At 43.5% G+C, this 121260-nt stretch overlaps 7 protein-coding genes across 14 annotated transcripts; 3 read left to right on the forward strand and 4 right to left on the reverse strand.

Annotated features, from left to right (window-relative positions):
- The first annotated feature begins 1012 nt into the window (after positions 1-1012).
- On the forward strand, positions 1013-8873 carry ALG11 (ALG11 alpha-1,2-mannosyltransferase). Its single transcript, XM_035110235.2, has 4 exons — positions 1013-1063; positions 2864-3097; positions 5859-6787; positions 7827-8873. Exons 1-4 carry the CDS (start codon positions 1032-1034, stop codon positions 8096-8098), a joined length of 1467 nt encoding a protein of 488 aa, XP_034966126.1. The 5' UTR covers positions 1013-1031; the 3' UTR covers positions 8099-8873.
- A 347-nt stretch (positions 8874-9220) lies between these two features.
- NEK5 (NIMA related kinase 5) lies at positions 9221-31815 on the reverse strand. 3 transcript variants are annotated; one of them, XM_035110228.2, is made up of 23 exons: positions 31657-31815; positions 27970-28107; positions 27450-27546; positions 26650-26747; positions 25887-25970; positions 25239-25309; positions 24250-24336; positions 23070-23124; positions 22597-22797; positions 20993-21059; positions 19685-19824; positions 17925-18121; positions 17042-17108; positions 16762-16869; positions 15712-15795; positions 15298-15405; positions 15041-15121; positions 14617-14679; positions 14264-14369; positions 13764-13889; positions 12967-13104; positions 10927-11056; positions 9221-10130 (listed from the first exon to the last, which is right to left on the reverse strand). In XM_035110228.2, the coding sequence occupies exons 2-23, from the start codon at positions 28084-28086 to the stop codon at positions 9908-9910; spliced, it is 2448 nt and encodes an 815-aa protein (XP_034966119.1). In that variant the 5' UTR covers positions 28087-28107; positions 31657-31815; the 3' UTR covers positions 9221-9907. The 3 variants fall into 3 exon arrangements, with proteins under 3 accessions (XP_034966119.1, XP_060128363.1, XP_060128364.1); XM_060272380.1 differs by lacking the exon at positions 14617-14679; XM_060272381.1 differs by lacking the exons at positions 27450-27546; positions 27970-28107; positions 31657-31815 and having other exon boundaries at positions 25887-25939; positions 26650-26699.
- A 925-nt stretch (positions 31816-32740) lies between these two features.
- NEK3 (NIMA related kinase 3) lies at positions 32741-44115 on the reverse strand. Of its 2 annotated transcripts, XM_035110231.2 has the most exons (14): positions 44031-44115; positions 42003-42204; positions 40965-41058; positions 40700-40797; positions 40166-40249; positions 39267-39334; positions 39065-39151; positions 38907-38961; positions 38025-38225; positions 37499-37589; positions 36081-36221; positions 35424-35558; positions 34173-34293; positions 32741-33079 (listed from the first exon to the last, which is right to left on the reverse strand). In XM_035110231.2, the coding sequence occupies exons 2-14, from the start codon at positions 42117-42119 to the stop codon at positions 33007-33009; spliced, it is 1365 nt and encodes a 454-aa protein (XP_034966122.2). In that variant the 5' UTR covers positions 42120-42204; positions 44031-44115; the 3' UTR covers positions 32741-33006. The 2 variants fall into 2 exon arrangements, with proteins under 2 accessions (XP_034966122.2, XP_034966124.2); XM_035110233.2 differs by lacking the exon at positions 44031-44115 and having other exon boundaries at positions 40965-41072; positions 42003-42118.
- Positions 44116-48140: 4025 nt separating this feature from the next.
- Positions 48141-55450, reverse strand: CKAP2 (cytoskeleton associated protein 2). Of its 2 annotated transcripts, none has more exons than XM_035110718.2 (8): positions 55388-55450; positions 54215-54273; positions 52598-53424; positions 51992-52205; positions 50768-50935; positions 50331-50397; positions 49167-49515; positions 48141-48741 (listed from the first exon to the last, which is right to left on the reverse strand). In XM_035110718.2, exons 2-8 carry the CDS (start codon positions 54224-54226, stop codon positions 48495-48497), a joined length of 1884 nt encoding a protein of 627 aa, XP_034966609.1. In that variant the 5' UTR covers positions 54227-54273; positions 55388-55450; the 3' UTR covers positions 48141-48494. The 2 variants fall into 2 exon arrangements, with proteins under 2 accessions (XP_034966609.1, XP_034966610.1); XM_035110719.2 differs by having other exon boundaries at positions 55280-55425.
- Positions 55451-56893: 1443 nt separating this feature from the next.
- On the forward strand, positions 56894-76618 carry VPS36 (vacuolar protein sorting 36 homolog). Its single transcript, XM_035110227.2, has 14 exons — positions 56894-57049; positions 58749-58817; positions 60069-60139; positions 61792-61906; positions 62298-62387; positions 62841-62927; positions 66366-66398; positions 67065-67142; positions 68580-68714; positions 70576-70641; positions 72143-72207; positions 73881-73965; positions 75758-75834; positions 75926-76618. The coding sequence occupies exons 1-14, from the start codon at positions 56954-56956 to the stop codon at positions 76017-76019; spliced, it is 1161 nt and encodes a 386-aa protein (XP_034966118.1). The 5' UTR covers positions 56894-56953; the 3' UTR covers positions 76020-76618.
- Positions 76619-80071: 3453 nt separating this feature from the next.
- On the forward strand, positions 80072-100974 carry THSD1 (thrombospondin type 1 domain containing 1). Its single transcript, XM_035110226.2, has 5 exons — positions 80072-80662; positions 85976-86109; positions 89359-90297; positions 96688-96852; positions 98597-100974. Exons 2-5 carry the CDS (start codon positions 86052-86054, stop codon positions 99997-99999), a joined length of 2565 nt encoding a protein of 854 aa, XP_034966117.2. The 5' UTR covers positions 80072-80662; positions 85976-86051; the 3' UTR covers positions 100000-100974.
- A 62-nt stretch (positions 100975-101036) lies between these two features.
- Positions 101037-116614, reverse strand: LOC118082551 (fibrinogen-like protein 1). 4 transcript variants are annotated; one of them, XM_035110220.2, is made up of 10 exons: positions 116476-116614; positions 115988-116104; positions 113271-113378; positions 111548-111631; positions 109307-109517; positions 108979-109138; positions 107125-107222; positions 106449-106537; positions 105324-105514; positions 101037-103045 (listed from the first exon to the last, which is right to left on the reverse strand). In XM_035110220.2, exons 4-10 carry the CDS (start codon positions 111620-111622, stop codon positions 102865-102867), a joined length of 1005 nt encoding a protein of 334 aa, XP_034966111.1. In that variant the 5' UTR covers positions 111623-111631; positions 113271-113378; positions 115988-116104; positions 116476-116614; the 3' UTR covers positions 101037-102864. The 4 variants fall into 4 exon arrangements, with proteins under 4 accessions (XP_034966111.1, XP_034966114.1, XP_034966110.1 ...); XM_035110223.2 differs by lacking the exon at positions 113271-113378; XM_035110219.2 differs by lacking the exons at positions 113271-113378; positions 115988-116104 and having other exon boundaries at positions 116476-116607.
- Positions 116615-121260: the final 4646 nt, after the last annotated feature.

The raw sequence follows: 121260 nt of genomic DNA on the forward strand, positions 1-121260 counted from the left end.
ACCAGTAAGTTAACAAGATTCTTCATGTGGGTTCAGTGGCGAAGCCTATAGATAAATAACACAGCGTCTCCTTGGCCTTAGCCCCTGAGTCAGTATACCAATCCCTGGCTCCGGTAGGAACCCTATAATACCCTATTTCTTTGTGTCACATTGATAAAAGTCTATTTCTAAATCTAAAGCCAACATATTTCACCCCTGATTACTTTCCCGGCTTTCAACCTACCCAGTTAAGTTTTAAGATTAAGTGGAAGCTTTAACAGGTTCGCATTTCAATCTAGACTTCCTTTCAAATGCACCTGGTATGAAAAAAAATTTAGACGGAAAAAAATTAATCCGATGTATATAATACAGAACTCGCTTCATCGCCTCCAATGGCACAGACTCAGCTCCCCGCCCTCCTAACATTACCCTTTAAATTTTAGCATCCTTCGCAGATTGGCCAAACGGGGGCTCCCCTCTGGCCATCCATTGGCTGCTTTTCCTTCCGAGCTCTCATTGGCTCCTCGGCACTCTAGTAGGGAGTTCCGATTGGCCTCCTCTCGCGTTAACCTCCGGATGTCGAAGGAACTACAATTGCCGTCACCCCTGCCCGCCGGCCGCTTTCGCCGGGGCTGATGGGAATTGTAGTCTAATGGGGCAATCAAACCCCGCGTGGTTCTGCCCCACACACTAAAAAAAAAAAGCCCGTAGAGCTATGAAATTGCAGATGCGCGCAGAGCGTGCGCTACCAGCAGAGATATATAGTGTCCTTTTAGAGCAATACAATAAAATCAAACCCCCATTTCATCCGAATGTGGGCATTGACGAGAAGAGATAAGACACTTCACCATCCATAACTCCGCCTCTCTGCGGCGGGAACCCCGTTTGCCGCCAGGCATTAGCGAGGGGCGCTCAATTTAAATGGCCGTTGCTCCCTGAGGTAAAACGGGAAGGTGGAGGAGGCGAAGCACGACGGGATTGGGAGTCGCGGGGAGGGAGGCGGGGAGAAGGAACACGACTTCCGGTTCCGTAACCCGACGCCGGCTTCCGCGATGGCGTCTTTCCCGGCTGGGCCGCTTATCAGGTTCGAGCTGCTCTCTCTTTTTTCCTCTTCCCTCAGCCTCGGCGCGTCTCTGCTGCCGCTTCCCGAGGAACGAATGTCTGAGAGACATTTACCCTACCCAAGGCCCGAGGAGGTGGGCGGGACGCGGAGAACCAGTCGCTCGTCACCTGCGGCGGACTCTGCGGGCGGGGAAGATGCCATTGCAACGCCTGACGTATCGAGTTGGAAGGGACTCTAAGGGTCATCTAGTCCATGCCCCTGTAATGCAGGAAGGTCAGCTAAAGCACCCATGGCAGGCGGCCATCCAACTTCTGCTTAAAAACCTTCCAAGGGAGGAGACGAAACAACTTGCGAAGGGGTCTGTCCCAATGCACAGCAGCTCTTACTGCCAGAAAATTATTCCTGATGTTGAATCGGAACATCTCCTTTATTCTAACTGGAAGCCATTGGTCCTCTGGCGGAGGAGAAAACAAGCTTGCTCCGTCTTCCATGTGACAGCCCTTCAGATGTTTGAAGATGTCTATCCTATTCCTGTCCATCTCCTCTTTCCCAGGCGAAATATACCCAGCTCCCTCAACCGTTCCTCATAAGGCTTGGTTTCCAGACCCCTTGATCCATCTTGGTCGATGATGTACCAGGAGAAAACAAAAAGGGTCAATGGAAATGGTACCAAGGAAGGGGCTCTTTAGTTGTTGTTGTTGTTGTTGTTGTTGTTGTTGGCATCTGTCTGACTGACAAACTTTTTTTGGGGGGGGGGGTGAAGTCAAACCTTTGGAGAGTTACAGTGCCTGTTGTAGCTGTAGAAACTGATATGGGAGATACATGTTTTTATGCAGCTGGGGCAGAGGAAGGCGGCCAGTGGAGCTGATGCAGATGTACCATGGCGTTTCTTCTCTCTGTGCTTCCTCCTCTGGTCCCTGCTGTGGATACACAACCTGTCTCTTGGCACTGTGGTCGCCTGGAAGGGATTTCCCACACAACAGGGTTAAATTTGTCAGCTTTCAAGCTTTTTACAATGCAGAGTTGTTCTGCCAAAAAGTTTATATAATAATTATTAAAGTTATATACTGCCCTTCACCAGTGGCTCACAGCAAAAAAATGCAAAATGAGAATACAAAATACATAGTAAAGCAGAAACAAAAACAAACCAATAACCGCCCTCCCACACATATTTAAAAAGCCATAGAATGTTAATCCTGCAGGAGGTTGAACTAAAAAACCCTTGGGGTTCCTTCCAACTCCGCAATATTATGATTCTCAGCCATGTCCATCACTGCTGGGGGCTCATCCTATCTTCTTCATTTATGTCCAGTGCAGCCCTTCTTCCCCTGTTCTGGGCAGTCCAGAGCTCCTTCTCTTTCCCTGCCAAGCCCCTTCTTGCTCAAATCACTGTTCAGTTGCCTGTGTCCCTTATATACATCTGCACACTTCTGGATTTGGTTTGCCTGCTTTGTGTTAAGACTTTGCCTGCCATTCTGATGGGAATAGAAATCCCTTTGTCAAAATGAAGGCTGATAAATTTCAGCTTGTTTGTTTGTTCTCTTACCCACCACCCACTTGCCACTATAAAAAGTTGATGGCAGGTGGGAGAGATTTGAGCCGAATGTATCCAAAGCATGAATGGGAAGCAAAATACTTCGTACAGTTGCCAGGCTGCTTGATTTCCCTTCAGTCTGGGCTTCATCCATGTAGATAGGGTTGCCATAACAAAAACAATTACCTGTTTTCATATGGAAACAAACATTGCCTCTCCTTGCTGAACTTCTTTAAAGTTTTCAGAATTGTTGCTATAATTCCACTTCCATCTCCTTCTCATTTCAGATTGCTGTACTCATTGGCTTTCCCTGCCTTGTTACTAAGTGGATTTTTATGTGTCTGTCTGCTCCTGCTCCTGTTTGGTTTACGACTATGGCTCCAGCAAAGGAAAAAACAACAAATTCCATCAGGGCGAGATGGGAAAAGGCCACTTGTGGTTGCATTTTTTCACCCATACTGCAATGCAGGGGGAGGAGGTGAAAGAGTATTGTGGTGTGCTATAAAAGCACTACAGAAAAAGTAAGTATGCATTTCACTTTTTGTACAGTGATGTTTGTTTATTGCATTAATCCCTCATTTCCTGAAAGCAATGGTTGCATTCACACATGCTAAACCATGGTTAGCGCTGCCTTTACCATTTCACTAATTAGGACTGATAGGAGTTGCAGCCCAAAACATTTGGAGGACACCAGGTTGGCAAAAGCTGGTTTAACTCTATGTGGACGAGTCATAACAAGCAAACTTCAAATCATAGCTTATGAAGCTGGCATGTTAAACTACAACTGTTTGTTTAAAATAAATATCCCAGGTTTGAACACAATACTAAGTTAGGATTCTTTAAAAGTGAAGTCATCAGAAGTCCTCTTCCCAGTTGCAGAGTGCATGAGCCTAAAACATAATTGGGGCTTATTCAAGTTCATCCATAGTGTTACATGTGCTTGTGGCCAAGAAAATGACAAGCCAGATTGATAAGATGATACTCCTCAGTTAAAATCAGTTTTCCCTTGCGGTTACTGTTTGCTTTTCATTTTTTATTTTCTTACACCTGTATTGGATCCCTTCCAGTCGGGATTCAGGCCTCATCATGGGACTGAAACTGCCTTGGTCGCACTGGTTGATGATCACCGGCGGGCTAGGGACAAAGGTGAGAGCTGTTTCCTAGTTCTGCTGGATCTCTCAGCGGCCTTTGACACCATTGACCATAACATCCTTCTGGACCGTCTAGAGGGGCTGGGAGCTGGGGGCACTGTTATACAGTGGTTCCGCTCCTTTCTCCAGGGTCGTGTCCAGAAAGTAGTGTTGCGGGATGAGTGTTCAGAGCCCTGGGCTCTCACTTGTGGGGTGCCTCAGGGGTCCGTCATCTCCCCCATGCTTTTAAACATCTATATGAAGCCGCTAGGAGAGATCATCAGGGGGTTTGGGCTGGGTGTTCATCAGTATGCGGATGATACCGAGCTCTACCTCTCTTTTAAATCAGAACCAGTGAGGGCGGTGAATGTCCTGTGTGAGTGCCTGGAGGCAGTTGGAGGATGGATGGCGGTTAACAGATTTAGGTTGAATCCTGACAAGACTGAAGTACTGTTTCTGGGGGACAGGGGGCGGGTGGGTGTGAGGGACTCCCTGGTCCTGAATGGGGTAACTGTGCCCCTGAAGGCCTGGGTGCGCAGCCTGGGAGTCATTTTGGACTCACAGCTGTCCATGGAGGCGCAGGTTAATTCTGTGTCCAGGGCAGCTGTCTACCAGCTCCATCCGGTACGCAGGCTGAGACCCTACCTGCCCGCAGACTGTCTCACCAGACTAGTGCATGCTCTGGTTATCTCCTGCTTGGACTACTGCAATGTGCTCTACGTGGGGCTACCTTTGAAGGTGACCCGGAAACTAATTAATCCAGAATGCGGCAGCCAGACTGGTGACTGGGAGCGGCCGCCGGGACCACATAACACAGGTCCTGAGAGATCTACACTGGCTCCCAGTACGTTTCCGAGCACAATTCAAAGTGTTGGTGCTGACCTTTAACGCCCTAAACGGTCTCGGTCCTGTATACCTGAAGGAGCGTCTCCACCCCCATCGTTCAGCCCGGACACTGAGGTCCAGTGCCGAGGACCTTCTGGCGGTTCCCTCGCTGTGAGAAGCCAAGTAACAGGGAACCAGGCAGAGGGCCTTCTTGGTGGTGGCACCCGCCCTGTGAAACACCCTCCCACCCGATGTCAAAGAGAACAACAACTACCAGACTTTTAGAAGACATCTGAAGGCAGCCCTGTTTAGGCAAGCTGTTAATGTTTAAAAGAATATTTTATTTTAATATTTTGTTGGAAGCCACCCGGAGTGGCTGGGAAAACCCATCCAGATGAATGGGGTATAAATAATAAATTATTATTATTATTATTATTATTATTATTATTATTATTATTGCATCTTTGGCCTGTTGTCCTTAAATATGCATATATATATAAAATACTTGCTCACAAAACAGCAACAAGCTTGCTTGGGTATTGTGCCTGCCTTATTTTTTAGATCTATTTACAGCATATTTATACAACTCTTTTAAACTTGAGTGCTTTATTTTATTTTTGACAGTCTTCTTTTTAAATTGATTTTTAATTTCAAGTAACAAAACATATGCATCCTAGGAAAACAGAGCTTAGTAGTTGTACAGAAAAGAAAGATAGCCTTAGGACCCTCGTACCTATGGGACCGCCTCTCCCGGTATGCCCTGCAGAGGACATTAAGGTCCACAAATAATAATATACTGGAGATCCCGAGTCACAAGGTGGTTAGACTGGCCTCGACCAGGGCCAGGGCCTTCTCAGTACTAGCCCCGAGCTGGTGAAACGCTCTCTCTCAGGAGACTAGGGCCCAGCGGGAGTTGTCATCTTTTCGTAGGGCCTGCAAGACGGAGCTGTTCCACTTGGCCTTTGGACTGACTCAGTCTGACCCCGGTGTTACCTAAGGCTTTATCCTACAGATATTTAAATGAGGTTGCACTTGTAGATTCCTAATTTTAAAATTCAATTTTAACATTGTATTTAATCTGCATTTTAATTGAATTGTTTCTTTTATGCTTGCTTTGATATTCTTGTTGTAAGCCGCCCTGAGCCCAGTCTTGACTGGGAAGGGCGGGGTATAAATAAAATTATTATTATTAATAGTGGCTGATTGTTGTCGTTTTAGACATTCCAAGAAAGGCAATCAAATTAAAGCGTCTTCCCATAAATGGACTCTTTTACTGAATGTAAAATTAAGATGATTTGCAGATTATAAATTATATTTCATTTTTCAGGTACAAAGATGTGTCCTATGTTGTCTACACTGGTGATGCTGGTGTCACAGCTGAAAATATCCTTGAAGGTGCTTACAGACGATTCAACATCAGATTAAATCAACCTGTGAAATTTGTGTTTTTGAGTAGGCGCTATCTAGTAGAAGCTTCCCTTTACCCACATTTTACACTGCTGGGTCAGAGCTTAGGATCTGTATTTCTTGGCTGGGAAGCTCTTGTGAAATGTGTTCCCGATGTCTACATTGACTCCATGGGTTATGCTTTCACACTTCCTCTTTTTAAATATTTAGGAGGTTGTCGGATAGGCTGTTATGTTCATTATCCTACGATCAGCACTGACATGCTTTCTGTGGTTAGGAATCAGAATGCTCGATTTAATAATGCAGCAGTCATCACAAGAAATCCCCTATTGAGTAAATTGAAACTCATATATTATTATATTTTTGCTTCTGTATATGGCTTAGTTGGTTCTTGCAGTGACATTGTCATGGTTAATTCTTCATGGACTTTCAATCACATCCTTTCCCTTTGGAGGTGCAGTGACCGCACCAGTGTTGTGTATCCACCTTGTGACGTTCAGACATTCTTGGATATTCCTCTATGTGAGCCAAAGAGCACTGGAGAGCAAACTATTGTTTCTGTAAGCCAGTTTAGGCCAGAAAAAGACCATTGTCTGCAGATCAGAGCCTTTGCTAAATTGCTGGAAAAGACTGCAGGGCAGGAGCTGCTGCCCAAACTCATTCTGATTGGTGGCTGTCGTAACCAAGAAGATGAGCAGCGTGTAAATGGACTTAAAAAGCTCTGCCAAGAGTTGGGCATTGAAAAAAGGGTAGAATTCAAAGTTAACATTCCATTTGAAGAGCTAAAGCAACATCTGGCAGATGCGACCATTGGACTTCACACCATGTGGAATGAACACTTTGGGATTGGTAAGTGGAACTACATATAGTCAGCTGTATCATTTCTTTAGCTCCTGGTGTTGAAACTCATGGCTAATTATGAGTTTATAAAGCACTTTATTGCTATTCTTCCATCAAACTGATACTGTGTTCTGCTACTTCCATATTGTGCATTCTTGGGAGCTGTAAATTTGGAAGGGATCCAATCTAGTATTATCTTTTCCTTATTGCACATCACACCCTAAAAAATATCCGAACATAATGCCTGACCGGCATATTGAATGCTCACCTTAATGGAGAGAAGTTCTACAAACTCATTTGGCTGTTTGTTTCAGTGCTGAACTCTCACAGTTTAGATTACTTGGGAACAACTTTTATCTTTTCCCAGGTTACAAACATAGCTTTCTCACCTATTTTTGTCCTTCATTGTAAGGGAAATCAGTTGCTCTCTTCCCCCTCCCTGTATCCCTTTCAAAAATTGAAAACTTGTCAGCATAAACTGTAAGCTCAAGAGGAATTCACTATCATCACTGAATGCAGATGCTGAGAGAAATCCTACTTACATGTCTAATCTCCTCAATGAGCCAGCCGAGGGAGATGTCACAAGTAGCCTCTTTTCCACAAAACTGTGTGTGCACATCATGATATGGTTTTGCATATCCTTGTGACAATCATTCTGACAACCACTTTTGCTGAATCATTCTTTGGCATCTATTTTGCTGTAGAATGCAAACAGGTCACCATTTCCATTTTGTACACATTATGGTTTTGAACCAATGTCATAGCACTTCTTCTACCAAGAAATTGTGCTCTTAACAGAAGGGGTTGGTGATTCCACTTCCTATACTATCTCATACTCCTGGAAAAGATTTTCAAGGACCCTCCCTTTATAGTTCCCAAAATCTGCTTACCCTCTCTTCTGTAACAGTGTGAGGAGTACCTTTTTCTGTGAGTGGGATCTCAGGATCCAGCCTATTTTGTTTCCCCCCCCCCATGATTTTAAAGTGACACTGAAATTGTTGTTAAGGTGAGAACTGTAGTTAACAATAGCTTGTTTTGTTTCATATAGGAATTGTTGAATGTATGGCAGCTGGCACAATTATCCTTGCTCACAATTCTGGAGGCCCCAAGCTGGATATTGTGGTGCCCTATGAAGGAAATACTACTGGATTTCTAGCAGAAAATGAAGACGACTATGCAGATACTATGGCCTATATATTTTCATTGCCTCCTACAAAAAGGCTAGAAATCAGACAAACTGCTCGTCAGTCAGTGAAGAGATTTTCAGAACAAGAATTTGAGGAAACATTCCTATTATCTGTGGAACAATTATTTAAATAAAATTTTGTAAATAGATACCTGGACAGAAGTCATTATGTATATACAGTTGCTGTATTTCTATTGTACAATAAAGGGTATCTTATTCCTGTATGAGAGTCTGACAGAGTATGCTCCCAAACTTATATATAGACAAGTAGATATGAAATGATACATAATATGCTTAAGGATTTAGTAGTTGGGCTGAATAATCATATTACAAAATATACACAGCAGTTTCCAGTGGTGACAACTCAGTCCTAGCTTCTTAAAGAGCAAGCTGTTTAATCTTAAAATGAATTTGTGGCATCAAGTGTTGAATCTACATTTGTCCCAGATTATTTCCCCCATAATGTATCAACATAAAACTACATATGAAATTGAAGAGTGAATTTCTAAAAAGTTTCTTCCCATTTCAATGATCTTCTTGGCATAATGAATACAGAGTCATGAAAAGGCTGTCCTTGGAGGCCTCAATGGAGTCTGAAAGTCAACCAGAATTGTATCCTGTCTGAAGTTGTGTACAATGAAAAGGATCCTGGAAAGTCAAATTATATATATAGTCCAGCTCCACTTCAGTATAGGGACAGAACCTCAGGTCACTGAATTCTCTATACAGAAAACCCTCACATTAGATAGAAGCTAGGTGGGTAACCTTTGGCCATGGCCAGGGATGATGGGAGTTGTAGTTTAGCACCATCTGGAGGGCTAGAGGTTCCCCACAGCAGCCTTAACATGGAGTTTAGTGTTAATTACATTTTTTGGGAGGGGCATTTAATCATGAATGATCACCTACCCCCCCCCCCAGGCAGTCTACAGTAGAAAATTCTCAATACAGATTTCTTATCCTGCTGGTTAAATCTGGTAAGGCAGCATAAGAAATCACACAAGGTGTGTGTCATGATGACTGATCTAGAGCAGCCCTAAACAGACATACAGCTATAAACAAACACCAGCCTGCCTTAACTGTGGGTCCCCCACACATCCTATAGACCACACATCCTATAATCCTGACCCGCCAGCGATGGTACCTGGGAGTGGCAGTAGTTCCTCAAAAGATGAAAGAGTTCCTCCATACTGACTGCTCCACTATAAGACAACCCTTGGAGGCATGCAAGGGAAATAGCCATGGTGACATTTCATTAAAAAAAACACCACTCTATTCTATAGGCTATGTTGCAAGGTCTCTAGCTGAGTAAGACTTGTAGGGAAAAGATTAATAAAGTGCTTCCATATCAAGACGTCAACTTGTTCTAGGCTGCAAATCCCTAATGATGTTTTTATATCTAAGTAACATTATAGTGCACAACTGGAGAATGAGGAACTAAATGTTGTAAAGGCTGTTGGGATAATGTCAAAATGCAGAAAGGCAGGGGACCATTCATGTAAAGTTTGTTAAACTGAACTGCCTTGCACTACCTGGACCGTACCTCCCACCTCTGTAATTATAAGGAAATCAGCACTGAGTGCTCACTGGAAGGACAGATCGTGAAGCTGAGGCTCCAATACTTGGGCCACCTCATGAGAAGAGAATAATCCTTGGAAAAGACCCTGATGTTGGGAAAGATTGAGGGCACTAGGAGAAGGGGACGACAGAGGACGAGATGGTTGGACAGTGTTCTCGAAGCTACGAACATGAGTTTGACCAAACTGCGGGAGGCAGTGGAAAACAGGAGTGCCTGGCGTGCTATGGTCCATGGGGTCACGAAGAGTCGGACACGACTAAACAACTAAACAACAACAACAACAACAAGCTACAAAGAGATAACCATTTCTTAAAACACATTCCACTAGCTACCGGTCATTCTTAAGGAACAATTCCCCAAGAGAGTGTTAACTGATAGTTCCTTCCTGTTTGTCTTCAGTCAGGTTACTATCCTCTTCCAAACTTTCAATGGATTTAAGGTTACCATTGGATAGTGCTTCTTTTTTCAGTTGATCTGTGTCTTCTGTTTCAGCTGGGGCTTTTATAATCTCCTCTTGAAGAGATGTTACTACTTTTTCCAGGGATTCTACCAGTTCATCCCTCAATTCATCCTCAGATTCTTCAAAGTTACTGTGTTAACAGATTAAATTAATAGGATAAAATGGTTATTAACTTATGATTCTTGATCAAGTTATCATAATGTTGAATTTCTAAACTAGCCAATATTTATTTTTAAAAAATGAAAATGTGAGAGCTGGTTTGTGTGTTAATGGGGCCCTACACAGTTGCTTTGTGAGGGTACAGAGTTCCCATCTCACCAGCTTTAAGGCATAAGCAGGACTGTCTGAAAGTGCTATTTGTTTAAGCCAGGGGTACCTAAAACATTTTAGCTCAAGGGAGACCTCACAGTATGAAACAAAATAAAAAAAATTCCTTCCAGTAGCACCTTAGAGACCAACTAAGTTTGTTATTGGTATGAGCTTTCATGTGCATGCACACTTCGTCTGCAAAGAGCAATATGAAAGTATTTGCTGTTCCTCCTGTTTTTCATCCTTCAATGCCGGTTCACACAATGTTGAGATTGAGAGCCAACTACTCAGTTCTGGAGTTTTAGCTTCACCAAACTTGCTAGTCAACCTATTTTTACTAAATTATCGGTTTGCCCACTGTCAGTACTTTATATTAAACATGAGCTAAAGTGAAAGTTAGACACCTTTCAAAGCAAACAGTATCCTAGTTTTAAGCAGTTATACTAATTTTTCTAGACAGAAATATGCTACCGGTATTAAATTGGTGAGGTTGCTGATTCTCCCCATTCTATACATTTGTCACAAATCTTAAGGTTGGAACAGCTCAAAAATATTGTTGCTTAACAAGAGTCTTTTATGCTACGCCGATACTGTCAAAGAAGCAAAGGCCAACTTACGTATCATCGTCATCAGATCTTGGATCAAGCCTTTCTTCATCCACTTCAACAGCAGCATCCACTTCTGAATCAGAACTCTCTACTGAATCAGCTTTATCATTTTTTGGAGTGCATGGGGTTACTGTTTCCTCTGAAGTGGAAAATGTTTTAGTTGGTTTTATTGTGTTTTAAAGATTGTAAGCAACTTTGAATTTATACCAAGGTGTGTGTGCGCACACACACACGCACGCACACACACACACACGCACACAAACTTACAGAGCAGGGTTGGCCAATGTGTCGCCATTTGGTTTATACCTGATGCTAATCTAATCTAGATATATGGGGTCCGTTCACATAAGGTAGCCCACAGAGAACTGCTTTCCAAATGTGGGGCTGCTTCCAAATTCACAATGGGACTAGGCCAATCTACGGTGTGTGTGTGTGTGTGTGTGTGTGTGTATATGTAATATATATATGTAATATACATATATATATATGTAAAAGGTCCCAGTTCGTACACATCCAGCTACCTCCAAAACCGCTTGACCGATTGCGTTGAAATTTTCACACAACGTTCCATTCCACTATGCGGGTGTTTGTATAAACTTAGATTGGACAGACAGATGTCACACCTGTGAGAAGTTAGAACATGTTTTCTAGAAAAACATGTCAAAGCAGCACAACTGAGGATGCCTCAGCTGCTGCCATTGGCTGCAGACTATCTGTGACATCACAGTAGCATGGCATTGCCCAGCATAGCACAGCCAGGGGAGCAGGCCAGTCCCAAGATGCACATGGGGTGTGCGGGTGGAAGAGAGAGAGGGGTCGGGTTGACGGGTGCCATCACACGGGAGGAAGATGACCAGAGATGAGCAGAGAGCTGGAGGGAAGATGGCTAGAGATGACCAGAGAAACGGGAGGGACCACAGAGAGGTGTCGTGACGTCTGGGTTATGGTACGGGGCTGGGGTGAGGAACGGGGGCGCTGAGTGGAGGTGGGCCATGCCTTTTGGTAAAAGGAATGTGTCGGGGTGGTGCCATCACGTGAAAGGAAGATGACGTCACACGGCGGGAGGACCAGAGACAGGGGTGGGGAACGGGGATGCTGAGTGGAGGAGGCCCATGCCTTATGGGAGGATGAATGGGTGGGGATGGGGTGGGGGGATTTGCCAGAACACACATGCGAGGGGGAGAGAGAGCGCTCGGGGTGCCGGGTGCCATTACGTGGGAGGAAGATGACGTCACACGGCGGGGAGACCAGAGACAGGGGTGTCTCAACGTCATGCGGCTGGGGTGGGGAACGGGGACGCTGAGTGGAGAAGGCCCATGACTGAGCCACAGCAACGCGTGGCCGGGTACAGCTAGTCTTACATAAAGGCACTTTCTGTTTGTGTGAAGTGGTACTTCCAGGTGGGTTAGTGGACACGTGGTCACTATTGCTAGCCCAATAGAGGTGGCTCCTTGCTCAGACCAAGGATTTGATGAGACCACCTTTTAAATATGCAGGACAACAAACCTCATATAAGCTCAGTGAGGAATAATTTTGCTTGAAACACTGTGAACTGAGCCTTCTGCTGGAATTGAAAATATATATAAGACTCTACAGCTTTCTCATAAGGTCCTGGATAGGCATTATTAAGTTTGGAATTACTAGACAATCTTTCACATTGTTTCATTACCGTGAAGCTTCTTAACTTTCTCATTTATCCTGCAATCGATAGTTGGTTGTATAAGATGTTTGGGCACAATTTTACTGTATGCAACTTTCCCCATTTACTTCAAGCATATGTGTTGTCTTTATATCATGGTATGTTAAAAATATCATGATTGATTGTTTTAAAACCATCCTCCTGTTGTTTTATTTATGCTCAGTATTGTGTACTGAGGTGTGAACATTACACAGATACTGTCTGTTTTAGGGCAGTTCAAGCTTCCCCCCTCAATCTGTGTGCTTGTTGTGCGTAGGTTAAGTTCACTGATATATTCAGTAGCTGCATGCAATGTCAAATAAATCTCAGATGTGACTATCAAGTAGCAAAATATGTAAGAAGCAACTTACTGTGTTCTTCGGCTTGGCACAAAGTGTCACTGGAGCATTCTGCTTCAGCTAGCATGTTCATTAGTGTCCCAGGTGATTCCTGGCTCCATTTTCTCCTGTTTTCAGGAAATTCTGGAGGGATCAAGGTAACCTGGCCCACTGAGAAATAATAATACAGTACACTAGTTCACTCACTCTGCATTAGCAAGGCTTTCATGTAAAACTAGCCCCACTGCATTTCACCTCCAAATGTCAAGAACCTTCTTCCTTCTGCTTCCTCTCTTGCTTCTGTAGTCATAATTCATCCTTCTACAAAGGTGCGTTCATTTGCTGACACTTTTGCTCAAGCAACAGCACTATGGAACATTTTTTTCCAAAGACAAAATATTTGAAGGGCAGGAAGATGACAGTTTAAAGGATTTCTAAACTAAGACAAAACAGGTCTTAGGGGCTTCTGGTGGGCTAGGAGGTTCATGAACCGTTTCAGAAAACAGCTGAATACAGCTGAATGGATGATTACTATAGAGATAGGGGGGAACAGAGGAGGGGTTGCCGACCTTTTCAGACAAAACGTAGAATTAAAATAGCTCTGAGCAAGCACACTAGGCTAGGAATGGTCAGGAAACAGCCTGCTCATAGTCTAGCTTAGCACCCACAAGTACGGTAATTTTTAAGGGATTCCTCTCTTACACTTTGGGAACTATGGAAATGATATTTCAGGTCACAGTAGAACACCCTTCTGAAATGCCCCCTGTATTTCACATTTAAAAGAACAAGTGGAGTCAGTAACACTCAGAAAATACTTTCCAAGAGATTACCTGCTTCATCCATGGTAGTGGATGTAGAGGAAATATCTGCATTTTCTAGAAGATTCAGAAGAGTCCGTGGGACTGATGTTTGCCAGTGTTTTCTGTTTACAATGGCATCATCTTCATTGTCACCACCTAAGGGAAAGGAGATTACCTTCAATGGCTTTTAAATCTGAATGGATAAAAATATGGTATTAATTATGAGACACAAAGGTCCATTGGTTGATTTTTCAGCACATATAATGTAATTGTAAGTTATGCATGGAACCCATTCTTGTTACAGACTGATCACATATTATCACTGGCCTAACAAACTAAAACAAAAAACTGAGCTGATCAGGTGCATGGTGACAAGACATGTCATTGTATGCCCAAAACAAAAACAAATGAAAGTTATACAAATAAGTTATACAAATAATATGAGCAACAGAAAGAACATGAAGGAATATAACTGCAAGTGATAATGGGAACAGCACACCAAAAAAGTCTAGCAGTTTAGAGAAGCACACCTGTTTCCCAAGATTTGTCTATATAATCATCACAGATGTTTGTCAGTTTTTTCTTAAGGTTTTCTCCATCTTCAAAAGTTAAGGCTTCATTAAGTTTATCACATTCCTAAAATCAAAAGAAACAATGCACATTCAGAACTTATTCAATTCGGGCACATAGGCCAACATGCAGCAGTAGGTTACGGTCAAAAATAAATTACAGCTTTATGAATGAGGAGTGTGCTTGTGCACGGTATTCAATCACTCACCTCTGCCTCTCTTTGAGCATAACAAAATATGAGGCTTAGCTTGTTTTTCTCCAGCCAAACTGTTTTCTAGGCTAACCTGGTGTAACATATAACAATAGCCCATACCTCTTTCTCTTTCTGGAAATCTGAAACACCATCTTTCAGATCAATCTGAAACTTTAGACCTCCCTGAAGAAAATAAATAAAAAGAGTTACCAACTATCACAGGTATACATTTTAAAGACTCCTCGTGCCATCATCTGAAATACAGGCACAGGAGAGCACGAGGATGCTGATTATCATTTTTTCGGTCCGAGGGAAAGCAGCAATCCACTCATGTGCTTCCAATTTTTCCTCTCCCTTCCCCAGTATGGGATTTTGTGGAAGAGTAGATCAGGAAAGAAGATAGGAAAAGACAGCATATATATCCCACTTACTTGAAATGGCCATCACATGCATGATCACCACTGGCTGACATAGTCATTTGAAACCCCATTTTCAGAGCTATACAAAGACCAGACAAAATGATGAGAAAAATATTATCTTTAACCTTTGCTTTGTGTTTTCTTTCAATGAAATTTTCCTCCTGCCAGTTATGTACTCCAATTTGTTTCAAGTTTTGCTCGAGATCCTTTAAGACAAAAAAGTAATATAAAATTTAATAGGCACAGTTACTTCCAGTCAAAAATGAAGTATGCTCTTATTATATTTTGATAAAGCACAGTCAACCATGTTAAAAACTGTGACCTTTTCCCATTAATGTAAACTTTTCAACTATCACATTGTACCATAAAGAGGTGCTAATACCTGAACTGGTTCATCTTGTCCTCCAGGAATAATATAATTATAAGTAGGTTGGTTCTCAGTCTTTCTCTGTTTCACAATATATGTTTTGTCCTTTATATTTTTATTCTCCTTTAAGACAGAATATATTTAATTAAAAATGTTGCTGATTTGAAAGAAAGAGTGATACATGTATAGAATTGCTTGTGCATGCAGTGAGAACTTTGAATCCTAGCCACTATTTGCTCACACCCAAAATTCTTGTCAGTCCTATTGACCACTAAAGGGGCAGAATGGATTTCAACTGCTAAAATCCTCCCATTACAATAATCTAAATAAAAAGATAAACAACATCAGCATAATTACTATCAGTTTGCCACATCTTGGAAAGGGAGGTGTGTGAAAACTCTAGTAAAAGTTTGGTGCAGTGAAATTTACCTCTAGAGATTCTGCTTTACGTCTAATTTCATTTACTTCACTGTGGTACTGCTGACGAATCTTCTGCAGCTGTTTCAGGTATTCCTGTTAAACATTATCAGATTTTTTTAAAAAAATGTGTACCCACAGGAAACTTTAGAAGCAACATGCTGTATCAGTAATATGTACATTAACAACAAAATTTTATGCATGTCCATTCAGGAATTCCATTGTGTTCAGGAGAGCTTATATGATGTGTAAAGAACTGTAGCAAATATCAGTACACTATTTAAATATGTACACACACACACACAAAACACAAACACGCACATAGTCTCTACTATGAAGATTTTAAGTCTTTCTTAAACAGCAGCTTCCCAACACTACTTTGGGAACTAAATGACCTTTCACTTGCATGAAGTGGTCTGCTTAATAATAATAATAAATTTATCTAAGTAGCTGCCAAACTGATAGGTGGCATATTAAATAAACAAATGCCAAAGCCTTTGAGTGCACGTAAAATAACTAACAGAGCAATCCAAACTCCTGGCAGCAGTGGGGCTTAAAATAATAGTGGAGTCGTTGCTGGAGTTCTGCCAATTGTGCCAGCTTGCCGGGGGGGGGGGGGGGGACTTTAGTGAAGAGGCCCAGATCAGGCCTACTGCAACAACTTACTGATAGCTGGGCTGGCTTAGGATTCAGCAGATCCTTGGCCAGCCTCTAGCTCTAACCCTTCCCCACAGTGGACCACAGATATGGATTGCTCTACCCACATAAGACCCCAAAAGCTAAGACTAGAAGATATGGCACTAGTTCTAAGCAATCCATCATTAACTGCCCAGTGCTGATGGCTCCAGAATATATAACAACTACTTCTGCCCTAACAAACAGGGTAGTGCTTAAAAGCCTGTACTGTATTCCCATACTAAAAAGAATGCCTGTACTATGGTTTTGCAGTAGCAGATTTACATGGATCTATGTGAATCCTGCCCCCAGCATTTGCATAATGACTCTATGATTCCTATTATAGTTTCCTTGACCCATAGCCCAAGGGAAACAGCTTTTTCTTACCTGTTCTTTCATTTTATTGTTTTGAGCAAGAGCTCTCAACTGCTCTTCCTTCATCTCCCGATACTGCATTTGAAAATACTGCCGGTCAGCAGAAGATGGACGCAATCCCTATATGCAAAATAATGGAAACATACAAAATGTAAACATTTCTGAACCCACCCCACTGAATGGAAAAGTAAAATGTAGTTGGAGTTTTTTCATGCTAGTGCATTTTTAAATATCACTCTATTTGCTTATCAGTTTCAGTTTCTTATTCTCTCTTCTTGGAAAAAATGCTTACAAGTTGCTTCTCTACTTTTATCTTGTATTGCTGGGCATTGTATCGTCTCTGAAGATATTCTGCAGGCCTGGAAGAAACAGGAACATCAGTGAAAATCTGAAGCTGGATTCCAAGTTTCCTTAGTAAATTGTACTGAATATAAAAACTATAGATTAAAAGGTTAAATTGGAAGTCTAACCTTTTCACACTGCTTCTCTATTTTTCAGTCATAAATGGCCTAGCAATCCCATACTCTCCCCACCTGAAGCTGAATCATCATCAACCCCATATATGCCCACAGGATCAATTCCATCTGAGGGATGGGCACTGTTACAGGTGACACATGTTTTGTTCTGCACTTGTAAGAAATTTATCTTTTAGCATCTTAGCACCCACATTTTGAAACTCCATGTCTACTGATACCAGGTAGGCACTGTGATTTTTTCAGCACCTGCTAAAAACATTTTTGTTTATGCAAGTCTATCTAGACTAGTGGATGCTGTTATGTGCTTTAATCTGGTTTTGGCTTGTTGCTGGTTTTTATTTAAAAAAATGTTTTAAATATTTTTGTAACTTTTTAAAACTGATCATGTTGTTTTTATTCTTTTTGCCAACTGCGTTGAGGCTTTATTACAATTGAGTGGTATATGTTATGCAATAAATAAAATAAATGTTGCTGCCACAACATTTGAGCAGACAAACTTGCTCATATTCTGTGTCACTTCAGAATTTCAAATTTGAACATGAGCTTGAAATCAGTGGGCTTTAGCTTACCTAATTTCGGTGTGGGATCAAACTGAAAGCAAGCAAGCAAACAAACAAAATCGTGCCAATTTCTACACCGTCAAGAATACCCATGTCAAAATCATGAGATGTATCAATATTCAAGGGGGGGGAATCCTACCAGTGAGGTGGTGGAGGTGGTGGTTTTTGTCCTTTCTGCTTATAATACTCTTCCAATCTTTCGCTGATACAAGGATCATCACCCTGCTCAAAGGCCCTTTTCTGCAAGTTTTCAAGTTTCATATAATAATGGTCATAGTGCCCCCTCCTTCTGGCAGCTTCTGATTTCCCACACATCTTCAACCGAGGACCCCAGGGCTGGAAACATCATACATATTAAAATTATGAAGGCAAGAAATCCACTGACTTTGAAGTTATCCTTTTGCTAAATCATATTGTTAAAGCACATCACTTCCTGGGCCTAGTGATTAGCAGCCAATGGTATATTTTTCCATATTCTCCAACATTTCTCTGAAGAAAATAGGATATATAATATATAATATAATATAATAATATAATATAATAATTTCACTATTTTGCCCCAGTCACTCTGCGCGGCTTCCAACACACTGTATATAAAAACATAATAAAACATTAAACATTTAAAAAACTTTCGCACACAGGGCTGCCTTCAGATGGCTCAGGGGTCAGATAACTCCATACCCTTCAACGTTTCTCTGATGAAAATAGGGATGTCCTAAGGAAAAACGGGACATTCCAGGATCAAATCAGAAACTAGGACAACTTCTGTAAATCTGGGACTGTCCCTGGAAAATAAGGGCACTTGGAAGGTCTGTCATTCTCGAAATTGAAGAAGTTTGGTCCTGATCAGGGTCTGGACAGAAGACCGTTGAGAATTCCATTCTCTGATGAGAATTGGGGTATAAACATAAAATAGCAAGCATATTCCATTTCCCATTCTTTGCTGCAGCTTATGCTTTCTCTGTGCACGCAGCATTCTGCTAAACAATATTTATGACTCCTATTAATTCATCTCATGTGATCCCATTAACTCCTTTGGCCTGCCGATGGCCTAAACAACTGAACACCACAAGTGCCTAAGCATTCTCCCTACCCCTCTGGGGCAATCTCATTTGGCACCCACGCCTTCCTCTTGACCTAACTTTAAGAAGAAAAGTGAGTAATTTGCAAGTGCTCATGGACTTTTTATGTTAGTTGTGTGTTCTGGATCAAGAGTAATGTGTAACAGCAAAGTGTGGCTTGCGCATCCCTTTAAAGAGGTACAGACTTATGGTCAAGCTAGATACAGAACATAGCTTTGAATCTGCTACTTAGATTTTTTAAAAAATAAAAAGGTGAGAATTCTAACAGCAGCTAAGAGGGACCATTATATAGATTAGGGCCTCAGAATTGCTTTTCGATTTAAAAAAAATACAAGGGCAGAATGGGAAAAGAATTCCAGAATCAGATTCAAAGACACATTTAACCTCACATCTAGTTTGACCCTAATTTGCTTATTTGTCAAACACTGTTAAACTAGTCGGTACAGGAATAACAGACCTGTGGCCCTCCAGATGGTGTTGGACTCCAGCTCCCATCAGCCCCGGCAGCATGACCAATATTTAGGGATAATGGGTACTGGAGTTCAGCGACAACTGGAGGGTCACTCGTCCCTGAATTAGTACCATCTACTGCTGCAAAGTGAAAGTACATGACAAATAAAGAACTACATTAAACAATTACCATATTTTCTGTCTATAAGATGCCCCCATGTATAAGGCGCAGGGACTCAAATGGGGAGATGTATCTGTGTATAAGATGCCCCCTACTTTTTGACATTATTTTTAGGGGGGAAACCTAGTCTTATACATGGAAAAATACGGTAAATGCCAAGAGAACTTTAATTACTATTATTATTACCTGATTAATAGGATCGTGGGGCCTTGAAGGAGCTTTCCATTCATTTTCATACATTATGTCTTGTTTTCTGGAAAGCATCTCCAGCTTGATTTTGGGTGAATGACGATCATGGATTCTTGATTTCTGAACTTCAGGAGCTCCTTTGATAATTCAATTAAATAAGGTTTTGATAATTATTTCCAATATCATACTCTTATGCCCCTCCCCTTCAAAACCCCAGAATGACCAGCAACATACCCTGAGTTGGGAATCCTGTTTGGCACCAAATGTGCAGTTCTGCTCCAATTAAATATGCTCCAAGATGTGAGCACTCAGGTAACGAGAATTACTCCTGAACAATGCTTACTGAAGTACCATACCTACCACCATCTATTTCTATTGATCTAAAACATTCTTCTAGTTCCAGTGAGAAGGGAACTGACATTACCTGGCTCAGTCTACCTCATCAGGGAAAGGGTGCAGTGTTTGCCTCTGTGGTCTGCACACAATGCACAATTAATGCTACCTTATAACAGCAAAGTAATAATTCTACCCATGTTTACACTTTAGATGACAATAATCGGAGGCCTGAATTTATTTTGAGTGCAACACATAGGAACTATATAAACGAAGGTTTCACTCTCTTGGAGAGGAAACAACACCTGACTAAAGCAGTTCTGTGATCTTAAGAGCTATACCGTTATATCCCAGCTCAATCATTGCAGGAGTGTTGCTGGTCATTCCCCCAAGCTGGCGAGGCTAATTTGACAACGACAAAAAACCAAGCTTTTAGTGTCACCAGCCCAGTTCTGTGGAATACTCTGCCAACAGAGATTCAGCAGGCCTCTTGTTTTGATTTTTAAATGCCTGCTGAAAACTTTCCGATTCTGTTGGGCTTATGCAGGCAATTAAGAATACATCCTACCACAGTAGTTAACTGATATCTGATTTTATATTTTTATATGGTTTTTATTTTATGCTTTTATGTAGTTGCTGTGAACCACTTTGATATGTTGTTTATTAATTAAAATGCCTGTTGCTCCTACTTCTTACTTACAGCACCAGCAGAATGGGGCCACTACCTTGAAAGCACAACTCTTAAACTAGAGCCGTATTCAGTAACACGCATCTGCTCAATAGTTTTGATGCCACCATGTCCCCAAGGGGAAGGAGCATGCAAATTCATTATACACCATCTTCACTGAAATTTGACTAATTACTCAGTACCAATAACCATTTAAAACAAATGTCTCTCTCTCTCTCTCTCTTAAGCATTATGCTTTCATTTATATATACAGTATATATAAACCTTAGTGAGCAACAGCTTGCCTGATGGCAGTGAATCTAGTGACCTTTTTCTGTGAATGACAGTGTGGCTGAATTCTTCCTCCATGATCTAGAAGCAAATATAACAGATTACACATGCATGCATATATATCTATCTATGCTACATCTTCGCTAACTGGCGATTCACTAGTGTCCCAATGCACCCAAGGTGCTTGCTCATTCTGATAATTCAAGGCAAGAGGGATTATCTAAAAGAATGTCTTCCTCAATATCAACTATTTTGGGGCCCTACAATCAGTAGGGAATGACCTTCTGGTGGTGGTGTCACTGCTGGGTGCTGCCCAGTTCCCGGTGGTGGTTCCCCACTTGTTTAATTTCCTCCTTGGTGAGGTGTTTCTTCTCCCTCGTCATTAACTTTCAGAAAGCATTTGGAAACATTTCTGTTCACCTGGGCATTTGATGGCTCAGAGATACCATTCCCAGCAACTATTTAAAAATGTTCTTCATTTTTTTAATCATATTTTATTGGGTTTTCAAATATACAAACAAGAAAAAGGCAACATAAACCTTCATACATCCTTGTATACTGTTGATCATTATATACAATTCAATATGTACATCAAATACAGCACGTACCCCTACCCTCCACTCTGCACTATCAATATTCATTTCATCTCCGTTTTCTATACGGTCTGCCGAGCTCAGCTTCCTCCTTCTTCCACGTATGGTTTTCTATTCTCCTTTCTCTTCTCTGCTATTTTTCTTTTATTTCTATAAGTTTTCTCCTTTGTCCAATTCTCCAATATATCCCTTTTGTGTTCTAAACAATTGTAGGTATTATGTCAAGCCAATTAGTGTTATTGTTGGTTTACAATATGTTCTCAGATATTCTCTAAATTTTTCCCATTCTTTTTGAGATTTCTGGTCTTTTTGATCTCTTACTCTTCCAGTCAGTCTAGCCAGCTCTAAATATTCTACCATCTTTACCCTCCATTCCTCCACCGTTGGGGTATCTGGGGTTTTCCATCTCTGTGCCAATAAAACTCTGGCTGCAGTGGTTGCGTACATAAATATTCTGTGGTCTTCTTTCCTGATCTCTATCCCCATCAGACCCAACAGAAATAATTCTGGGTTTTTTGGGAACGTGTATTTTAACAATTTTTTTAACTCGTTATATATTTGTTCCCAAAATGGTGTTACTTTTTTACACCGCCACCACATGTGGTAAGTATCCCCCTCCTCCAACATACATTTCCAACATCTTTTTTCTTTTTTCTTATAGATCTTAGCTATCTTGACTGGAGTCAAGTGCCACCGGTACATCATTTTCATAATGTAAAAATGTTCTTCATTGTTTGGAAATATATATTTATTTTTAATCAACCTGCTTTACCACTTTGGTGTTTGCCACGCTGGGCTCCTTTAACAAATTCAGTTAATAAATACATTTTCCTGCGGAGAGCAAGCATTAGCAGCAATTGACGTCAGACAATCCCGCTCCTCGAATGTAAATTCTACACATTCACCTTAAATGTGACTACCATGTGCAAAGTGAAAAGAGGCAGAAGGGGGAAAGGAATGTGAAGGTTACCAGGGAAGGGTTTTCTCATTTGTTTGGATTGTCTGCAGCCACAGCAGACACTCACCTCAGGGGGCAGAAAATTCTTTATCTGCTGCTCCAAAAAGGGCTTTTTCAAAATGGAGTTGATAGAAGGGCGAGCTCTTGGAGATGTTTTAAACAGCTGGGATACTAATGTTCTTAATTCATATGAATACTTCATAGATACTGGTGTGAAATAGCCTCTGCAGATCTTCAGCACAAGTTGAGGCAAACTCTTGCCTTCAAACTGAAATATTAAAATACAGCCATAAATAGTAACTGCCAAGTGAAATGTGATGTTTAAAGAAAAATGTCTCAGCATCTTTTCTGGGGAAAATATCTCATGTGGCCCAGAAAAAAAAATTCAGATCTAGAACATCTGGCATCTCCTTGCTAGGCTGTCCAAGATTTAGAAGCATTGGAAATTACAATTCTAACTGCTGCGTTTGAAAAGTTCCACTTGAAAATTTTTCATTCTTAGTAAATATTGTATTAAAAATAGTCTGCTAATGTACTTACAGGGTGCTTTAAAGTACAGAGTTCATATAATACACAGCCAAGTGACCATATATCTCTGTAAAAGAAAGAAATCGTAGTATGGGGTGGGGAAACATTGTAAAACAAGAATATCCATCTGACCTTTGCAGTCAATAAACTAATTCATACTGTTCGTTGAAAAACAAATACAATTCACAAAACATATAGTCACATCCTAGGTTCCAAAGACATGGACCCAGGTGGCGCTGTGGGTTAAACCACAGAGTCTAGGGCTTGCTGATCAGAAGGTCGGCGATTCGAATCCCTGCAACGGGGTGAGCTCCCATTGCTCGGTCCCAGCTCCTGCCCAGTCCCAGTTCGAAAGCACATCAAAGTGCAAGTAGATAAATAGGGACCGCTCCGGCGGGAAGGTAAACAGCGTTTCTGTGCGCTGCTCTGGTTCGCCAGAAGCAGCTTTGTCATGCTGGCCACATGACCTGGAAGCTGTCTGCGGACAAACGCCTGCTTCCTCGGCCTATAGAGCGAGATGAGCGCCGCAACCCCAGAGTCGGACACGACTGGACCTGATGGTCAGGGGCCCCTTTACCCTTTAGGTTCCAAATTAAGAAGCTTTCTTAATAATAAGGATGGAGATATAACGGACGACAGAGAAGTTGCATAAAAGAGAAATAGAACCGTTAAAACTTCTAAATACATAGTCAACCTCAGAGAGAGAGAGAGAGAAGTCTCAGTATTGATTGCAATAGGTAAGGATCACACATGATGTTCAGTAGATGTCATGTTTTCATGAAGATTAATGCCTGTTGGGGTGGTGAGAGGATCCTTCAATCATATGAGCTTGGCAAACCTCTAAGAGCAAAGGTTTCTCACATTTGGGACATGGCATGTTCCAACATGTAAGCAAGGAGTGCCTGGGGAGACAGGCCATTGGAAGGCAGAGGCAAACCTACAATTAAGAGATTTACTATCCACTCCTGAAAAAAGGCCTCCTTATGGGGCAATTCCAGTTGTCTAGCAGGAGGATGGAAAAGGTATGGTGCTATCACAGAATCACAGAGCTGGAAGGGACCACAAGGCTCACCTAGTCCAACCCCTGCAAGGCAGGAATCTTTTTGCCCAACATGGGGCTCAGACCCATGACAACACTGAATTCCTCCCATGATGTGGTTGAAATATGTGCGTCAGAAATATTCACACTCACGTTTTGTTGTTATACGGCTTGTTCTCACAGATTTCAGGTGACAAGTAATATGGTGTTCCTACACAGGTCCGAGCAAATTCCATGGTACTAAAGGAAAACAACATTGAAAAATAATGGTTTTGACCAGTAAGTTTGTTATATATAGGGAAACTGGGGTGGGGGAAGCAACTATACATATCTACATCAATTCATCATTTGGAGACTCCAGGAACAAATTAGAACACTACTTATATATTTCAATATGTAACAGAAAAATCTGTATTCCAACCAACAGTGACATAGGAACCCTCAAATAAACCAGGATCACAAAAAATGTGATTTAAGATCAGTTTGCTTAATAATCGGTTAGACTAAACCATTGTTTCCCAAGTTCAGATATAAGAGGAAACTGCAGTTTATTCAAAACTGAATTTGGAAGCTTTTAATTTGCTTCCCTCATTTATTTTCTACATTTATATACCACCTTTATCTTCCAAGGAACCGTGGTGAACACGGTTATCGTCCTCAAATAAATGGTGCTTGATGCAACCTATTCTCTTCATTTATTGTAAACCACTTTGAGGTTTTTTTACAATCAAGTGGTGTATGGATGAATAAAAATACAGTAAGGATAAATAATTGTTTAGAGTTAGCATCAGAAGCATAGCTGCCAAGTTATCCCTTTTTTAAAGGGATTTCCCCTTATGCTGAATAGGCTTCCTTGTGAGAAAAGGGAAAACTTGGCAGCTATGCAGAATAAGGCCAGTCTACATCCCACTCTCTAAACCAGGCATCCCCAAACTTCGGCCCTCCAGATATTTTGGCCTACAACTCCCATGATCCCTAGCTAACAGGACCAGTGGTCGGGGAGGATGGGAATTGTAGTCCAAAACATCTGGAGGGCCGAAGTTTGGGGATGCCTGCTCTAAACATTTCACTATCTAAAACAAAGTAATCCTTTTCAGACATAGCACGGAAAGAACAATATTGAGAGTCCATAAAATGCTTACTTGTTCAGCATTCTCGCAATCCCAAAGTCTCCAAGTTTTGCTATCACTCCATTATTGCTGAGAAAAATGTTCTGCAATCCATAAAAGTGTTGATTTATATACCGATTAATCACAATTGTCTCTAATCAGCGTACCGTACAAGGATTGTAATACTGTACTGTAGTAGATTGTTTAAAACTGTAAGATCAGATTTCGGTTAAAATGCTGCTGAAATAAAGGCTTCAGTAGGCACTGGAAGTTCAATAAGGAGGGTGTCTGTCAGACCTCAGCTGGAATGGAATTCACAATACTTTATAAGTCAAAACTTGGCAGCCAGTACAGTGGTGTTATATGCTCAAACTGTTTTGCACCGGTGAGCAACCTGGCTGCTGAATTCTGCACCAGCTGAAGTTTCTGAACCAGCTTCAGAGGCAGCCTCATGTGTAATGTGCTGCAGTAATCTAACCTAGAGTTTACCCGAGCATAGACAACAGGTGTTAGTCTATCCCTGTCCAGATAGGGACACAGCTAGGCCACCAGTTGAAGCTGGTGGAAGGTGTGCTGTGCCACTGCGGTCACCTGAGGTGACAGCAATGGATCTCTGTACAAGAACAGTTGTAGCTGACATACCAACCACAACTGGGAAAAGGCACTCCCCCTTTGACTTACCTGTGCTTTTACATCTCTGTGCAGAATCTTCCTGTCATGTATATGCTTCAGTCCTAAGGAGATTTGCACAAACCAATTCAAGATCTATAGGCAAAGATAAAATGTAAATACCCCATAAACCACCACCACTGTAATTTCTACCAGGGCGGGGGGGGGGGACTTCCTTTAAAAGGTACATATGCCAGGAAAAAAATGATGAATTTAATATCGTATACAGTAAATATCAGAAAAAATAAGATATACATCTCTTCATCAAAAAGCAGGAAATGGGGATTCCAACCTCACTCTTGACATATAACCTGGACACAACTATCTATTCTACAAGGTCAGAACATACATTTAGACATCTAGTTAATAGAAGAAGCCATTCTCTGGGATTAGAGTCAAACAACTTCCTAACCACTCACCCTGAGTAGCAGGCACACTTCACATTTTCTGTAGTTCTCAGTAAGCCCAGTCCAGAATAGGTCCATCTGTTCCAGCAAATCCAAAATTTGCACCCAGGACTTCAGTTTGAGGCCAGCTTTTTAAAGCAGAGCAGGGAACCTGTGGTTCTCTGGATGTCGTTGGATCTCCCTGATCATTGGTCATACAAAGGTACCCCAACAACATCCAGACACACAAATTATTATGGCACTAATGACTTGGTAAATAAAAGAAAATGAAAGGTAGGGTGCTAATCTCCTCCTTGTCCTTTTTTTCTGTGATAAATAATTGAATGGAAGAATGCAAGGAAAGGCAGTTCTTCAAAATTCAAACCTACCTTGTCTTCATCAAATAACACTCCACGCTGCAAAATTATCCTCTTCATTAGGTCACCTCCATCACAATATTCCATAATAATATATAACTTATTTTTCTCTATAATAAAAGTATATTAAGCTTATGAACAAACTTTGTATTTACAAATACAGCACTTAACCGCTTTCACAGCAACTGATATAGCAAAGTTAACCAAAGCAATAAATCAATTTAAAAAAATCTTGCCACCATCACTATTTCAAAAAATGCTTTAAGTCATTTAAAGTTTAATGTTTGTACTGTGCATGGTTCCTTCTATGAGTAGTGCAGTCAGGTAATCTGTCTTGGAATAGTGATTTCAACTAAAGACTCCAAATTCTCAGGCTCACAACACCAAGATGCATATTTCATGCCAAACAGATTAAGATCTGGCTATCTCCAATATACTGATATTACAGATTTCCCACCTCTTGACCCCCACCCTACACTAGGTATACACAGCATTAGGGTAACTAGAAGCAAAGGACAATAGTGATCCTGTGTTCAAACATGTGCAAGGAGCCACTTTTCATAGTTCTGCATGAGAACCTAAACCACCCAAAATTAAATGCACAATGGTCCACTGTGAGAAGTAAAAAAATATTCCCAGATTGTTAATTTTCCACCACTGGGACAGAAATAATTTATTTAAATACCTTCTGAAAATCCTTCTTCTACACAACTATTAAAGGTACACAATCCCTGTCCTCTTTTGCATCTGCTCACCCTGAGAGTTTTTTTTTAAACAAACAAACAAACAAACAAAGCCATAGAAAATGAGACCTTGAAAGGCAGTGTAGAAAGCTACTATATTAGGGTGCTTCATTTTGGACAGAACAGCGACTTCTTTCTGAGAGCATTCTTTTTCTTTTCTTGGCATCTAAATTGGTTGAGAAACAAGGAAGGAGAAGCATGTGATTATTACTGTCCCTTTTTCAGATGAAATTTAGAGACTTTATTATATAGTATTGAATATTTAAATATCTACTTTTTTATTTTGTTTTGATCACACATATACATAAAGATGGATAAATATGAAACCATTCCAAAACTAACTATATCCAATTCCCTATGTCATGAATCATGAGTGTAGTCAGGCATCCCCAAACTGCGGCCCTCCAGATGTTTTGGCCTACAACTCCCATGATCCCTAGCTAACAGGACCAGTGGTCGGGGAAGATGGGAATTGTAGTCCAAAACATCTGGAGGGCCGAAGTTTGGGGTTGCCTGGTGTAGATGATATACGTAACATCACTCTAAAAGGTAAGTGCATTTGGGACAGGTGGGAGGAGAGATTATTTACCGTTGTTAAATTGATCTCCTTGATAACACATGGTTGATTGTTATCCTTTCCTTTAGCCAAGAATACTTTGCCAAAGGATCCTTCTCCAATCATTTTAATCACTTCATACTCATCCATGTTGTGGATTTAGAGAAATGTCTGTAAAACAAAAATATTTAAGTGATAGATACTTAATACAGTGGTACCTCAGTTTACGAACTTAATCCGTTCCGGAAGTCCGTTCTTAAACCAAAACAGTTCTTAAACTGAGGCGCACTTTCCCTAATGAGGCCTCCCACCGCCGGTGCCCTTCCACGTTCGGATTCCGTTCTTAGACCAAGGTAAAGCTCTCAAACCGGGACACTACTTCCGGTTTTGCGGAGTTCATAAACCGAATAGTTCTTAAGCAGGGCTGTTATTAAACCGAGGTACCACTGTATCTACAAACTCATAAGATACTGTTTTATTAAACTGTAAACATTAATTCATCATACATACAAAAACATTTAGGAAACCAGACTCTACCAATTGTTTCAGAAGTTTGTCCCACAAAGATTAAAAAATGTTGATTAGGTACAATCCGAAACATTAAGAGGGTATTCACACACCTACTCCATTAGAAGTGAAACGATGAAACTAATAGATTTGGGGAGAATTGCCTTTATTAAAGATTGATTATCATCACATTGTCTGTGGGAGCTACACCCATTGCACATGTGAAAGAAATATACTTCTGATTCATAAATGGCATGCAGAAGAACCCTCCTCATCCTGTTTGTTGTGAAATACACACACATCCTGTATTCCAGCCTTTACCAAACGGTTGTTTGGGACTAAAACTCTAGCTGGGGACTGAGGATAGTTGTAGTCCAAAACATATGGAGGACACCAAGTTGGCAAAAAGCTGCTCTATTCCATACAATACTTAATTAAACTAAGGTTACTGGATTTTTTCAATGAATCCAGAGACACTTTTAAACTTCAGTAGGAATGATAGGCTTTTGTATGGGGACTGATTTGTAAATCCGGTGACTGTCCCCGGGAAATGGGGACATCTGGTAACCTTAAACTGGAGTAAAATGAAAAGAGCATGTTGCTGCTTGTGGTCCCAGGGTAGAGTACTGACATGTTCTATTTTTAGATAGAAAACTCTTCTGTTTAAAGCAGGGGTCCCCAGACTACGGCCCCCGGGCCGGATGCGGCCCAATTAGCCTCCCAATCCGGCCCGCAACGACCCCCGCCGCCCGCTGCCGCCGCCCGCTATTACGGCGCGCGGCAGCGATCTTCAAAATCGGCAAAAAATCGCCGAAAATTCTTTGTGCGCATGCGTATGGGCCTCTCCCGACCCAGAAGAGGTCATTTCCGATGCACTTCCGGGTTGGGGGAGGCCCATACGCGTGCGCACAAGCGATTTTCGGCGATTTTCCCCGACCGTGTGCGTGTGCGCATGCGCACGGGCACGCACTCCCCCGCCCTCCGGCCCGCTGCGCGCGCACTCCCCTACTCTCCGGCCCGCCGCGCAGTCGGCGCGGCGGGCACCGACCCGAAGCCCGATAAGTCTGGGGACCCCTGGTTTAAAGGCTTCCTCTAATTCAGTGTTTCCCAAACTTAGGACATCAGCTGTTTGGACTACAAGCCCCATTATCCCTAGCTAGCAAAACCAGTGGGCACGAATGATGGCAACTGTAGCCCAAAACCAGCCGGAGACCCAAGTTTGAGAAACACTGCTCTAATTCGAAGGACAGTCTGGTTTAAAGATAAACATCTCTAAGAAAAGACAGTTAAGAGTCCTGAAGTTGCACCTGAACAGCAGATTGGTCAGATATTTCCAAACAATGGTGAGATGTATTTTACTTGTTTCAATTACAGCAATTATTTCTACCATACATATTATTGTGTGCGCACAAATGATATGTAAAACCAGCATCCTCTTTCTTTGATGATGCATTCATTTTTCTTTGGGTCAATGTGTAAGTGGACACTCTATAACCCACAGCACAGGTTTGCAGCCACCTTGCAGGTCTGTCTGGAACTTGCTTGGATGGAAGGAGCTGCCTTCAATTCCACAAAGTGGAAAAGGCTGGATATAAAAATGTACTAAATAACACATAAAATTTACTCAGACTAGACCTGCTGAAATGAATAGGCCTAAGTTAATCATGTTCATTCATTTCAACAGATCTACTCCTGAGTAAAAAAAATAGTTTGATGACTACCCCAGGGAGAATAAATATCCATTTGCCACCCGAGTCATTCAAGATCCCACTTCTTGTTAGTATAAATGTAGCCCCTCCACCCCCCCCAAAAAAATTGAAGCATTTTTCTCAAATATAGGCCACTTGGTAGCATGAGCACACTTTTTCATGCAGCAGTTCCCAAAGTGGGAATCTGCAACGCTGCATGTGTCAATGGTTCTCAGCAATGCCTTTTTCCTGGGGGGACGCAGACCCCTAAACATGTGTCCATGGAGGCACAGGTTAATTCTGTGTCCAGGACGGCTGTCTACTAGCTCCATCTGGTACGCAGGCTGAGACCCTACCTGCTCACAGACTGCCTTAACAGAGTGGTGCATGCTCTGTTTATCTCCCGCTTGGACTACTGCAATGCGCTCTACGTGGGGCTACCTTTGAAGGTGACCCGGAAACTGCAATTAATCCAGAATGCGGCAGCTAGACTGGTGACTGGGAGTGGCCACCGAGACCACATAACACCGGTCTTGAAAGATCTACACTGGCTCCCAGTACGTTTCCGAGCACAATTCAAAGTGTTGGTACTGACCTTTAAAGTCCTAAACAGCCTCAGTCCTGTATACCTGAAGGAGCGTCTCCACCCCCATCATTCAGCCCAGACACTGAGATCCAGCGCCAAGGGCCTTCTGGCGGTTCCCTCATTGTGAGAAGTGAGTTTACAGGGAACCAGACAGAGAGCCTTCATGGTAGTGGCACCCGCCCTCTGGAATGCCCTCCCAGCAGATGGCAAGGCAATAAGCAACTATTTTACTTTTAAAAGACAACTGTTTAGGGAAGTATTTAATGTTTGATGCTGTAATGTTTTTAATATTCGGTTGGAAGCCGCCCAGGGTGGCTGGGGAAACCCAGCCAGATGGGCGGGGTATAATAATAATAATAATAATAATAATAATAATAATAATATATTATTATTATTATTATTATTATTAATATATAAACATTTTGTGGATCCAAGTTTGGCCTCATTGAGGGGCAGTCTTTCAATCTGAGTGGGAAAATGAGAGTACCCCTAAACATTTTTTTAGGGGGGGAAAGCACTGGTCATCAGACTTTGAGAAGCTGATCTCGCTGGATAATTGAAATAATGAAACTAGTTCCAACAGGATTTTGAATAACTCTGCAATCAAGTTTTGTGACCGCTTCAAATTTTTTACTGCGCTCCTTTCTCTTCCTTAGCCCTTCCACCCGTCGATCTCTGGGGCGGTTAGCAGCAGAAAAAAAGGCAAGATTAAAAAACACAAAATGCATACTCGAAACCAAGCATAGGGTAGGGTTAGGGTAGCGGGCACTGGCGATAGGCTTCATGTAACCAAGAGGGCAGTGCACCCCCCCCCACCCCCACAAAGTCGCTGCTTTAACGGAGGCGAACCCACAAGCGGGGAAAGGGGCGGGTGGCGGTTGAGGCGGCGGCGGCGGCAGCCTCGGGAAGGCGACCCTCCGTTTTTTACGCGCGGGTTACCCGGCGAGCCGGCTTCCGAGTCCGCATGTAGGGGGTTGTCTCCAAAGCGGGGCACCCAAACGCCATAGGGTGGGCGGTGGGGTTAAGCGCGTCCCTCCGTGTGGTTCGTCCTCCTCGCTCGCGAAGGGAGCAGGCCCTCTCCTCCTCCCCGCCCTCCGCGTTGCCAAGGCGACGGAGAGAAAAAAAGACGCGCGGGCCGGTTCCGCAGCCCGCGGCTCTATGACGCCTTGGCTGTCGCACGAGGGAAGGGAGGGCGGGGAAGGGGTCGCTGCCACCCACACCTGCCCTTTGAGACAATTCAAGGCACACCAGGGCGAGTAAAAAAAGCACGCAGGATCCAGCTCCTGAGAACCCAGCATCAGATTTAGGGTGATAAGAGCAGCTTCCCCGCACAGGGTGGCAAGCCGGGGGGGGGGGTGAATGACAACAAAAACACCAACAGCATCTATAGGAATCAGCTAAGATCTATTTAAAAATTTTGTCCTTGCTTAGCATTCCAGCAAAGTTTTGGACATACAGGAACATGGCTTTTAGGATGTATAGGCAGAATAACTTCCTTGAACCGACAAACAGGGCAAGCAGATGCATGTGTGCTTTGAAGTAAGCCTCACTGAGGTTACAGTAAAAAAAAGTTTAGGCACATGTACCTGTGAACAGAAAGGGAGTTTGAAAGTTGTGTTTATCCTTCCATTGGTCTAGTTCTCAAATAAATTTCAGTTCCAATAGAGCCTTTCCCAAGAACTTAGTAAACAGGTTGTAGTAGATGGTGTTCTGTGTTCAACTAAATTTTATGCAGAATTGTTTCATTGAAAGTAACGGACCTAACTTAGTCATGTTCCTTAATTTTACTAGGTCCGCTTTGAGTAAAACTTGGTTGAATACCACCCAGTGTTTTTGGCACCTTAAGAAAGGCATTATAAATGTACAGGGTTAACTCAGCTAGAAGGCTAAAATTGCCTTTACCAGCTTGTGCATTTGAATTACTATTTGGATTATTTATTACATTTATATAGGACCCTTCATCCAAAGATCACAGGGTGGTTTACAGTAGAAAAACACAAACTACATAACACAGTAACAAACAAACACAAAAAACCACCCCACCTTTATATAGGAAACAACACCTTAGGAAGATGAATGTTCACATTTATTCTGAAAGTGCTATACTTCTCTACCACTCCAAAATACAAAAGCTTAGCCAGTACACTGGTGTCCAAAGAATTTCATCCAGAATCACTGTAGCTAGTATGCTAATGGAGAACTTTCAAATTGTTGAGCAACATTTTTTGCATCAAGACATTTGGTTATCTGATGGTACCAAATTCTTCACTTCCTCCATTATTCAATTATTTATTCACTCTCCATTTTGGTCATCCTTTTTAATTCAAAAAGCCAGTCTGGATCATCATCTGCTTCGAAATCCCTACAAAATGAAAGCAAAAGAGCCAAATTTTAACATGGTTTTTAAAAAATAATCGGACTAAAGAAATGGAAGGGCCTCTACTTTCCTGCAATGAACTCCAAGTGTCCACGTAAGATATTCTACCCATAAAAACAGTCCTGTAGATTCTACTATTTTTCCAGAACAATCTGTTCTGCTGTCCAATCAAAGTTATTTTTCTAGATATCCAAACTTAAGCTGTTTTAATTCAGTACGAATACCAGGACCCTCTTGATGTAGATGGACTCCAAATCCCGCCAGTCCCAGCCAACATGGACAAAGATCGGCCATGATGGAAGTTGTAGAGGAAGTATCTATCTTTGGTGTACACAGCACTTCTTTAATAAGGACTTGAGAGGCTTGGGTGGGTTTTTTTTTCTTCCTCAACACAGTGTTTTAGATTTTTGAAATTACTATGATGTCCTCCACTTAAATATTCCTAGTTCCTCCTTCACAAAACACTCATGTATCTCATATCAGCTTTATCATTCTGTTCTGAATATTCTTCAATATGTTTCTAGACATAGAACGTAACTTGCAAATGGCTGACACTTCTCTCCACCACTGGCATATTTGGATTCTAGAGACTACATGAACCGGTGGCCATGTAACAAACATACCGTAGATTTACATGACCCATAGCTTCCTGTACTGACAATTCATTCTAAAATATCCCCTAAGTTCCAGAAGTGACTTAACAAATGGAGAGGGAGACTGCAATTAGAAGGCAGGATCTAAAACAGGCATCCCCAAACTGCAGCCCTCCAGATGTTTTGGCCTACAACTCTCATGATCCCTAGCTAACAGGACCAGTGGTCGGGGAAGATGGGAATTGTAATCCAAAACAACTGGAGGGCCGAAGTTTGGGGATGTCTGATCTAAAGTTTCACATGCAGAAACTCCTCAAGATGGTGCTTCTTAACACTGCTGCAACTTCAAAAGCAAGTGATGTTAGAAAATGACACAAAACTATAGATAGTTGGGTTTTAAATAAGGAATGTTTCTTTTGGAGCTGTTGTTTCAAGATATAAAAAAACCTCCAAGAATAAAGCTTTCAAATTGTATTTGAACATACGTGTCCTCGTCATCTGATCTAGGTTCAAGTCTCTCTGCATCCTCCATAATAGTTTCACCATCTGGTTCATCAGATGTTTTCATATCTTCAGTAAGTGGTCCTCTCAGGAGGTCACTAGAGCCTTTAAAATCAGCAAAATGAAAACAGGAATTATCAGTCCTGTCCCAATGATTAAACAGCTTCAGTATTAAGTTCAATATAAGAACAATGTATTTTACTCCATCATTACTTCCTGTTTCATTTCATTTCCTGTTTTGTTCATGTAAAAGTCTATCTCATTAAGAGGTGAAAGCTTGCGTCAATGACAAAGAAACCTCTGTTGCTTTCCCCCTCTTTATAACCATTATCCGAGATTTCTTCTTTTGGGTTGTATCCAAAAGGTTGTGCCATATGTGCAAGGATTTTTGCAATGAAACTTTCCGTCCCCCATCTCTTCTTGCACACCCCTTGCATACCAGCTCAGAGCCTAGGGATTGCCGATTAGAAGGTCAGTGGTTCGAATCCCCGCAATGGGGTGAGCTCCTGTTGCTTGGTCCCAGCTCCTGCCAACCTAGCAGTTCAAAAGTACGTCAAAGTGCAAGTAGATAAATAGGTACCTCTGTGGCAGGAAGGTAAACAGCATTTCCATGCACTGCTCTGGTTTCACCAGAAGCGGCTTAGTCATGCTGGCCACATGACCCATAAAAACTGTCTGCAGACAAACGCTGGCTCCCTCGGCCAGTAAAGCGAGATGAGCGCTGCAACCCCAGAGTCGTCTGTGACTGGACTTAAGGGTCAGGGGTCCCTTTACCTTTACCTTTACCAGGGAGGCAGAGAGAGGTAAAATTCCTTACACAAGAAGTCTTTATGTGATTGGATACAACCCTTTATTTTTAAATATTCACCATTACATTCATAGACCTATTCGCCACCGGCACTAGACTGATCTTGTCTAATTTTGCCTTGTAATTTTTTTTAAGCTTAAGGCAAAGCCCCCTATACTGCGGTTCTGAAGAGCCTAACAACCAGCTGGCTGTCAGGTACTTGGGAAGAGGATACACAAGCGACTCTGACAGGTGGGCAGGGCATATAATGCCAGGTGAATTGACAAGTGGCTTGTCCAGCCCACCTGTCGAAGTTGAACTGTGGGAGTGGGAGAACAGACAGCAATCCGGTCCACCAGGCCTAAAAGGTTCCTCATCCTTGATCGATGGATTGGGGCCCTGACCAGCAAATTAACCCAAATTAACCCCTGCCACCATTATGATTTACCTCCTTTGCAGATTGTGTATGTTTTAAAAGCTAAGCTAACATCAGCATTGCGAAGAATATTCATCAAGGTTTCAGGAGGCTCCTTGGTCCACTGCTTTCGTGTGACATTTTCATCATATCTTCTTACGTCACCACCTTTTCACACAAATAATAAGACATGACAATGTTGGGACAGTAACCCACATCAAGTTGCCAAAAATAAAAGTAACCATTTAGAGAAAAGACCACCGAGCAGCTCACAGGCTGCCCACCCCTGGTTTAAAGGGCAGCAAGTGTGTGAAATTACTGAACTGGAATTCACTGATTGGTCTGTCAGAGTTTCATCAGGCATTAATGGCGATTTAGGTTGGCTGACTTGCAGCAAACAGTACCTCACAAGTGGTGCCATGCAAATGGAGAGCTAGCCTACGAAGGCTGGATGTGCCTGGCTCCTCGCGATTGAAAAATTAAAACAGTTGCTACTGATCGGTACAGAATCTCAAGGAGGAATTAAACACTGCACTAATTAGATGGTTTCATGAGGCAAGCAGAAATGGACTCTAATTTGGGATTATTTGGGGTAGAATCTGAAATAATTTGATAGGAATACCATATTTAATAGCAACTGTTATTTCTAACAGCAAATAACGCAAACAAATATACTGAATCTTATCTTACTTGTATCCTCCTTGGTTATAATACTGGAAGTAAGTAAAGATGCATTTTCCAGAATTTTGATGACACTACTGGATCTTCCCTTTTCCCACTGTTGTCTGTGAGGGTTTTGTAAAACAGCTTCCAGGGAGGCCTCATCCTTCCCTAGTGAAATGTTTTATTAAAATCCATTAGGAGCGTTTACAGTTGTCCCCCCCCCCAATATATTTCCTTAACACAGGATTCCAGATATTGTATCATCTGACCAAAGTTATAGTGTATATTTTTATTTGGAAATTAAAAACACACACACATCATAATACTTTAAATTCAGTCTTCCCTGCAGTATATTTCTTGTATTTGGCACTGCTGGCAAGACTGCTCACAAAATTCTCAGCACAATTCTTTGCATGTCTACTCAAAAGTAAGACCCATTCCGTTCAATGGAACTTACTCCCAGGGAAGTATGTATAGGATTGTAGTCTCAGAGAAGTAATTTATGACCACTAAGGTACCGTGTTTCTCATATTATAAGTCATGTCTTATAATCTTTTTTTCTCAAGAAAATAAGCCGGGGGGTGTCTTATTATTTTTTTAAAAAATTACAGTATGGTACCTCCCCTGTCCGGCGCCCGGAACTGGCTGCTGCTGCGCTGCTGGGCGCGTTGTCGGCGCTTCAGCAGGGCACGCTGCTGGGTCCCGCCGGGTCGGGGCTTCACACGGCGCGCGCTGAGGCTCTTGCCGGATTCCGGCTCGGAGCAGCGCGCGCTGCGGCTCTTGCTGCGTCCCGCAGCGCCAGCGCCAAGCGCCAACCCAGCAGCGGGACCGGCGGGACCTGCAGCGCGCGCGACAGGAAGAGGAGGGACCAGCGAGTGGCAGCCGCGGCGGCCAATGAAGGCTCGGCCGGGTGTTTTTTGTCGTTGTAGCTGCGTCCCGCTGCGTCCCTCCTCTTCCTGTCGCGGCTCGGCGCCCGGAACTGGCGGCTGCTGCGCGCGTTGTCGGCGCTTCAGCAGGGCACGCTGCTGGGTCCCGCCGGGTCGGGGCTCCACGCGGCGCGCGCTGAGGCTCTTGCCGGGTCTCGCTGCCGGGTCGGGGCTCGGAGCAGCGCGCGCTGCGGCTCTTGCTGCGTCCCGCCGCCGGGTCAGCGCTTGGCGCGGTGCATGCTGCTGGACATTTTGGAGGGGCAGCAGCAGCCGATTCCGGGCGCTTACAGGCATCTTCCTCTTCCATGGCGCCATCCAGACCTGCTCCCACCACTACGGCTTATTTTTGGGGTATGTCTTATATTTCTTCAACTCAGGAAAATCCTGCCATGGCTTATTTTGTAGGGATGACTTAAAATATGAGAAACACGTAAGCCCCATGATAACCATGTCAGAATTTAACTCAAATGTTAGTTAATAGATCACTTTAGAATTTCATGGTTGTTTATTTATCCTCACCTGCTTTCTGCAATCCAATTTCACAGAAACCCTTGGCAATGGCCTCTGATTCTGAATCATAACTCTTGCTCCTTGCATGTTTTGCTTGCTCCTTTAAAGGGTTGAAGAATAATATTCATAATTGAACAAAATGCACTAGGTATCTTTATTTTGCTATCTGAAGTGAACAAATATCTTAGCATACTTGTGAACAACTGCTCCACAATTGTATTTCATGCTACGAAAGAGAATCCTAGTTTCTGACAAAAAGTCCAAACTCCTTGGTGTAATTAACTTAAAAAGTAATGGAAAATGTGGTGTATGCCACAGTGATCATTCGAAAAGGAGAGCCCAAAGATAATCACTTGGGAACAACGTCAATCCTCCACTTATATGGTGAATGCATTAAAATAAAAAACAATCCATATTTATGTACACACACACACACACACATAATTAAATAATAATCTCATTGAAACCATAATACTAAAAGATAATTTTCTGTCTATAAAAATGTATGCTCAGTTTTCTAAAGTCGAAGTAGTACCTCTGCTGAAGCAAGATTTCTAATACACTTTGCCAGACAGCTTCTTGCAAGAATTGTGGTAGCTGATGGACGGTTCTTGGGATTCTTTTTAAACATTTGTTTTATCAAATACTGAAGTTCGTAAGTATAATGAGGTGGAAGTGGATTGTAGTATCCTTTACATATCTTAAGGATAAGATGTTTCCAACTATTGGCCTGAAACTAAATTGAACAGATATGGGGGGGGGGGAGAGCAGATGATTTAACTTGCATTAAATATTTACTGTACTAAAATGCCTCATAGATCTAGCTGCCGTATACAAATTAATCATAATCTTCATACAAATGCATGCAAAAGACCTGGCGCTACATTCTACGTAAACTGACCAGTCTACAAATCTTCAGAAATAGCATTCTTTGAGTCTGCTGTTAGGGGAGCTGTGCATTGTATTTTGGAACAGCAATAAATATCATTTTATTTTTTTATTTTTTGACATTAATACCAGCCCTAAGACTGGCATTCCCGCACCCCCACCCCTTTTTAGGAGAACAGCCTGCGACAGAGAAGCCATCACAGTGGTGAGAGCACTCAGCAGAGCTGAATACAAGACTATTACTTACACCATTACAGCACTCCTAAAAACACATATTGTACGCTCTATTGATCACAGTCTGAATACATACGGATAGGATTGCACTGTAAATGCCCCCCCCCCCAAAAAAAACTCTATTTGCAGCATATCATAAATAGTCCCTACAATATTAACGGCATGCGTGCAATTACATCAAGCCACAAAAGTATTTGTGAAGATTTAAGGGAAGGGTCAATTCTCACATTGCCTTTTTAGAAACTGACCTTGAATCAGTTCCTGGAAGTAATACAACATAAGGAAAGGTACTTACTGGATGTTTAAGAGTGCACAGCTCATATAGAATGCATCCCAGCGACCATATATCACTGGAAAGACAGGTTTGAAGAGTGATATTAGCTTAAGGCAGGAGGGGGGGGGAACCACCCAATATTAAAATAAGCGCTCTTAGAAATTCTGATTAATTATTACCTTTTATTGTTGTAGGGTGTGTTTTCCCAAATTTCTGGAGGCACATAATAAGGGGTTCCCACATAGGAACAAGCATATGCCTCTGGGCTGCTCAAAAAAGAGAGAAACAAACACAAGTAATATTAGGAAGAGACTAACATTTCTACAACAGATAGCAACAAATTTTTATAAAATTCCCAGCCTCAGTATGATATGGACTTGCCTGGAAAGAAGAAGTGCAGACCCAAAATCTCCCAGTTTTACTTTCCCATTTTGTGTGAGGAATATGTTCTGCGTTACGAAATAGGAAAAAGAGTTCATTTACACACAGAGAGAGAGACAGAGAGAGAGAGAGACTGAGACTGAGACTTATCACTCTCCATGCCAGTGTCTGTATTATTAAACCAGAAGTGAATCAGCACTCTGCTGTAAGATTAGTTGGGATTCTACGGTCCCTGAGGAGCAAAGGCCAAACGAACACCAACAGCATTAGAAAAAAGCTGACACACAGAATTAGCTGTTATTTATGGAATAAATACCACGCCTATTAAATGTTTTCATCAATTTTGTAGACCCCATGTAGGATTGCAATGGAAGCTTCTCTCCCAGGGCTAACAACAGCTTGGAGGAGGACGTACGTGGGGTTAAGTCATCTCTCTAATTAAATCAGGTACACATCTGCAGGAGCACCCTACTTCACAGAATTATATTCCCAATAAAATGGAATCCACAACATGGCACCCATTTGGCCGTGGACTCTCTTGGCATCAAATGCCATGGGATAAGCCCTTCTTAATGAAGAAAGGCAAGATAGAAGTATTTATAAGCCGACAAGTAAAGAAATACAAAACCACCGAATTTTACGAAAGACCTAGCCTTAGGATTTTTTTATTTCTAAGTATGAAAGGACTGGTGGTAATTTTCTAATAACAGTTATTCCCCTGCCGGTAACTCATACATCTGTTTGGCTTGGCTATTTCATTTAACATACTGCTATTATTTTCTGCCTTATACACATCATGACTGTGACCAATACCCATTAATAGTTGTTTGTGTTGTTTCATGTTATTATTAATAAAAATATTTTATATTAAAAACCGTCATTAAGTGGGTTCCACTTGCCTTTGATTTGATGTCTCTGTGCAATACACGCTTGTCATGAATGTATTTCAGACCCAGGCATATCTGTGCAAACCAATTAAGTATCTGTGGGGAGAGAAGAAAATGAAATGACACATGGGCTTGCACAATCGTGAATAAGACAAAGGAAACTAGAGGACAAATATTAGAGCAAGGACTATAGAAGCTGGGCAAGAAAAATTCTTAATTATTTTGTTTCTCTGTTCTAAAACTATGCATCTCTATCTCATACTTTTAAAAAATTCACTTCTCTTTTGGCATATGGAATAACGTCTAACATGGAAAAGCAGCATATTAAGTTTAACTAACCAACTAACGAGATCAGCGATGGCGAACCTGTTTGGCAAGGCTGCTGCAAGTATGAGAGAATGCCATTGTTTTTTGATCCAGGCTGAACTGTAGATCTAATTCCAATTCTACGCCAGGGTGCAGAAGCTCATTAGAAGCCTAAACCAGGGCAGAAAATGAATATATCCAAATGGTGCTCAGTTATAACCCGATGTATTGTATTCTTACCGTATCTTCAGGAAACAACTTTCCTTTCTGAAGTTTAATCTTTTGCAATAGATCTCCATCGTCACAATATTCCATCACTATGTAAAGATGTCCATCAGCTAATGTACAGAGAATTTAAGATTTATTAGTAGAGATACCATTATGCAAAATATATTACTATTATGCTATTTTTTTTAAGGCAGCGCCAATAGGACAGGTACAAAGAAAGGTCTAGTTCTGCAAAATTAGTAATACTAAAAAACTGTTTTTAAACATCCATATTTACCTTCAAACGATTCCAAATAGGCGACAATATTTGGATGCTTCATTTTAGCTAATAAAATAGATTCATTCCAGGACTTCTCTGCACCAAAGACAGACTACAAATATATTGCTAGTTAGTAAATAAAAATATATAGTTATTGCAATAATGAAGGAACAAATTAAGATATCTAGAAAACATTCATCAGACTACAATTTCTTTTAATGTTTAATCATAGGCCAGCACTGCTGAGCTCTCTGACCATGGAAATATTTCCAATTAGAGATCTGTAACAGCTTCAACCCAAGTGGTTATTGTAGGAGATATAACAGTTAGGTTTAGTCTGCTGGAGTAAGAGACTTAAGAGAAATTGTGTACCATAAATATTCCTGCACGGTGGAAATGGGTACAACTGAAATAATTTAATAATTTATATTAAAATAGTTTTTAAAGTGTAGAAAGGAGGTTACAATACGCACTAATTAAATGGGCAAGCGATTTAAAGGCAAAATATATAATCTCTACAATATAGTCCAATAACCCAAAAACCTTCCACAAAATAAAGGTCCTGCTGATCTTTGAATTGTGGCCCCAATCCAGCTAAAGTTAGCCGTAACTGAAACAACAGCACAACTAACCTGAAACAAATGGCACATTGATGAGATAAGGCTGCAATCCTAACCTGACTGCAATCCTAACCTGACACCTGTGAGTTAGCCCCACTGAATTCAACAGGACTGACTTCTGAATAGATATGGTTGAGATTGTGCTGTCAGCATTTACCGTATTGCAGTCAAAACCACGGCTAACTGCAGCTGGATCAGTATATGTTAAATATAGTGCAGACAGTTTACATTAAATACTATTTTGTATTTTCTAAGAATTTACTAGGCCTGTAGGGATATTATATTGGGGTTTTCCTCACTTCCAGAGACAGAATGTTACCTATCTGGCATGTGGAAAATCCAGTTAGAGTTCCCATGTTTTCACCTCTTTAGCACAAGCTAAGAATATTTTTTTAAAAAACAAAACAGGTTCTGATAGCATTTGGATAAAAGTTACCTTAGGAAGCCTTATTTCCTTCATTGCATATTTCTGATTTTTGTTTTTATAACAGACCAAAAGAACTCTCCCAAATGATCCTTCTCCAAGTATCGCCAGCACACTGTATTTCTCCATGGTTACCAAATTGCTTTACTGTTTGCAGGCTTCTCTACAGATCTTTGACAGACTGCACTTTCCCCTTCCTCTTCAGAACCGTCTCCTTGAAAGCAGTAAAATAGTAAACATATTAGACTTGATTCCTTTATGAAACTACAGTAGTCAATCGCTCCTGATGTTGAAACCCTGCTCAACTTTCTTGCCAACTCCCATGCTGAATATTAATACCATGTTGAATATTAATATTATTGATTATTAATATTACCCTTGTGAATATTAAATACATTAAAATATGTATACAAGCAACTCCCCATTTACGTGCATTCAAACCATGCTCACCTGCATTGCCGTGAACTCAGAATGGCATGAAAAGGGGCAATAATGGCCATAAAAGAGCACGGAAACGGCAAAAATGGAGTGAAAAGTGTCTAGCAGTCCCAGGAGCCTTTGCAAATGCAATCCCAGGAGCCCTTGCAAAAACCTTTGAGGCCTGTGGAGAGCGGGAGTTTGAGCAAGGAGGTTTGCAGGCAATTGTGGTGTTTGCACGCTTTTTCAATTGTGTTCCAAATAGACGCGGTGTCACTTAAACGTGCAATGCCTTGGAACGTAACCCCCTTGGGGTTCCTTCAAACTCTACAATTCTATGCTTCTGTGATCTGAACTCTGAATGTGTTTAAATGCTAAGGTTGATTCATTTTACTTTACATGATCTACACCCAGGGAAGAAAGAGGTGTGTGAACTTTCCTAGCAAGTGCTGGTCCGGCTGCATTAGAATTTTTAATGGAAGGGCACTTTCTACTTTAGACTCTCAGAAAACATTTCTTCACCTTACATGGAACCTAAAATGACTACAAAATTATCATTTCCTAAAATGAGCAATCAAACAAAAATAAAATTGAAAGCAGCTCTTGTTGAAGCTTACTCAGGAGTAAAGTTACACATCAAAACTCCCTGAAAGGGTTTTCACAGAACCAAGAAAGGGTGGGTGGGAAAAAGTCTCAGACAAAAAAAAATCATTTAAAAAGGAAATCAGAGGGTCTTGACTGATCTTATGGAAATGTAGTCTTTTAATGATCCTGTGAACAAATAAATCCAATTCAAAACCTGACCTCAGATAGACAACTGATGCACATGGAAGCTCTACTTTAGACAAACCAGTTGCTTTTACTAGAAGGGATGCTCATTTCCCCTTTGTTCATACAGTCATCATACTTCTTTGGATTCCTTTGTGTTCCAATAATATATCGCCTACTTTTTATGCCCTTTACGAATAAATGTGTTGAGCTGAGTATTTGTGTTTGTATGTATATGCTAACACGCTGTGTGTGTGTGTGTGTGTGCGCGCGCGCGCGCGCGCGCGCGTGTGTGTGTGACCCTGGTGGCAGAAAGCGGAGTTTCGGCCCTGCAAATATGTGTGAATGTTTTAAACTAAAAAAAATCTCTAAAAGATCACAAGTCTTGTCCTATATATTAGATTTCCGAAAGAAAAGAATGTACTGTATATGTGAGGATTGGGGAAAGGGGACTACAGTATTTGGGTGGAAGGGCTTGTCGCCGCCCTTTGGCGCCTCCCGTGTAAAAACAATGTTCCGCGTGTCCGTCTGTTCGCGCGTTGCGCACAAGACACGACTCTTTTAAAAAAATAAAATACTCTCACAGCCCTCCGGAACGGATCTCATGCAACGGCTTTGTTGCTGGGCTGGGCTGAGTCTGGCCAGCGTCCTGTTCCGCTTTGGGGAAGGAGAAAAGCAAAGAGCGGCGCGGACAAAGGAGGAGAAACTTCCATCATCCGCTTTGCAGAGGGAGAGGAGCGAGCCAAACAACGCCGCGCTCCCTCCTCGGGAGTCGGGGAAAATGTGGGTTTTTGCATCCGGAGGCGTTGCAACAAGGCTCCTCGCGCCTACGACCCCGCGAGCGCCTTCACCTACCGGGACTTTGCAAGCCCTTTGCCCGCCCGGCTTGGGCTGCGAAGAGAAGGAAGGTCCTCCCGCGCCCACCCTCCTCCGGCAGGGCGCGGCTTGGCTTGGCCAAAGGGCAGGGCGGGCGGAGCTTTTCCTTTCCTTTTTTTTTCAGGCGCAGCAATCCCTAGGCAGTATATAAGCTAAACAAGCTATAGCTTAGGGCCCTACTCTCTTGGGCACCCCCAAAAAACATTTAAAGGAAAAAAAACCTGAATGTACATTTCCAAAATAAAAGATAAAAAACAAATAAAATAAAACCTACATACATCAACAGTGTTTTGTGTTGTGTAGGCTCCGATGATGTAAGTCATGGGCCCCTGCCTGCTCCCTAAAATATTTTAAATATCACATTTGCTCATTTCTATATACTGTATAGAGTTCCTACATTCTGCATGGACTTTTCAACAATTGCTTTGATAAAATACATATTTTGTTATGTGCAAATGGCTTTAGGTCCTTAAATTACCATATAGCAGCATATTTTCAACACAAAACGGCCACAATTGGTTGTTGACAAAGGACAGCTGGACATATAAAAGGCCCCATTACCTTCAGTAGCTTAGGGCCTCATCAAACCTAAATCCGACCCTGTCTAGACGAGTGATGGGCAACCTTTTGAGCTTGGTGTGTCAAAATTCGCAAAAAAACGAGCATAACTCGGGTGCTGCTGACCAAAGTTTTGGAGGTTTTTTGGGGGTGCAAAAGTTGCTTTTCTTTGGGGGGGGTGCCTCAAAGCTGCTGCGCTTTTTTGGGGGGGAAAGAGAACAGAAATAAATGACGAATAATACCTTCGCTGGAACTAACACGCAGCATTGACAGAGTCTGCCAAAGCGCCAAAAAACCCAGCACAGAACGGGTTAAAAAACGAACACTGTTACACCAATCATCGTCTGCCAAAGCGCCAGAAAGAAAGAACACAGAAAGGGTTAAAAACAAATCTCTGGCTACCAGCAACAACAACAAAAAGGGATCCGGGGTTTTGACAGTTTGACAGTGGAGACAAGGAGACAAGCTGTAGTGAGGAGCAAGAGAACAAATTGGGGGGGGGAGGACGGACAACAACAACAGCGCGAAAGGGCTGTGTGCCAGCAGTGAGGGCTCTGCGTGTCACGTCTGACACACGCGTCATAGGTTTGCCATCACTGCCCTAGACCTTGCCTTCCTTCTGCCTTTTGTCTGCCACATTTCATTGAAACTCTACTCCAGGGGTCAGCAACCTTTTTCAGCTGTGGGCCGGTCCACTGTCCCTCAGACCATGTGGTGGGCCGGGCTATATTTTGAAGAAAAAAATGAACGAATTCCTATGCCCCACAAATAACCCAGAGATGCATTTTAAATAAAATCACACATTGTACTCATAAAAAAAAACCAGGCAGGCCCCACAAATAACCCAGAGATGCATTTTGAATAGAAGGGCACATTCTACTCAAGTAAAAACACGCTGATTCCCAGACCATCTGCAGGCCGGATTGAGGCTATTGGGCCACATCCGGCCCACGAGCCTTAGGTTGCCTACCCCTGCGGCCTACTCAGTATTGATCTGGAACAGATTCCAAGGTATAGTTAGCAGAGTAAAAACTTAAACACGTCGCAGGATTCCCCCAAAATAGACCAGAGGCCATTGTATTTCATCCAGCAGAGCTTTACTGCTACTGAAGACAAATGAGCATAATGGTCACAAATCCAATACATTCAGGATTTGGCACTGTCCATAAGAAATCCAGTTGCAGCAGACTTAAACTTACGATAACTTATAAGTCCTCTAAACCTTAACACTAAGCATACTGTGTATAGAACACCACACCAGAAAGAAGAGAGAAAGAGAAAGTGAAAAACAGGCTCCTTCTGGCACTACTTTTATAGTCCACCATGACCTTGACAGAAAGAGATAACAGAACCAGTTTAAACCAGCTGTACTCAGCTTCTCTGAAGGAATAACCCAATTGGTATAAGTAAAAAAAAACCCTGCTCCTTTTCCCTTATGGGGTACCCAACAGCCCATATAAAGTCCTTTTGTAGGTTCTCTATCGGTAGGAGAAAATAACAGAGACCAACCAGAGAATATTGAGAAGCAAAGCAGCTAGTAAGCCGGATCTTTATTAATTGTTGCAACAGGGTGCTCCCCCAAATGCAGGATGAGGAGGACCCCAAGCCATGCATGCAAGCCCTTATATAGACATTTTAAATTTCCCACCCTGGAGTCCAAGACCACCCCCAGAAACATCATACCTATGTCACAGAAAAGGTGGTCTACAACATAAATCTGAGTGCCTTGTTTTTACCGTCTGCCAGGTTACCTGTTAATGGTCACTTGACTGAATTACCTGGGGAGCCTGGCCATTCTTTTGTAATGATAATACTTAATTCCTGAGCCCGGGTCACAGGCTCACAGTATTCACACATTAAATGTGCCCTTAAGGCAGGATTTGTGAGGACAGAGACAATGGGGAGGTTTCTGCATTTCCTTCTACCTTGTAGAGAAATATTTGAGGTGACTGAAAGGGTCAAAAAGGCTTTAGGACTTTTCTTGTGGGTTTTGGACATGTGGTTTATATATTTATGTGTTTACTTAGTACATTTATGAACATTTATTATGTATATATAAGACCTAAAAATTCTTATAACTCAGCTTCTCTCAAGGAACAACCCAAACATCATGAACCTTCTTGAATTAATTAGAATGGGATCAACACTTTCTGCAATAAGAAATGCAAAGTGACACCACTTTCTCCTCCAACTCCCAGGACGGAACATAGGAAGTTGCCTTACACCAAGTCAGGCTATTGGTCTGTCTAGCTCATAGGTAGGCAACGTTCTACGAACTGAGCCACCCGCTTGGCAAGTCCCCGCGTGCTGTGCTAAACCGGCGCAGTGTGGTGTGGGGACTCACTGAGCGGCGCCGGAAATCGCGTCTGCACATGTCCAGACACTGAAAATCGCTTCTGCGAAATTGTTATTATTGGCTGTTGTGAAAAGCCCTATTCTGTTTGTTTTCTCCTCCTTGGCAATGCTGCGGCCTATTGAAAAAGCTGGGCCTTGTTGCTGCAAAAGGAGTTTTCAGTTGGTTGCTGTGGAATTTTGTGATGTCATCTGGCAGTGCAGCTTTGGAGGCAGCAGCGAGTGATCTGCCTTTCTATTGGATGCTGCTGGAGTCTTCAGAGCTTCTGGTAGTGACTTCTAATTTGGGCACCACTTTTTTGTGTTTAATCATTATTTTAGGTGTGAAAGGTGTGGCTTTTTGGGGGGGAAATTATGCCAGATTCCTCCGATGGGCATGGAACGTTGTGGCCAAATTTGTCACATTACAGTTCAGCAGTTACAGAGAAAGGCTGGGACATCTGCTCGTGCAATGCCTATATATGTGAAAAAAATTGTGCTATCTTCTATCTATATATAAAAATGTAGAATAAAAATGTAGAAGGTCCATGTTTGTAAAAGTCCTCTTTTCTCTGAAACCGCTTGACTGATTCCGTTTAAATGCGACCACAACGTCACATGGGAATATGCAAGTGTTTCCATGCACTTTGATTGGAAAGATGTAATACCTGTGACAGGTAAAAACATGAACTTGTCTAAAAAAAAAAAACATAGCGCCCTCCAGTGGACTTCAAAGAAACAGACGCGACTGTGTAGCAATAGGGCCATAATCCCGCCCACAGCAACATGTGGCTGGGTACAGCTAGTATTGAAAAGTAACGTTAGTACAGTGGTACCTCTACTTACGAATAACTCTTATAAATGTTTCTACTTACGAACGGAGCTCCGTCCGCCATTACGATTTTTTTCCTCCAAATGCATTCCTATGGGATTTGACTTTTTTCGACTTATGAATGTGCATTCGGAACGCATTAAACTACCACTGTAGTTACTGCTAGAATTGAATTAGTGTTAAGGCCAGAGTAGAAATAACCCTTAAACGTTGGGTTAAGCCCATTGGAAGTTGTGAGTGTGCCATATCATGGCCTGCTCCACATTTCTTAACCATGGCTAGGAATGGGAGCATTATGTCTGTACTGGAGCATGATTCAGAGATGTTTCTTTTATTTGAAAATGGAAAATATACACACAATAAAACATTACTCATTGTTAAAATATACCACACCTTATAAACCAATGACTGCAGACTAGGAAGACCCTTTTCTATTCAATACAGCTATTATTAGTTGCATCAAAACCAATGCTCCTTGTGTTGTTACTCACCCCCCTGTCAGTTCTTTATTATTTTATTGCTAAAGACTAGCACATTTACAGCATACATGGATTGGAAAAATTGACTATATAAAACAGTAACCATATGTTTATGGTATATTAATACTGCCCCCAAACAAATAAATGAGACAAAAACAGTGCTCTATTTATTTTACAATACCTCTAATACATAAACTTGTGCAGTTTCTGATCATTTCAAAGAAACCTTAAAATTGTGCCATATCACTCTTGCCCTTGTTGGGTACACACTTTGTGCAGTGCACTGTTGTGTCTGTAGATGAAACCAATGCCTTCAACTCCCAATTCTTCAAGTTGTTCAAGTGAAGAAACACAAGGGTCGTGGCCTTTCAACATATCTGGCAACTGACACTGCTTCTTTTGTATGCGGCAAGAACGTCTCACAGGAGTTAGAAATTTCAGATCCTTGATTGCAGGATGGTTACTGTCACCCTGCATTTTTTTATTTGTGCTTGGAGATCAATGAGGGAGGGAAAAGAGTTAGGCCATAAATACAAAATATTTGCAAGATTACAACTTGTTGTAATGCAAGAAGACGTAAGTTTGACACTGAATATTACTTTTTCTCTCTACAGCACTGATCTCAAATCGGCAGCCCAACAATGTTAGATGCTCTAGGTCTGCTATGACAGAGAACTGGGTGAGAAGATTAGGACTTGTTGTGGTTCATTGGAATGATCTTTCTTCTCAGTTTTATTTTGCTATCCTTTGAAAGGCTTGCAAAATAAATGAATATATAAGCCATACCTGGACAGAATCACCATCCCCAAATACTGACCGAGTTCTCTATTCAGCTTGAGATTGAACAAAGGTATCAAATATCCCCATCCCCATTAGACACCAGATAGAGAATGTAAACCTGAAGAGGCAGCTTACCTTTTCAAGGAAGGAGTAGTTGACAAGTTATACTTAATTAAGTAGGAGGCCTCTTTGTCAGTTTCAGGAGTTGGGAATTCTAGTATTCTCTCTGCCTCTGCCTCGCCACTATCCTGCTCTTCTTTTTTGAGAACTGTAGGCTTCTCTTCTTTATTTTGCTGCCTTTCTTCAACTACAATGCTCTCTTGTTCAGACTTCAAACAAGCTTCTGCCCTTTGAGAAATCACTTCATTACCAGGCTCCATCTTGTTATTGATGTTTAATTCCTTTAAAGCATTTTCTATCTTCTCTTCATCTAAATGAACTTCTGCCTCGTGATTTAGAGTGATTACTTTTTCCACACATTCCTCTGAAAATAGAAATACACTGTCATAAGTCAAGGTGACCCAGAACTTTTTCCTGTGGAAAAAAAAAATTCAGGGGGTAACTTACTCAATGTAGACTAGTACCATATCTTTTGATAGTTAAATCACATTCATGGATGAAGTAGAATTTGTAGCACATTTTTGTTACAAAAATAGGATGAATGGTTGTATTTCCAAACAAGTTGAGACTATATGTTTAAAATAAGTATCTTGATAAAACCTGATGAAGAAGGGTCCATCTTTCCAGAATTTTAAAATGTATACAACAAGCAAACTCACAATATAGAAAACCAAGGACAGAAAGATCTTCACCGAATACACATTTCAGCTTTTAGAATATGGAACGATAGCAACAGAGTTATGGCTAAGAAAGTTAGGAGACAGATGCTTGAAGGAACAAAAGGCAGAAGAGAAAAATAAGTTTATATGTTCATAATTGCACTCAAATTAGAGTCATACCTCGGTTTGCGACCGCCTCCATTTGCAACCGCCGCAGACCCGGAACTGTTTACATCCGGGTTCCGCGGTGTGCGGATGCGCATAAGCGATCTGCGCAGCACGCGCATAAGCACTCTATCGGCGCTTTGTGCACGCACAGAAGAGCCCCTCGGTTTACGACGAACTCGGGGAGTGACCAGCTCCCCGGAACGAATTGCGGTCGCAAACCGAGGTCTGGCTGCAGTGGGTGCAGATAATCTCCAGTTAAAGTTTCTGCTTTATTATTAAACTATTAATTTAAGGGGAACAGGTTGGGAGTTGGGAAGTGTGACCAGCTTAAATTAAAAATAGTTAATCTTACCAGATGCAGGTATGGTTTTTGTTTTCTTCATAACATCTGCTAATGTACGGCGTAACTCATCCTTAGGCTGAAAGAAATGTGATTTTGTTAGTACTAGATAATGCCCAAGTCAATTGTAATTAGCCAGTGTGCTGTAGCAGTTAGCGTTGGACTAAGACTGGGAAGACTCAATACTAAATTCCCACTTGGCCATGAAGTTCACTAGGTGACTTTGGAGCTATCTACTTCAGAGTTGTTGTGAGGATAAAATACTACAGTATGTACGCCACCTTGAGTTCATTGGATGAAAGTTAATAAAAAACAAGCTTTTACTTGGTAGAAGACACAACCGTGGAATTTTAGAAGAGAAACCCTCATCTGCAGAATGCATAAAAATTATTCTAATTAAATATAAATGCTAACACAATAAATATTACACAACATTTAAGAATTCTTACGTGTGCTCCTGCCAGAATTGCCTTTTCATAGATAGCAAGGACCTTTTCAGTGGAGCGAAACTGTTCGAGACGCATCTGGCATACCCAATATTTGGCGAATTTCTTTACATCTGGCACAGACTGGATCAGCTTTTCCAAATTGGAATGTATTGCATCACCTGGATAACCCTGAAGATAGATAAATGATAGATGATATGTTGGTTTCCTTTTTAAAAGTTGTTATGTAATATGAATTCCAGACATAGCTGGTTAATCTGTTGCAGTGAACACTGAACTCTTGCAGCACATTTTATAGACTAGCAGATTTATTGTGGTATAAGTTTTCAGAGACCCTTGTCTTCAAAGCCTAGTGTACAGCAGAGACCCCATGCCTCCCTGTATCTAGCACAGAACTCGGGGAAGATCTTTTCTGTTGCAACCCACCCTAAATAAGCACTCTTGAACTGTCCTCTGCAATACAGCTTGTGCTGATTGAGGGCCAGGCAACAGAACTAGAGATTGTTACCAGTGACTAACAAATCTGTGGACCACCAGTTACTCCTCTTATTGTTCATCTTAGATTGAAAGTGAGTTAGGCCTCCAAGGGGGAGCCAACAGCATCTTTATCCCCTAGGACACCTGCTGATGAATTGTTCCCCATGTTCTGCGAAGGGTTTATCTCCTAAGCAAATATCTATCTAGCAGCAGAATTTTTTCCTCAGGAGCCATCTGTTTGGATTATATTCTGCCTCGTATTTGTGTGATCACCTGAAAACAAAAGCAACTCATGGGTAAAAATGTGACTATTTTCTACAGCATGAATTCATCTGGTCCCACATATAATGGAGAAGTTCTGGCAAACAGCAGGATTTTATCATTAAGGAACCTAGAAACACAGGAAGCTTGCCTTACACTAAATCAAACCTATGGCCCATCTAGCTCAGAATTGTCTCTACAGTGACTGACAGCAGCACTCTAGGATTTCAGAGTGGCAGTCTCTCTCAGCACTACCTGGATATGAGAATGACTGAACCTAAGAGGACCCTTCTGCATGCAAAGCAGATGCTCTACCACCGACCTATAACAAATCATCTGTTAAAAATGTCTCCCAAAACGACCAGATTTTTCCTTAAAACTCCAACATGTTGTTGCATTTTATGGTCTTATAGAGCTGAATGAAAGTATTGGACATTTACATACACAGAAGCTTATTTCCTCATGACTGTGGCTTAACAGAGGCCTCACCTCCTCAATTAAGTGCAGACATTTCACAAGGGTCTTATTGACGCTGTCACTTAGTAGTCCTTGTTCATCTTCTTCTTGAAGGGTAGACCAGAACGATTCAACTGGTTCTTTTATAGTTTGATGAAAGGATTCTCTTTCAGGCAGAGTATCTACAGATATGGGAGGTGGCAGCTTCTTTAGCCCTGTCAATGGCGGCCGTTCAGCTGGTCGGGTTCTACAAACAAGTCAGTATATTAGTAAGTTATTATATTAGTAAGTTATCAACATTCTGCTTTGCCCCATAATGTAATTAGGAATAGGCCATGGCCATGCAACAGACCCAATACAATGACGCTCAAATGCCTAACCATGGGTAAATAACAAGTATTAAACAACAGGTAGGTTTGATTTGAGGAAAATGGACTGGTATGCCAAATTGGACCCCACTGTGGACCAAGCTTGGCCTGCAGGCCAGAGGTTCCCCACCTGTGTACACTATCAGTATCCTGCACCTAAAAAGATGACCTCAAAAGAATTTTGCTTGTTTTATTTTTGAGCAAAATAACTTGTGCATATCCTAAATTTACAGAGATGTAAGCCAATGTTATCCCCACACCTTTCTATTACCTTATTCTTTTTGCAGATTTCGCTAGATTATGTTTTCTGACGCCGTCGTCTGATTTCAAAGCTGAGACAGCACCACGAACTTCAGAAACAGGTCTCGTTAAATGTGGTCCAAGTCTAGTTTTCGTTGGAGCATTTTTCTTTGTTCTGTGCACAGATCTGTTGGCACTGACGAGCTCCCCATTCCTATCAGGATTTCTTTGGGATGCCCCATTATTCACTGGTGTTCTATTGATAGTTTTTGTCCCACGGTTCAGAATTGGCTTTGGCTGGCTAACAGGCACCTTCACAGGAGGTCTGGCTTGAAGTGAGAGAATAGCTGCAGGTTTGGCAATAGCAACAGACTTAGAAGTATTAACTGTGCTGGTGACTCTATCATCCTTTTTGTCTGTAATGCTGCTTGTGGATTGAGTCCTCATTGCTGATTTAGGAACAGCAGCCATAGTGTTCCTTCTATTTTCATGTTCTGGTTTTCTTCTGAAGGAGTTTATTTTAGATTCTACTATCCTACCACAATATGAGCCAAGAGCACGCTTCTCTGAAAGGGGTGGAACGAAGATGGGTGGTGCAGCTGTTTTCAGCACTTTCTCTTTTCCATTTCTTTTGAGTAAGGAGGTCTGGTTAAAGGACATGTGCTGGCTTTTCGTTTTAGCTGTTTCAAAAACAACTGCCAGGGGGCTACAGTTTGTTTTTGTACTAGCCAGAGGGCTATAGTTTTCAGCCATAGAAATCTGCTTCAATATGATAGGAGTTTTTGGAGAAGCTAAGTTTTCCTCCAACATGTCATCCATGTGGGTCCATGAAGGTCCAACTGCATTCTCTTTGTTCTCCTGAAATATTAAATTAACATTATAGACCTTTTTCTCCACATTTTGCAACATGAAGGTGGTGCACATAGCCACTTGAAAAACAAAATGGTTATAAGCATATCTGCTTTACTTTTTCCTTAAAAAGGGAAATCTTATTTCAACACCATTATTTCCTATCTTAACATAGTGTAATATACTCCAGAGAAGGATAATAGTAGCTGGTAATTAGAAATGCCAGACGACAACCTCTAGATCTAATTCTGTCTATTCTCTCCACCAGTTAGAAACAGATATGAAAGCTAGGAGCTAAATTGCACCTTAAACCTAGGTTATGGGCACAACAATGGAATGTCTAAGTGCATTTTTTAAACAACAAAAATATAAAGCTGAAAACAAATGAACTGCTGCTAAAATATTATGCTCATTTTTCACATGGGCTAGTCCAGGCATGTCCAACTGGTTGATTGTGAGGTGTTCCTGGTCAATCTTGTGACTGATCAATCGCTACGTGCCTCGCTGCTACCAACTTTATTTTGAATGCCTTATTTCCCTGCATCTTGGGGCAAAGTGCGTGAATGAGTGACACCTGCTGACTGTCAGGTGAGCTATTTAGTGCAAGGGTCTCTCCCCCACTCAAAAAAGCTCAACAGCTATGTGCAGTGACAAGGGGTAGATCACTCCCAGCTTATAAATAAATTTAGCTGTATGTTTTTTGGAAACAGATTCCTCATTCTCCCCTTTAACTGCAAACTAGTATAATCCACCTTGAACCCAAAATTCAAGTGAATGAATACAAGAGACATTTACTTACAGGACTTTCCATTTTTTTGCTTCACCAGTAAAACTGTCCTGCGGCTTTTGCTTGATAAACTGTTAGGAGAACAAAAAACAAGAGTTGAGCACCAGAATAGCTTTCCAATAGGGCATTCCCAAAGCTTTGATGCAACGGAAATAAAGCCTTATCCTGCACACCCACACACAGCTGTAACCCAGGGATCAGCAACCTTTTTCAGCCATGGGCCGGTCCACTGTCCCTCAGACCATGTGGTGGGCCGGACTATATTTTGAAGGGAAAAAATGAACGAATTTCTATGCCCCACAAATAACCCATAGATGTATTTTAAATAACAGCACACATTCTACTCATGTAAAAACACCAAGCAGGCCCCACAAATAACCCAAAGATGCATTTTAAATAAAAGGGCACATTCTACTTATGTAAAAACACGCTGATCCCCAGACCGTCCACAGGCCAGATTGAGAAGGCGATTGGGCCGCATCAGGCCACGGGCCTTAGGTCAGTGTTTTTCAATATAGGCACAGAGTTAAATTTTTTAACATTTTCTAATGGTGGTGTGCCTCGTGATTTGTTTCATGAAAGAAGTGTGCCTTTGCCCAAAAAAGGTTGAAAAACACTGCCTTAGGTTGCAGACCCCTGCTGTAAACCATGGACACTATCCTGTCATAAGCATCGCGTTCATCCATTTCTATGAACCTACTTTGAGTAGTAGCACTGGACACAACCAGCAGGAGGAGCAGGGGAACTGAGCCTCTGCCAACTGATATTAAGAGGGAAAGCAGGATTATTCGCAGAGAGGCTGGTCGGGGCTATGGGGACATTGCAAGCGAAGGAGATCCTAACAGCTTGGAAGTCTGAGCCCCACATCCTGGCTGTTACAGCACCGGAGACCGACGCGTTTTCGAAGAGAGAATTAAGAAGCCTTATGTTGTGAACAGCCCTGAGATCTACGGATTAAGGGCGGTATAAAGATTTAATAAGTAATGATGATAATGATAATACGTGGAACACCCGCCCAAGCTACAACGGTCTGCCTGAATGAATCACCCCGGGCCAAGGGGTAAAATTCTGTTTTACCTGCTCGTGGAGGAACCACAGAAGATTCAAAATCACCACCCCTACCCTGAGTGGCTAGGGGAAATCGTTGTTGTTGTTTGTTAAATAAGTTTGCGTTATCGCGCTCACCTGCGTGAGCAGCTCAACCGGACTTCACCGCAGCCATCAATGCAACCGCCACTCTCCTTCCCGGCGGCTCACAACTTCGGTTTAAATCAACGCGCAAGGCGAGACGGTCTGCAGGAACTCGATTGGCCCGAGAGCTTGAAATCGTCCAATTAGAATGAACGCGCGGGGAGAGGCGGTGCTCTTGGCTGCTGGGGAACGTCCGAGTCCGCCCACAGCACCGCCCCTCAATTCCATATATGGGGCGAGAGCTGTTGCTCCAGGCCGGTTTCTGCTTCAAACGAGGAAAGTGCGCTTGAACGGGAAGGGCAAATAATTTTCAACGGTCCGTTGCAAATATTTCCCAAGAAAGAAGGGTTGGATGCATGGAGGGAAATATTTATTTTTATTGTTCCTTCCAAGAGCGCACATATGCATTTGTGTGTAATTTAAATGTTGGTGTTAATTGCATTAATTGTGCATGGGATTGTCTCTTGAGCTGCCCTTCCCCTTCATCTGACTTAGGTAGTAGTTTGTGATGCAGCAGCACCCCCCCCCCCCAAACTTCATGTTTGGAGTGAATCATCTTGTCACTTGAGGCAATAAAAGGCTTTGCTTTGAACTGGGTGTGGGCAAAGAGATGGGTGTTACTGTTATTTATCACATTTGTATACGCGGACCATAATGGAAAAATACAGTCTCTGAAAGCAAGAGCAAAAGCAAACATAAGCCACCCACCCAGTTTAATAGGCCATAGATTGTTTAATTAGCCAAGGGGTTGGGAGATTGCGAATACTTTTTTTTTCTGGGCCTGAAAATATGTAATGAAGGAGGCAGGCGAGCCTCCCTGAGCAGAGCATTCAACCACCGAAAAGGCCCTTTCTCGTGTTGCCACCCTCTGGCCGTCTCGCAGAGGAGGCTCACAAAGAAGGGCCTCTGATGACGATGGCAGGGTCTGGGTTGGTTCCTATCGCGTCCTTGCAGTCCTGAGCGGTGTTGCAATTTGCTTCACTGTAAAGTCCAAAATGGCTGGGCTGGCAACGGTAAAGGTCGCAGATCCTGAGGCAAGGAACAAAATGGCACCCCCTCCCCTCCAAGGAAGAAGGGCTGAGTGAAAATCTACAACAGGAACAAGGTGGTGGTGAGGGGAATAGTTGGGATCATTAAGAGCAGGCATCCCCAACCTTTTGGCCCTCCAGATTTTTGGACTACAATTCCCATCATCCTTGACCACTGGTCCTGTCAGCTAGGGATCATGGGAGTTGTAGGCCAAACATCTGGAGGGTGAGTGGGAACCCTGTTGCCAACAGCTATTTTTCTTTGAATAAAGATCAGGCTTACGTAGCCGCCTTGCTTTCGCTAATTTGGTTTCGTCTCGAATCAGGAATTGATTGTGGAGGCGGGGTGTGTGCGCGCGCGCGCGCGGTTCCCTCTCCTCCTCAGCCCGCCCCAAGGCGTCCTTCTCGTCTCTGGTTCGCCCATTTCCCCGTCTCACGCTCCCCTTCCGAAATGGGGAGGTGCCGGAGGGCGGGTCCGCCATTCCCGCTGCCTGCCGAGGGAGGGAGGGAGGCAGAGCTTGGCCTAAGCGCCATGGACCGCTTCGCCTGGACCAACGGCCTCCTGGATATCCACGAGAACCTGGTCACGCAGCAGCGTGGCGTCCGCCTCTACGACGGCGAGGAGAAGGTCGGAGGAACTGGCCGTGGCGCGGGGCGGGCGAGCCTGGGAGCCGACACCGGCCTGAGCTAGGCAGGCAAGGCAGTGGCGTAGGCTAGAGGAAGTTGCCAGCGGGCTGCAGGCAGAGGTTTCCTCTTTTAGAGGTCCTTATCGCCTTAGGGAGGATTAAAAAAAAATCTCCCCCAGAAAATCGAGGGAAGGCGCTCTGCATCTAGAAAGCTAGGGTGTCAAGGGGAAGAGAGGTTGCTGCTGCCCCTCTCCGCTCCGTTTTCTACTTGCAGGGAGTATTTTGCTCGGTCGTTCGAACCCCGCCACCTCCCAGTCACTGTGAAATGAAATGCCCCCAACAGCATTGGTGGGGCTTCGGCTGATTTCTCTTACCTGTCGCGGGTATTGAAACTGTTGATCATCCCTAGGCAAGGTGTCCACAGTATAGTTTTGGATTTAATGGAGCTTTGTAGTACTGTACCGGGAAGCATCAAGCAATTTGTTTCAGAAGGGTGCGGATTGTGGCTCTCTCCCCCATTACAGTACTCGTTTCAGTGTATTCCTCTACATTTGTTTTTGAATCAGAGGTTATCAATGCATCTTTTTAAAGTTTTGCATGTCTGCATTTTAAGTAGGCTATGATTGCTAAAATATCTGGATTTCTCTGTAGCGTTTGTACACAGATCACATGTGGAGTTTTTTCTTTACAGTATTATTATACTGTAATAATAGCTTCTCACCTTTGAAATCAGAATAAATGAACAAAACCACACTGAAACAGTGTCAGAGAGCAAAGCAGCTCATTGAGATGTTTTGCATAGTGCAGTTGGTGGTAGAAAGCCCTGTTTGGAGCAGGCTGTGAGGTGGTCCCTCCCTGCCTGCCTGCCTCACTATCCTGTTCCTTTTGCACCTCTGGTTTAGAGGATGCTTAGTCAATTGACTTAAATCCATAGTCAGGCAATGAAGGAATAATGCAAGTGCACAAGGTCTCATCACCGCACACTGCAGGTGTAACAACTGCAGTTTGCCTCATTTTATTTTGGATTTCACAGTATCTGTGGTTCATATGCATTGAAGCTACTTCATTCTAATTCATATCAGTCTTTGCTGTCTGGTATACCTGGGAAATAGTACTTGAATTCCCTCTTCAACGTCAAAAGAAGCACCTCTCATTTTGCTACAGGAGGTGACAGATTATAGGTAGTGAGGATGGCTGACCTAATTTCAAGATTTCAAAGGCAGAACCACCCTGTTGCTCATGCTTGCTTCAACCAGTTCTGCCTACCTGCACAATCTAGAAGGAGCTGAAGCAAAAGTTGATAATTGAAATTTCAAATGGAGAAGGGCCATGGTTCAGTAGTAGAGCAATCTGCTCCAAGCCTGATCCCTGATACCTGCTGGTAGCTCCTGAAGAGCTGCCAGTCAGTGCTGACATGGTATAAGGCATTTTCCTGTATTCCTATGCTTTGGTTTAGCATAAGAACACTTGGAAAGTTTCTCTCTCCCTATGTGCCCACCAAATCTGCTCTAGAAGTTCATCCAGCCCTCCAGATTTGAGGGGGGAGTAGAGGGAGAAGTGAACCCCTCTGTAACAACAGATGCCGTGCTCACTCAGGGTGTTTAGTAATGTCCAGCAAGTGCTCTGCATGATTTTAAAATTATGTATTGGGCAAAAACTGGATGAGACTTAGATGAACTGAAATATATCTTCCTTACCCAGGTAAAGTTTGATACGGGCATATTGCTTCTGAGTACGCACAGATTGATCTGGAGAGATCAGAAAAATCATGTAAGTATCAGTACTCTGGCATGTCTATAATTTCCATATAATATGCAAAAACAGTAAAGTTTATTTGCCTGTGATGGTTGTGTGTGAGCAAATTGTCTCCCCCAAACAAACCATGAGCTGTAAGAACACACCTTGGTTATGGCCTGTGGTATGTTTTGGAGCAAGACATTCCACAAATCTGGGCTCAGACATAGTGCTAAGCCCAAACATTGGCTTGACTCCCTTTACTGTCCCTAAAGCAAAGTGACTGGCATTACTAAACATGAACCAACACACATGCGTATTCATGCTAAACCATAATTTGACTTAGCATGTAATGCTACCCAATTTAGGTTTTAGACAACATGCTGCATTCTGATTAATCAAAAATGAAAGTGAAAATTTTCTGATCTCCTTGCAGCCTCTCTAAAGGAGAAGGGAGGGTTTGGCATGTGTGCAAGCCCAAGGGGAGACTTATTGTTTTCAGCATGTGACTGGTTAGCTGTATGGGAACAGTATTGAGAGAATTGTGAGTCAACAGCATTACCTCTTCACAGGGTTTTTCTGTCTTTAGCTAATCTACTACTACTACTACCACTGCAACTATTATTGATTCAATTTCTATAAGAAGATCACAGGGCGGTTTATAATATAAAAACAAAAAATACACACCATAATAACAAACAAAACTAACACCCCCTTGAAAAAATTAGTTTCAAGAATAAAATTAGCAAGGATTACAACTGTAGAAATGATGAAATAAATTGGATCTATGTAATCTGAGCTACAGAGATTTAAACTGGAGGTGTTAATAAGCCCAAAAATGTTTGCAGTTTCAACACCCCAAACAGTGAAAAGCAGTTTATACTTGCAGGATAACTTAGGCAAAAAATATATGTGTTATTTTGAGTGATGTCTTGCTGTTATTTCATATTCGTGGGAGCTTTTTTCTCCACATACCTGTGTACAAGAGTAGCAAAAATGGTCTAGAATGGCAAGAATTTTACACATGAAATGCTTCAGTGTAGAACTTAGTACAAAAAGAATGTTGTGGTTCTACAGCAGGCACCCCCAAACTCAGCTCTCCAGATGTTTTGGAACTACAATTCCCATCATCTCTGACCACTGGTCCTGTTAGCTAGGGATGGTGGGAGTTGTAGTCCCAAAACATCTGGAGGGCCGAGTTTGGGGGTGCCTGTTCTACAGCCTTACAATAACAGCAGGATTCAATCAAAATCCCTTTGTTTTTATTCTCTCTGTTGCTCCTTTTAGGAATGTTGTATGGCTATTCCTCTTTCCCAAATTATCTTCATTGAAGAACAAGCAGCCGGGATAGGAAAAAGGTAGTATACTGTGTGTTTGTAGCAAAATCTGTTATGTTGGGGACAGTTGCTTGCCTGAGTTATTTTGAATATTCAGTATTTCACAAGCATCCAATCCATAATGCATCCTTATTTCCCTTTCTTAGAACCTTATTCAAGGATGAGTGGGGTTCTTGGCAGTGGCGTCCTCCCTGTGGAATACAGGGCTGCCTTCAGATGTCTTTGGAAAGTCATATAATTGTTTTATCTCCTTGACATCTGACGGGAGAGCATTCCACATGGCAGGCTCTTGGCCTGGTTCCCTGTAACTTCACTTCTCGCAATTAGGGAACCACCAGAAGGACCTTGGAGCTGAACCTCAGTGTCTGGTACCGAAAGATGCGGGTGGAGACGCTCCTGTTCTAATTTGTTCTACGATACATGTAACCCACCTTGGGTCTGCTTGTGAAGGATGGACATAAAAGTTGAATTGATCAGCCTGTTGCAGTAGCCTCTAGTAGTGCTGGCTACTTAGTCCAGGGAGCTTGACATGTTTGTCTTCCGTGAGCATTGCAGCTTTTCTATTAGTGGTAATCAAGGTAAAGGTAAAAGGACCCCTGACCGTTAAGTCCAGTCGCAGATGACTCTGGGGTTGCACGCTCATCTCGCTCTATAGGCCGAGGGAGCCGGCGTTTGTCCGCAGACAGCTTCCAGGTCATGTGGCCAGCATGACTAAGCCACTTCTGGCGAACCAGAGCAGCGCATGGAAACGCCATTTTCCTTCCTGCTGGAGCGGTACCTATTTATCTACTTGCACTTTGACATGCTTTTGAACTGCTAGGATGGCAGGAGCAGGGACCGAGCAATGGGAGCTCACCCCGTTGCGGGGATTCGAACCGCCGACCTTCTGATCGGCAAGCCCTAGGCTCTGTGGTTTAGACCACAGTGCCACCCACGTCCCAGTGGCCATCAAAGCATCTTGTAAAAAATATCAGCATTTACCTTTGCACAGTGTGAAAAGCAGTGACAGTGCGCAACTGCTGCACTGCCCTCCGAGTTGTGATGGTACTGCTTCTTGCTGGAACCAGGTAGGGCAGGGCAGAGGAAACACTCCCTTGGTGGCGATGATTCAAGTCTTGTACAGGGATCCAGAAATTAGCAGTGACTGTTCAAAACTAGTAGACTCCATGCCAAACTATGTTCAAATGCTGTTTAAAAATAGCGGAGGTCATATTCGCTACTAATGTACGTATATGTGAGTTTTGTATGTGTATATATGAGTTTTGTACAATAAACTACACTGTTTGTTTCAATTAATTTGCACAAGGGTGTATGCTTAAATTGGGATTCCTGCATTGTACAGGGTTGGACTAGATGACCCTCAGGGTCCCTTCCAACTCTGCAGTTCTATAAGTTCCTTTTTGTCTGCCTTTAATCTCCTGTTTTATATATAGAGAGGGAGATTAAATACTGTATTCTGAAAACTATTTGATGTTTAAAATTCTTAACAACCAAGTGAATTATTGAAAATTTATAAGAAATATGTTATATTACATTCAACTGGTTATATTGTTTGCCCATGATAAAAGACTACATAAAATCTACATTTGTTAATATTTAGGAACCGGCCTTGCTTTTTTATAACTACAGGGCACATATAGATTTTCTCTGTCTTCCTCTTCCCATCTCTTCAGTGCGAAAATAGTGGTTCATCTTCATCCAGTACCTTCCAACAAGGAGCCTGGCCCTTTCCAGAGTAGTAAATACTCGTATATCAAACTTTCTTTCAAAGAACATGGACAGATTGAGGTATATATGTATTTTTAGCCTGATGGGTGAGATGATATTGGGCTGGGTTTTTTAAAATTTCATTTGTGTAAAGATAAAGTCTGGGAACTTTCAGCATAGTTAAAATGAAAGTTTTGGAAGACTTAAATGGGTAAAAGAAAAAAATCGTTATATGGGTATTACTGTTTATTACTATTGTGTCTTGCTTATAACATGCTGGTATGGACTGCTAAACTTTTGAGATCTGTAAAGATCAGTGATGCACTAAAATTCAGTCCGTTACATATTTGTAGCTTTGAGAAATTACTTTTATGAAATTGCTTTTTTAAAGAAAATATGAAATATATTTAAATTGATTTCTTTGCATCCTTGGAATTACCTTGCCTCCTTTCTTTTTCAAACCTCTGCACAGTTCTACAGAAGGCTATCGGAAGAAATGACTCAGCGGAGGTGGGAGAACATGCCTGCTTCTCAGACCATTGATGTTACCAGAGGCTCACAGGTGTTTATGCAGGTTTTGATTATTGGACCTCTGCTTTCAAATAAGCATTTCAATACATATTCTTTTTTACTTTATGCAACTGTTTTATTATATAACACTCTCTCCCACACCCCACAATCTTAATTAAAATTGGCTATTTTTGCATTTAAGGTAAAGGGACCCCTGACCATTAGGTCCAGTCGTGACCGACTCTGGGATTGCGCGCTCATCTCGCATTATTGGCCGAGGGAGCCGGCGTATAGCTTCCAGGTCATGTGGCCAGCCTAAATTTTTTGGGGGGAGGCGGGCCTTGTTACCCCCCCCCCCCGATGGCTCCCCAGGTTGTTTCTAAATACACCCCATGTCCCTGAACTCACAGATGTTATAAGGCAGGCACAGACTTTACTTGTTTCCAAAAGGAGGGAACTCTAAGCACTTCCTTCATAACCCATTTTTTGATGCTTTTTTTTCCAGACAGGAAGAATAAGAGCTGCAGGAATTGTAGGTATCGAGAGAAAATTAGAAGAAAGAAGAAAAGAGATGGATAAAAATATTTCCGAGGTGAGTAATATCGGAATTTCATGTGCAGATTTTTTTTTTAACTGTTTGAGTCGTTGGAAGCTGCTGATAGGGAAAGTCTGTAAATATCTTTGAATCACAGTCATTGTGTTTGGGAGCCAAATGTGTTATATATTTTACAATACATAATTTTAAAATAGGACCAGTGCTTACGGGCTTTTGCAAAGGATGTATCCCCCTCTACAAATGCAGCTATTGCACTTTTTACGCAGCTGTTGCACAAGATATAGGTGTCTTAACATGAAGTGAATGCTTCTTTTGTGGAAAAATTCTTTTCCTCCAGTGCTTGCATAGCGTAATTTGTTATTTGGGAAAGTTAAGTTAACGTTAGTTTAAGTTGTCTTTTGTTGCTTCAGTTTTCTGTCCACTGCTTAGAGATAGTTTTAATAAATTAAGCGGTATAGAAATTATATTATCAAGTAATAAAATATGCCATTCTTCCTCTGGCCAGTGCATCAGTTGCAATAGTGAGAGCTGTGTGCAACATGCCCATTTAAGCATCACATATAAGTGCCTGTGGTGTAACTGTGTCTTTCACACCACTTTTAAATGTTCTATATTTTAGAGCAGAGCTTTCCAAACTTTTCATGTTGGTTGACACACTTTTTAGACATTCATCATTTCACAACACAGTAATTTAGTTTACTAATCCCTTTCTAGCCCCAGAAGGAATGCAGGGAGCGTTTGTGCAACACAGCTACACAGTGCAGCCGGCACACTAATGTGTCACAAACCACAGTGTGCAAAGCTCTGTTTTAGAAGCTGCACTGTCTTGCTGTGTTGCTCCTTGAGTTTTGCGCATTCCAGCCTCAGCATCACAGGGCTTATGTCCATTAATAATTTTTATAGAGAGTCAAACCCAGGCATCCCTAAACTGCGGCGCTCCAGATGTTTTGGCCTACAACTCCCATGATCCCTAGCTAACAGGACCAGTGGTCGGGGATGATGGGAATTGTAGTCCAAAACATCTGGAGGGCCGAAGTTTGGGGGTGCCTGGTCAAACCTATATAGCAGGCATAGGCAAACTCTGCCCTCCAGATGTTTTGAGGCTACAATTCCCATCATCATTGACCACTGGTCCTGTTAGCTAGGGATGATGGGAGTTGTAGTCACAAAACATCTGGAGGGCCGAGTTTGCCTATGCCTGCTATATAGCAATCATTTCCTCCTCCATTGCTTTGGACAAAAGTATTGCCATGGTATCATTGAATCAGGCCTGGCTGACTCAAAATGTTGTATGCAGAGAAAAAAATGCAGGCTTTTCCAATTGTCCAAAGAGACCCAAAAGCATTTTCTAAGGGTTAAAACAGGCATCCCCAAACTGCAGCCCTCCAGATGTTTTGGCCTACAACTCCCATGAACCCTAGCTAACAGGACCAATGGCCGGGGAAGATGGGAATTGTAGTCCAAAACATCTGGAGGGCCAAAGTTTGGGGATGCCTGGGTTAGAAAAACAAAGAGCCATTTAAGGCCATATGAATGTAGCCGATCTAATGGCAAGGGGTAGAAGGAAGGAGGAGGATTGGTAATTCTATAAACATGAGGGTTTCTTTTTCCTAATAATTTGCTTCCTGGTATTTGTAACAGCTTGTTTTTGTTTATCACTTCTGGCTATTGTGGTTTTTGTTTCTGGCGGTAGAATTTCCTTGTTTTCAGAACAAGACGATTATACCCACATCATTGTCACTCCTTATTGTTTACTGCAACAAATTGATCTCTATTGTTTTTATAGGGATTTACTTACTCTCCTCTTTTTACAACAGGCACATAAAAATTTAGGGTGGAGCTGAACAATATAGCAGCCCCTTGTTTCCTGCTGGTCTTCCCCCACCTCATGTAGTAAAAGAAGGTGCATTATAAGGTGGTGTGTTGCTGTTCATTTTCCACCTCCTTTCCACTACACTTCATCCCATGAAGTAGATTGGGAAAGGGTCATCTTACAGCACAATGATTATTTATTTATTTATTTCCAAGCGTTTCTATATTTACTAATATTTCAAAGGTCTCTAAGCAGACATGCGACATGTTCTCTTTAACTGTGTGGTATCAGGGAGGGCTGGTGGAGGAAGAGCCGTGAGGCTACTGTTTGCAGCAGAAGCAGCCAATTTCCTTGTGCCACCAGTAGAGAAATCTGCCTTACATGCAGAAGATTCTAGGTTCAATAACCTGCAGCTGCAGGTAGGGCTGGGAGACAGCCCTGTCTGAAATCCACAAGAGTTTGCCTGTCAGGGTAGACAATAGTGAGCTAGATGGGACCAGGGTTCTGACTTAGTATTAGGCAATTTTCTGTGCCCCTGTGTTGTTCTCTTCCACTCTGCTTATCAGAGGATGAAAGAAATCAAATTGTGGATGTTGAAAACATAGGGAAATCTGCTTTGCAGTTACCAATCAGCTTATTTCAGAACTTGTGCCCTGCGGTACAGAATGGGTTTCCTGCACCTGCTGGTTGCTGCTGATAACAATTCATTCCCTTAGTTCTTTGTTTTTCTGAGGAAATTCCTGTTAGGTGTGTGCACATTCTCCTTTGTACTTGGGCATGAATCAATTAGACAGGGAAAGGATTATTTACAGCAAGCCCTTTATTTATCTAGATCTGTTTTTCTCTCTTTGTTGGCTTGTTTTTCTGCGTGTTACTGACAACATGCATAAGATGATAAAGGTTTGGTCATTTCCATTAGGTTAGAATAGTGAATTTGGTAAATAATTGGGGAGGCAATGTTGCATGCAATAATGTCTTGTTAAATGCTTCCAGATTTTGATGAGATGTCAGGTTTATGTTTGCAGTTCATGGTTTCAAAGTGTTTGCAATACCAGTGTTGGCTTTAGCTGTTTTAATTCCCGCCCAATTAAGTTTTAGTGTTGTTTATCATGTTGCTTCATATTGTATTTTTTTATGGTCTGCAAAGTGCCCAGAGAACTCCAGTTATATGGGTATACAACTGTAATTATTTATTACATTTCTTACCTGCCTTCTCTTCAGGGAACTCATAGATACCATACATGGTAATTTCCTTTATTAATTAGCCTTGCCTAAGAGAGAAAATGACTATAAATATTTAAATAAGAAAAGATAAGATATCTTTATTGTCATATAAGTACAAGCTTTTGAAATCTGAGTATTAAAGGTCATTTACTGCCAACCCTTGGCTTAAAATTACCCTACCCTCTTATCTGGAAGATGAGGACCTCTTAACACACAGCATGCTATTTATACAGAAACAGTCTGCTCAGGTTACAAAGCACAGGACTAGAATCTTCTTAATTACAGTTTTGAAGCACATGGTCTTAAAATGCTAGAAATCAGAATTATTTTCAGGGCTTTGATTTTGGAGGAAAGGCAGTGGATGAAGAAATATTGCAATGAGTCTGTCTTTCTATAAGTGAGGAAAACATTACCAAGTGTGTGTCTGATTATTGCAGGCTTTTGAAGACCTCAGCAAGCTAATGGAAAAGGTAATGTATCACTTTTTACCTCTCTGAATTTAAATTGGCTAGGCCCCATCTACAGAACCATTAGTAAGCAGATAGTTGAGCATGCCCTGCTGAATGTTGCAGATAACATGTGATGGTGTCTGAAGGACCTGCTTCTAAGTGGCTCAGACTCCACCCCATCCCATAGCAAATAATAATTGAGGTCATGATTGAATCTTCCTACACTAATGATTAGTGTTACATTTGTGAGAGAAGGAACGCTCAGACTGAGTCCAGAGGGTCCCTTTCTCTAGCTATCACCTTGTGCTAATAGTTGGGGGACTTCCAGACAGTCTATTTATTGAGCTTTCATCCTGATTTGTTTGCAGGGAGATTGGATGTTATGTCAAAGGAAGTGTTACTTCACATGTTCCAGTACATTTCCTTGTGGCAAAAAAAAAATCCAACTTTTTGGAGAAGTGGGTTTGTTGTGGAAGACTACCCAATCAAATCTAATTGTGCCGCCAGAATTGGTTAGGTTGTGACTGAATCCTACCTGAAGTGCCCTGAAGTCTGGAAGTGCCCTTGATTAAATCTGCAAGATGTCCTGCGTGGAAACCCCTCAAAGCTTGATTCTGCCCCAGAGGCTCATGGCGAAGTGTTCTGTCTTCAACAGCTGTGTCTTGTCTCTATGCTGTGTCTTGATAGGCTAAGGAAATGGTGGAATTGTCCAAATCGATTGCTAACAAGATCAAAGAAAAGCAAGGTGACATCACCGAAGATGAGGTCAGTTAATATTTTAATGCGCTAGGCACCAACGCACTCTGAGAAACACGGACTTAAGTTGCCATGATAATGTATATAATGCTCTCCAACTTTGAATTGGTAATACGGCATAACAAATGCTGGTGTTCTTTGAAACTTCACTGCAGTGCTTTGCCCCATCCATACACACAACCTCACCTATAGTTGAAAGTAAGCATGCACATGAACCTACAATCTTCTCTCGCTCGCTCACAATAATGCTGGCATTGGTGCTTAATTTATTGGCTGTTTCCCGAACATGGAATTGTGAGGGGAATAGTGTTTGAGGTATGTTTTTTCTTTACACTGCAATGTAGTTGAAGCAAAATTCCAAGTATGGTTGATATTTGGCCAATAAATTATTCTATTCTATTCTATTCTATTCTATTGTATTCTGATTTTATAAAAATCTATAGTAAGAATAGTCTCAGGAGAAATATTTCCTAGCTGCCTTGGGAATTGGCTGGCTGAGGGTCTTCCTTGCAAGTAGATTGATTTCCAGGAGAGCAGTCTTTTGTAGGTGAGGAAAAGGTGACTTGGCAATCCACAGCATCATCTTTCCTACTTGGGGAATGCTGTCGGCACCCACTTTCTCTACATGCTAGCCATTTCCTACTCCCAAGCCTTTCTTCGCTTGGCCTCCTAAAAATAGCACCTGTTCTTTGCTGGGCAAGGGGTATGACAGGTGCATTCATTTTCTTTGGGGAATTTTAAGAGTGAACCTGAGCGGAGATGGGGAATGTAGCACAGGTCATAATTTTGGCAGACCTATGACTCCTCAGTTATCTCCCTGTTTTAGTACATTAGGAACTTCCTAGTACTTCTAGAACTTCTGTCCTAGGGAATGAAACAACTCGCATACGAGGAAAGGTTACAACATTTGCATACGACTGCATAACATGATGCCTGATATAGAGAAAGGGGATAAAGATCAGTTCCCTGGTCCCCCTCATAACACTAGAACTTAGGAAAATCTGGTGAAGCTGAATGTTGCAAGATTGAGGATGGGCAAACTGTGCCCACAGGCGGAAGCGATGGCCACCAACTTGGATGCCTTTAAAAGAGTATTAGATAAGTGTGGAGGATGAGGCTGTTGGCTATGTTTTGTGTCCTGCACATCCCAGATTCGCTCCAGAGGGTTGAGAGAAGCCCTAGAACAGATTTAGGGTGCATACGGGATGGGGGAGAGGGTGTTACACTTCCATTGTGGTAGGAGAAATCCTTGCTCTGATGGAATGTTTGCCTTAACGCTATTTGGATTCGACCCTACAAGAACAGGATGCCGGGCTAGATGGGGCACTGGCCTGATCCAGCAGGCTCTTCCTATGTTTGTTCATCTATCTTGGATGCATTTGTTTGTTAAGAATATGGCATCTTAACCCATCTTGTTATTCCTCCCACCCTCTCCTATTTCCACAGACGATCAGGTTTAAATCATACCTGTTGAGCATGGGCATAGCTAATCCAGTCACCAGGGAAACCCATGGATCTGGAACACATTTCCATATGCAACTGGCAAAGCAATTAGCTGGCATTTTACAGGCACCTTTAGAGGTAAGGCACTCAGGAATCTTAATTTATTTCATATTTACTATGCATATTTTATATTCCTGTGCATACTTACTTTGGACTAAGTATGTATGCATAAGAGTCGGACACGACTAAACGAAGAGTCAGAAACTACTAAACAAATGTATGCATAGGATTGTAGCCATAACACACTTGATCAAAATTATGACCAAAGGCCTTATTCTATCCAGTTCGTAGATTAATCAGGGGCACATTTTAAATCTTTGGGGAATTAAATAATAGGACTGTGTTAGAAGGGCACACTAGTAGGCAACTCACGCACATCCAGTTTTAAAACGACACAAAACAAAGTTGGCATTTCTTTTAGTTAGCATTCCAAACTAGCAGATCTTGCATTTCGCAATGAAATTTCCACAACTTTTTTAGCAGTAAGACCCACAGGCAACAGCGGCTGACAATGCATAGAAGCAGGCATAAATCAGTGCTGTGTGTGCAATTTCTCAGCCTCATCTAACATGATTGTGCGTGCACAGCCTTATTTTTTAAAAGCAAAAATCCACCGTATCAGCTGTTTTATGAGGAGGAATGAGGGATGGAAACAGTTCCTTTTCCTCACCATATGGTGATCAACAGTTTAGGTTTTTAAAAGTAGGGGCTCAGCACATGTCGCCCTGACATCTCTCTACATGCTCTGTTGAATCAGAATGATTGCTAATATGCTTCTTTGAAATGTGGACTTTCTTCAGTGGTGATACTCCTTTGTGAGGAGATTTAAACAATAGGTGCCACAGTATAATTTTTTCCAGTCCATTTTGATTCTGATGCTTTTTTGTAATAGAGAATATACCATGTTTTGTTCACACACCAAGTAAGAAACAGGAAATACTTTTTAAATGATTAAAGGATGCAAACAGGTTTAAACAAGGAGGTGAAAGACCGCATCTTTGAATAGGTGAAAATATTTCCCAAATGAAGGCAGCAAATAGAGTACAAACCCTGGCAAAATAAATGCAGATTGGCAATAAAAGAAGTATGGAATTTGTGGAGCAAAGGGCTGTGTGTGTGTGTGTGTGTGTGTGTGTAATATTAAGGAATTAAAATTCTTCAGAGGTTGAAAACCAGTCATGTGGTAGAATTCTTAGTTGATAAAGAAGTAAAATGGATGTTGAAGGAGAACTAGGAAATTGCTCAGAAGCTACATTATTTGCCTCTGTAACCACTGCCGAGTACACAGGAGATCCACACTGGCAGTGTTTGTACATCACCTTAAATTATGGTAGGCTTAACTACGGTTGAAAAGGGAACATGCATTGTGCTGTTGCATAGAGTGAAAAATCACAGGAACTTCACTCCTCCCCTGCTTCTACCATGCTGCTGGGAACTAAGCCATGATTTGGTTTTGTGTTTCATCCAAACCCAGGGTCCTAGCTTAGCTTTCTCCAAACAAACCACATGTTCTAACCAAGATTCTTGGCTTAACATTGTCATTTGTTTGCGGAAGGCTAACCACAAATCTAGGTTTGGATGATGCCAAGCCATGCCGTGGCTTAGGGGCACAGCAGTAGCAAGAAGGAAAAAGGTGCGAAGCATCTGTGATTCCCCCCCCCTGCACATTGGCTTAATTGTTTGCAGGTAAGATGTGAAGCAGGCCCTTAAATCATTGGAGCTGTGTCAAATAGAAAAAGAAGATGACCTTTTAGAAATTACTGACAAATTTCTAGGACTATGTTTACTGCAGCTTCTGTGCCATTTGCATTTCCAGATATGTCTTCTGCTTGGGCATGTTGATGTTGTCAACTAGCCAATCATATTTACTTAGACTTAGAGGCAGGAGGCTGGATGTTCTAAATTGGTTCTCTCTTACCAACCAATATTGTGTCCACAGGAGCGGGGAGGAATAATGTCACTCACAGAGGTTTATTGCTTGGTGAATCGTGCTCGAGGCCTGGAGGTGAGGAACAATTGCCTTGTTGCATTCTGAGAAAACTGGCTTGATCAACTTAAGGCTTCTCCAAGTAGCCAAAACCGAAATAAAGTTTCTGTAGGGGATGGGGAAATAGTTCTTTCCTTTGGTGTCTAGCTGTTCCCATTTTCTTTAAAAGAACATTATAAAAATAATGTTAACAAGATAGGATAATTTTCCATAGTAAATTCCATCCAATAATGTGCTACAGAACAATGAAGTGGGGATGTCTTGAAGGCATTAAGGCGGGGGCGGGCGTACCTTTGACCTTCCAGATGTTCTTGGACTCCAGCTCCCATCAACTCTGGCCAGGATGGCTAATGATCAGGGATTATGGGAGTTCCAGCAACATCTGGAGGTCGACTGGACCTTGCATCGAGTTTGCAAGATTCCATGGTAAAGCAATGGACAGTTTTTAGATTTTTTGAAGTAAAATGAAGGCTTGTAAAATACCTTAAGCACAGTTATGTTCTGAGGGCATGGAGATGGATGTCAATAAATTTTAAAAAATATGTGGAGTGAGTGAGCAAAACAGATTGGGAAGAGAAGGTTTAAAAGTTTTGCTATTTAAATAGCTGAAGCCTGTTGCATGAGAGCCAGAAGTACTGTCAGCTTTATTTCTTGCAGAGTGACTAGCAAGCAAGTGCCAAAAGGAATACTTTCTGAATTGCACAGATGTCTTGCATTGCATTGCATTGCAGAGCAGCCAGATAAGTCCACAGAGAGCGAGAGCAGTTGAGTGCATTTCAAATTATGAGACCTACAAGACTAGCACATAATACGCAACTTGGCTTGAAACATAAGCTAAATAGCATTCAGTGTGTTCTGCCATCGCTGCAGTAAAACTTTATTAGCAAAGTATGTGTGTGGGTTTCTTTGATTCGAGCTCAACAGACTGGTGACTGTTTAGGCCAATAGTGAGGAACATGCAGCCCTTCAGGTGCTGTTGGACTACAATTCCCATCATCCCCATCTGTTGGCCATGTTTACTAGGAGCAATGGGAGTTGTAGTTTAGCAGCATTTGGAGGGTCACGGGTTTCCCATGCTTGGTGTGTGCTATGAGGTCACTGGTATTTGTCATGTTACAGAATGCCAGCAAAACATTGAAACCAAATAAATGTGCGTTTCAAATTATTAGGGGCCTTTGTCCTATGAGACCGCTATACTCCCTAATGTGTAGTTTGACTCAGAGACAATTCCTATGACTGTATTTTCAGGTCTAAATATCCACATGATTAACATGTACGAACCACTCCTCCATGTGTGGTTACCTTCATTATTTCTTAGGATTTACATATTGCGAATTGAAGGAGGGGTAGGGATTGTTAATACCTGTAAGCACTATTCATATTTGAATTGACACTGATGTATTTTACTGCTTCTGTATTCACACAACAATGCAAAAAGGGGAGCGGGTTCTAAGAGGCAACTGTGAGGGTAAGACATGCTTGCAATGTGATTAATGTAACTGAGTTCTCACCCCATTAGCTGCTCTCGCCTGAAGATCTAGTAAATGCGTGTAAGATGTTGGAAGCACTAAAATTACCTCTCAGGTGAGAATCCTTTAAAATTTAATTCTAACTCATCTTCCCCCCTCCCCTATCCCCCGGAAATGGTGCGATGGGGCTTGTTTCCCCATCCTCCTTCCAATATGCAGACTTTGGAACCAAGACGTAGCACAAAGCAACCAGGCACATGGCTGCAGTTATGCTATCTTCTGTCAAATGTCCACTTAAGGTTTGGTGTTTTCCTCATCCATACCAACTAATTTTTTGAAAAACCCAGCAGGTAAATGTGAGCTGTAGTTTTCAAGTAGTATGGGCGCATATCTACATTTCTGAAGGTCATGGAGTTAAGTCTTTCTTCTTGCCACTTGATGATGGTGGTGGTGGTGATGATGATGATGATGATAATAATAATAATAATAATAATAATAATAATAATAATAATATATTATTATTATTATTATTATTATTATTTATACCCTGCCTATCTGGCTGGGTTTCCCCAACCACTCTGAGCAGCTCCCAGCAAAATACTGGTACCTTGGTTTACATACATCTTGGTTTGCATACGTCTTGGATTACAGGCACATCAAACCCGGAAGTGCGTGTCCCGGTTTGCAACCTCTTTTTGGATTACAAGCCATTTTTGTTTTGGATTACGAACAAAAGTTTTTTGGAGGCCCCATTGGCAAAAGCGTGCTTTAGGTTACAACCTGTTTTGGTTTACAAACGGACCTCCGGAACGGATTATGGTTGTAAACCAAGGTTACCACTGTAGTAAAAACATGATGAAACATCAAACATTAAAAGCTTCCCTAAACAGGGCTGCCTTCAGATGTCTTCTAAAAGTCAGATAGTTCTTTATTTCCTTGACATCTGATGGGAGGGCGTTCCTCAGGGCGGGCACCACTACCAAGAAGCCCCTATTCAGCAGTGAATGGGGATCTGATTCAAAGTAAATAGTTGACAGCGCTGTTTCCTTGCGCACTCAGGATTGCAGAAACCACACCAGGCTAGAGAATCAGTTCTTTACTACCTTGCTCTTATATATTTTAAACAATATCCTGAGGAAGGGAGTGGGTCTCATCCACACTGTACATTTAAAGCACATTACTTCCCCCAAAGAAGCTGTAATTTTTAAGGGTGCTGGGAGTTGGAGGAATGTGAGCGGTAAACTACTGGTTATTGTTGTTGTTGTTTATTAAATTCCTTTACTGCCCTTCATGCAAAGATCACAGTTTACAGCTCCCAGCATTCTTTGGTGGGAGCAGTGTGCTTTAAATATTGTGTTAATGTGACTAGAGGAGCTAGTTCAGGCATCCCCAAACTGCGGCCCTCCAGATGTTTTGGCCTACAACTCCCATGATCCCTAGCTAAGAGGACCAGTGGTCAGGGATGATGGGAATTGTAGTCCAAAACATTTGGAGGTCCGAAGTTTGGGGGTGCCTGAGCTAGTTTCAGGTGTGGGGAATCTGGAATGAAAGTCCTCACATCTCTTTGTGCTATGGGGATGGATGGGGCAAGGAGTCTTAGGAGGGCTCCTTAAGCCACAGGATGGTGAAAGGAAGTAGGACAAAGAAAAGCAGGATGGAGATATGAATAAAGCACTGGGGGGAGTTGTAAATGGGAATAAATTTTACTTATCAATTTGAGCTAATCAACCAATTCTTTGGCTACAGACTTCTAGTTAAGGTTTGTATTTTTCCTCGTCTCGAGTTTAGGCTGCGTATATTCGACAGCGGCGTTATGGTGATTGAGCTGCAGTCCCACAATGAAGAAGAGATGGTGGCTTCTGCCTTAGAGACAGTATGTAAACGTTTTATTTTCTCAAGCAATCCGTTAAAGAAACAGTGATGCTTTCTGTTGTTGTCACCAAGCTTCAAATCTATGTCCTGTTTCCTTTTGTAAATCACACATGCACCAAGACCCACACATTTTTACATGTCAGAAGAATAGACACCACCTGCTTCAAGCTCAGCATAGCTGGATACAGTCAAGACAGATCTCTTGTCTCTGTATTCCCATTGCCTGCCTTTATGCAAAAGATGGGTAATTTTCTGCAGTTTTCGTCCCTTGTTCCTGGTGTATATTTTGCTCTAGGAAGCTTAGTTCGATCAGAATCAAGTGTCAACACTTTGTTTGGTCAGCACTTCCAGAGTTAATGCTAGATACATTACTGCTGGTTAATGAGCCACTATAGCTGCTAGAGGGCTGTGAAAATTTGTGTCCTGGGCTTTTAGACTCGTCTCCCCATGTACTAAATGAAACCAAAGAGGCACATTGTTTGCCAGATGTGAATTCCCCCCCCCAGCTCTCCTACCCTACTAAACTGACTGTGTTGATCCTGCCCCGCAAGAGGCTGCAAAGCCCCAGCACCTCCCTTTCATGTCAACCCCTACTTTGAGCAGGGGTTGGACAGGATGGCCTCCCGATACCCTTGCCAGTTCTGTGATTCTGGTGGCAAAATGAGTGTGCCGGTGCATATAAAGAGTATAGGATATGGTACATGTGTTCTCACCCTGCAGCCATGACCCCTTGTGTATCTTTGCTGGTGGGATGGCTCTGCAGGCATACTGAGAAAGTTCTGCTGGGATATCTGTCGCAGGAGCAGGCTATCTTGCCTTCCTCCAGTGTCGTAGGGCTTCTGCTGAATTCTACGAACTTTCAGCAGCAGATTTCCAGTGCAGGTTTTTACCCGAAGTTTCTAAAATCCTAACTAAATGTTTGCTAAGCAGGAAAGGCCTGGTATTTGACCTGCAGGTTAGGGACACATGCCTACTTCAAAGGACTTCCTGTTACTGGAGGGGAGGGGAGGGACTGAAAAAATTGACCGCTGCTTCACATGTTGTGAAGATAAATTGTTCCATCATATTTTCTGTAAGGAGCTATGGCTCGTGGTATATGAGGTTATCCTACCTTTTGTCTTACCACAAACCCGAGAAATGGGTTAAGGTGAGAGGTGGTGGCATTCTCAGGGCCACAAAGAGACCATCATAGCCAAACAAGGATTTGAATCCAGGGCTCCCTAATCAAAATCCAGCACTCTCCATCCCTTCGTCATTTAGCAGATACTAAATGTGCACACATAGGCACAAGCAGTGTTCCTTATAACATGTGAGATCCATATCTGTCTTTGGGACAGTGTATAATTGGAACCACAATTGTACTAGATCACCATACCATGGATGCTCTGTTTACACTTAGTTTAAAAGGGAGAGAGAAAGAGAAAGAGAGACCATTATGGCTCTTGCATATTATAGATTACATGCCATGTACAGACCTCTCTACCTGTTAAAGTGTGTGTGCCTGTGTATGTATAATTGCCTGAAGTTTAGAATAAATTTGTGAGGTTGCAAAACTGTTGTATCAGTCACATCTTTTGAAACACGATGAAAATAAAGCATTTAAGCTATATCTACTTCTTGGTTATTTTTGTAGGGAAGATCAATTCAGTTAACACATAAATAGCTAATATTATTTGAACTTCAATGAACATTGAATTAACACAAAATGTTATGTAAATAAGTTTACAAACGGTATGTTGTTCACTGTGGAATTACCCATGCAAAGCTTTTATTTTATCATTTTTGTCTATTAGGTCTCTGAAAAGGGATCTCTTACAGCAGAAGAGTTTGCAAAGCTCGTGGGAATGTCTGTACTTTTAGCTAAAGAAAGGTAAACTTAACAAACAACAAATTTTCCTTCATTTTTAATAGCTCAAGACATCTATTAAAAGTAACACAAGTCCTTCTTTTTCTTTTTCTAGGCTGCTTCTAGCTGAAAAGATGGGCCAACTTTGCAGAGATGATTCTGTAGAAGGCTTGAGATTCTACCCAAATTTATTTCTCACACAGAGCTAATGATATGTTAGCTCTGTCTTCCCCTCCATTCAAATATGCTTGGCACATTGTAGTCTGGACAAAAAGAAGCCAAATGATCTACCTTTTGCCCAGTTGACCTTGTGATGGTGCACAAACATTTCCTGAGGTGGCGGTGGGCCCTATGTGGAAAGAGGAAGAAAGGGGACCATAAAAGTGTGCATAGATTACGTTATGTTACAACTGTGTGCAGGTCGTGTGGGATAATTAATGCAGAGGACTAATTTGAAACTTTTTTCTTAAGAGGACAGATTTGATACACTAGAAACCTTGTGCTGTTAAATTACAGAGGAAGGCAGTTAAGTGTTTCAGGAAAGGTGGGGATGTTATTGTGACCTACTTGCAAGAGTAGACAGAGCACAAAACGGGCTGTTTGCTTAGTACATTTTCCCCTATTCCATTTTTACTATGGACTTTGTATCTGCAACTCCAAAGCAATTACGTTTTCAGTAGTGTTAGAAGAAGATCACTGGTGTGAACATAACACGATACAAAGCGTGTTTGCCCTTTCCAGTTACTACTGAATAATTCAATTTGAAAGTGCCTACATTTCAGGGGGGAAATCTTCCTGGGTATTTTTGCCTATACATTTCAGGGGGGAAATCTTCCTGGGTATTTTTGCCTATAAACTTTCTTCACAGGAAGGATTAATCTGTATTATAAAAAATGTAGACACCAGCGTGTTGCTTTGTGCTGAATGTTAAGACAATAAGCATTGTGAACTCAGATTTCCTTCCTTTCATTGTTTGATTCTCAGCTCCATGATGTTGCTATTTTTGTCTGCTTTTGCCTAGCTATGAGGAATTCTGCCAGCTATTCTGAGAGCTATTCTGCCAGCTGCCCTTTTAAAATACGCTTTCTTTAAAAAACAGTCATTCATTTGAGTACCAATTCTCTGTCTGGGTGGAAGTTATCACTGTGTCGGTTTCTATGAAAGACAAACCCATTTTAATAGGGAGAATTCCTTAGTGTCATATGTGATGTGTTCTTACACCATTATTACGGTATGTTTCACCAAATACCAGTAATCCTATTGGAGTTGTGTGTTTTCTTTGTGTCATTATAATGTCTGATATGAATATAAGTACAGCTGCAATATTTAGTTTATTAATTGGCTAGATTAGCTAATTAAAAACCTTTTGATCAACTAAAAAGTTGTCTCATATTAATTTATCAACATAAGAAAGAGTCCCCAGAAAAACTGCGGTTTCAAGACACAGGGAATGTGTCACTTACAATATCCATTGTCATTTGTCCATCTGGGATGGCAGGTTCTGTGGCAGGATCTCTGAGGGAAATTCCCGTAGTAGACAAGGAGTCAGCTGGCCAGCTGAACCAGAGGCAGAATAATAGTCAGGGGGTTGAACTCTGGCCCTAATCACTAAGGACATGCTGCTGTTTGCACTAGTGTGAATAGAGCACACACTTTCATCTTCTCTTCCTGGACAAGAACCATGCAAATGACTGATCCCACTCCTCTTTAAAAGTTAAGCAGGAGGGGTGTGTCAAGTGTTGGGACAACATCTTAGTTACCGTACTCTTTTGAGCTCTGTTGTAGGCTTATGAATCATGTTCCCTGTAAAGGTAAAAGGTAAAGGATCCTTGGGCGGTTAAGTCCGGCCAAAGGCGACTGGGGGCGGCGCTCATCTAACTTTTCAGGCCAAGGGAGTCCGCGTTTGTCCACAGACAGCTTTCCGTGTCCCCTGTACCTTGAGCTAATGCCTAGACCGTGTGTTGATGTCTTCAAGAAAACACTTGGTTTTCCTGGAACTAAGAGCCAGAGTACTGTGTTCCAAGAATAGGAATCAGGACATGCACCAACTTTAAAACACAGGTTCCATGCTTCTTCCTCTTTAAAAACTACAGTATTTTAATCACATGCACATGTACACAGGCATACTTGTTCAACTAACTTAAAAAAAATAATTGGATAACAGTCTTCAGCTGTTAATGTATACACAATTGCCTCTGAGCAAGGTTCGTTGAATACAGTGAATCTCATTATTAGGTCAACATGCATAGGATTGAATGCCATAGAATACAAATTGTAATGTAATAAAAGAAGCAATAAACATGCAGTTCAAACACAATATGAATATTTTAATGTGATGGATGTGCCGTCCCCTGTCTTCAGCCATGAATCCACAGACAGACCACAGATCTTACTATATTATTGTTAAATGACAAATAAAGCAATTTGTTAGAAGTTAGTCCTGAAATATATTTGCCGTATAATATTGTGACTCACCAACAGGTAGATCGCACCACTGTTTCCCCATTGTTAAAGGTAGCTTTTAAGGGCTTTTGACTAATTGGTATGGAAAAACTACTTTGTGTAACAGGCGTTGGTACTACATTTTTTTAAATAAGGTGTTTTGTCACTGTTTCCTTCAAGAAACTGCTGATTGGGGTTTTGTGGGGTTACGAAAAGAGCTCCAGACACTACGTAAATCAACAGCTTTTAGCATTCATGTTGGTGTGTGTGTGTGTGTCTATGACAGATATCTCTCTCCAGTTCAGTAGTAGAAAAATGGAAGTCTTGCAAGGCAAGACATGTAGCGCTCTTCACATGACCAAGCTGTGAGTGGAACAGTACTTCACACAATTTGACATGTGGTGCATTATTTCCCAAATTGGTGCCCTCCATATGTGTTGGATTCCAACTCCAACCAGGAGTGTCAACTTGAATAAAATATTGGGTCGCCCAGGTAAGCCCTGCCCTGCATAACTGATCACATGATAAGAGTAAGTTTACCATAACTTCCATCACAGAGCTTCAGTATGCTGATGACAACGTAGTGTGTGCATGCACACATGATGACCTCCAAACCACCTTAATCACAGAAAATCATGAAAAGCGTGGCCTAACGCTCAACATCCAAAAAACCAAAGTGCTCCACCAACAAGCGCAAAACCCCTCTGCAGCACCAAAAATCCAACTTGGTGTAACATTGGAAAATATCAATCACTTCTCCTACCTGGGCAGTTATCTTTCCACAAGGGCCAACATTGATGCCAAAATCCAGCATCACCTGAGCTCTGAAAGTACAGCTTTCTCCTGACTAGTGCAGAGTGTTTGAGGACCTGGACATTTCCAGAGAAAACAAAATGCGTGTTTACAAAGCTATTTTACTATGAACCTTACTGTATGCTTGTGAAACATGGGCCACTTAGATAAACGTCATCGCCAACTCTTCAAAAGATTCCAGCAACGGTGTCTCCGAAAAAAATTACATATCACTTGGGAAGACAAACTAATGCCAGTCTACTGGAAAAAGCAAATATCACCAGTGTTGAAGCAATGATTATTCAACATCAACTTTGTTGAACTGGTCATGTTCGGATGCCTGATTATCGTCTTCTACAGCAACCACTCTATTCCAAACTTCAAAATGGAAAGCGTAATGCTGGTGGTCAACAAAAGAGGGTCAAAGACTCTCTCAAGGCAAATCTAAAAAAATGCAGTATAAACAAACAAGTGGGAAACACTGGCCTGCGTGCGCTCCAACTGGAGAACAGCCTTTACCAAAGGTGTCATGGACTTTGAAGATGCTGGAACTCAGGACAAAACATGCTAAGAAGGCGGCATGCGTGGCAAACCCTCACTGTGATCAACTCCTGCCCAGAAACCTACTACTGTATGTCCTCACTGTGGAAGGACGTGTGGATCCAGAATTGGCCTCCACAGTCATTTATGGAGTGACTGTTAAGACCATGTTCATCATGGAAGACAATGAACGAGGTGACACATCATTTGAACGGCAATGCCCATTAACTTTGGAGGGGACGGACCCCCTCATTTTGGGGGGAGGCCGGGAGGGGCGAAGGGACTTCTGCCCCTAGGAACTGGCTCCTATGACTTCAACCACCACAGCCCTAATGCTTCTATTAATTCTGCAGATAAGGCAATTTCCCTGTCGTCTCTCTTTCCCCTCTCTGAGGGAGCAAGACATTGGCTTTCCAGAGAGGGGGCACACCCAGTTCCCCCTGCTGGGTACTTGGCACTGAGCGCCCTTGAGGTGGAGAGGTAGAGACTGCTGCGCTTCTCTGGCCAGGGGCGGCCACCCGTCTGTCCTAAGCCCGTCGAAGGCCGCCTCTTTCCTGGGGGCGGTCGGGCTGCTCGCCCTCCTTCCCTCGCCGACGCAGAGCTTGGGCTGCGCCAGCGCTCTCCACTAGGGCGGGCCAGCCGGCTGCGCTTCCTTTGCGCCACGCCCGGCCCGGGAGGCGCATCTCCGCCCGTTTGAAGGGAGAGACATTGGCGGGGGAAGGCGACGGGGAGAGTCCCTGCGCGGCGGCTCTGGCTCCGGACATGCGCGCCCACCGTGAGGAGAGTCCGGCCAGAGTTGGTCGGCGAGCTCCGCCGCCAAAGCCAAAGCCCTTCACCTGACGCCGAAGTGAGGTCGCGCCTCTTGCACGTGGGAACGGCTCCGGAGAGGAAAGTTTGGAGTCGGGACGCTTTGCGCGGCAAGGAGAGTCGAGTCGCCGGCCAAGCTTGGCTAAAGAAGGAACAAGGTCCCTTGGCGTTGCCGTGCCATCTCCCTCATACCCTCTCCAGAGCCGTCTTTGGCACGATTTAATTCTCTCAGCCGTAATGTAGAGGAAGAAATACTTGGAAGTGGAACTGGGTAAGTATTTGATTTTTTAAAAAAATTAAATTTGTATATGTATCAGATTTGCACCCGAAGATCTCAGGGCTGTTCACAGCATAAAAACGCAAAATAAAAACGTAACATGCATGATGAAAACAAGGATGAAATGCCCGCTCCACATAAAGGACAAAGAATGGTGCCTTTGGTTAAACGCCTAAAATCATAGAATTGTACAGTTGGAAGTGACCCCGGGGTCATCTAGTCCAGCCCCCTACAATGCAGGAATCTCTTTGCCCAACCTGGGGCTTGAACCCACAACCCTGAGATTAAGTCTCCTGCTCTAGGAACTGGGAGAAACAAGCATATTCAAAATACCCTCGATTTTATCTTTAAATGTGCTCTTAGCTGTTGCTCCTTAAAGGGCTATGAGGAGTAATCAACTTCTGCAGTGCTAAATACAGAGAGCTTATTCCCAGTAAAACGGTGGCGGGGCTGAAGAAACATGTGCAGGGTTGCACTGTTAATGTTATTTTTATTGCTGTTGACTGCTTTGTGGTTTTGTGACTGTGTTTATACTAGGTTCAGTTGAAATGCACCTGTTTTTATTGTACCTGCTTTAGCAGTATGGAGCAGCTGTTGTTGTTGTTGTTTAGTCGTTTAGTCGTGTCCGACTCTTCGTGACCCCATGGACCATAGCACGCCAGGCACTCCTGTCTTCCACTGCCTCCCGCAGTTTGGTCAAACTCATCTTGGTAGCTTCGAGAACACTGTCCAACCATCTCGTCCTCTGACGTCCCCTTCTCCTAGTGCCCTCAATCTTTCCCAACATCAGGGTCTTTTCCAAGGATTCTTCTCTTCTCATGAGGTGGCCAAAGTATCACAAGGTGGCCAAAGTATCACGATCTGATGGAGCAGCTAGCCTGTGCTTAAGTTTGTTTTGAGGTATTTTAATTTGCCATTTAACATGACTGGGTCCCCCCCCCTACTCTTTTTTTTTTAAAAAAATGCATCTCCTTGCACTGCAGTTAGCTTCCACCTCTATTCCATCATAACTCTATTTTAAGTGATCTGGAATGAGTTGTGATATTAGCTCTCATTTATGTACCTGAGAGCAAATGGTTGTATCTTGCAGTCTTCTAGTCACATAGGTGTGATCTAGGGTCATCCAAGCCGCTTTGTGGAGTGCAGAGCTTAGCTCCTTATTTGCAGAGCTGTGTGCCCACACTTTGGGCTGGCTCACATTTCACCATTATTTTTAACTGTTAGCCCTTGTTTTCTCCATTTCAATTATACTGTGTTCATACTTCTGTTTGAATCCTGTCCGTGGAGCCTACCCCCCAAAGGATGAGACCAGAGACCAAAGTATGGGTTCAAATTGGCCACAACTTTATTTAACTTCATAATGTGGGCAACTTGGCATAGGCCTTGGCATGTAACTCTCTCAGCCCATCCGGGACTGAGGATGTGCAGGGCAGTGAGGTGCAGTGGGAGGGGACTGTAAAGCACAAACTTGCACAGCATGCCCTCCCACCTTACCTCGGCCTGGAGCTGGACCTACATCATGCTGCCGCTCTAGGGCCAGGGACTCCCGGACTCAACCCTTTAATGGCCCTGCAATCACTACCGCATGGGGGGCGCATGAACTGTTCCTCCCCCCCCCGACTTGAAGATAGACTAAAGGATACCCTGCCAAGGCCTAAAAACCGCCAAAGTTGTAACGAAATGCTGTGGGGAAGGCGAAACCTGCCAATGCAGGGGAAATTCCTTCCCGGTTCTGAATACAGAAACCATCTTACGACCATAGGGGCGCCTGCTGACCTGGAACGCAAGCAAGAAAATATCATTAATTTTGGGAGGGGTGGGTGGGCGCACCTGGAAGAAAAGAAAACAAAGTGAGGCTTGACCGAAGGGGTTGGCCTCTTGCCCTGGCCCCGCCCCCACCAATTGGTGTCACAAACCCCGCCCACCTGTTGGGAAGGGAGGGCGGAAATTACTACACACTCATTGTGCTTCCACTGTTGAGTTTTCATTCAATCCGCATTCACACAAAGTTATCCAAAAAGCATATGCATCCTGTTATAAGATACTGCTTTTTTAAGTGTTGTTCCTCAAACCAACTGATAGGAGTCTTTAAGCAACTCCTAATTCATCTCTGGCCAATGTGTGCACACCTTTTGCATAAGGTAAAGGCATCCCATTCTCCTCAACACCGCCTGATGTATGTGCTGTGAAACGCACTGAGGGAAAAACTTCACAGCACTCCAGGGTTGCCAACTTGAATAAAATATTGTGGGGGCCCAGGTAAGTCTTGCCCTGCATAATCGATCAAATGACACAGTGCGTACACACCATTTGAATGGGAATGCCCCTCAATTTTTTTATTGTGGGGGCTGGAGCCCCCATGGCCCCTAGGAGTTGACTCCTATGCTGCACTTTAAGGTTGGAACGTGAACACAGCCTTAGAGTGCAGCAGTCCACACCTGCGCGTGTTTGAATTTGTATATGAGGAACAACTTTGGTCTTTCCAAAGTTGAATTGGGCTTATTGCCCTGACCAATGCACAGTGACTTACAAGTTTTTGGCCAGTCTTGTAGGCAAATACCCTTGCACACATTACCACAAGGGTGGAGGCACCTATTTGTTGCATTTCTTAATGTGCCAATATCATTTTTAATTGTGTGGATCATGCAGTAAGATCTTGGCCGTGCGCCTGTAAATTTCATTTACGGGTGGCTTGCGGTTTTCAGTATAATTTCATCCTGAGGTCAGATACTCACTACAATAGCAGCAGTATCTGATTTTTTTTCCCAGTGCAGTCAGAGAGGCATGAGCTGTTTGTGGATTGTTTTCCTTCCTTCTGTGTCGCTCATACTTCCCTTTTTAAACAATGGGTGGGCCTCACTTTTCCTGAGTACCACCAGTACACATCTTGATGGTCTTTGGGAGTTTATGCTGTTACCACGGCTAGCAGAATTCCAGCTTTAGCTTTGCTGTTGGGATTGACAGCTGTTTGTGCGTTTATGTGCATTAATTTTCCATAATGAAATGATTCAACTCTGTAATCCTAAAAGAAGCATGTTCCCTTAAGAGGGTTAACATGACATTGGTGTGGTTTTGTAGCATGCTAAAAATACAACAGTAGCTTCCACTTCTCTATCACTTTTCTCTAATCTTCACACAGAGTATTCTATGAAGAAGCATCCTGCTACCCATGCTTCTGTACAAGAGGAAATGTCTCACTATGGGTTTTTCATATCTTGACCCTAACACTTCCTATTCTAGGCCAGGGTGTGCCAAAAGCTGACACCAGTGCTATGTCACACTCTTTGCATGCAATGCTAAGCACAAGTGAGTTTTTAAAGCAAGAAATGAAAATAGTAGTCCCTTAACTCCTCCTGCAGTCCTATTGCTGCTATACTACTCAGAACAAAGCCATGGTTTGCCAATAGTGTTAGGTGCAAACCAGTGCAAACATGGTTTGTCATGTTTCAGACAAACCATGAAGTGTAGCCAAGCGAAGAAGGTTCACACGTAAAACTAAACTAAAACTAAACCAAACCATGACTTAGCTCTGGGTAGCGAGGCAGCAGCAGGACCAGGGGAGGAATGAGGTTGTTGTGATCTTCATTCTATGTGTCGTGGTCCCATCCCACAGAATGACAGTGGCTCTTACTCGAGAGTAAGGAAGAGAACTTTATTCAGGTTATAACAGTAACAGGCTCAGCACCAAGCACAAAGTCCAGAAGTCAGGATTCCAGGGTACACAAGCAAGTCAAGAGATGCAGGACCGAACTGAAGCAACCAAGATGTCCCAATGGTTGCCGTATCCCTCCTGTCAAGTTTTCGAAGATGAGGCAGGAGTGAGCTCACTCACGAGACTGCCGCAGGTTGAGATGTGTGTTCTGGATTGTTTTATTTGATGTTTTAATGTGTTCTAAACTGCTTTGAGGATTTCCCCCCCTTTAAAATATAAAGCAGTATAGAAATGCACATAGGCATTCTATTGTGGCGACCATAAACTAGGTTTAAGGTGCCAGGTATTTGGCAATCAGCTTACACACCTGAGTTTCTAACGCTTTACACTCCTGTCGCCAATAAAAGCGTTAAGACTATGTTGGCAGTCTTATTATGAGACACCCATGAGTTGCATGTGGCAAGCCTATGCATGTTGACTTGAAAGGAAGCCCTACCGTGTTCAGTGAGACTGGCTTCCATGCGTAGGATTGCAGCCTGAGGTCCAGAAATACAGAGCTGTTTCAGCCACCTGGGCATCCATGCAATCTTGCGCCCTCTTTAAAAACAATCAGTTCAGTCTGGCTATTTGCTCTTGAACCAATGGAAGTAGCAGGCTATCAGCATAATAGGTACTGTCTGGGCAGTGTTCATGCGTAGGATGATGTGTCTTTACGATGTGTCAGTTGCCTCACACAACCAATTTAAATTGGTTTCCCAGCTGCTAAAACGTTAGAGTTACTTCTTTGCGTTTCCACAGATAGGAGCATAGAAAAGTATTGTCTACACTGACTTGCAGCAGCTCTGTAAGATCTCAGGCAGGGGCCTTTCCCTACCCATCCATGCTGAGGTTTGAATCTGAGGCCTTCTGCATGCCTAAAGGTAAAGGGACCCCTGACCATTAGGTCCAGTCGTGACCGACTCTGGGGTTGCGCGCTCATCTCGCATTATTGGCCGAGGGAGCCGGCGTATAGCTTCCAGGTCATGTGGCCAGCATGACAAAGCCGCTTCTGGCAAACCAGAGCAGCACATGGAAATGCCGTTTACCTTCCCGCTGTAGCGGTTCCTATTTATCTACTTGCATTTTGATATGCTTTCGAACTGCTAGGTTGGCAGGAGCTAGGACCAAGCAACGGGAGCTCACCCCATCACAGGGATTCAAACCACCAACCTTCTGATCAGCAAGCCCTAGGCTCAGTGGTTTAACCCACAGCGCCACCTGGGTCCTCATCTGCATGCCTAGCAGATGCCCAATTACTGAGCTACAGCCTTTCCCCAATATTAGTTCCTTTGGAGAAGTCCAGCTTCTATGTGACAAGAGTCTCTCTTCCTGATTGCCTGTTTGTGTGAAGTCATTCTAGGCTGCTGAAAGCAGCAACTCTGTGTGTATATCCATGTTAGCGCACATTTATAATCCAAGTACTTAAACTTGAGATACCGTCTATAATTTTAACTCAGCGAAGTCAAGAGCATGGTGAAATGGCTGCTGCGTGTATTCAATAAGCAGAAGGAAAAAACGTTTGTCAAAATAAATTTTAGAGTTTTGCTCTTCGAGGAAAATCTTAAAAGGCTGTTCAGAAAAATCCTCTGGGGTTGTTTTTTTTTTTTTTACTGTAGTTGCAAAGACAGAACAGACATTGGATCTGGAACAGGACATGAGGAATAAAAGGAACAGGTAGCCCTTCTGATCAGAATGAAACAGATGCTGAAAGATTTTTCAAATCTACTGCTAGTTGTGCTCTGTGATTATGGTGAGTATTCGGTGTAAGCCGTTAGAGACAATTCGCTATGTTTATTTTGGAATCTCTTATAAATGGGTGGCTTGATGTGAACAGAAGAAGAAAGAAAGAAATGTGAATAAAGTGTTATAATAATGTATTGGTTTGCACCTGTAAAGAATACTATGCACAGTCTTCTAAAGATTCTAATAAAAGATGGAAAGGACTATAGCCGTGTTTTTCTCTAGCAATATGGCTGGAAAGTCAAATCTTGCTCCAATCAACCCTTTATTTCATGGGTGGAAAACCTCTAGTCTAAGGACCTTTCCCCCTAAACCTCGTCCATCAGCTGACATCAGTCACCTTCTTTTCTTCCAAGTTTTAACACACCTTCCCTTCTCCCCCCCCCCCTTCGTAGTAGAAACTGTTCTTTTTCTTTTCAGTCACTGAAGATTCTCACCTGACCTCCTTTTCTCCAAGCTAAGCATTTCCAGACCATAGCTCCTTCAACCTTTCGCCCTCTAATTTTGTTTTGCGCAGTTTTTAAAATATGTACCCAAAATAGAGTACACCAGAGACGGCATTAAGAGGTATTGCTGAGAAATACACAGTACGTGGCTGGAAATAATGTACTGATATTTATTTATAGCATTTCTGCTGTACTCTTCAGCTGGAAAAGGCTCCCAGAGCAGCTTGTGGATATCAGTAATGACTGCCCCACTCCTCAGGCTTACATTCTGAAAGGCATGACACTAAAGGGAAGAAAGGATTGGGGGGCGGGACCCAAACTCTGGCACTCATTATTAGTTACACATTTGTTTAAAGGTAAAGGGGTAAAGGGACCCCTGACCATTAGGTCCAGTCGTGACCGACTCTGGGGTTGCGGCGCTCATCTCGCATTATTGGCCGAGGGAGCCAGCGTACAGCTTCCAGATCATGTGGCCAGCATGACAAAGCCGCTTCTGGCAAACCAGAGCAGCGCACGGAAATGCCATTTACCTTCCCGCTGGAGCGGTACCTATTTATCTATTTGCACTTTGACATGCTTTCAAACTGCTAGGTTGGCAGGAGCTGGGACCGAGCAACGGGAGCTCACCCCGTTGTGAGGATTTGAACCGCCGACCTCCTGATCAGCAAGCCCTAGGCTCTGTGGTTTAACCCACAGCGCCACCTGTGTCTCACACATTTGTTTAGCTCCCAGCAACTGAAATACCTTCTCAGAAATGGCTACAGTGCAGCTGGATGCTGGCTTTTTGGGGTGGGGCTTTGTCCTTCTGGGGCCCAGACATTATCTCATCAGGGCCTGCATGAAAAGCAGTTATTGGGTGTTCAGGTAACACCACGGTCCCTAGAGTTGATGGATCTGCCGCAGAAGGATGGTTATCGTTCAAGAATTAGCCCTCTGTCCCAATCTTCCTAGAATTTGCCATGATGGACCCCAGCAGGGGTGGAACTACTATGAAACTAATGCAGCTTACGTTTTGGGGCCCATAAGCCTGGAGGTCCCCAGAAGCAATTTGCAGAAGCTGCAAATTAACAAAACAGATATTCGAAGCAACTCAACCCTCAACAGTTCCTGCTTTCACATTTGCTATATGAGCATGTGAGAGCAGACAAATGGCCAGATACGGTGTTGATGTGTAAATCAGCATCAATTCCCTGCTCTGCTCCCCCAGCAAAGGAATATATGTATTTGGACACACACACACCCCACCAGAATCAAGCCAGCTGCAAAAGCTCAGATTTCACCTGTTGGACTCCTATACATGTTGAGCAGGCTAGAGGACAGGATAGATCTCTGTGAGACACCACGGGGAATAGATAATAGAGGGTCCTGCCTTGTGGGAGCCGAATCCTTCGCTTCTGGCTTTTGTCAGTTTAATTTTCGCGTCTAAATTCCTTCTCTTTCTCTCTGTGATGCGAAGGCTAAATGAAATATTCATAAGCTCTGTCACAAAAGAAACCTTCAAAAAGAACCCTGGAGCATATTATTCCGTTTTTTTCCAACTTGGGTGGTATTTTCTAGAATTCTTCTTCAGATGCCACCTCCCTTTTCATTTTTATCTTAACTAATATGCAATGTAAATGAAGCATTAGTGGGTCACGGTGAAGGCAGGCATGGCAATGGCTTGTAGAGCTCAAAGGCGGTGGCGGGTGGGGAAATTGCTCACCAAGCATCCTTCTCTTCCTGCCCCGTTGGTTAAATAGTTCAGAAGGAAGTAGACAGGTGAGCTCATCACCCACAGACTTCAGGGTCCTTTATTACAGTGAAGATGCTCCAGGTTCTTCAGGCCTTTCCAGCTTTCCAAATGGTATTATGTTTTAAGACAGGCACCCCCAAACTTCGGCCCTCCAGATGTTTTGGACTACAATTCCCATCTTCCCTGACCATTGGTCCTGTTAGCTAGGGATCATGGGATTTGTAGGCCAAAACATCTGGAGGGCCACAGTTTGGGGATGCCTGCTTTAAGACATTTGAATACTAAGGGCTATTTTTGTGTTGGAGGTCAACTTTGTTCTCTTGTAACTTTCTTTCAAATCCGTGTTAGGGAATGTTAAAGGGAAATACTGTGGGATAATTCGAAAGGTTTGTGGGAGGAGCAAAATACTTAAAAATCATCAACTGGGTATATTTTCTCCCCTAAAAATACTGCGGTACGTTCATAGGGGAAATGCTGGAAAGGGTTAAATTGTGTTGATAGGAATAAATGAACACCTCCCATTCATGGCCAACATGATAGGCTGAACTTTACAGTTGACCATAAGATGCTAAGGAGTTCAGAAAGTGTTACTGAATTTCTAAACCAATGATTGAATAAAATCTCCTTTTCTCCCTGCTCCCTCACACATTTCCCTTTATTAATACTTCACAAAATTGCATGTAAGTAAATTTTGATGTGTTGTCTGGAAGTTTGATATTGTTTTAAAAGTTTGCATATCTATGTGGAAGTCTTCTGAGATAGGCATTGGGACCAAAAGCATTGTGGATGCAAAGTCATTTCTGCTGTGGATTCGGTAGTATCTTGGAGCATGCATGTAATGTATTGGGCAAATTTAGGCTTCTAAAGCCTCTTATAACCAGCTGCATCTGCCTGTTGCTGAGTAACTGACCGCCAGCAGATTGAAATTGAGAATGTTTTTGGGAGCTGCTTGTTAGTGCAGTGTGGAGGTTACATTGGATTTCCTGAAAAAAACCCTCTTAAATCTCCCTATCTCCTCCCCTTCCCCTTGCATTGATTCTTTCTGTTCAACCATTGACCTTATCAAATACCTTCTTTTTAGTTCTTGGAGCCGTGGAGTATCTCCTCTTGGAGCAGCCAATTCACGTAGCTTTGAGCAATGGCACTGTGTCGGTTGGCTTCCAGAATTATTATGACAGCAACGTGACATTGAAAAATGGTTCCATCCTGCTCATAGATGCCAGCACCAATCAAACTGTCACCAGAAAACAGCTTCTGCAAAACCAATACCAAGATATTGTTGTCTTTGAGTGCTTCCATTTTAAGAGTGCTGGGAACTACTGGTTCAAAATGGCTCCTGAGAACCAGTGGAACGGAGAGAAGACTCCAGTGAGTGTGGTCTGGCCTGTATTCCACTTCGATTTGAGGAGGGCTTCTGAAGCAGTTGAGTCTTCCCTTCAGCTCAGGCTGTTTACCGACGAGTATTTGTGTCCGGTGAATAAGACGGTGGTTTCTCTGGATGTTATACTGACCAGCCGCTTCTATGAACTAGGAGAACAGATCTCGAACGAGACTGTGGGACTGAGAACTAGCAAAGAGCTTTCTCTTGCCAGGTCCCAGTGGGTGACGCTTGACTGTCGCTTGGTTGGCCAAGAAGCCTACATGACTGTATTCCTGAAATCAGCAGAGACCAAATCAGTCATTGCTTCGGAAGGGCCTATTGATCTCGTGCACAGATTTGGGTACAAGCTGGTCGTGGCAGGAGAAGTGACATGTGAGTCTTCGGTTGTGGTTTCTGTCATTCCTCCTCCCTGCACTTCTCCTGGTGGGAACATTGCTGTGTTCAAAGACCTTGGGCCTTCTGGTCAGAGGGCGTTAAGGCTGCAGGAAAGTGTCATGAATCCAAAGGACGGCCAGATAGAATTCAACTGCACATTGTTCGACGAGGGCGCAAACAAATACTGCTTTGAATTTAGCCTTTTGCACAGAGACAATGCCCCGCCAAGAGCGAGAGAATGTGTGCTAATCCAAAGGAATGTTGGTCTGTATTACCTTTTGAGAAAGGCTTCATTTGAAAACCCAAAGGATTATGAGATGTCTTTGTGATTGCATGCCGTGCATCTGTGCATCGTAGAGCCTGGAATATGATTGCATTTGCAGCGTGACCCACCCCCAATGCAGAGCTGTGAGCACAGGATAGGACCCCCATAAAACACGACGATAAAGCCCTTTCACTGCCCCTTAACTAGATGAGCGGCAGGAAGACCAGACAAAGGCTGGCAGGTGACAAGGATGGGAGGCGATGGCAGGGAAGAGCTTTGTAATACCTTATGGGAAACCCCTCTTGTAGTGGAGAGGGGTTGGGCCATTGGTTTAATCTCAGCTTTTTGCTCATTTTCTAAAATGCCTGGTCTCATTCTGATGATAATGATGATGATGTTGTTGTTATTATTATTGTATTTATACCCCGCCCATCTGGCTGGGTTTCCCTAGCCACTCTAAGTGGCTTACAACACATCTAAAACATAATAAAAACATAAAAACTTCCCTAATCAGGGCTGCCTTCAGATGTCTTCTAAAAGTCAGATAGTTGTTTATTTCCTTGACATCTGAAGGGGGGGGGTGTTCTACAGGGAGGGTGCCACTACCAAGAAGGCCCTCTGACTCATCTCCCTGCTTTGCCAAAAGGGATTCTAGATAGCCTCGGGCAAGCCGCTGTGAGCATCAGCTCAGACAGGGAGTCCCCAAACCCTTAGAGCAGGGGTCAGCAAACCTTTTCAGCAAGGGGCCGGTCCACTGTCCCTCAGACCTTGTGGGGGACCGGACTATATTTTTTGGGGAAAAATGAACAAATTCCTATGCCGCACAAATAACCCAGAGATGCATTTTAAATAAAAGGACACATTCTATTCATGTAAAAACACCAGGCAGGCCCCACAAATAACCCAGAGATGCATTTTAAATAAAAGGACACATTCTACTCATGTAAAAACGTGCTGATTCCCGGACCATCCGCGGGCCGGATTGAGAAGACGATTGGGCCGCATCCGGCCCCCGGGCCTTCGTTTGGGGACCCCTGCCTTAGAGCATGGGTAGGCAAACTAAGGCCGGGGGGGCGGATCTGGCCCAATCACCTTCTCAATCCGGCCTGTGGACGAACCGGGAATCAGCGTGTTTTTACATGAGTAGAATGTGTCCTTTGATTTAAAATGCCTCTCTGGGTTATTTGTGGGGCATAGGAATTCGTTCTTTTTTTCTTCTTCAAAATATAATCCGCCCCCCTCCCCAAGGTCTGAGGGACAGTGGAGCGGCCCCCTGCTGAAAAAGTTTGCTGACCCCTGCCTTAGTGAAAAGGGCTTGGAGGAAAGGTAGAGCATCACTGGTCACATGCAGAAGGTCCCATGTTCAATATCTGGCATCTCCAGGGTAGGGCTGTGAAAGACTCCATAGCTCAGGCACTGATATTGCCAAGGTTGCAGGTTCAATTCTCATTAACAGACAGCTGGATATTCATGCACTGCAGGGGGTTGGACTAGATCAGGCACCCCCAAACTTCGGCCCTCCAGATGTTTTGGACTACAATTCCCATCATCCCTGACCACTGGTCCTGTTAGCTAGGGATCATGGGAGTTGTAGGCCAAAACATCTGGAGGGCCGCAGTTTGGGGATGCCTGGACTAGATGATCCGCAGGTACCTTCCAACTCTGTGATGCTGTGATTACCTTCTTAAAGCTGCTGCTGGACAGTGTGAAGAATATTGAGCTCTACGGACCAGTGGTCTGACTCTGTGTGCAGCAGCTTCCTCTCTTCCTATGTCAGAAGACTCCCTGGTGCGTGCTCATAGTGTGTTTGGAGACATGCACCTCCCCTTTACAATTCACAGCAGCAAGCCACGAGTAGAGCACTTGCAGTGTGTAAAGTCTGAAGCACGTCTGGTTCTCAGCTTAGCTCACCCTGCAGAATTCTTGGGAGGAAATGAACTACAAGGCCCTTTGCATCTAGTCAAGTGTAACCCAGGCGATTGGTAATAAGGGGGCAGCTGTGAAGATGTTTGATCACATTTGCCTAAGGGAATGGGGGACCGCATGTCCTGCGCACATGTCCTGCGCACTACAAGATTGACTGCAGAGCGCAAATGCAGGCTGCTTTACCATGTTCCTATGCTTCAGTTGCTATCAATGCATAGCTGCCAAGTTATCCCTTTTTTAAAGGGATTTTCCCTTATGCTGAATAGGCTTCCTCGCGAGAAAAGGGAAAACTTGGCAGCTATGTCAATGCAGAGGCTGCACTTTGTGGGGGAAATGTCAATTCCAACCAGCTGAATGAGTGTGAGCTGGGAAAGGTGTGGATTGCTGCCGGCTGATCTTGTTAAAGCCTCCTTTCAGAAGGGCAGGGCAGTCTCACCCCTGCCATTAGCTGGCAATTGCTCCAGAAACCATCCCTGACGCTGATTATGTAGCTGCCTGTTACCTAATCTCTCTAGCTTCTCTTTCTTTTGAAAAGGGCATGGCAAGATACCTTGAAGCTTCAGGCACAGTTAGGAAGACAGGACGAGTCACCACTGGGAGAATCCACCTAATTCATTAGCAGTGGGTGCAGCCTAGGAGTGCCATCTTTTCATATTCATCTTTTCCCTGTGCTTCTTAGCAGCGTGGCATGCAGATTCCTTGCATTGCAGGGAGCTGGACCAGATGACCTCTGTGGTCCCTTACAATTCTATGATTCCATGTTAAAACAGGAATGAGGAATGTGTGGTCCTCCCAGATGTTGGACTACAGTTCCCATTCACACACCCACACCCCGGCCATGCTGTCTGAGGCTGGTGAGAGTTGGAATCCAAAAACATCCCAAGCTTCACAGGTTCCTCAATTGATACCCCCCCTCCCCTTTTTAATCTCCATATCAGAAAAAGATCCACATGTTTATTTTCTCCTGTTAAAGTGAGGTCACCTTTTCCACACCTGTTTTCTCTCTGGCCCCACCAGCCTCCTGCCTTCTGCTCTCATTTGCTGCTTAGCAAAATGAATGTTCTGGTGGGCGATGGGGCCATGAGATGAGCAGGAAGAAGAAGCTTTATTGAGTGGGGAGATAGATGGCTTTTTGCTGGCCAGCATCTCGGACCTTTCAGTTGGATAACTAAGAAGGACTCTGTGTTACTGAGGAACACAAGAGGTGTGTTTATGAATCTACACCAGGGGTCCCCAGACTTACCGGCGTTTGGGCCGGTTCCCACCGCGCCGATCGCACGGCGGGCCGGAGGGCGGGGGAGCGCGCGCCTGTGCGGGCCAGCGGGCGGGGGAGTGCGCGCCCGTGCACATGCGCACGGGTGCTTACTGGCGTGGCGGCGCGCTTCCAGGGTGGGAAAAGCGCCGAAAATCCGTTGTGCGCATGCGCGTGGGCCTCCCCCGACCCGGAAGTGCACCAGAAATGACTTCTTCCGGGTCGGGAGAGGCCCATACGCATGCACACAAAGGATTTCCGGCGCTTTTTCCCCAACCCGGAAGAGCGCTGCCGCGCTGCGCACCGTAAGAGCGGGTGGCAGCGGCGGGCGGCGGGGGTCGTCGCGGGCCGGATTGGCAGGCTAATTGGGCCACATCCGGCCCCCGGGCCGTAGTCTGGGGACCCCTGATCTACACTAACATGTTCTGCTTGCACCCATCAGTCCCAGAAAACGGAGCCTGGTGGCTGTGGTTCTTTTATTTGGGCTGTGGGGAGTTACCAGTGGTCCTCCAGATGTTGTTGGACCACAATGCCCACCATACCTGACAATTGACCACACTGCCTGGGATGTTGGAGGACAACAACAACTGGAGCACCACAGGTTCCCCATCCCTGATTCAGAGGTTCCATCTTGTCTGGGTGGAGTCATTTGCAGATGTGCAGGTGACCGCAATGCAGCTGTGACCTACAGCTTTTTCTCCTCTATAATAATAATAATTTATCATTTATACCCCGCCCATCTGGCTGGGTTTCCCCAGCCACTCTGGGCGGCTTCCAACAGAAAAATAAAACACAGTAATCTATTAAACATTAAAAGCCTCCCTAAACAGGACTGCCTTCAGATGTCTTCTAAAAGTCTGGTAGTTGTTTTCCTCTTTGACATCTGTTGGGAGGGCATTCCACAGGGCAGGCGCCACCACCGAGAAGGCCCTCTGCCTAGTTCCCTGCAACTTGGCTTCTCACAATGAGGGAACCGCCAGAAGGCCCTCGGTGCTGGACCTCAGTGTCCAGGCAGAATGATGGAGGTCCTCTGCATCTTTATTATGTACAATCTTAGCATAGTGCTAATGTGGCACATGGGCCAAATGAAACTCAGTCCAGATGAGGCTGAAGCAGTATTGACCTAGTGTTGAGATAGCATCTGACTTTGGGGCTGGTTCCCACACGTACATGCTCGAAATTTCTTAACACTTGATGTGTGCAAGCTTAATGAGTGAATTGCCCTACCTGAGAAGTATTGTGTTTGAGTTGACATTGGGTGATAATAGTTTCTACCTGTGGTGTTGTGGTCTCATTTGCTTATGTAATTTAGGAACCAAGGGTTGTATTCAACAGTGATCTAAGCTGCTTGTTCCATAAGCGCAAGGATTTCTCTTGTGCAACAAAACGTTCTCCCCCTGATATCTCCCAACCCTCCAGCTCAGATTTGGGAATGGCTTTGGTGCACATGCAGAGGGGGGACAGGGAAGATCCCATTGTACCGGTACTAGCAGTAATCCTTGCACAGTTACTTAGTTAATACTGCTCCTAGGTATCTGCCTTACATCCAGTCTGTTCTGACTGACAGTGGATCACCAAGATCTCAGGAAGAGATCACTCTGCTGCTTGGTATTTTATTGCTAACATGAAATGCGAAGGATTGAACCTGGAATACACACAAAACTTCGGCTCAGCACTGAGCTGTGGCCCTCCCTTATTTATTTATTTATTTATTTATTTATTTATTTATTTATTTATTTATTTTAAAAATAAATAAAGGAGTAAAAAGGAGTAATACAAGGGTATATAAAAACAAGAATTCAGACAAATGAAAAGGGTCCGATCTTATGTGTCACAAGTGTTTATAATCTATCCTCTTGCAAAACATCAGGGCAGTGTACAAGAGCATTAAAAACATTTAAAAGCAATGCATATCAATTACTAAAATGACTGGCTAATTCAGGGACATTTTAGACAACTGCATAGGCCTATGGGCGTAAAAAAAAAGTCAAAAGATGTCAAAGAGAAAAACAACTACCAGACTTTTAGAAGACATCTGAAGGCAGCCCTGTTTAGGGAGGCTTTTAATGTTTAATAGATCACTGTGTTTTATTTTTAGCAAGACGTCCGAAGCAACTGATGTTTGCAGCTTTATGTATGGCAGAGGAAAGGGCATCCCATAATACAGACAGAACAGTGGCCAGCTTCCAGGTCACTGTTCTGTTGCTGCTTAGATGTTGTCGCTTGATGCTGTTATCAGTAAGTGAGCAGCTGAACTAGTCCTTGGACCAAAGACAAATTGCAACCGGAATGCTTCATTTTCCCACAAGGTGGAGACTTCTATCCAATTTAGACGTTCCCAGTGTCAGTCACGCCCTCACAGCTCCAAGCCAGAACTATTGCGACACATGCTGGATACTGCAGCTGGGGTCGAAGGCAAAAACTTAACTTCTCCAGAGGGTTGGGCCACAATATGTTTGTTGCTCAGAGTGCCTGGTGCCTCACGAGCACTCTTACTTTCTGAGAGGTATTGTGTTCTATAATAGTTCTGCCTGTGGTGTTTTGGTCTCATTTGCTTACGAAAGTTAGGAACTTGCCGATACATGGCTGGCCGCATCTGTCTTCCATGCAGTGTGTAGGGTAGATGACGGAAGAGGCATTGCTGTTACCCCTGGCAACCAGCCCTGGGGTATCTGATAGGTGGAATGGTCAGCTCACCGCAAAGACACACTTTCTGGAAAGGCCTCTCAGCCTGGAAAGTGTTGCCCTTCAGGTGACCATCCGTATTTAGTTTGGGTACAATGGCAATGGAGGGCCTGTGTGGCCTTTCAGATGTTGTTAAGCTACAGCTTCCATCAGCCCCTGCCAGCATGGCAAATTGGCCAAGCGTGATGGGTGTTGTAGTCCAACAACATCTGGAAAGCCGCAGGTTCTCCATCCCTCGTGTAAGACTGCTATCTGCATCTTAGCGAATCACCCAGGTCCTTTGCTATCCCCACTTCCTGCTGTATCCAGCACCCATTTTACAGTCCTGTTTGCATGCGGGAGAACTTCCGCCCTGTAAGAGATTGAAAGACTGGATCTGCCTACTAATATCTAGTGACTAATATCTAGCCTACTAATAGAAGGCTGAGGGTCAGATTTGAATGCACCCGTTTTCAAGGCTAGCAATTTTCTGTCTCTTTAATGGAAGATATCCCTCCAGTAATGCAGAGTTTGTGTATTCTCACAGGATCCTGGGGACTTTGGCAGGCCTGGAGCCCATGTAGTGTGACTTGTGGGGACGGCACCCGAGAGCGCTATCGAGAATGTCTCGCGTCTTTCCCGTTCCCTATCAAGCAAGGCTGTGCTGGGAGACAGCAAGAAACGTCTCTCTGCTCCTTGGAGGAATGCTCCAGTACGTACTCTTTATGTTGAAATTACATTCTCACTCACAGCAAGCCTGGGGAAAGGGCAGGATAGAAATAAATAAAACAGCAACAATATTATGGGGACGATTGTCTTTGTGAAACCTCAGGAAGGGCAGAAGTGAAGGAAGAAGACCCAACGGGTAGAGCTAAAAATGTTCCATAGGCAGACACGCAACGTGGAGGTGTCATTTAAGAATGACATACACACCTGCAGAATGCCGATGCTTGAACTTCTGTGGTTAAGTTTTCCCATCTGTATCCTGATGGTGCCTTGCCCCCAAACCCTGGCAGACTCTTGGCTCTCAGATTTCAGAGGTGCCTTGCACGACACTAAAATTCATCCCCCACACCTCTCGCACGCTATTCTGAAGCATTGTTTTGGCGCCCCCTTCAGTGGGGCGCTCAGCACAACTGCCCTGGTCACACCACCCTAAAACTACCTCTACCCCAAACTCTTAAGGACTGTGTCCGGCAGCTTCCTCAGATCAAAAGACAGAAGATGAAGGCGCAAGGAACATTTTTCTCAGGATGTGATGAGCATTGCTACCTGTTCAGCAATATACCAGTAAATTTTTATCTTCTAGGACTGCTTCATGTGTGTAGTTCTGTTCTGGGGGTTGCATTAAGGTGATGGGCAGGTTGCTATTTAAAGTACCGTGTTTCTCATATTATAAGACACCGTCTTATATTTATTTTTCCTCAAAAACACACAGCATGGCTTATTTTCAGGGGATGTCTTATTTTTATTACGTATGGTACAGCAAGAAGCTTCGTCGGATCCGGCTCTGTCGGGTGGGGTGGGGGAAAGGCGAAGGAACGATCCTGCACCTTTCCCCCACCGCTGCCAAGCCCCATGCTGGCGACAAGCGGCAGCGGGGGAAGACCTTCCCCCGCCGCCGCATCTTGCCTGCCTCCCCCGGCACTGAACGCAACTTCGGAGACCTCCGAAGTTGCGTTCAGTGCCGGCTTTTCGCAGCAAGACGCGGCGGCGGGGGAAGGTGGCAGGGCGTCCGTCTGAGGCAGCCCAGAGAAGCCGCTGCCTCGTGTTGGAGGCTTCGTGGCTCCTCTTCGTGGCAGCAGCATCTTCCTTTTCCTCCCACCACAACCCGGTACGGCTTATTTTTGGGGTATGCCTTATATTTCACCAACCCTTGGAAACCCTGTCATGGCTTATTTTGTAGGTATGCCTTAAAATATGAGAAACACAGTATTGATTAAGGTCTGAAGTGCTTTTGTTGAACTTCTGCGTTGAAATTCGTTTTTGTACGCTGCCCTGGATAGTTAACCCGTTTACAAGGGCAGTTAACAAACTGAGTGAACAAACAAATGAATAAAGTAGGCTGGGAGATGTAGGGTTTGAGCAGAGTTTGGGCAGAGCTGAATCCAAGCAGTAGTAAGGAAGGAAGGTATCAAGGCTAGACATGATGTGAACTCAAGCTGCAGCAACCAAGATGATAGGCAACATCGCAGCCAATGAAAGTATGAGTATTGGATCATATAGATCCAATATCAAGGTATTTGCGATAAGAATATTGGCTCTATATGTGGCATTCACAGGCCTGCCCTCCTGCAATTTGCTGCTCTAGAAGTGGCAGTCTTTTAGTTAGAGGCCCCGACTGACTCTTGGCAATGATGGAGAACAATTTCTTGCCCTTTGTTTCATGGGTTTTGTATTTGGGGAAATACCTTGTAAATTGACATCTGTTCAGCAAGTTATCTCTTTCATTTCAGCCACTAGACCTGTACCCATCACACCACTGTACCCTTCTGAAGACGGCCAGAAAGCCAGGAATAATCTAGTAACCGTCACAGGCATATCCTTGTGTTTATCCATCATCTTTGCTACTGTCCTGATCGCCCTATGGAGGAAGCTTTGCAGGACCCAGAAATGCAGCACCCCTGTGCGCTGCAACTCTACCCACTCGCCCAGCTTCCGGAAGAACTCCGATGAGGAGAACATCTGCCAAGATGAGAGACAGCAGCGAGAGAGCTTTTCTGAGGGAGAAGCTGCTTGTTCGCTTTCTGGAGAACCTCCAGATATGCCCTTGAGCTCCAGGAGAAGTCTTTATTTTGCTCCAGAAGAAGGAGGGGGAGAAGCTTCTGCTAGCGAAAGCTTTGAGTCCGCAGCTCAGAAAATAATCCCCCCCATTTTCAGCTACCGCCTTGCACAACAGCAGCTGAAGGAAATGAAGAAGAGAGGCCTCACCGAAACAACAAAGGTCTATCGCGTTTCTCAGAACCCTTTGACAGACACGGTGCTCAACAGCTCTGTGAGCCCAGAGAACCAGGAGGCAGCAGCTGGAAGCAAGTTTAGAATCAAGTCTCCTTTTCTGGAGCACCCCCCTGGCCACCCCAAATCCTTAGGAGACAGGCCCTGTTCTAGGGCGGATTTTACGCTGCCTCAGGCAAATCCTGCCTTGAGCCCTTGTCAGTCCCTCATTAGAAGAGCCCACCCTAGATACCTCGAGAACAAAGGAGAGCCATTGGAGAGGGTCTGTCCAAGAAGTTCGCAGTTCAGAAGAACGGCCAGCTTTCACGAAACCAGAAAAGCCAAGCCGTTCCGGAAAAGAAGCATGTCCACCCTGACACCGTGCCAGACCCACCTCTACCGTGGCAGAGCCAGAACGTGGAGTCGTGTCCCGGAAGGAGAGCACCGGCCTAAGTCTAAAAGCACCAGTGAGAGCATTGAAGAGTTTGAGCTGTATTATAGTACTCCTTTAACCACTGAATCAATGGCCTATGGAGCACACAATCCCCATAAATGGGAACCCCCAGGGAAGAAACTAGACTTGGTCACCAGACGCCAACCAGTGGCCCAGGCACTGTGCGTTGATAGATCAGAGCAGAAGAGAAATGTAAGAGGGCCTTCCCTGGGCCGCGTGGATGCTTGGAAGAACGAATCTGATGTGGTGGCTCTCAAAGATATGCACCAAAGAGGAGGTACTCTGAGCCCTACACGGTACAGAAAGAGCAAGTGCCAGAGCTTCCCATCTGACCCTGAATACCACTTCTATGACAACACTTCTTTTGGCCTGGCTGAATTGGAACAGCAAATGACTGACCTGCCTGGGTATTTTGCGTCCGATGAAGGTGGTGAAATAAATACCTTAAGCATTGACCATTTGGTGCTCTGAGCGCCTTGCCGCCGTCTTGTAGTGAGACAGAACCTGTGAGCAGTATGAATGGTGGCCAGTCAAATTCCATCTCATAGTGGGGGAATGAGGCCCAGCTGTTTCGTTTCGCACTTCTCCCCCTGCTTTCCTCAACCACTTCAGAGCAGCAAGCGGAAAATGATGCCCACATGTATAAATAAGCTTCCACTAAATTATTCTGCACTGAGAACCTGTATGACTCAGTCATAGTTTGACTTCCATGTTCAAAGTACCTCAGAGCTTTCTTGAAAACAAAACTTAGGACCTGATTCTCCATGCTGCTTTTCCCCGACACAGCTGTTCACAGGACTGAGTTGTGAGAATACCAATAGTCGGGGCTTTTTTTCAGCCAGAACTCAGTTCCAGCACCTGTCAGGTGGGTACCGTTGCCATTCTAAGAGAACGAGGGCAGTGTTCATGGTGAGTTCTGGCACCTCTTTTTCTATAAAAATTGTGCTGCCAATAGTAGTTGACCCAGCCCCACCTTCATGATTGTAGCAGCTACCGTCTTGTGAATCCATCCTCTCATTTGACCACAAACCTTCTTGTAAGTTGAATGGGAATAGGCATGGCATTGGCAAGGTGACATGCCTGCCTTATAGTATTCGGAAACCCATGAGATGAGACTTGGATCTCTTAAGGAAGCTGCCAGTCAAGACCATAGATTGATCTAGTTTAGCATTGCCTATATCAGCCCTCATCCTACCTAAGTTGCCATTACTACACAAACCGCTATATCATGGCAGCTATACCTGTCCGATAGGCTTTCAAATCTTGCAAGTGCCTGTTGTAATTTCCATGACTAGTAACAAAGTGATCTTCTGCTTCTGGGAATAATGACCTTTAAAAACATGGTTCCCAGAAGGAGGTGAATCGTTTACATACCCAAAGAAGCTACTGCTCAATCAGTTCTACCCTGTTTACAATTTGGGATTGCTTTTGCACGTTGTGTCGTAGTGACTGATTGTCTTATAAGTTTCTCCCTTCTGAGAGCCCTAACAATACACACGGAAGCAAAAAGGTTTTAACGCTTTAATACAAATTTTAGACAAGGATGAAAATAAAGCAGTGTTTTATTTTTGTTGCATTGTATGTGATAGGCTGTCTTTTGTTATAGCGACATCTTTCCACCTTCATTTCATCCAAAAAAATTCTGCAAAGCAGTTAATCACTTTCACATTTCCTGGGAATTGTTCTCACTGTGTCTTTGCATTTTAGCAGAAGCCTGAGACAGCTGGCCCCAAGACTATACTCAGCACTCATAGGCTTTTATTAGAATTGTAAAAGCATGTTTTCATTTACTCAATTAAAAAAAAAGGATATGTGAAAATGTATAGTATAGCAAGCATTGTGCTTTATTAGGAGTCAGTCAAGGCTCACCACTCCCCTCCCTTCACCTTGAGAAATAGAATCATAGAATCATAGAGTTGGAAGAGACCACAAGGGCCATCCAGTCCAACCCCCTGCCAAGCAGGAAACACCATCAAAGCATTCTTGACATAAGAGTGCTTATGTCCAATAAATTGGAGACAAAAGGCAAATTAAGAGGTGGGCTCAAATACAATATAGAAGAACAGGATGTGCATCCTATAATCAGAGGATAGCAGGCTAGGATATGCCTAGTTACTGCCAACACAAGAAAACGGCATTTTCCAACAGGTTTTACCATTACTGTATAACAAAACTGGTTTCTGCCATTCACTGGATATGTTCTGGTGGGCTTCATACAGTGAACAAAAAATTGACTTAATTACATTCTTGCAAGTTTGATTTACAGAGACCCTCCCCCTTAACCACTTGAACTTTTACCCCCCTACCCCTTTTCTGTTTTGTATCACAAAATGGATCATTCTTTGCAGTAAATCAGAGTATTGCAAAAGTTTTGAGTTACAGAGGAAAAAACATGAATACAGTGGAGCCTCGCTAGACGAATTTAATTCATTCCACGGGTCTTTTCTTATAACGAAAAATTCGTCTAGCGAATCCCATAGGAATGCATTGAATTTTTTTTGAATTTTTTTTGCCCATAGGAACGCATTAATTGAATTTCAATGCATTCCTATGGGAAACTGCGATTCGCTAGATGAATTTTTCATAAAACGAATTTGTCTAGCGAGGCAACCTCTGCTAGAAAAAACCTTTCGTTAAGCGGAAATTTCGTTAAGCAGGGCATTTGTTAAGCAAGGCACCACTGTATGGAAAGTAAAAGAAAGGGCTTGCAGAATCCAGTTGTTTTCCCTAACAGGCTCCCTACCTAGACATCTCACCTGCTTGCCAGTTTTTTCAAAACAAGGTGAGGGGGCTCCTTTTTCCTGGAGTGAATCCTTCCTTCCTTCCCAGGCCAGATTGACCCAGACCTCCCACCTCTCGGCAATCCACTTCAGTCTGTATTTATTTCTAAACATGGGGAAATGTAACATGAAAACCACAGCTTTGAGCATGGCTTATTTCCTGGAAGAACAGCAGAAGTGGCCCAGTTCCAGCTCTTGTCACTTGTTATAACAACAACAACAATATTATTATTTATATCCCACCCATCTGGCTAGGTTTCCCCAGCCACTCTGGACAGCTCCCAGCAAAATAGTAAAAACACGATAAACATCAAACATTAAAAGCTTCCCTAAACAGGGCTGCCTTCAGATGTCTTCCAAAAGTCAGATACTGTACAGTAGTTGTTTATTTCCTTGACATCTGAAGGGAAGGTGGTTCGACAGGGAAGGTGCCACTACCGAGAAGGCCCTCTGCCTCATTGTTGTGAATAAGCTGACTTAGGTTGAAGACAGTATATATATAAACCCCTCAAATCCGCCATATTTTTCTTTTCCTCAAATGCATACTTGGGGCGTGTTAGTTGGCTTCTCCATCTCCACTCTCTCCATCCACAAAGGACGAAGGCCTGATTTTCATGGCTGTGAGTTTCAGGGAATACCACGGCCCCCGCCATGTTGACCAAACCACTCCGTTGTCCAAGGGGCCAGAGTATTTCCCATTTTTGTGATATTGCCCGTTGAGATTTGCTGCATGGCATCTTGCGGAAGTGGAAGAGAGGGGAAAAGGAGAGGTTAATCAAGTGCAAGAGAACGGCCCTAATGCATAAAGCTAACAAGACTTTATTATGGAAATCTGCAATTAAGATAATACCTTCTGCTTTGCTAAGCTAAGAGCCAATTAAATTTATGATGTACAGTAACTAGAGGTACCACTGTACTTTAAAAGTCCCCACTCAACTTGTCCTCTTATGTAAAACCCACAATTTCCTCCCATTGTAAGAACTATATAAAATGTGCTTTGTTTTTATATTTGTGCTGGCTTTGCTTGCATTTTCTTGACCAAATGCTCTTCCCATTAATTTTGATCATTACGTGTATATGCCTACTTTCCTCCAAGGATCGGAAAGTGGCACACATGGTCCCCCATCTCCATTTTGTCCTCACACCAGCTTTGTAAGATAAATTACGTTTGAGAGATGTGACTGGTCCAAGGCCATCCCATGATCTTCATGGCTGAGTGAGGGGGGATTTGAATCCTGGCCTCTCCCTGGTTCTAGCCCAACACTCTTAACCACCATACAACACTGGCATTCTACCAGTTAAGAGAAACATCAAGTTGGCTGGGGAAATAGTGAAAAGTTCAAAGCAGAAGTCACAGGCTAACGGGCAATTACTGTATCTGTCTATTAATTGATATTTAGTTAAAGCGTGCTGCATTTCCCACATTGGGTAAAATATTCCTGCATTGCCGGGAGTTGAACTGGATAGCCCTCGTGGTTCCTTCCAACTCTACAAATCTGCGATTCTGTGATTTAAAAGTCTGAAAAGTTGGGTGAGGGCAAGGTGGAAAAGTAACCCAGAGCACTGCTCAACTCAGTGGAGGAGAAGCAAATGCTGTGTTCACACACACACACACACACACACACACACACACACACACACCGTTTTAATGAAGGGTGAAAGCAGTGTTTTTTTTCTGGGGGTACGCAGGAGTACGCATACCCCTAAACATTTTGTGAATCTAAGTTTGGCCTCATTGAGGGGCAGTATTTCAATATGAGGGGACGCAGGTGGCGCTGTGGTCTAAACCACTGAGCCTTCGGCTTGCCAATCAGAAGGTCTGCGGTTCGAATCCCCGCGACGGGGTGAGCTCCCGTTGTTCGGTCCCAGCTCCTGCCAACCTAGCAGTTCGAAAGCACGTCAAAGTGCAAGTAGATAAATAGGTACTGCTCCGGCGGGAAGGTAAACGGCATTTCAGTGTGCTGCTGTGGTTCGCCAGTAGCGGCTTAGTCATGCTGGCCACATGACCTGGAAGCTACACGCCGGCTCCCTCGGCCAATAACGTGAGATGAGCGCGCAACCCCAGAGTCGTCCGCAACTGGACCTAATGGTCAGGGGTACCTTTACCTTTATTTCAATATGAGTAGGAAAATGAGAGTACCCCTAAACATTTTTTAGAAGAAAAGCACTGGATGAAAGTATAATTCTCATGTACAGTTTTTTAAAGGTGAATAACATTTGTTGACATTTGCATCCCTTTAAGTAGCAGTCATTTTTTCTAAAGATGTTGATAACCATAAAGGTTTGTGTGGATTTATTCATTGTATTGGCCTCCTGCCTTTTCTCCTAGAAGCTCAAGTTGCCATACATGGGTCTTCCCCACCTATTAAAGGTAAAGGGACCCCTGACCATTAGGTCCAGTCGCTGAGGACTCTGGGGTTGCGACGCTCATCTCACTTTATTGGCCGAGGGAGCTGGCGTTTGTCCGCAGACAGTTTTTCTGGGTCATGTGGCCTTCATGACTAAGCCGCTTCTGGCGAACCAGAGCAGTGCACGGAAACGCTGCTTACCTTCCCGCTGGAGTGGTACCTATTTACCTACTTGCACTTTGACGTGCTTTCAAACTGCTAGGTGGGCAGGAGCAGGGACCGAGCAATGGGAGCTCGCCCTGTCGCGGGGATTCAAACCACCAACCTTCTGATCGGCAAGCCCTAGGCTCTGTGGTTTAACCCACAGCACCACTCGCGTCCCTTCCCCACCTATTACACCCTCACAAACAATCCTGTGAGGTAGGTTAGGCTGAAAAGTGATGATTTCATAGCTAAGTTGGGGATTTGAACCTGCGATGTGTCCCCTAGTATAACTCAGTACTGTACTGGCTTGCCATAATTAGTAATGCACATATTTATCTCTGACTCTGACAGACCAAGATCCAGAGCAGATTCACAAGTCCTTCCAAAGGAAGGAAGAACTGCTTAGACGTGGCAGGTCCTTGTTTGGTTTTCAGAGGGCTGGTTAAGTCATCCCTCAACTCACCTGTTAAACCACCAGCCACATTTATTCTCTTCTGCACAGCTCCCTGTTAGGAACCTGTCATTGTCCCTGTCAGGAGCAGAGAATGACATCCCATTGAGCGATGCAGACCACTGGCTCTCAAAGTTGCTCCCTCCAGACAAAGCATCCCCAGCAGTCCCAGAAAAGGTGCCAAAGCCCATCTGGTAATTATTCTGAAGGAAAGCCACAGAAACAAATGTTATTAAGTGTCAGGTATAGGTAGCCAGTTAACCCAAATTGTGAGTCAGCAGAATGGTTCATCTTTTCATCATGAAAGTCTCAAAGAACCTATCTGTTGTTTGTCCCCTCCATCTGGGATTCGGAGAAAAAGAGGAGACTGTGTTATAATCTCTCCAGCTTTTCTATAACAAAAATAAATCCTTTTTACACCTCTAATTTCTTAAGTGTTAACGTTCCCATCTCTAAAATAGGCAGATGTTTTCTGCACAACTTTTACATAGTTAATGCCTTCATGATATAATGCACATCATGGATTAATTTTCTGGTTTTAAGTGCTCTGCACCACGGCATTTCCTTTTTTCCAGTTGTGCACAGATTGTGTTGATATGTGGTTGCTGGATATCATGTTTGTTGACTGGTAACAGGAGACTTGTAAATACATGCAATAGATGGATAGATGGACATGAATAGATGAATAGATGGACATGATAGATGTTGACTTAATAAATAAGACTCTTGCTTTTAGTTTTCATATGTGTACAAGCTCCCTGATTTGCAGCCAAAATTGAGTGATGCTGTCTTAAAATCTTCTGGTTCTTATATCCATGAGATCTTTAACTTAAGTATGCATATTCTCCCCCAGCTTCTATCCTGCTATGCTAACACAGTAAGCCTGCAACTTATGTGCATTTAACTTGTGAGCATTTAGCTCTACACATTCACAAATAAAATAAATTTCAAAATGGGGCGGAAAGGGGCCAGGCATACTGGGGAAAAAGACTCTGGCAATCCCACCAGCCATTGAACCCAATGTGTTTTGACTATATGCAATTTTGGATTTAGGTTTGATCCCTAGGTTGTAAACCCCACATAAGTTCCGGGGTTATTATCCACATGATAAATGTATTTTATGCTCCAATGACTCACACTCTCATTCTTGATCTGGAAATTATCATAAATTGCATATCGTCTCTCCCCATTCCAGTCCATCAGGTCAATTTTCAATGATTTTTCTCCTGCAACATAAACAGTGTCATGGTGAACTCCCTTGGGTCCAACACACGGTATTGCGAATGAAATGCAAGAATTTATTTGTGCCTTCAGACTATATGCAGGTCACATCACTGTAACCAAATGATACGCAGAGAAAAACAGTTTATGTGTGTTGGGTGCACCTAGGCAGAACATCTAGGCAGAATGAGGATCCTTACCTTCAAGTAGTAGATCATGTATTTTATCATTACCCAGCCAATACTCATCACCCTTGCTCTGGAACTGTCCAAACCCTTCTTTGTAATCATCCCATTTGCACAGTCCAAGGAGAAGGCATGAAGCACCCCTCTTGCCCCATCCCATGTTTCAAAATACCCTAAAACTTTTTTGTTTTGTTTGCTTTGTTTAAGGACAACAAGAGACACTAAATGTACCTCTACCATCACATCTAATTTAGCTCAAATGCAATCTTTTGGGCTCTATCAAGATGGAAGAAAGCAGTGAAGAGATTGGAAGATCTTCCCCTCTTCATTGGCTGATAGGGGAAGTTAGTTTATTCGGGTTAAAATGACTTCATAAAAATGCATCAAGGCGGAACGAGGATCCTTACCTTCAAGTAGTAGATCATGTATTTTATCATTACCCAGCCAATACTCATCACCTTTGCTCTGGAACTGTCCAAACCCTTCTTTGTAATCATCCCAATTTCTGCAAGGAGGAGAGACACACATGTCAAGGTTGGCCATTCAGCTGTATCTGGAGGGTGCCAGGTTGGCTATCTAATGTGCTTTTCCAAAGTGTTACAAGGCATTAAGAGGCAACAAATTGACTTTGGTTCAACTCAAAACATTTGCACATACCTGTTCGCAGTGCTTTTTTCCCTAGAAAAATAGGTGCTGGTACTCACCATGAAGTTGTTACAGTGAGTGCCGCACTTTAACAACAATGAGAGAGGAAGGTGCACCATCCTATTTTGTAGGTCATGGTCTCTTATTCTCAGCAATGACCACCTTTTGCGTGGTTGCCTGTAGGCCCCACCCCCCAATCCCGGTAGTACGGGCTGGCTTCACCCTCCCCAGGCTGGATACCTGGAGGTCTCCCCCTAACTCAGCCAATCGCCCTCAGCCAATCACCTGGAGAGGCATTGCCAGGGGAATCGGCCAGGCGGGGGGCGGGACCGCCCTGCCCACACAACAGAAGGTGAATCTTACTGCAAAGCGTCAGTTGGCTCCAGAGCTTCTCCCACCCTGCCCTCCCTCAGTTAAGTCGTCTTTTGCAGGTTAACCTCTTCTCCAAGGGCCGGAAAGGAATTTTCCTGCATTGTCAGGTTTTGCCTTTCCCATAGCAAAACGCCACAACTTTGGCGATTCCAGGCCTTGGGCGGAATCCTTTAGTCTATCTTCCTAAATGGGAAGGGCATGAAGAGGTGACCCACGCTCCCCTTGTGACGGGATCCCAGGGTTCCCCGTTAAAGAGGTTTTGAGGGGAGGCATTGGCCGTACGCCGAGAGGTTGTCATTGCTCTCCCCTGCGGCGACGGCGAAACGGGGGGGCAGGCTCTGCTTGAACTTATGTTCTCCAGAGCCAGCCCAATCCCCACACATTCTGGATAACCCTGAAGTCTCCCAGATCCCCGGCTGGGGACTGGGAAGGATAAACGCCCAATGCCTGAGCCAAGGTCTCCCTACATCTGAAACTTAATAAAGTTGTGGCCAATTTTAATCCCATAGCATGTTGTCTTGAGTCATTATTCCGCTCGGGGATCGCCTGGGGTTGGGGGGGGGCTCCACCTGTCCACGGAATAAGGTTAAGTGCTGGAGATGCAAAGAGGTGGAGGGAACATTTTTTTCACATGTGGTAGACTTGTGAAAGGGTAAAAGAGTATTGGGAAATAATCCATAATGAATTGAAAAAAATGTTTTAAAGTACTTCCCCCCCAAAAAAAAACCATAGTCCTTTTTGTTGGGGATAATTCAGACTTAAATTCCCAGGTGTAAAAAAAAATGTTATTTATGTATGCTACTACTGCAGCCTGTGTTTTGTTAGCCCCAAAATGGAAAATGAGCGAGGTCCCAACCAAAGAAGAATGGCAACTTAAGTTGACAGAATACGCCCAGCTTGTAGACTTGACATAAAATACAAGAGAACAGGAAGAACATAGATTGGAATATATGGGGGGGGAAACTGTGTACACCTGAAAACGTTGGCAGCTTTAAGATAAATTCAACCATGTAAATAAGTTTTGATGGATGCAATAATGGAATACTGAATGGTATAGTTTTTGTAAAATATGCAGGGATTTATGATACTGTATACAAAATGTACCATGGAAAGAGAAGAAGGGAGGTCATTGATATTTTAAGGATGTTTAAATGAGTACTTTAAATTGTAAAACAGAAAATTTAATAAAAATGATATAAAAAGGAAACCATTGTGTGTGCTGTTAACTGCACTCAGCGACGTACCTGTAGAAATTCTCCTTTCCGTTTCTGCGCCGTTGAATCACAGTCCACCCTCCTCCGTCTGACATGTCACAGAAGGCAAGGAAAGGTTCTCTGTCTGCTCTAGGCCTAATTCGGTAGTATCCACTCTCCATCTTTCCGCTGTTAAATACCATTGCGCAATCTAGGCAAAGCAATGCAAGATGGAGGTAGGATGGCAACAGATTTAGGACTGAAAACACGCAAACACAAGAAGGGGACTGGAGGTAAAGAGCATGTTTATCTCAAAGATTAAAAAACAACAACACTCAAGCCTTTCGGAAGAAGAGACCTTGCCACAAATTTAATCTACCTTGGTTATAGACTAAGAGACTTCCACTCGTTGAGGGCAAAAGCATGTCCAGCTGTGTGGTCCTCATGGCAGAGAAAACCTTGCTCTTTTGTCTGTGGTAGTTGTTCCCCAGGAGGTCTTTCAGCTGCAGTGCATATAGCTGGGATAAATCTTGGAGTGTTTTTAGCTTCTGCTGTAGTCTGCCGTTTTCTACCAGGCAGTCATCCCTTTCCTGAAAGTGAGAAGGAAATTGCCATTCCCTTTTATGCAACTGCAGTGGAAGGTATTGCTTGGTCAGTGCCGGATTTACGTACAAGCTAAGGTTACTAGATTTTTTTTCAATGAATCCGGGGACACTCTAATTAATTAATTAATTAATTACTACACATTTGGGACGTTGGTGCTGCAGTGGTGGTGGTGGCAGAGGGGCGGCCACCGCCTTGACCTTAACCGCCACATTTCCCCTTCCTCCGAGGCTTCTATCTCCTTTCTCCATGAGCCTGGGCAGCCCCTGAGTTGTTGGTTCTTTGGTGGTGGTGGGGAAGTGGTATGCGGTGGGTCAGGCATGGAAGGCGGAGGAGGGCCGAGAGCGGCGGCGGCGGCGAGGCTCAGACAGCACGATGCCTCCTTTCCCATCGGAGCAACCCCAACCCCATTCCTACTTGCATGCAAGCAGGAGGGGGCGGGGATCCCTCAGCTGGGAAGGGAGGCTTCCCATTGCCTAACTGAGAGATCCCTGCCCCCTCCTATGAAGTCTCCCTTCACAGCTGAGCGATTTCCCCCCCTCCGCTCCTGCTTGCACGCAAGTAGAAGTTGGGAGGGGGAGGCTGCTCTGATAGGCAGCATGAAGCCTCCCTTCACAGCTTAGTTGCTGGGATCGGGGAAGGTGGTGGCAGTCTGGAAGCTGCATCTTAGAGCCCCTGCACCACAATCATATGGGGACTTCTGAGCAGCTCCTGAAGCCAGCCAGAGTCAACTGTTCCGGTCTGCTGAGACTGCTGCTGCTGCTGCGTTTCCCGGGGACATTAGTTGAAATCTGGGGACAATCCGGGGATGGAATTTGTCCGGGGACTTATTCGCAAATCCAGGGACTGTCCCCGGGAAACGGGGACATCTGGTAACCCTAGTATAAGCTTTAAACATTATAGCTTAGGGCCCCACTCTCTTGGGGCCCCCCAAAAAATCTAAAGGGAATAAAGCTATGTATATTTCCAAAATACAAGATAAAAAACAAATAAAATGAAACCTACATACAGCAACAGTGTTTTGTATTGTGTAGGCTCCTATGATGTAAGTAATGGGCCCCACCTGCTAGCCTGCTCCCTAAAATATCACTGGTTTGCTCATTTCTGTATATAGGGTGCCTACATTCTGCATGGACTGGTTGCATGGCAACATGCGCAAATGGCTTTAAGATACCTGTTAGGTCCATAAATTACCATATAGCATATATTCAACACAAAAAATAACAACAGTTTGTTGTTGACAAAGGACAGCTGGACATATAAAGGGCCCCATTACCTTCAGTAGCTTAGGGCCTCATCAAACCTCAATCCGGCCCTGGTTGTTGTGTTCTATAGTTTTCCCTGTATATTTCTCGGGGGTGGGGAGATTTCTCAGGATTTATCAGGAGTGCCCTCCTTAGAGGGAGAAAGTTTGCAGTCCAAATTTAACACTGCACAACACAGGGTCCAGGGTGCTGGGTTTATACCATACCAGTACCAACACTTTGAATTGGGCCTGGCGACAAACGGGCAGCCAGTGCAGGTCTCCAAGGACCTGTCATATACAACCCCGCCTTATTGCCCCATTTAAAAGCCTGGCAGCTGTATTTTACACCACCTGCAGTTTCTACTGTCTTCAAGGGTATCCCTACAGAGACAGCACTGCAGTACTGCAGTCATAAGGTTAATAGAGGTGTGGATAACTGTGGCCAGGCTATTCACGTCCAGGAGTGGCTGTAGCTGGTGAACTAGCCAGAGCCAGGAAAAAAAAAAAGATATGAACCCAACAGCTGTAAATGTTGTGATGAAGAATGGCAAGTTCACAGCGTTTATTTAGGATTTGCTTTGATTTTGATCTTCTCTTCATTTGCTGCTGTGTTTTAACGATGTTTTACCACTCCTTTGTAGATTTTAAAAGTGTTGATCTGACAAGTTTTGTAGTCTTTTTCTGGATGCCGCCTTGCGACGGGATTTTGTTCTGGAAGGCGCAATATTTTAAAATTCTGATTAGTAAATAAATGAACAAGCTGCTACATACCAGAAGCCGAGGTGCAGGAGAACAAAAGGGTTTCAGGAGTAGAAGCAGCAGCCAGCGAATCATCATTGCATTCATTTTATAGAGCTGGAGGGGAAAATGGCATCTTGTTTTATGTTATGACAATCATGTGTCGTCTATCCCTTCCCTATTGTCGTTATACTTTTTTTCTGAAGCAATATGCGAACTGAAACATAGCTACCGGTATCCTTCAAAATGCACACTTACCCAAATTTTGTGTTGGAATTCTCAAAGCAATGTTTACAAAAGCAGGTATATTAGAGGTATCCCCATACCATTTGCATAGACAGATGTTGTACCTGGGCCAGGTAAAACCCAAAAACCACATGTTCCAGAACTCACAACTCAGATGAAAGTGCATGCTGGGAGCACAGGAGAGGTTGCAAAATAGCACCCTCTAGCAACGGCTACACTGGTACTGCACCTAGGAAAGCTTCCCTCTCCACAGCATCTCAGCTCAGCTTTCCACACTGGGCCGAGTGGAGGTAGGGGATGGGCAGAGGAGGGGGCGGGATAGGTCATGGATCGGGACAGGGTGGGGCCAATCACAGGGATGAGCCGGGGATGGGGGGAGGAGGGGGCGGCATGCCTCATGGGTCGGGACAGGGTGGGGGGAGTCACAGGGATGAGCCTGTGTAAACAGAACATGCATAAAACATTTCAACAAAATGAAGGGGGACTCTGAAGGGGGACTCTGAGGGTCCATTTAACAGACTGAGCCACAGCAACACGTGGCCAGGCCAGCCAGTGCATTATATTATGGGAAACTGCTTGCAAAAATAAGTATGTTAAGCAAAAAGTATATATTGTTCAAAACCGACACAAATACTGGTGGTTTTCATGAGGATTTTTCTTTGTTTAAAAAAGTAAACTGCTGCAAAATGTGGAGAATTGAATTTAAGACTGGAAAAAGAAAACCATGAGAAACCAAAATTGACAAATCATTGCATCCCTACCTGGGACTAAGTCCAATTGAATTCAATAGGACTTGCTTCTGTTTAGACTTACTTCACTTAGGCTGCAAATTCTAAGTATCTAACACCTGATTGCAAATGTGTGTATCCTATGCACACTACATTTTTAGATGTGCAACAAAAGTAAAGCAGGAACTACAAGGACAGAGGAGAAAGAGAAGGCTACAAGGAGAGAGTGAAGGAAGTTATTTCTGTTGTAAAGAAAAAAACACAGTTGCCACAACAAACTAAGAACATTTTGTTCTTTTTGAAATGGCCCCTGAGATTCTGGAAGCCCTGGACTCAGGACCTGCCAAATACACTCCCTCTTCTAGGAATAGGCAAGCCTCAGTCTACAGTTAGTTCCTTCGCAACTATTTTATAATAAAGGTTAATTTGTATTAGTTTAGGACAAAACTTCTAGCATTCACACTCATTCTTCCGGCTGCAACGTGGGTTAATAAAATATGTTTACCCCCCCATTAGAAAAAGTTTGAATGAAAAGTCCTAGTCACATGGGCGTACCAGGGCGGGGGCGGGCAGTTGCCCAAAGATCCACAAAAATTAGTGAAAAGCATTGAAAGTATTAAATTAACTGAGATTCTTCCCCCCCCAGAAGTCTGCCCCCACCCAAAGCTCAACAATTTTGGCTGTCCCTGCCCCCTAACAAAAATCCTGGCTACACCCATGTCTCATCAGCTCAGGGGCTTAAAAAACTGGGAAGGCTTCAGAAAAACAGCAATTTCACTGACCTCAGAACCAAGTGTGAAGTTAAAAGGACACTCCTCTCTGGATCCTGCTTTTTAAAAAAAGGTCTTGAAGGTTGGAAATAATAAAATATGGAAGGAGCAGTCTGCTATCTGGTATGAGTTTAAGAACAAAACATCAGATGGTAGTTTTCAACAAATTAAAAGAACATAAAACGGAAATCAAGCAAGATATAAATTAAACCAATTTGGATTTAGGCAAAGTATCTTAATTTAGTTACAGGTAGGTAGCCATGTTGGTCTGACGTAGTCGAAACAAGAAAAAAAAATCCTTCCAGTAGCACCTTAGCACCTTGTCATTGGTATGAGCTTTCATGTGCATGCACACCTCTTCATGCACACAAAAGCTCATACCAATGACAAACTTAGTTGGTCTCTAAGGTGCTACTGGAAGGAATTTTTCTATTTTATCTTAATTTAGAGATTAGAGGAGTTTGGCAATAATACAAGGTGCCCAAATCTTCCTTTGTAAACAATTATCACAGATGTTTAAGATATGGAGCATCCTAACTGACTTAAACCAGAGTCCTAGACTAAGTAATTCTGATGGATCCATGCCGAGGATCTCAGACTAGAGATCCAGAATATTGCAGTACCAGCCTATCTCAGCAGCCAACTGACTTAAAGCGCCAATGCCTGTGAACCAGAGCCTAAAAAGCCTTAGGCTCAGAGCTTGCTCCTCTTTCAGAACCACATATCTCTGGAGAGGGGAGACTGTTTAAACTCCTACCTCCCTCCTGTTTACTTCTGCCTTAGATCTTGAGCCTTGGGTATTTTGGACCACATACTCACTTATGGTCCTCTTAGACCAGGCACCCCCAAACTTTGTCCCTCCAGATGTTTTGGACTACAATTCCCATCTTCCCTGACCACTGATCCTGTTAGCTAGGGAGATGTAGGCCAAAACATCTGGAGGGCCGCAGTTTGGGGATGCCTGTCTTAGACTGATAGCCAGTTCCTCCAGGTCCTGGAATCTGACTGCCAGGCACCTGACTTTTGGTGAGGCCTGACACTAATCCCGGTGTTTCCTTTTTTCACCTGACAAATGTTTTTAATAAATCAAGGTTGAGTTCAGTGTGGAAAAAATATTCCTCTTGACACGAAGCAGGTTTGGTATTAAACGTGGCAGTTTTTTGGCCACAATTACGTAGCTAAAATATCAGTGGCAAAAAGCATGTACACACCTATATATATTGTGAAACAGCACCTCTGTTGAGAGACAACTACCGTACTATTTGTACTTTTCAGAAACCATTTAAAGGCTTTTTTAAAAACAAGCTTTTCCAGCTGGGTGAAAATGTCTCTGCCTTCAGTGTTTATTCCGTATTGTTTTTTAAACTTATATTTAGTCATTTTTCCCTCCTGTTTTTAAATCTACTTTTTGTTGTTTTTTATGTAAAATGACTTGAGACTCACAAATAAATATGGGGGGGTGCATAAGCCACACCCCTCTGCTGCCCATCTATGTGACCAAGGGGAACCCCACCTTTTTAAATCCTTGAGAGGGAGCTCAAAAACCACTTTCCCTGCCATATGGGAAAGCTAGATTGCCGCTTCTTTCACTGGCATAGCTTCCTTGCCTCCAGCAGCTAAGTAACAGGCAGAAACCTAGCACCATTTCCTATCAGGGGCAATGAGAAGCCTAACTCCTGTTGAATTCCTGCTTGGTGCACAGGCATTAAAGGGAACAGACAGAAGCCCAGCAGCAAAAAAACGTTGGCAACCCTAGATCTGGATTTAAGACTCCAAGCACCTCATTAGTCATTGCCATATTGCTTAATTCTGAGCTGGAAAGTGGTCTTTCTCCATGCCCTAATACCATAGTGGATACCGCCGGGAGACGTTTGCCTCACCTCCTGACAGAAGCAAATTCTCAAAGCAGTGAAGATGATTTCTCAAAGTACAGATCTTGAAAGGGCTTTGGTGCAAGAGTGTTTTGTGTCTTTTTCCTCCTCCCTCCCATTGTAAGGGCAGGGGTTATTGTAATTTGCTCTGAGAGCCTTTTTTTTTGCTAAAGGGGAAGGGCATAAACGCCCTAAATCAGGCATAGGCAAACTCGGCCCTCCAGATGTTTTAGGATTACAACTCCCATCATCCCTGACCATTGGTCCTGTTAGCTAGGGATGATGGGAGTTGTAGTTCCAAAACATCTGGAGGGCCGAGTTTGCCTATGCCTGCTCTAAATACATAAAGCACCGGCTCCTCCAGATGTCCTTTTTGTTGTGCATTCATGAGGACTTGTGCTTGCAAACCATTGGGGGTGGCAACACAGCTCCATTCCTCATTGGCACATGTCCCATAGCTTCCTGAAGAAATCCTGTAACTTTTCGTACCATAGATATTTCAATCACACACCCACACCCCACACATGCTTTTGTTGCACTATAGCAAGAATGTGATAACACAGGGGAAGCATCACAGAAAGACAAATAAAGCAGAACGGTGCTTGGTTGGTTCTGTATAAATCGACCACTAAAGCACTAATATAGTGTCAATTACATGTTCCAAAAATATGTCCCGGGGGGGGGGAACCCACTTGTCTGAAGGGGCTCATGAATAATGTCAGTGCAGCACCATAATAGAAGGAGCCACATTTAACAAGCTTAATAAGATTTAAGGCAATAAACCTTGGCTGGGAAGAAAGTTGTGGGAGGGAGGGAGTTGCAATGGGAGAATTAACAGATGATGGAAAGGTAAAATACCTGTCTGCTGCTTCTCTGCTACAGATTATGTCCTTCTCACCTGTCACTGGTCAGTAGAAATCAAGGCTGGCAGAGCTGGGTCTGCTGCCGACTGTATAATTTAGCCCTCAGGGATAGCTACAAGAGGGGTACATGTTGAATAACAGAATCAGAGAATTGTAGAGCTGGAAGGGGCCCCGAGGGTCATCGAGCCAAACCCCCTACAATGCTGGAGCTTCAACACACAGTCCCCAATCCAACTTGAAACCGGACCAGAACCTGCTTAGCTTTGAAAACGAGCTAGCAGTTTTAGAAGAACTTGCATCTTGTTTAATGTACAGATTTGTGTTGTCCCCCCCCCCCCAATCACTTCCATTAATGTTTATTTAAGCTGGCAAGGAAAAAAAGAATGCAATCATTAAATAGATAAAACTAACACTGAATTGTTGCAGGAGTGTGTGTGTGTATAAAATGCAGCAGAAGGCTTTAAGTGAAAAATATAAACTTACCTCATTTGTTATAGTCAGATGCATCAAAGCACCCGAGAGTCTGGATCTGCATGACAAGAATTTTGCTTTCTAAGCCTTAGTAGAGATGGCAACTTTAAAAATGTAACTGCAGAAAAATCTACCCCCCCCCAAAAAACCCCAAATGTCTTGAAAGACCTACAAAGGAACACTTAGAGCTCCCTCTGCTGACTGTAAAGTATTTTAAAAATCCAAACCACTCTTATTTTCTGAGTCCTCGAGTTGAAATGTTAGGAAGATTATTTATTTGATTATGACAACAGAAAAGTAATTTAAAATACTGATATGGCACAGAGGAACAGATTTCTTCAGAGAACCCTTACTGTGAAAATGTGAAAATGACAGAGAGAACTGCTTCAAAGCAAATAGGGAAATGCTAATAGCATTTGACTTATCGTGGCTAAAACACAAAGTTGCTGATAATGCACACCCAAAATCTGATCGGAGAAATTGTGTGTGTGGTGGGGGGAACAAACACAAATGATTGAGTAAGCCTACTTAAGAGCGTATTTCCATACCCTCCAACCTTTCTCTGATGAAAATAGGGACATCCCAAGGAAAAGCGGGACATTCCGGGATCAAATCAGATACCAGGACAGCTTCTGTAAATCCAAAACTGTCCCTGGAAAATAGGGACACTTGGAGGGTCTGTTTTCCTACACAGTAGTAACTAGAGGGGCAAAAGGCAGAAAGTGGATTCAGAGACAATGACAGACAGATCCAACCAGAGCTGTAGCTATGGGAGCGGGGCAGGGGGTAACCAGGTTTTTTGCCCCAGGTGAAGCCTCCAGAGGGGCGTCATTGAGGCTCCCAGCCTCTGTGTGTGCGTGTGTTTATGCAAATAGGCATGGGGTGGGGCATGGGTGTAGGCAGGGGGCAGTTGCCCCCCCTAGAAGCAGGGCTGCTGGCCAGCCAGCCTGCCCTGCTGCCCGCCGCCGCTGTCTCCCTTCTCCCTGGCTGGCTGTGGGGCGGGTGGAGGGAAAGCCAGCTTTCCCTCCACCCACCCTGGCGATCGCGGAGGGGGAGGAGGGGATGGGAACAGCCCAATTTCGGGCTGATCCTGGCGCCCCCTCGCCCCTGCCGATCGTGGAGGGGGAGGAGCAGCCCGATTTGGGGCTGATCCTAGCGCCCCCTTGCCCCTGAACGACCATGGCTTTCCTTGCCCCACTGTGGCCCCTCCCCCGTGCCTTGGCCCCCCCTAATTTTGATCCTGGCTACGCCCCTGGGGTGGGGGTGCCAAAATGGGTCTTTGGCCCAGGCAAAATAAGGTCTAATTTTGCCCCTGGTTCCACCAATTCTGGTTTTGTTATGCCCGGTGAGTTTTAAAAGGGGCAACACTGAGACTAAAGAGGAGGAAGCTGTCAGGCAGTAAGTACGTAAGTAAAAAGGCAGGCAGGTGGAGGCTGGCTGAGACAAGATGGTTTGAGCCAGGCATAGGCAAACTCGGCCCTCCAGATGTTTTGGGACTACAACTCCCATCATCCCTGACCACTGGTCCTGTTCGCTAGGGGTGATGGGAGTTGTAGTCCGAAAACATCTGGAGGGCCGAGTTTGCCTATGCCTGGCTTGAGCATATTACAATGAACCTGGCCCAGCTGCACTGGCTCCCAATCAAGTTTCCAGGCCCAATTCAAAGTGTTGGGTTTGACCTTTAAAGCCTTAAAAGGCTCAGGATCGCAATACCTCAAGCGTCCAGGTTGCATATATGTGCAAACAAACTACTGTATCTATCATAAAGGCACTCCAGAGTCCTGTCTTCACTGTGCCTCTTTTCCAAAAGGAAACAGACGCCGGATAAGCACACCTGGAACCCTGGGAATCTTGCATCGCTGGGAGACTGAAGTGGTGTGCAAAAAAAAATGGCAACTGCAGACAACCAGCAATCTAGAGCAGGGTTTCCAGCTTTTTTTTGGACTACAATTCCCGTCATCCCTGACTGCTGGTCCTGCTAACAAGTGATGATGGGAGTCATAGTCCAACAACAGCTGGAGACCCAAGTTTGAGAAACCCTGATCTACAGGGCCGCAGGCTCCCCGGCTTTGCTCCAGGCGACCAGGAGGCGCCTTCCAAAGCGCTGGCCCTTTTGCAATGTGGACGCGGCCCTATCGCGCGCCAAGGAGCAGCAGCTGCTCCCGGGATAATGGTGGCCTCTGACCTGGCCTCGCTCGGTGGCCCTGGCAACGGCGTTCCAGGGCCAGGAAGGCTGGAACCAGGCGCGGTTGACTGCGCCCCCCGACGGCTGACCGGCTGCGCCCGCGCCGCCGCCGCCACCCCGGCCCAATAAACCAGGCGCGAATCTGGATCAGGTGGAGTCTCAGCGAAGCCGGCATGAAGCTGCGCTTGGCAACGCCCGGCTCTCCCCGCCGCCGGTCACTCGGCGAGTTTCATTTAGCGCTGAGGCGACGGACAGGGAGCCTTTAGCGCCGCGCCGGAAAGACTCGCGGGAGGCGAGAGGTGAGGCTGGCGAAGGCGGCGACGCGCCAAAGTGGCCTCTCCAAACGCACGGCGCAAAGAGCGGCGCTTTGGTTTTGCGCCGGTGCGGTTGGGCAGCCCTGTGGCTGGAGGAGATCCGAGGGATTTCTCCTCGGCGGCTGAAAGAGGGGCTTGTTCTCCCGCGCTTTCTTTTCTCCCAGTTCTAGGTCACTCGACCCAAAATGGGACTTCTTTAGTCTCCTCGCCGCACGTGCTCTGGCAACTTTTCAGGCTCCGGCTTGCGTAAAAACTAGGAAAGCTTTCTCTCGCTTCCCTCCCCCTCGTCCCATTTCCTTCTCCCTCCCTCCCTCCCCAATGCTGCTCTCCAACCACCTACCTGCTTGTCACGAGTTTCGACACCCTCCCCCCTTCTTGGAGGGGTTTCATTATTGGAGCTGAGCTTGTTCCGTGCTGAGGTAAATGACTTACTGCTCTGCTTCGACCCGGGGGGTGGGATGGTAAAGCAAACCAAACCTGCGTAACTATGTAGAGGCAGAATTTTCTAGGTGAGGGAGAAGCCCCTGTCGTGACTTTCAGGCGTTTGGAAGCACGGACAGCCCACCAAAAAAAAAATACCTTGTGAAAATGATCCCTTCGCGAGGGCAAGGAGTAATAGGGGTGGAGATGGGCCGAAAGTCCAAATGAAATGATTTCTTGAAGGGGGAGGATATAGAATAAGGGGCTGGTTCTCACATAGACATGGGGGTAGGAGAATGACCCCCCCCCAAAAGGTTGCAGTTTTTCCTCTGTCCTGAGTGTGTATTAGGGGAGCCTTGACCAAGCAAACGTTGCCATTGTCATTAAGGGGGGGCTCCCCTAAAAAGGTTAACACTATGAACTACTACAGCCACCTGTATGCAAGTCAGTGCAAACATCACAGGCTTCTCTGGTGCAATTCAGTGCTTGATTTAGCAAGAGACTAGGTTTGAAGAGGTGAGCATAGCCTCTGGTCTGAAATATTAAGGGTGAAAGGCACTGTAAGATTGTTGTAAAAGCCAGTAGTCTTAAATTAGACATGGGACCCACATTTAACCCAAGTGTGCAGTTGAGGGCTCATTTTTTTAAAAAAAACAACAACAAAAAACAAAATATTTGTATGCTGTTGCAACCCACCTTGGATCAGGCTGTGACCTGGTAGTGGCCCCACACCCACCAGTTGAAGACCCAGTTCATGTCAGCTTATTCTCTCAGCACATCCTGCCTACCTGCTGTAGGGACAATAAAGTTCCCTATATTGCAGGGATTCTTGAAAATGTAAACCTAAGCTGCAGCATGGAGATAGAAGCAGTGGCTGTTGTAAGCTACTCTTTCAGCTTCAGACATGCCTAGGTTGCAATACTTTTCAAAGGTTGTTGTAAAACACTTGGAGCCTGACCTGCAGTATTCAGTGTCCACTACATTGCAAGGCTGCTGTAAGTTACTCTCTTCCAGCACCAGCCCCATCCAGCAATTTGTAGGCCACAGGTGGCACTGTGGGTTAAACCACAGAGCCTAGGGCTTGCTGATCAGAAGGTCAGCTGTTTGAATCCCTGTGACGGGCGCTTGGTAAACAGTGTTTCTGTGTGCTACTCTGGTTCACCAGAAGTGGCTTTGTCATGCTGGCCACATGACCTGGAAGCTCCCTCCGCCAATAACGTGAGATGAGTGCTGCAAACCCAGAGTCGGTCATGACTGGACCTCATGGTCAGGGGTCCCTTTACCTTTAGGATGCTTTTGCTTTGTAATTTGATAATAGCAGGTTGGTTTTTTTAAAATAGTGTATTAGGATTTTCTGTTGCATCAGCAGGTCTCTCTCCTCCTCCCCAACAACTCCAAATCTGCCCTTATATTTTTGGGGGGTGGGGTATATGGACTCACTTGCTCCCAACTACAGCTTGTTATTTTCATTTGGCTTTCTCCTGTCTTCCATTTCTGGGTGAGATCCAGGAAGTGACCTGCCCGGACGAGGCGGTTATTATTATTTTGAATAAAAAAAAACCATATATGCATATTTGCATGTGTTTCTGCCCTCCTGTTTCAGCCATTCCACTCTATCTGCCTCTCTCAACCAGTTGTCTGTTACTCCTCCCAACTCAGCCAGCTAACATTCTGTGCCATTAAGTTGTTATGTTTGGGGCTTTCTTTCCCCCTAAATATATTTTGTGCATCTGCAAACTTTGAAGTTCGCTCTTTTATGCATGGCTCCATACAACTCCTCCTGTGGCTTTGGCTCTGGTTCTGCAAGCACAAGAAGACATAGATTGTTGTACAGAATATGCAATCTTTACACACTGGGAGAGATTTTCTCAAGACTAC

This window comes from Zootoca vivipara, chromosome 3, assembly GCF_963506605.1.
Source record: "Zootoca vivipara chromosome 3, rZooViv1.1, whole genome shotgun sequence".
In the NCBI taxonomy this organism is placed as follows: Eukaryota; Metazoa; Chordata; class Lepidosauria; order Squamata; family Lacertidae; genus Zootoca; species Zootoca vivipara.

Coding starts and splice junctions, on each gene's coding strand:
- VPS36 (XM_035110227.2), top strand. CDS start 56,954: ATGGACCGCTTCGCCTGGACCAACGGCCTCCTGGATATCCACGAGAAC. Junction 60,140..61,791: donor GCAGCCGGGATAGGAAAAAG/GTAGTATACTGT, acceptor CCATCTCTTCAG/TGCGAAAATAGTGGTTCATC. Junction 70,642..72,142: donor ATCGTGCTCGAGGCCTGGAG/GTGAGGAACAAT, acceptor TCACCCCATTAG/CTGCTCTCGCCTGAAGATCT.
- NEK5 (XM_035110228.2), bottom strand. CDS start 28,086: ATGGATGAGTATGAAGTGATTAAAATGATTGGAGAAGGATCCTTTGGC. Junction 21,060..22,596: donor AGAATTTTCTGCCCCCTGAG/GTGAGTGTCTGC, acceptor ATTTGCTTCTAG/ATCATGGAGGAAGAATTCAG. Junction 14,680..15,040: donor AAAGAAAACACAAAGCAAAG/GTTAAAGATAAT, acceptor TATTTTCTTCAG/GGAGGTCTAAAGTTTCAGAT.
- CKAP2 (XM_035110718.2), bottom strand. Junction 50,936..51,991: donor GTCTGCACTTAATTGAGGAG/GTGAGGCCTCTG, acceptor ATCTATCTTCAG/GGTTATCCAGGTGATGCAAT. Junction 50,398..50,767: donor CAATTCTGGCAGGAGCACAC/GTAAGAATTCTT, acceptor CATTTCTTTCAG/CCTAAGGATGAGTTACGCCG.
- THSD1 (XM_035110226.2), top strand. CDS start 86,052: ATGAAACAGATGCTGAAAGATTTTTCAAATCTACTGCTAGTTGTGCTC. Junction 86,110..89,358: donor AGTTGTGCTCTGTGATTATG/GTGAGTATTCGG, acceptor CCTTCTTTTTAG/TTCTTGGAGCCGTGGAGTAT. Junction 96,853..98,596: donor CTCCTTGGAGGAATGCTCCA/GTACGTACTCTT, acceptor CTTTCATTTCAG/CCACTAGACCTGTACCCATC.
- NEK3 (XM_035110231.2), bottom strand. CDS start 42,119: ATGGAGAAATACAGTGTGCTGGCGATACTTGGAGAAGGATCATTTGGG. Junction 39,152..39,266: donor TCTGCACTTCTTCTTTCCAG/GCAAGTCCATAT, acceptor TTTTTTGAGCAG/CCCAGAGGCATATGCTTGTT. Junction 37,590..38,024: donor GAAATCTTGCTTCAGCAGAG/GTACTACTTCGA, acceptor AACCCTTTAAAG/GAGCAAGCAAAACATGCAAG.
- ALG11 (XM_035110235.2), top strand. CDS start 1,032: ATGGCGTCTTTCCCGGCTGGGCCGCTTATCAG. Junction 1,064..2,863: donor CCGGCTGGGCCGCTTATCAG/GTTCGAGCTGCT, acceptor TTCTCATTTCAG/ATTGCTGTACTCATTGGCTT. Junction 3,098..5,858: donor ATAAAAGCACTACAGAAAAA/GTAAGTATGCAT, acceptor TTCATTTTTCAG/GTACAAAGATGTGTCCTATG.
- LOC118082551 (XM_035110219.2), bottom strand. CDS start 116,499: ATGCATCTGACTATAACAAATGAG. Junction 111,632..116,475: donor ATCTGACTATAACAAATGAG/GTAAGTTTATAT, acceptor TTTCCCCTCCAG/CTCTATAAAATGAATGCAAT. Junction 103,046..105,323: donor TGTGGCTGGTGGTTTAACAG/GTGAGTTGAGGG, acceptor CACTTCCGCAAG/ATGCCATGCAGCAAATCTCA.